At 35.9% G+C, this 144,179-nt stretch overlaps 8 protein-coding genes, 1 long non-coding RNA gene and 1 pseudogene across 13 annotated transcripts; 4 read left to right on the plus strand and 6 right to left on the minus strand.

Moving 5' to 3' along the window:
- Window positions 1–15,222: 15,222 nt before the first annotated feature.
- LOC113355814 lies at window positions 15,223–18,244 on the minus strand. Its single transcript, XR_003362612.1, has 3 exons — window positions 17,846–18,244; window positions 16,664–16,780; window positions 15,223–15,683 (listed from the first exon to the last, which is right to left on the minus strand). It is a non-coding gene; the product is annotated as an uncharacterized LOC113355814 (long non-coding RNA).
- Window positions 18,245–30,320: 12,076 nt separating this feature from the next.
- Window positions 30,321–31,752, plus strand: LOC113355815. The gene is made up of 2 exons (XM_026598764.1): window positions 30,321–31,025; window positions 31,145–31,752. The coding sequence occupies exons 1-2, from the start codon at window positions 30,387–30,389 to the stop codon at window positions 31,502–31,504; spliced, it is 999 nt and encodes a 332-aa protein (XP_026454549.1). The 5' UTR covers window positions 30,321–30,386; the 3' UTR covers window positions 31,505–31,752.
- A 3,733-nt stretch (window positions 31,753–35,485) lies between these two features.
- LOC113359274 lies at window positions 35,486–37,564 on the minus strand (annotated as a pseudogene).
- Window positions 37,565–46,798: 9,234 nt separating this feature from the next.
- On the plus strand, window positions 46,799–47,733 carry LOC113359275. Its single transcript, XM_026602938.1, has 2 exons — window positions 46,799–47,107; window positions 47,215–47,733. The coding sequence occupies exons 1-2, from the start codon at window positions 46,799–46,801 to the stop codon at window positions 47,731–47,733; spliced, it is 828 nt and encodes a 275-aa protein (XP_026458723.1).
- A 395-nt stretch (window positions 47,734–48,128) lies between these two features.
- Window positions 48,129–50,767, plus strand: LOC113359276 (protein ALP1-like). Its single transcript, XM_026602939.1, has 4 exons — window positions 48,129–48,152; window positions 49,079–49,558; window positions 49,637–49,868; window positions 50,523–50,767. The coding sequence occupies exons 1-4, from the start codon at window positions 48,129–48,131 to the stop codon at window positions 50,765–50,767; spliced, it is 981 nt and encodes a 326-aa protein (XP_026458724.1).
- Window positions 50,768–52,763: 1,996 nt separating this feature from the next.
- On the minus strand, window positions 52,764–55,800 carry LOC113355816 (probable LRR receptor-like serine/threonine-protein kinase At1g67720). Its single transcript, XM_026598765.1, has 8 exons — window positions 55,038–55,800; window positions 54,395–54,855; window positions 54,039–54,174; window positions 53,890–53,961; window positions 53,742–53,810; window positions 53,356–53,427; window positions 53,089–53,160; window positions 52,764–52,987 (listed from the first exon to the last, which is right to left on the minus strand). Exons 1-8 carry the CDS (start codon window positions 55,691–55,693, stop codon window positions 52,942–52,944), a joined length of 1,584 nt encoding a protein of 527 aa, XP_026454550.1. The 5' UTR covers window positions 55,694–55,800; the 3' UTR covers window positions 52,764–52,941.
- A 564-nt stretch (window positions 55,801–56,364) lies between these two features.
- On the minus strand, window positions 56,365–59,903 carry LOC113355817 (protein WVD2-like 5). Its single transcript, XM_026598766.1, has 9 exons — window positions 59,602–59,903; window positions 58,698–58,934; window positions 58,340–58,606; window positions 58,171–58,214; window positions 57,860–57,937; window positions 57,661–57,760; window positions 57,368–57,439; window positions 57,160–57,270; window positions 56,365–56,888 (listed from the first exon to the last, which is right to left on the minus strand). Exons 2-9 carry the CDS (start codon window positions 58,926–58,928, stop codon window positions 56,493–56,495), a joined length of 1,299 nt encoding a protein of 432 aa, XP_026454551.1. The 5' UTR covers window positions 58,929–58,934; window positions 59,602–59,903; the 3' UTR covers window positions 56,365–56,492.
- Window positions 59,904–61,358: 1,455 nt separating this feature from the next.
- Window positions 61,359–64,431, minus strand: LOC113361130 (putative L-ascorbate peroxidase 6). 3 transcript variants are annotated; one of them, XM_026604481.1, is made up of 10 exons: window positions 64,198–64,431; window positions 63,974–64,085; window positions 63,744–63,871; window positions 63,035–63,105; window positions 62,814–62,856; window positions 62,610–62,706; window positions 62,314–62,397; window positions 61,982–62,103; window positions 61,750–61,783; window positions 61,359–61,595 (listed from the first exon to the last, which is right to left on the minus strand). In XM_026604481.1, exons 1-10 carry the CDS (start codon window positions 64,388–64,390, stop codon window positions 61,493–61,495), a joined length of 987 nt encoding a protein of 328 aa, XP_026460266.1. In that variant the 5' UTR covers window positions 64,391–64,431; the 3' UTR covers window positions 61,359–61,492. The 3 variants fall into 3 exon arrangements, with proteins under 3 accessions (XP_026460266.1, XP_026460265.1, XP_026460267.1); XM_026604480.1 differs by having other exon boundaries at window positions 61,750–61,807; XM_026604482.1 differs by lacking the exons at window positions 62,814–62,856; window positions 63,035–63,105 and having other exon boundaries at window positions 61,750–61,807.
- Window positions 64,432–112,066: 47,635 nt separating this feature from the next.
- On the plus strand, window positions 112,067–116,400 carry LOC113355819 (nuclear pore complex protein NUP1-like). 3 transcript variants are annotated; one of them, XM_026598767.1, is made up of 7 exons: window positions 112,067–112,502; window positions 112,790–112,851; window positions 113,694–113,854; window positions 114,070–114,247; window positions 114,347–114,655; window positions 114,745–114,828; window positions 115,071–116,400. In XM_026598767.1, exons 1-7 carry the CDS (start codon window positions 112,196–112,198, stop codon window positions 116,175–116,177), a joined length of 2,208 nt encoding a protein of 735 aa, XP_026454552.1. In that variant the 5' UTR covers window positions 112,067–112,195; the 3' UTR covers window positions 116,178–116,400. The 3 variants fall into 3 exon arrangements, with proteins under 3 accessions (XP_026454552.1, XP_026454553.1, XP_026454554.1); XM_026598768.1 differs by having other exon boundaries at window positions 112,799–112,851; XM_026598769.1 differs by having other exon boundaries at window positions 112,805–112,851.
- Window positions 116,401–131,900: 15,500 nt separating this feature from the next.
- LOC113355820 (cucumber peeling cupredoxin-like) lies at window positions 131,901–132,987 on the minus strand. Its single transcript, XM_026598770.1, has 2 exons — window positions 132,708–132,987; window positions 131,901–132,609 (listed from the first exon to the last, which is right to left on the minus strand). Exons 1-2 carry the CDS (start codon window positions 132,877–132,879, stop codon window positions 132,077–132,079), a joined length of 705 nt encoding a protein of 234 aa, XP_026454555.1. The 5' UTR covers window positions 132,880–132,987; the 3' UTR covers window positions 131,901–132,076.
- Window positions 132,988–144,179: the final 11,192 nt, after the last annotated feature.

Below are 144,179 nucleotides of genomic sequence, written 5' to 3' on the forward strand. Positions count from 1 at the left end.
ACTAAAGTCCTCAAATGAGATCCACAGTCCAAGCCATGGCTAATCCTCCTGCTAAACCTATAGGGTATACAATATGATAATTGGGAAAGAAAGAAGATTCTTAACTAGAAGTCGTTGAGACTTAGTTTCAGAGAGAAAAAGAATTTCAGGTTTCTCCTGAAATATAAGATAATGTAAGTGACTTTGTGTTAATGGGTTACTACAACCCTGTACATTCCAAACTAACAGTTTCAAGGTTCTAAGTAGGAAGAGATTGGTTCTAAGATTATAAAAAAGGTGAAATCAGTTCATGGATATCAGAATTATGCACATATAAGCAGCAACATATTAAATAGAAGATAAATTAAAGCGATCTAAAATTAGCAAATGCATAGATTTAGAAATTAGGTCAATCTAGTATTCTAATTAATTACTAAGAAATTAAATGGAAGGGAAGTTAAATGAACGGTATTCAAGCAAGGATGTTGAATTGAAAAGCAGGGAATCAAGATGTAACAGAATTGAAAGTAACGCTAGGTCAACCTGTGTCTCCTCCTGTCGCTTCAAAGGGGTAAGGGATAGGCTTTGTTTCTAACAAGATTCTCGTGCAGATTGGACCCATATTGATCAATACTTAGGATACTACCATCCTCAGCAGGAAAAGAGAAAATAGCTTCTTAAGAAGAAGACGATAAAAAATCAGAAACAATGATTTTAAAGGATGATTTTGGTTGTGAAATTGGAGTGGGGAATGATGATGCAGTGATTTGATAAGTAAGATGCAAAGAATATGATGCATCAAAAATAATGGATGATGCAGAAACAACAGGTGAAGCAGAGCCGAAAAAGTCAACCGCATTTTCATAAGAAGAAAATGAAAGTCTTCTACCAACAGAAGGAACATTAATCTCCAACTCGGGCCGGTCCAAATTTGGGATATCTTGAAGAAGGCCTGAGTCATCGGGACTAGCTGACTCAATAGCTCTATAAGTTTCATAGTTAGCTGAACGAAACGAATCAGAGCTAGAGCTCGCCAAAGGAATGTAGTTCTCATGCAAGTTGAAAGGAAAAGTTCTTTTTCCAAGGACAATAGAAGATGTTAAGGGCATATCCTCATCATAAGTAACCTGACCTAAGACTTCATAGGATTGGTGAACCATAGGAGAAGAAGCTGGAAGAGAAGTATTTTCATCCTCAACATAGGTTCTAAAAATATTATTGAATGTTTCACGGACTCCTGGTTTATTAAGATACGATTCTACCGGTATTGATTTTCCTAAGTAGTGCAAACTTATCCTTAGGGTTCCATATCTGTACTTTCTCGTTGTTGAGACAAAACAGATCATCACTTGGACTTGGAGAAGCAATTGTAATATCGTAAATGTCTTCCAAAGGTATTCCTTTTATGATTGCACAGTTGTTAACCTTATAGCTTTCACTTTGACATTGTGCAATGGAACATTAAAATGATAAACATTATAGTCCAAACAAACTTTAATTCTAGTAAATGGGTCCTTACCTACTTCTATGGAAGTCCTTACCTAATAATAGGAATGAAGCTTGGGACTTCTTAGAAGATATAGGCCACCAAGATAATATTAGGAATATGCCTTGATTAGTAATAGGGGATTACAACATGATCTTTGATCAATCCTAATTTCTTCCATTTAACAAAAGAGATAGGGAATATTATCATAGAATTCTTGAAAGTGAAAAAGCGGGGGTCTAACAAACATACCCAATATTTCGTTTGGCAATCTGAATAGACAAACTCCAATATACTTTCTAGAGAATCAACTAGACAGTCAGACTCAATCTAGATAAAAGTATATCAAAGAGTTTTATATCTCTATCGCTTGATTCAATCCGCAATCATCAAATAGGAATTTACGAGCCTGATTGAATATAAGAGGATTAACTTGAACGGTACCAAAGACCAATGTTCAAGTGTCAATCAATTCACTCAACAACCCAAGGGCCGGATACAAGAACTGATTGATCTTAACGTATAACCTTTGATATTTCTATTATATAAATAAAATATAATGCGGAAAAGAAATAACACTGACACCGTAATTTTGTTAACGAGGAAACCGCAAAGGCAGAAAAACCCCGAGACCTAGTCCAGAATAAAAACACACTGATTAAAAGTTATTACACCAATTTCCTACTACCTACTCGGACTAGATGTAATACCTGCTTCAGCACTTATCGAACTCCTAGCAGAATACCGACTCTCTTTAGGAACTTTTCACACAAATCTTCTAGCAGAACCCAAAGTTTTCTTTAGAAGATACACCAACACGATTGATACGATTTGATATTTTGTTTGCACAAAACACCGGTTTGATTTCCCTTTAGATGTGAATCAAGGTTTTGGAAATCTTATGTTTATTTTGAAAAAAACAATTACTAGGTAAAAGTAATATCAAAACAAACTTGTAGATTAAGGTTTTAACTTACAATCAATATACATACACACAAGGAGTCCGTGAACCTGATTTCCGTAAGTAAACTTGGGTGATTACAAAGATCAATTTCCAAGTTAAGAAAACCCTAATAATTCTACAACAAGAATACCTAGAAAAAATCTAGAGATATCTTGTTTAAAACTTCTTAAGGATTTTTAAGAGATACCTTAATTGAAGTTTTCTTTCTAGCTTCCGATTTCGACTAACAAGTGTTGGTATACGATCGGAAAGTGAAATCTATCAAAACCTAGGGTTTATGATCAACAACTATTGAATGGTTTTATATCAGAAAAGAAAACCTTAGAATAGACAAGAGGTTAAAAACCTAGATTACAAGTTGTATGATCAATCACGAAGATTAAATCCAACTTGGCTTTGTGATCCCCAATACAAAGACTTTTATCTCACTCTTGTTCACGAAGAACAGAAGACATGGAAACAACCTGCAAAGCTTACGCCAATTTTGCAAAAGGGTATGAAAACGTGTAGCATTCACGAACTCTATATTTATAGTGAAACATAACTTGAAAACTAAGCAAAGCTATTTTCCTTTTTCAAGACTCTCCTAATTTTGGGAGTCTTTCCTAAGTTATAACTCTTGCCAAAATAATTAAATAATTAATTAATTTAGCAAATTGTATTTATGTGAATAAATCACAAATTAAATTAGGAAGGAATCACAAACACTTTAATATGGTAATCAAAGATGTTTGGAGTAATAGCTAAGTTGCCTAGATAAGGAAACATCACCAACTTGACCAAAAATGCCTTTTAGTCACGTAATTGGGCCCAAGTCCATGAACTGTTACAAACAGCCCATGAATTGTTTCATACCAACGAATTTTAATAAATCACTCATAACTTCATCGTTATAACTCGGAATTGAGTGATTCTTGGCTCGTTCGATTCATAAGCTCATTCACTATAACATGATATTCTTTATAAGAATAAAGGTTATTGTCTCCAAGGTCATGAATCAAATAACCTCAAGTATATATACATAAATGTACATTTACCGTCATTGGAATTGTTCCATGGAGTGAGCATTTATCTTGATAGATTAGAAAGGTATAATTGCACAAGAATCTAAATGAAATCAATCACATATCTTTGTTGATGAAGTAATTGTTTATGTCTTCTTGTAGTCTTCAATCTTCAATCTTCATCCTTTAAAGATAGCTTCGAGTCAACTTCTTAGACCTAATCTAGTCCGAAACTATCTTTAGTATGCTAAATCAAGAATGAATTTTGACAAATAAAATTGACAACTAACTTGACATACCAACGCTAGTGGGTTCAACCGAGCAGTGCTCTAACAATCTCCCCCTTTGTCAATTTTAGTGACAAAATCATTTTACATATGGCTTGTACTTGTTAAAAGCAAAATCGAAAAGCTTGATTTTCTTTGTTCTTCAACTCTGCGTGTGTTCATCCTGTACTTGTTGAAGATCCATCATAGTATTATTACACAGCATCAAAGTTTCATTGTATCACAACTTTGAAAATAATACTACAGTGATATGTATCACTCCCCCTTAGTCAATACTCCATCTCACATGGAAACCACTCCCCCTTACATAATGATATGAAAACCATATGTATTTGTAGTGTGAACTACATATTAATTCTCCCCATTTTTGTCAATAAAATTGGCAAAGGTATAAGAATGGGATCATAATGAAATTTCCGAAAGAGACATTTCATGACTAAAAGAAAAAAATACATACCAACTAATTTAGATGCAATCATAAAGCCGAAGATAGATGCATTCATCAAGGAGTTTAAAGATACAAGATAACCCCTCTAAAATTCCACAGCCGCACACCCCTCAAGATATGACCATTAAGCACAAGTTCAAAAGAACTCTCCCCCATTTGATGTCATTCCCGAAGGAACAACAAGAGAGACCTTACTCCAAAGGTAAGGATTTATATATTGGATTTTAGAAAACCCACAAGGAGATGCGAACTAAGAACCAATCATTGAAAGTCTTTCATGAGATTAAGTTACTGAACAATAGAACTATCTCATGGTAATAATACACAATATGTAATCATGAAGATCAAATATTGTGATCATCTTTTCTAAGATACAAACTTGTATGAACAAGAATTGATATGCTTAGAAGGAAGAATAATCTTCTCCACAAGGATTTACACCAAGAATGGTTACCATAAGAGTATGAAAAAGATTCTTTGACAATAAAAACCAACATCCATGGCTTTGATAATTGTTTCTAACCTGTTATGTTTAATAATTCCAATCACAAATCAAGTTAGGTAATTAAGACTCATACACGTGGTATCTAACCATATTCATCTTAACCATAAATAGTTCAAATAACTCAAATGAACTAGTTAGAGAGTTGTTCAATTGCAAGGAAATCTTATGTAACTACACAAGACACAATTGAAGCAAAGACTATTTGATTCACTTGAATCGGTTCATGAACTTTATAGCCACGTCTTTCAAAATGCATTCCTTAGTTTATATGAGTATAAGTTCACAAACAATCGTCTTTAGATATAACCTAACTCAAGTTCGCAGACTAGGTTCACGGACTTAAGTTACCGGGAAGAGTTTACAAACTCCAGCAGAAATTCTCGGGTATGAGAACTTCGCCGGTTCGCGGACTGAGTTCGCGGACTTAGCTTCACGCAAGTAGTTTGTCAACTCCATAAGAAATTCTCGGGTTTGAGAACTTCGACAGTTCGCGGACTGAGTTCGCGGACTTGGCTCACGCCATTCTTCTGGTTCTCTTGATCAACAAAGTTCGCAAACTTTGGTTCAAGGAATAGGACTTATACATAAATGTGTTTCCACAACAATGCTTATGTCCACCATTGGTTATATAATCTAAACTCTCATTTCAATCATCGAAACATTCTTAGAGGATGTTAGATAGTTGTTACACCATTTCTCGTCAAAGCAATTTTCAAAGTGATTGAAACATATCATGACTTTCGTCACTAGGTAAAGATAAACTTGGTTGAAGCGAAAAGCTTACCAACACATATTTTGAGAAATATGTAAGCGAGTTAGACCCATCTCGAAACAATAAATTGTTCCACATATCCAGAAATTACCCAACACAATATGTGCGCCCCAATTCTTTTGCAATCCTCACCGCATTTAATAGGGCTTCATGGTGAGGATGCACTTTCAACACAATCAGGTTGTGTTGAGGTGAGCAAAATCTTGCTCACGACAGGTATTCGAAACAAAATCAAACATGGAATCTAGGAATTTAACAACTTCCTTGAAACTTTCAATAATTGTTCCATACCTTTTTAAGATGTTATCCCTTGTCGAACTCTTTTTTGGGAGATCATTCTTAATATTACTCGTTGCTTTATTGGTCTTTTTTGGTACCCATTTCTGAGCAGATTTTGGAGCAACGTATTTCTATTTATCCCCAATATAATTATGGAACTTCTTGGGGGGAATACTGAAAAAACTGATATTATGAGACTCAATTTTTCTCCAGTTTGGAACATCAGATCTTGTCATCTTAACAGAATAAGATCTGGTTTTATCTCGTTTAAGAAATCTGCAATTCCTTTGCAAGTGACATGGTTTTCCACAATAAAAACAATGTTTAGTAGAATGGAAAAAGTTATGTTTACTGTTACCTGAATGTTATGTGCTTGCTTTGGAACTTGACAGGATTTCCTCTTTTCGTTATCAGCAGTTGATAGAGATACTTTATTTTTGTCAACCGTGGACGATTTTGGTTGAGAAGAATCTTTAGCTTTGAAAAAATTTACCTCTTTACAAGTACTAGGAGAGTATATTCCTTCACAACCCAATCCTCGTGTATCACGATGAATTCTACATGCTCCCAATATCGAGGTTAATTTATTTGAGCTGTTATTTCTAGACAAACTCTCTTTTAAGCTCGAGTTTTCTTCTTCCAGACTTTTGACCTTTTCAAGCGCAATAACTAGATCATTTTTGGATGATTCACATTGAACTTTGAGATCTTCTTATTCCGAATCAAATAAAAAGTTCATCTCAATGCTCTCCAAGTTATCTAGCTTTGCTTGAAGAATAATTTCCTGATGACGACATTTGGCAATTTCTTCTTTAAGCTTTCGTATTTCGTTGAGATAATCTCTTGCACCACTAGAATCAAGTTGGTCTTGCAAGTCTTTATTCCGACTACGAATTCTCTCATACTTAACTTTATCACTGGAAATGATGCTTTTAGCTTCCGAGAGTTTCTGATGACATTCTTTAAGAAGATTATTAGCAATTGGATCATCATGGAATACTTCTTCGTCAGAATCAGAATCAGTATCCGAAAGAATTTTTCCAGAAGCTAATGAAACCTCTCCTGCGAGCTCTTGAGGATTATAATATTCAGGTCCATCATCAAGGGTAGGCAAATCTGCTGCATATGTCGATTGTCTACGGCTCCATCTAGGACATACTGAAGAAAAGTGCCCGAAACCACGACCATTTTAGCATTGTACATCATCATTAGAAGATGTTACACTTTTAGAAAAACTTTTTTTCCTGTCTCTCAAGAATTTTCTAAATTGTCGTGGAGTAACATCCTTAGTATCTGGCGAACCATATTTATCCTTAGAGGATTCAGAATTGTTTGTATCTTTAAGAGAAATCACCTCTTTTCTTGCGTGTTCATTATCAAAGATCTTTCACTTTCCAGCAAGAGTATTTCTGGAGAGTGTAGAAAGATCGTTTCCTTCTTCAATGGCATGTTTCGTAGACTCGTATCTTGATGGTAGAGACCTGAGAATTTTGCACACAATATCTTTCTCCGGAATAGTTCTTCCTAGCACAAATGAGGAGTTAACTATTTGAGAAAGTCTTTGGTTAAACTCATCAAAGGTTTCATCATCAGACATGCGAAGGTTTTCCTAGTCAGAAGCTAGACTGAGGGATCGTACCATTCGAGCCTTTTTTTCATGCTTTTCCCGGCATTTTGAAGCCTTGCTTCTTTCTCTGCGGCATTCCCTTATAATACGGTTTCTAAGATATCCCAAGCATCTTTAGACTTATTACACGTAGTAACGTGGTGCTGAAGATCTGGGGTAATGGCGTGGATGATCGCATTTAATCCTTCAGAATTTTTCTTTGCAACAAGAATCTCAACATCATTATAATCACCAATATTCTTTTCAACAGTTACACCGTCTACTATAACTGATGCAGGATCATAGGCATTAATAATGCGAACCCATGATTGAAAATCTCGCGCTTGAATGAAAGAGTGCATAGCAATTTTCCACCATAAATAGTTCGTGCAATCGAAGACTAGCGGTACGTTTATAGACATAGCACCTCGGTCCATAGAATCAGATTGCTACAAATACATACTTATGAGGTCTTAGCATGTTTTCTTGCTCTGATACCAATTGAAAAAGCGGGGGTCTAACAACCACACCCAATATTTCGTTTGGCAATCTGAATAGACAAACTCCAATATACTTTCTAGAGAATCAACTAGACAGTCAGACTCAATCTAGATAAAAGTATATCAAAGAGTTTTATATCTCTATCTCTTGATTCAATCCATAATCAGCAAATAGGAATTTACGAGTCCGGTTGAATATAAGAGGATTAACTTGAACGGTACCAAAGACCAATGTTCAAGTGTCAATCAATTCACTCAACAACCTAAGGGCCGGATACAAGAACGGATTGATCTTAACGTACAACCTGTGATATTTCTATTATATAAATAAAATATAATGCGGAAAAGAAATAACACAGACGCCATAATTTTGTTAACGAGGAAACCGCAAATGCAGAAAAACCCCAGGACCTAGTCCAGAATAAAAACACACTGATTAAAAGTTATTACACCAATTTCCTACTACCTACTCGGACTAGATGTAATACCTGCTTCAGCACTTATCGAACTCCTAGCAGAATACCGACTCTCTTTAAGAACTTTTCACACAAATCTTCTAGCAGAACCCAAAGTTTTCTTTAGAAGATACACCAACACGATTGATACGATTTGATATTTTGTTTGCACAAAACACCGGTTTGATTTCCCTTTAGATGTGAATCAAGGTTTTGGAAATCTTATGTTTATTTTGAAAAAAACAATTACTAGGTAAAAGTAATATCAAAACAAACTTGTAGATTAAGGTTTTAACTTACAATCAATATACATACACACAAGGAGTCCGTGAACCTGATTTCCGTAAGTAAACTTGGGTGATTACAAAGATCAATTTCCAAGTTAAGAAAACCCTAATAATTCTACAACAAGAATACCTAGAAAAAATCTAGAGATATCTTGTTTAAAACTTCTTAAGGATTTTTAAGAGATACCTTAATTGAAGTTTTCTTTCTAGCTTCCGATTTCGACTAACAAGTGTTGGTATACGATCGGAAACTGAAATCTATCAAAACCTAGGGTTTATGATCAACAACTCTTGAATGGTTTTATATCAGAAAAGAAAACCTTAGAATAGACAAGAGGTGAAAAACCTAGATTACAAGTTGTATGATCAATCACGAAGGTTAAATCCAACTTGGCTTTGTGATCCCCAATACAAAGACTTTTATCTCACTCTTGTTCACGAAGAACAGAAGACATGGAAACAACCTGCAAAGCTTAAGCCAATTTTCTAAAAGGGGATGAAAACGTGTAGCATTCACGAACTCTATATTTATAGTGAAACATAGCTTGAAAACTAAGCAAAGCTATTTTCCTTTTTCAAGACTCTCCTAACTTTAGGAGTCTTTCCTAAGTTACAACTCTTGCCAAAATAATTAAATAAATAAATAATTTAGCAAATTGTATTTATGTAAATATAAATCACAAATTAAGTTAGGAAGGAATCAAAAACACTTTAATATGGTAATCAAAGATGTTTGGAGTAATAGATAACTTGCCTAGATAAGGAAATATCACCAACTTGACCAAAAATGCCTTTTAGTCACGTAATTGGGCCCAAGTCCATGAACTGTTACAAACAACCCATGAATTGTTTCCTACTAACGAACTTTAATAAATCACTCATAACTTCATCGTTATAACTCGGAATTGAGTGATTCTTGGCTTGTTGGATTCATAAGCTCATTCATTATAACATGATATTCTTTATAATAAAAAAGGTTATTGTCTCCAAGGTAATGAATCAAATAACCTCAAGTATATATACATAAATGTACATTTACCGTCATTGGAATTGTTCCATAGAGTGAGCATTTATCTTGATATATTAGAAAGGTATAATTGAACAAGAATACAAATGAAATCAATCACATACCTTTGTTGATGAAGTACTTGTTTATGTCTTCTTGTAGTCTTCAATCTTCAATCTTCATCCTTTAAAGATAGCTTCGATTCAACTTCTTAGACCTAATCTAGTTCGAAACTATCTTTAGTATGCTAAATCAAGAATGAATTTTGGCAACTAAAATTGACAACTAACTTGACATACCAACGCTAGTGGGTTCAACCGAGCAGTGCTCTAACAAAAAAATAGTAGGACTTTTTGACTTAGGTTTTTCAGGATATGAGTTTACTTGGGACAATCATAGAAAATAAGATAAAAACATTCAAGAAAGACTAGATAGAGATTCCCAAAATGCTGAATGGAATCTACAATTTCCTAATGCATCTTTAACTCATATAGTAGCTGTAGTATCTGACCATTCACCAATCCTGTTAACTTTAGATAGGATCCAAAAGAAAGGAGAGTGGATTTTTAAATTTTACGATACTTGGAAAAAAGAACAATCTTGTGTCCAACTTATTAATAACTCTTGGTGTAGGAATTCTACTGATGAGCCCTCCCTAGATTTGGTAACAAATTTAAAAATCTTAGGAAAAAATCTTCTAGACTGGAAGAGAAACATTTTTGGTATTCCATCCAAACAAATTAGTAGATTACTGAGAGAAATAGAAAGGCTTAAAGCTAGCAGAATTATTAATCATCAGCAGCAAAAGCTAAGAGGAAAGTTTATAGAACTAGAAAAATTGTATGCTACACAAGAAGCTAGTGCAAAACAACAATCAAGAGACAATATCATAGAACTAAGAGAAAGAAATACTAAGTATTTTCATACAATAACCTTGATAAGGCGTAAATGGAATAACATTGAATGCCTGACAAATAAACAAAACTTAGTCATCCGCAACAGAGAAGAAGTAAGTGAACTTTTAACTGATTATTTTCAAAACCTCTTTACCCAACCTGCTTCGACCTCGACTCCTATAGAGGATATCTTTGTTAACATCTCTCTTGGCATCTGTGACATAGATAATGCCAACATTATTGGTATCCCTACACCTGAGGAGATTCTTCTTGTTCTTAAAAATATGAAACCAAACAAATCGCCAGGACCAGATGGTTTCCCTGCTAGCTTCTTTAAGAATAATCGGGAAACAGTAGGATCTCAAATAATTGCCTCTGTGCAAGATTTCTTTCTAACTAAACTAATGAACCCTGATCTTAATAAAACCCATCTTTTCTTAATTCCCAAGTTAAAACAACCAAAAAACCCTAGTCAATTTCTCCCAATAGGTCTTTGTAACACCATTTATAAATTGATACCAAAATCCTAGCAAATAGAATTAAGCCTATGTTAAATAAAATAATCTCTCCTTTTCAATCTTCCTTCTTCTCTTCTAGGAAAATATCTGATAATATTGTAGTAGCCCATGAAATAATCCACTCTTTTAAAAAGAAAAAAGCCAAAACTGGAGGTTTAGACATTAAGATTGATATGTCTAAAGCATTCGATATAGTAGATTGGAACTTCCTTATAAAAGCTCTTACTTCACTAGGTTTTAGTAAAGAGGTATGTAACATTCTGGAACAATGTTTTTCTACGACTCCAATTGATGTTCTTCTTAATGACTCTCCTGGTAGGTTTTTTTAAACCTTCTAGAGGATTATGTCAAGGGGATCCTCTTTCTCCCTACTTATTCATTATTTGTATGGAGATCTTCTCTAGACATCTTCTCTCTTTAGAACAAAATAAAACTCTTCATGGTGTTAAAATAACACCCAAAAGTGATCGATTTCCCATCTCTTTTTTGTTGACGACTGTCTACTTTTTGTCAAAGCTGACCTAGTGGAATGAAAAAACATTTTAGAAGCTATTGATAAGTTCAGTCAAGCCTCAGGACAACTTATCAACTTTGAGAAATCTGGGGTCTTTTTTAGCAAAAAACTCGAACCAAAACACCAAAGGATGATGACTAAAATCCTAAAAATCAAACACGTAAACCTCAAGGACCCTTATTTAGGCGCACCTATATTCATTGATAAGTCGAAAACTAAAACCTTCGACTTTATTATAGAAAGAATGGAAGTTAAGTTAAAAGGATGGAAAGGAAAAGTCCTGCCTCAATCCAGTAGAATGGTGTTGATCAAAGCTGTCTTAGAAAGTGTCCTCACGTTCCAAATGGGGTGTTTCATAATTCCTACAACTATAACTAAGAAAATAGATGCAATTCAAAGGGACTTCTGATGGGGAAACGATACTAACTTTGGAGGGTTTTATCCAAAAGCCTGGCCAAGTCTATGTAAACCTATAAATAAGGGAGGTTTAGGGTTTAGAGATGCTCACAAATTTAACCTTTCTATGGTGGCCAAATTGGCTTGGATACTTATAAAAGAAAAAGATTCTCTTTGGGCTAAAACAATGAGAAATATGTACTTCAAAAAGAAATCCCCACTAAAAGTAAAACCCTTTATTATGAGCTCTTGGATCTGGAAATGTATTTGCAAGGGATTACATCTTATCCAGAAATATAGTATATGGGAATTAGGTAATGGTTTAATAATCATCTGTCCTTACTAACTGGTCTACTTAACCCTAATACTCTGTCTTGGAACATTTCTCTCATTATAAATTCCTTCCTTAAGGCCATAGCAACAAAAATACAACACCTGAACCTCTTTCTAGATTTAGATGGAAACCCAAAACAAGACCAATTAATATGGATACTTACAAGAACTGGAGGTTACACTGTTAAAACGATGTATGATAAATTGAATGAATCCGGGACAGACATAACTAGTCTTCTTTCACCTGAATCTTTCTGGAAATCTATTTGGAAATTAGAAGTGCCTCAAAGAGTTAAAGTATTTACTTGGAAATGTCTGAAGAACGTCATTGCGACAAATGTGAATCTTTATGGTAAAGTTGATGATATTAACCTTAATTGTACTATGTGTGGTAAGGAACTAGAAACCACGGAACATTTATTTTTCCAATGCCTTTATGCTGGAGAAGTTTGGGAAACATCTCTGAATCCCATTTCTCTTCAACTAGATCCCTCTACCTCTTTGTTAAACCTTTATAAAGATTGGATTCATAACCCAAGGAAGGAAATATCTTTAGAATTAGCTTTAACCAAAATGTGGAGGATATGGAAAGAACGATGTAACAGAGTTTTTGAATCAAAAAATAGATCACCAACACAATTATCTCAAGATATCCAAAGACATCTTCTTTTTTGGACTAAAAAGGCACTAAACAAGCTAAGAACCGTAGGAATACAACACCTAGACTTATTTGGATGGCACCTGAGACCAACATACACAAAATTAACATTGATGCAGCTTGGGATTCAGCTTTAACCCCCTCAATATTTGCTTTAATTTTGCGAAATGATGCAGGAATCTTTGAAGGAGGCAGAGCAGGACCATCAATCTCAACATATCCACAAGAAGGATACTTACAATCTTTGAAGGATTTGATGAAATAATTCCAAATCTCAAAAGAATACTTACAATAAATGAACATATCATTTCCAATTGGTTTTGAGTTGGATGCCGGAAGACTTTAACAACATATGTCGTCCCGAACTTCCCTTCGTACCCGGAATTGCTAACTGGGATCCATGGTTCAAGGAATTGGATTAATGTATCCGAATCTTTACCTACCTTACAAAATTTAAACATGTTTCTTTAACCATAATTGTTCTTTTTTATTTTATCTTTATCGGTCCATATAAAATCTAAACACGATATTTTATGTACAAAAAAAAACTTCTAGATAACTTGTCAACAAATGTTCGACAGTCTCCAAAAAAATCATGAAGGTCTAATCATCGAGGATGTGGAGAAGTACTCTAATTAGTATCGACTGAATTGTTATGGTTTGCAAGTTGCAAGTAAAGCATTGTATTTAGGTATATTAAGTTGCATTTTCTCTTGTTGATCTTGTTGAACCGCACCCTTCTCCCTTTTTGAGTTCTTTGAACGATTTTTCGGGGACCATCGTTTTTTTGGGAACCATGATTTACTTAGCCCATCTATCCCACAACTATAAGGGATGTCATAGAGTTGTAAAATGATTTAGTTACCCTTTAATTAAATAAATAAATATCAACTCTTTTCAACTTTTTTTAAAAAACAATAACCTTTTTTGTTTAATTTTATTTATTTCTTCAACTATTTTTTTTTGTATTTGGTTCGTCTAAGAGAAAAATAAAATCTATTTGAACTTAAGGTTCGGCCAGGAGAAAATAAATAAAAAGTAGTCGAACTACATGAACAGAATAGACTGGTTAGGGGAAAAAATTGCAAGCTAACCAAACTAAATAGAGAATAGTTCGGTTAAGGATTTTTTTTTGCGAACTAACCGAACTAAACATATGGGTTTACAGAAAAGAGCTCAGCACCATTTCTTTTGCGAACTAACTGAACTAAACATATGGGTTTACAAAGAAAATTTCAGTTAAGGATTTTTTTTTTTTTTTTTTTTTGCGAACTAACCGAAATCTGCATTTGGTATTCTATAAAAAAGTTTGGTTACAAAATAAAATAAATCGTATTAGCCGAAGTGTTCTTCATGTTCAGAAAGTTCGGTTACCAAATTAGATTTTTTTTAAACTTCTACTAACAGAACTTGCTACTATAATTTCCATCTTCACCCTATTTTGATGATTACTACTCAATTTTTTCAATCAAAAACGAATCAAGAGTAATGAGTTTGTGGGATATTTCCTACTCAATTTTGATGATTAATACTCAAATCTAATAAAAGAAAAAAAGAATAATTTTTTTAAAATAAATAAATTATAACAATTTAAATATTTGAATATTGAAAAAAAATATATTAAATAAATAAATAAATAAATAAATAAAAGGCACCTAGCTCAGCTGGTCATCCCCGTTTCCCAAAGTTTCATGCGCTATTGCAGGAATTAGTATGAAAGCTAGAGTTAGCTTGCCCTCACGTTGTTGAAGATTTGTTTGTTAGGCTTCCAATTAGTTAGTGTAATACTCTCTTTATCTAATACTACAATATGACCCGGGCTTTCAGCCGTTGGTACTCTTGTAAAGTGCATCCTGATTAACTTGTTTGATGTTTCTTCATTATTATTATTATTTCGTATGGTTGGTTTTTGTGTGACACTGTTTTCAGATATTTACTGCCTATATATTTTTAACATCTTCAGATTCGTGAGCATGTCACCATCAGATGTCTTGTCTCCTTTTTTTTCTTTTTCACCAGAGATATGAGAAACCACATGTGCTGGGAATACACACTGGTCAAACTGTTATTAGAACTTAGAACAACATATATTGAAACATCTGCTATTGTAGCATCCATAGGTTGGTTGAATATTTAACATTGGAACTACAAATATACCAAATATTAAACACACGACGCAACCCTTTAGGAGAAGGGATTTGAGGAAAAACATATTTAACGTTATATAATCTCCATTCTTGCAAGACCTAGATAATTTATTGTGACCTCATGGTTTATAATTATAAATAATCTACCCACCTCAAGAGCTACTTCAAGAGTTCTCAAACAGTTCAAAAAACAAAGAAAATAATTCAACTGATTGGTCTTTGATGTAACTCCATTAAAAGAAAACAACGTGGTTAAGACGAATAGCTCAGCATCCCTCGCTAGACATTTCTTTTCCTTTTATTGATACGTTTTGCACAGGTAGGTAAGCCAGCCCAAAGTAAAAAAAAAAAACAAAATTTTACAGTGCTTTTGAATTTGGTAAAAAACAATCATGCCTAAAATATAGGTTCAAGCCACCCCCACCAATCCAATTAGTTTTCAAGCCACCCCATCCTTATTTTCCAGCTCCGCCACTGGGATCACCAAATCGATAGGGGCTCTTTACCTTCTCGTTCTCGACAGATATCGACAAATTTAGATTCTAATAATAAAGAAAAGCATTTTGATGTAGACCTATTAGGCACGGCCTTGCCCATTTGCATTCAAATGTGCGAGTACAGGTAACAATTGGAGCAAGTAATCCTGTAAGATAAAAATCGAATTTAAAGTAAAAATAAGTTGTGAAACACAACAAATTAGTTATATAAAAGTGAGGCCATTATGGTGAAAAATTAGAGAAGGGATAGATATCTTAGAGTTTTACTTAACAAAACAATACAGAGACACTCAAACATGAATTGAAAAATTCAAGCCTAACTATGTCTACACTGTCAAAATCTCTGGTACTACGGATGAGCAAAACTGCGATACAGGTGAGTCAGTCAGAAAATATTATATATACACGACTGGGAATAGTTTTATTTGTTTGGATTTATAATTGAAGCATATCAATTACCAAACATTAATTAAGGATATGGTGCTGCAAATTACATAAACCCATATTGCTAACACAAATGAGCAATACCAACAATAGATCTAAATAAACACAGAACCCATATTCCCCAGCTTGAGATTTTTGGGTGTGTTTATGTTTTGTTTGTTCACAATGTAAAGGAAATATATACTTCATTTTTTGAACGTACTCTAGAGAAGACACAAAAGCATGTTGCCAGTCAACTTTAGCTCCCACCTTAAGACACATTTGACATTTTTCTTTTGTGACTAATGTATATTTATTTGTGTTTCATGCCTTGTACCGGCAGGTTCCCAAGTTGAGTTTCCTAAATGTTAAAGAATTAGTATTTAACATTAAGGGATTCTAGTAGATATTTGTTCACTTTACTATGTTCACCCAAGAATCCCAATTCATAAAAATAGATCCCATACTCATAACCAAGATAATTACCAACAAAAGTACCACATACCATCCATCCATTCCAAAGTTGGTACCATAACAAAGGAAAAAGCTTTATATTTGTAAAATGATCCAAAACTAAGGCAAAACTGAGATTTAGTCAGACATAAGCAAAATCACTTGTAAAATACAAAACAATGAATTAAAACAAAAACAAAACATATATGCAGTATTCAATTTCCATAATGGTAGTTTCGAGTTTAATTACCTGCGTGCATGCCTCCTCCAAAGGGTTAGTAGCAGTGGTTGGTTAGATAAAGCGACTGATGATTCTAGCTCCAGAAACTCCTCCTCGAAGTATATCATCCAAGAGTTTTGTGTAGTTCTGGACAGACATCAAAAACACAACACTGGAGCTAAGCATATCAAACAAACAGCAGGATACCATCTTCCCTACGCAGGAGCTTCGCCTAGAATTTGTGTATTTGTAAATAGACTTAGCTATTGACAAAAAGTCTCAACTGTTTGGGAGCTAAGGCTTAGAAAAAGAAGAAGATTGACAGAAAGACAGTTGAACCCTATTCTTAAGCGTCTTAATGTAGCGCACTAAGTGACAATGATAGAATTTCAGCCAATGAAGGAAATTTAAGTCTAAGAATACACATTCAAGTTTCAGTAACCAAAACCATCAACAAACATTATACAACTAATTTCTAAAACGGAAAGCTCCACAACAAAAGGGGATAAAATACACTGGCAATTCAGGTTATCCAAATGCAAATCTTTGGATAATGATTAAATCTTTTAATAAGTGAATCTTTGGATAAATGATTAAAGGGGGATAATAACAGATGCAAATCTTTTAATAAACACAAAAAATGATTAATCAGTGAATCTTTTAATCCACAAATTAACACCATCAAATTATTTAATTTAGGCGAATTTTTTACATGAAGATTATAAAGAAGAAGCCGCCCTAAATAATCACTTGCAGAAGAAGCATATTCAAATCCACGACAGTAAAAGATTTACAGTCACGAAACCATCAACTTAGAAGATATAATCCAATTAGCATCAATAATGAGTAGACATATCCGTTGAATGATAAAGATGGGACCAGACTAAACATTCTAAACGTCAGGGTTGCAGCTAGAAATACTTGGAGTTATTCTTATTTCTAGCTCTCTGAACATAACAATCGGAAAGAAAAGCTTTGAATTGAGATAGTTGAACACAAAAAAATTACTCTAAAAAAACAAACAAATTTCGGATACCTACTTCAGTAATACAAATGATCTGAAGCACACAGATACAAAATCTTACATCAACAATTGTTCCATTTTGAGTTGGAATTATAACAAACACTTATATGATGTCAGTGACTGCATATAACAATTGAAGAATGACAACCAATTCAAATCAAGGGGAATGGAATTCCATTGGCAGTTACCTGACATTGAAGCTTTTCTCTGATTGGAAAATCCGTGGTGCACCAACAACAACAAAATCGATCTTAGAAAAGCTTCTGGAAAAGCACCAAATAAAACAACAAAAATATGAATTACAACAATTATCAAAATAATCAGAGAATTTGGGAAGTACCAAAACCACAGAAACTTAAGTGAATCTTGATAAAGAAAAAGGGGACTGTGCAAGATAACTTTTTGGAGGGTTTATGTAGCCGAACATTTCAGGTATTGACAAAGAAATAATGGTGTTGTTGATGGATATTTTTATTTCCGTAACGCAGGGAACAATGATTCTGATAAAAGGACGAAAATTACAGTTCATCTTTGTAAACGCAGCGTTTGAAAAGGGTAATGCACATGCAATAAAAGAGAGTCGAGTCTGAGACATTGGATGCAAGCGTCAGAATAGGATGCACTATAAGCCACGATTTATCCCCTTCATTTTGCTGCACTTTTAAAGCAATATGAGACGTCGATCTCTAAACAGTACCCTTCAGAGCCATCAGATGGGGCAAAACCCATTTGTTTTTGTAAGATAGATAAAGGATAATTAAAAAAAAAAATCAAAGGGTAATTTTGGCATTAACAGAAATGTTAGGATAAGGAGTGGCTTTGCTTCACTTCTAAATGTCTTACCAAACAAAAGACCATCGTCCCAAAAAAAAAAAAAAATCATGGTCCCCAAAAAAATCCATCTTTTCGTTGTTCATTGGGCTTTTATCCACCTAAAGTTGTAACCATAATTGCTCATAAAAATTAAAAATCATAGTTTCACTGGAAACCTGTTTTGAGGCATACTAGATTTTTTTGAGGCATACTAAATAATGTCAAAATAGGGTCACTAAATAAAAAACAACATCACCCCTTATCCATCCTTTTTGATAATGGCATAACTACCCTTACATAATTACTATTAATGATTATGCTTAGATTTGATTAATTAGGAATTTTAAGGATTGATTAAAAATTAAATTATTAGTATTAAATTAGTAAAGAAATCAAATTTATGTGAGAGAGTTGGAATTTTTGAGAGGAAGAAGAAGAAGTGAAAAAAACTTGGGTTTTGAGATTTTAGTGATTGGAAATGACCAAAATGTCTGATTCAAATCAGGGGTAGACTTCTAAACGAGGTTTAATGTCCTTTTTATAAGTTGAATCTATCAAAAACTTAAATTTTTAAAACCCAGATCTACTGACCAGATGAACAGTTCGGCTGATAACTTGTCAGCCGAACTTTATTCTGTAATTCACGAATTTAGGTTCGACTGATTCGAACAAAATCGTTCTTAGCCGAACCTAGGTGTATTTTCAAAAAACTGAGGTTTGGCTCACAAGTTATCAGCCGAACTTCACTCTGTAACTGACGAATTTAGGTTCGGTTGATTCGAACAAAATCTAGGAAAATCGCATTAGCCGAACATATTGCTTCTCTAAATCATATACTAGGTTCGGCCCAAAATTGATATTCCAAGATCAGCCGAACTGATCTTCTGAAAACCCTAATTTAATCTTTGAAATCATATTTTATCGATCGAACAAAATAAAATCAATCAAAAACAAGATGGGTTTATTACAAATGCATTCTAAAATACATCTAGGAGCAATTGAGATTTGGATTTCGCACTCCAATATCGCTCACTTCGATTTGTGTTTCCTTTGATTGATTGATTGCTTGATTGAATTGGAGTCCAAGATGTTTAAGTTTAAAGGTTATTTTGTTTTTTGATTTTAGGTTTTTAAGGATAAGAGAACTCTAGTAATTAGATTTTTAAGGATATATAGGTAATTGCACTACCTTTAGACACCCCTTATAAAACCACCCTAGATGGGATAATAAATAAGTATGCCTCAAAAAAATTCAGTATGCCTCAAAACATGTTTCTTCCATTGAATCAGGCTATTCAGCTGAAGTGCTTTATGCCCATATATATTGATAAACTGCCCCACTCTCAATTTCGGTTTAATAAATTGCCCGTTTTTTCCAACTTTTTAAAACTTCCTCCACTGTTAATTTTTCCATCTAATTTAGTTTTCCATCCAATTTTTTACTTATTTACCCTTTACTTGTCATGTTTATCTTCTACTTCATTTTTTCAGGTTCGCCGAGCTCGATTCATGGATTTAGGGTTTGGGATTCAGGGTTTGAGGTTTAAGGTTCAGGGTTCAGGGTCCAAAGTTCATGGTTCTGGGTTCATGGTTCACGATATAGTTTAGGGTTCATGGTTCACGATATAGTTCAGGGTTAAGGGTTCATGGTTCATGGTTAGGGTTCATAGTTCACGACATAGTTCAGGGGTAAATATGACTTTGTAACAGGTGAGATAAATGTCACCTTGCATTTAACGGGATGAAAAACGTTATTTGAAGAAAAACGGGACAGTTTAGAAAAATATAAAAAAACGGGGGCACTTTTTTTTACCCTAATTCAAAACTGGATCACTTTATCAAAATTCTCTTAAAATATCTAAAATGTATGGTTAAAACATACATTTGGTAATCAACATTGAATTGGGACTCAAGGGCTTTCAGACAAATCAATCACCTTCTTAGTAAACGTAACATCATGCAAGATAGTGACTAGTTCCTTCCGCATAGTGACATCTTGAATGTTAGTACCAAACCACTAAAGTTGTTCAGAGCACGCATCAATATCTCTCACACTGTCAACTTAATGTTGATTTTTTTTGGTAAGTAGGGCTACTGCTGCTAAAGTATGATAAGTTCTTTTTTTCTTGCTTTAATTGTAGTCCATTGGCATATGAGTCGATGCGAACATTTTTAATCTTTCGTCTCTATCTTGATGTTGTTTGATTCAGTATTATTGGGCAAAAGTTGTAGATAAGCCCGGACACATGGGTCTGTAATTGGCATTCAAAATGTGTTTAGCTCTACAACCAGTAACTTAAACTAGAGAAAGAAGGCAGTGTCTATTGTTATATGGGAATTGGGAAGGACAATATCACTGCAATCCAAACATGTAATCTTGTATTTGAGTGAAAGTTATAGTAATAAGATTGAAAACCCATGTTCCTCTCATAATCAACATCTTTGTTTCTAGCAAACCTGGATGATTTTGACATGTTCACAAATCAACTTTGCTTCAAAAAATCAACAATATCTTTTTTACCATCGTGTCCAGTGTCCAATATAAAAAAAAAAATGTGTTACACATAGGGATTTCATCCTGGCCAAATTAGGGTATACCCATTAATAAGGGCATACCAATTTTAAACTCATCCAAAGTAGTGGGTTAAGGGGTGTCTAAAGATGCTAAAAGACCAACTTGTCCTTGCTATTTTCATCCAATTTTAAGCCCTGCCGACTAAAATTAAAACCTATCAAAACAATTTTCAAAGCCTCTTTAAAACTTTACATGATGAGATAAAAAAAAAGATCAAAATGAAAAAAAGAAAAAAGAAAAAAAATGCGGGTTTTGAGATTGGGTACAAAATCATACCCAATCCCAAAACCCGTATTATTCCACTTTTTTATCAAAAACCGGCATGTATTTTTTTTTCGACCTTGCCGACTAGTATTAGTCGGCAGGGTATTTTTTTGTCGACCTTACCGACTTTTCATCTCTGAAATTAGCATTTACAGGATCGTCACGGTATTCATCCTTATAGTCGGCAGGTTATAAAATTAATACCTTGCTAACTAATCATGCATTTGTAACGTCTTTCTCTGTATGTCAAAAATCCTATAGTCGGCAGAGTATTTTTTTGTCGACCTTGCCGACTTTTCATACTTTCAGAACTGAAATTGTTAATTTTTTCTGTAATTTTGAGTATAAAATTACTCGGCAGCTTTGCAATCCCCTTCGTAAAAGTATTTGGCTAGTGTGGTTTCATTTCCATTACAATAAAAAATCTCGAAAAAAAGAAATCGTCAAAAATCATAACACATAATCCGTGAGTTCAATCCAAATAATACCTAATTTGAGAATTTTATAATTCAATAAATTAATTAACCTAAACACATTATTAGTATTAATTAAACAAGGGTAGATTAGGTATTTTGAAAATACATGGTTAAGGGGTGTCCTGTTTTACTTCAAAATTTCCTGGGTTTTGTCTCATTAGGTATATCCCAAATAATTTGGGTATACCCCAGTCTCCCCAGGTATTTCAGAGCTTAAAATTTGATTATTTTTCTTAAATTCTCTTTAAAGTGCTCAGTGTTTTAGTCTCTTGTATGCTCCCATAAATTAGTGTTGTTCTTTCGTTCTTTTGGCCCTTCCTGCATAGAATCCTGGTTCAGCAACTGACCGGTGAGCCGGTGAACTTGCAACTTTGCTAAGCTAATGCATGCTAGGTATTGTCCCAAAATGCCCGTGGTCACCAAAAAAATGCCAATAAACGTTCCCCGTAATAATTGGGCCCTAACCACCAACTTGGGCTTAATTGATTCCATTTCTTATGGTGTCCATATCATCCTTGTTTCTCTTGCCTCTTGCGGTGTAGCCCGTATCGAATGCGGTAATGGTATTTGAGTTGAGACAATGTGCTGTGTGTTCCGACAGCAGTCCATGTTGTACACTGCAGAAGAAGGCTGATAAAAATTTCGGCACAAAAATGTTTTTGGACTTGGAAAGTTATGAGGTTGAAACATGTACACTGCTTTTTCATACGACTCGAAACTTCTCGTGTATATGTCAAGGTTATAGAGGATATGATGTTTATAGAGTCACGACATCATATCCTCTACAAGGCATGCCCATGTCGTGACTTGACACCACAGTGCTCTGATGAATGATTATTCAGACATGGGCATTCGCCAGGATGTTCACCAAACACAAAATTGTTTCTGATAGTATAATGATCACCATGGGCATGCCTTGATGATGCAAAATAAGTTGTTGGCCACTGTTTTTTTTTCTTTTGATCGGAAAGTTGTTGGCCACTGTGGCCCGGCAGTCACCCAAGAATAATATATAACGCTTGCCGAAACATGTAACTAGTGTTATGAGTAGAGCCACAGCGCATGGGGCAACTGAAGTTAGCTGCCCTCCTCATTTACCAACATGCACCAAAATTCTGATTAAAAAAATGCACCAGAATATATGATTTTATATATGCTTAATTAAAATTGCTTTGTTATGAAGGATTTATTTTGTTCCATATAATGGCAGTCATCACGAGTAAATGCCAATAAGAATCCATGCATGGTTCACGTATTTGAAGCTTATTCTTACCCACCTTATAATCGTAACATGTTTCCTTGACCATAATTGATCATAAAAATCATAATTTCATTGAATTGGGAGTTGGGACTCAAGATTTTTCAGACAAATCAATCACTTCTTAGTAGATGTAAACATCATGCCAGACAGTGAAGCATGGTGACATCTTGAATGTTAGTATGAAACCACTAAGTTGTTCATAATTCATGCATCAATATCTCTCTCATTTTCACTCTAGCTAGCTCTAGATTAGCTTAGTTTATAAGCCAAGATCATGAGCGATAGAATATTATTATGGATGAATAAATTAGATCCACTCAATGCGATTTTAGGTTAAAAGTGTATGAGTGTAGTATTTTGATCTTCAAAGATAGATTTTTGTTTGATTCCATTTTAGAGAAAGTTTGAGGCTTAAATTTGATATTGCTATTTCTAAGTTGATTATTTGGTTGATATTCTTTTAAGAAGTTAAAAAAAACTTTGTTTAGGTGTTAAGAAATTTCAATGGTTGGTTATAATTCTTTGCATCACTAGAAACAAGAGACGGAAAGAAAGAAAAACTGTATTTGATCTGAAAGTGGTCCATATAACATGAGAACGTTCTTGTTGTTTGTAAATGCAAATCTCTCAGATCACATGCATGTTCACTAGAATTTAAATGCAAATATGGGTGCAGAATGGACCGTACAAAATGCAAGCCAACTTGTGGCCAAGTACAAAATACGGGTTCTTTTGCGTGTCGTTGCCAGATTCTTGTATTTCCGGTGTGCCTGGACTAGAGTATTTGTTTGCCCTAGTCCTCATACCATATCCATGATCACCCAACATTTTCGGTTCCCTAGGAATTATGGGGCTCTTGGCAACCGCCTAGGTCACCTATGCCGAGAGGCGTCCTGGGTAGCAAAAAATTTCAAAGATGGGAATATTATATAGAACTAGTGCAAAATTTAGTGGTGCATCTTTGCAGGAGGTTGCAATGGGTCTCATCTTCATCCCAACTCTGCTTGCAACTCCATGTAGAATACTGTTCCCTTATCAACTTAACGTTGATGTTGTTGCAAGTAGGGCTACTGCTGCCATAGTAGTAAGATAAGTTTTTTTTGTTGCTTTAATTGTAGTCCATTGGCATATGATCTCTTCTGACTACTAGTTTATTAATAATCCTCACTAAATTAAACGGAAGAAAAGAAAAACTTGGATGTTAGTAGATGTGAACATTTTTAATCTTTGGTCTGTATCTTGATATTGTTCGATTCAGTATTATTGGCGAAAGGTTTAGATAAGGCCGGGCACATGGGTCTGATGATCAGGTAATTGACATCCAAGACGTGTTTAGCTCGACAGCTAGTACTTAAACTAGAGAAAGAAGACGATGTCTATATGGAAATTGGGAAGGACAATATCACTGCAATCCAAACATGTAATCTTGTATTGGGTGAAAGTTATAGTAATAAGATTGAAAACCCTTGTTCCTACGAATCGACAACATAGTTTAACCTGCAATATAGCAAGAGTTGTTTCTACTATTGAGTTGCTCATCTGATACAAAAAAAAAAATTAGTGCTGAAGTCGTATGATCACAGTCAATATACGTATATAACAATATCAACATCTCTCGGACAAGTGTTAAAACAGCAACCACTAGATCATTTCACTCATCAGTTAGATGACTTAACCATTGAAAAACAGCATGAGGAATCTAATGAGCTCTATTTTCTGGTGTCCATATCAAATCCTTGTTTTTACCTCTTGCAGTCTAGCCTCCAGCTAATAAGAAAGCAACGCTGCCTTGCTAATAAGGTGGTGTTCTTATTGGTATGTATTTGAGTTGAGACAACGAGACCATATGTTCCGATAGTACACTGCACAAGAATAAAAGTTTCGGCAATAATGTTTTTGGAATTGGAAAGGAGAAAAAGCCAAACAAGCAACTGTTTGTTTGGAGTCTTTACCTCAGACTACATGCATAGGTTCCAACCGGGCAGCTGATTTCCCACCACTTGCATGGCCATATTCCTTAATGATGCAAATAAGTTGTTAGGTACTGTACCACAAGTCGCCGGGAAATTATATATTCACCTACAAAAAAACATGTAACGCTAGGAGCAGAAGTCTGAAGGGAGCTAGTGGGGTAAGTTGGCCTACTTACCAACCGGTTCTAAAATTATAAAATTCGAAATTTGATTTTATCATTCGAATTCTCGTAAAAGTGCTTAGATATCTCTTGTACGTTCCCATGAATGTATATTTTTTCCTTCTTCTTCTTGCAGAGGATCATAAATCCGCTACTGGCCAGTGAGCAGGTGAATTTACAAGTTGCTAAGCTAATGCATGCTAAGTAGTAGGTATTGTCCTAAAATGGCTGAAAGTGCCAATGAACATTTCCCGTATCTCCAGTAATTGGCCCCTAAAAGTACCAACTTGGGCTTAACTGGTCCACAAAGTGAAGGAGAGCCGTGAATTCTTGATTTCCAGAGATAGAAAGGAAACAGATCTTTCCAAGAAATTTAGAAAGTGACGACATCTAAACCACCATTTACTCATAACTAATGGAGAAGAAAATCATCATAAGGAATCTAATGATCTCTTTTTAATGGTGGTGTCTATATCAATCCTTGGTTTTGTCTTTGGCATTTGCCTCTTGCAGGGTAGCCTAACTCTAATGGAGAGGGGATGGTATGTATTTGAGTCGAGACCATGTGTTCCCACTTCACATGAAGAATAAGATTTCGGCACTAATATTGTCTTTGGAGTTGGAATTTGGAAAGGAGGGGAAGTCAAACAGGCAACTGTATGGAGTCTCTAGACTAGATTCAAAGGTTCTAACATGTACACTGCTTTGTCAAGGTTCTACTACTTTTTACTTGTATTTATTTGCCATGGACTTCACAAGATATCATGTTGACTTGATGCTGCGAAGTGTATAATGGTCATGGCAAGCTCTAATAATAATGCGAATAAGTTATTAGGTACTGTGGCACAACAATCACCCAAAGATAATCTGATATCCGATGCCTACTTCCGATGTGTGAATTAGATCCAGCCAATGGTTTTTTGGTGAAAAGTGTGCGAGTGTAGTATTTGATCTTCATTTTTTGTTTGATTCTATTTTAGAGAAGATTTGAGGCTTAAATTTGATATTGCCATTTCTAGGTTGATTATTTGGTTGATATTCTTTTAAGAAGTTAATAAAAACTTTATTTAGATGTTAAGAAGTTTCAATGGTTGGTTATTATTGATCTTCATTTCTTTGTATCACTAGAAACAAGAGATGGAAAGAAAGAAAAACGGCATTTGATCTGAAAGTGATCCATATAACATGCAAGAACGTTCTTGTTGTTTGTAAATGCAAATCTCTCAGATCCCATGCATGTTCACTAGAATTTAGAAAAAATATGGGTGCAGAATGGACCGTACAAAATGCAAGCAAACTTGCGGACTAGTAGTGTCGTTGCTGAATTCTTGTATTCCGTTGTGCGTGGCCAACAGAATACAAGAATATCAAACATTTTTTGGTCTCTAGGAATTATGAGATCCTGGCAACCGCCTAGATCACCTATGCCGAGAGGCACCCGGGTAGTAGGGTCGATCATGTTTTAATCTCCTTGGAAGAGGTAAATTTTTTAAGGATCGATATATTATAGAACCAGTTCAAACTCTAATGGTGCATCTTTGCAGAAGGTTAGAATGGGTCTCATCTCCATCCCAACTCTGCTTGCAACGCCATAAGCTTCCTTGTAGAATATTGTTCCCTGATTAACTTTAACGTTGGTTTTGTTGCAAGTAGGGTTACTGCTGCCCAATGTAGTCAATTCGGCCATCTCGGCCGGAATTCCGTCGGAAATTCCGTTTCCGGACCAAGGTAACACGAAATGCAATTTTCCGCCGAGACGGAAAATACCCGGGAAGTAACCGAAATTCCAGCCGAGATTGGACAAAATGAACCGGAATTCCGGCCGAGGTCATACACATGGAGAAAGAAAAAAATTTATTAGAGTTAACAGGTAAAAGACGATCTTTCACTCTTAACGCCACCTTTTTATCTCTTCTGGTTCATTTGTTTGCCGTCTTGGACTCAATAGGTAACCCAACCACCGACTAAACCAACAGCAACACCATCTTATCATCATTTTATGGGGACTCTGTCAGTCATTCATCGACACCGTTACCTACATACAAGCAATATCACGTAACTTCTGCGACTAGAGATTCTCTAACTTTTTCTTGTGTACATGTACATGTTCTACTAGTATATCCTTGAACAATCAAAAGGTGTTGATGATGAAAAGCAACCATACTTTTTAATTAGAAGGCCATTACTCAAGTAAATTATATTCCAGTTCATATGCATACAGCAGCAACAGGTATCTGAAAACATTGAAAACTTTTTTGGGATCATGGTTTAATTATATATATAAAAGTTGGAACCGAAATTTGGAAACGGAATCTCCCCGAGACAACGTTGTACCAATGTCTCGCTCGGGACCGAGAGAAACCGGAATCCGAGATCGAATACATTGCTGCTGCCTTAGTAAGATAACGTTTTTTTTCTTTTGTTGCTTTAATTGTAGTCCATTGGCATAAGATCTCTTCTAACTACTTAACTAATAATCCTTACTAAATTGAACCAAAAAAACAGAAACACTTGGATGTTAGTGGATGTGCACATTTTTAATCTTTGGTCTCTATCTTGATGTTGTTTGATTCAGTATTATTGGCCAAGGTGAAGATAAGGGCGTACTGCATACACATGGTCTGATGATCAGGTAAATTGACATTCAAAATGTGTTCAGCTCGACAGCTATATAGTAACTTAAACTAGAGAAAGAAGGCAGTGTTTATGGAAATTTGGAGGGACAATATCACCACAATCCGAACATGTAATCCTCTATGTGGGTGAAGTTTATAGTAATGAAGTTTAGTCAGATGTGATTATCCTGGACGATTTTGACATGTTAGCAAACCACAACACCCCAAGAGTTCTTTTTTTTACTCTGAGTTGCTCACCCAATACAAAAAATTAGTGTCGAAATTGTACGACACTGTGAGTGTGTAACTATGTTTTCCATAGTACTCTGCACAAGAAGCTATAAAAAAAAAATCATAATGGTTTAAAAGACCAAAATCAACAATTCCTGGATAAAAAAACATGTAAAATTTGATATTATTTAAATAAACGAGAATGTAAAAATAACCAGGATGTAAACATTTTCATCCTACCCATTTTCAAATACTTTTTCCAATTTTTAATTTACATCAGAATGCATCCAGTTTCATCCTCGCTCTTTTTTAAGTTTAAGCCAGGATGAATCCAGTTTCATTATTGCTATTTTTTTGGTGTCCATTTCATTTATACTAATTTTTACTCATCCATTAATACCATGTTTTTAAAATATTTGGACAAATGACCCATTTCCCGAAAAAAATTCTTGCGCTGATTCTTCTTTTCGAGTTGGAATCGGAAAGGATGAAAAGTCAAACCAGCAACTGTTTGGAGCAAGTGAAGTTGCATGGGCATATTTCGCTAGTGATGCAAATAAGTTGTTAGGTACTGTAGCACACCAATCACCCAACAACAAAAAAAATCGATATTTACCTGCAATAATATGTAATCGGTGTCGGGTGCAAAGTGGGATGGAGTCAGTGGGATCAGTTGTCCAGGACTCCTATTTGCCCAACAAGTTCAAAAATCTATTAAAGTTTGTTGTTTTTTTATATTTGTTTTTACGTGGCCCGTTTTGATACCATGCGTACTTAAAATTTCAACCAAATGATGAGATTGTAATGTCACGCGACTATGCGTATTTAAAGTTTCAATCAAATGATGAGATTCTAATATCACACGAACATTCATCAGAGAGTGTCTAAACACAAAACCATACTTCCGTTGAGCCGGTGAAGTTCCAAGTTGCCAAGCTAATGCCAGGCACTGTCCTAAAATGGCTGTCGTCACAAGGAAACCTCCAATAATTGGGCCCTAACAATCAACTTGGGCTTATTTGACCCACAAGGTGAAGGAGAGCCGTGAATTCAGAATTCTTGATTTCCAGAGATGGAAAGAAAACAGATGTTTTCAAGAAAGTTAGAAAGTGACGACAACTAAACCGTCAATTTACTTATCACTACTAATGGAAAGCATCATAAGGAATCTAATCATCTCTATTTTTTGGTGGTGTCCATATCAATCCTGGTTTTTCTTCTTTGTTTTTCTTGCCTCTTGCAGTGTAACCTATACGTCCTTTAATATGGTGGCATGTATTTGAGTTGAGACCATGCATGTGACTTTATGTTCGACTAAAAACGGGATAAATTTTTGATGTGGACGTTCTTTGATGGGGGCATGAGAGACAAATCAGGAGTTGACATGTGTTTTTCATATTAATTGATTCCAACAAATTTTGTTTCCAAAAAAACAAGACAAGTTTATTTTTTGAGAAAATATTGGTTATCTTAATTGCTTATATTTTATCTTTGATATTTTTGGAAGCAAAATTAGTTGAATCAATTAATATGAAAAACACATGTCAACTCTTGATTTGTCTCTCATGCCCCCATCAAAGAACGCCCACATCAAAAATTTATCCCTAAAAACGTTAGAAGAGGCTAATAGAGAAGAACAGTGTTGTCACGTACCATTTTTCGGGAAGCTATCCCGCTCAAGCGGCCTCTTTACCGGACTAGATACAGACGTTTTTTTTTCCGGTGAAGAACCCTGGTTTGGCAACCGACCAGTGTGCTCCATTTCATCAAATATGTTGCATGATGAAGTTTCTAGGTTAATGCTAGGTATGGGACGCATGATCCTAGAATGACTGTCGTCACAAGAAAGATGCCCATTAATGTTTCCCTTCCCATATCTCCCATAATTGGACCCTAAAACTATCAACTCGACCCCCACAAAGTGAAGCAGAGCCGTGAATCCCAGATTTCCAGAGATAGAATCCACATATCTTTCCAAGAAAGTTGTAAATCACGACATCTTAACCGTCTATTTACTCATCACTAGCATCCAAAATCGAACGGCAATCAAGGTCCCCACATCACATGCCCAGACGTACTAGACGTGGAAGTACCGTATTGACCACCTTAGACCTAACTTATGTAGTACCGCCACGCTGATATAACGCACGTGCGCAGTATTTCCAATAGTCCATCCCAAGAAAAATCAAAATCAACGGCTCAGAATCCATCTATATTTCTCGTGATTAACGGCTGAGGTTCCATCTTCATCGAATCTCGATTTCTCCTCCTCCCTTATAAAATCTCACTCCATTTCCCATACTCTGTTCAACCAAAACTAGCTCTGTTCTCTGCTCTGCTTTTCGATTAAAACTTTCAAAATGTTGCTAAGAAGTTCATCAACACCGATACTAGAGTCATGGATAACACATGCAAATGAACAATCATCACCAGAACCAGAAAAGATTCCATTACCACCAAAACCAAGAAGAAAATCAGTCACACTAACACGTTCATCACCAAGTATGATAACAGCAGTTTCAGGTGACCATCAAGGTTCTTCATTGACAAGAAATTCATCTGATACTGATTTAAGTGGTGGGTTTTCAGTAAAATCAAGAAGGAGATCATTAGATATACCAAGAAGTATGGGTTGTTTATCTGCACTTGGTGTTGAAGAATGTGCAGATATTAAGTCTACACTTAATAGGTTGTTTACTAGTTCTGGGTTGACTGAAGTGGTTGAAGATGGTTGTGTTACAAGTGTTAAAGATAGAAGCTTGATGGTGCCATTAGTTGGTGGTGGTGCAAATGGAAGTAATGGTGGTAGAAAATGTGGTGGTGGTGGAAGATCTGATGAGGATGAAGATGGTAAATCAGATTTCGGAGATTCAGAGTTAGAAGAAAATGGAGATAGTAACAATAAAAAGGAAAGTGTTGAGACTTATTATCAGACCATGATTGAAGCTAATCCTGGAAATTCTCTGTTATTAGGAAACTATGCAAAATTCTTAAAAGAGGTAAACATTTCAATTCCATTCTCAATCTTCAATTTCTATATTTTAGTTTTAATAGCATGATCAAATCTTTACTCATAATATTCAATTTTACTAATTTTGATTGTTCTGATTTTTAACAGGAAAAGGGTGATTTAGTGAAAGCTGAAGAATACTGTGGAAGAGCAATTTTGGCAAACCCAAGTGATGGGAGTGTGTTATCACTGTATGCAGATCTCATATGGCAAACACATAAAGATGTTACACGTGCAGAGACTTATTTTGATCAAGCTGTTCAAGCTTCACCTGATGATTGTTTCGTCCTAGCTTCATATGCTCGATTCCTTTGGGACACTGAAGAAGATGATGAAGAAGAAGTAGAAGCAGAACCAGAACCAATTAATTTTGGAATGAACAAGAACCAGTATTACAATACAGTTGTTCCTAGTTCCAATAATAATTTCTTCCATGGAGGTTCTCCTCCTGTGGCAGCTGCATCTTAGATACAGAGCTTTCATTTGCTATAATTTTTGTCTATCTATTGTATAAATTAGTAAAAATTAGGTAAAGGGGATGGGGAGTATAATGTTAACATTTCTCTAACAGTTTGTTCTTGAGCAAGTCCAGTTATTGGTGATGGGTACTCTGTTTCTTTCTCTGTTTTTATGTATATGTGCTTAATAATAGAGCAAGTACTACCAGAAGAATGGCACCAAAATTTATCTAAGATATTTATTTTCATTTCCAACAAGAAGTCTGGCTCTGGCATATGCATTCATGGCTGTGGACCACTGTCTGTTTCATTTCAAGTCAATTTCAGGATATTTTTTCTTCTCTAATGGAGGCTCATGAGATTGTTAATGAGTGATGCAGAAGAATTTTGATTAAAAAGTTGATTGACTATGAAGTTTAGTCTAATTGTTCAAAAAAAAAAAAATCTTGATGGTAAACCCGTCTCTTTGGCTTCCACCACAACCACAGGAATAAGTACTTTTTTTTTTTGCTTGAGGGAGAGCAGAGTGAGATTTAAAGAGCATGCAAGTCATAATTGACTCACTGACTAGATATTTTCCAGTTCTGGTTCACCACAGTTTAAAGTTCAAACCCTGAAAAGATTTCCAAGGGTGCTGTCTGAAGTTTTTCAGTCTAATTTCTTTCTTGGAAATCTTGATGGTAAGCCTGTCTATTGGTTTCCAACTTTCCACCACAACTACATGAGATCCAAAGAGCATAGAAGTCATAGTTAACTCACTAATAACGCGTTTGAAGTAATTTTTTGACTTCTAAAAATCAAAAAATCAGTTTGAGCATGGAATTTCAGAACAACTTTTACGAACAGAAAAGTCAACATTTTATGAGACAAAATATCTGGACTTCTAATTTCTGTTTGTGGAAAAGCAAAAGTCATAAATAGAATTGTATCCAAACGCTTTGTTCTCAAACTAATTTTTGACGTAGCTGAATTAAAATATAACTTCGAAATATTTTTCTGTAATTTTAGAATGACTTATAAAAAACAAAATACTATCTATCAAAAAATGGCATCTTATGTCGAACAATTCTACAATCACTGTATCTTACACAGGGGAATGTCTCGTGAAAAAATCCAACAGTCGTCTGCTAATGACTATAGCATTTGGGATGGTAAGAGTTTTTAGTGGGGCTTATTTTTCATCTCACTCCGTGGTTTCTTCGAGATTTCTCCCACGTTATACGAATCATTTTCGTTTTATGTCTTGGATTCAATTGACTATTTGACTTGACCCATCAAGAGGAACTGACATGATAATTTAAACTCAAATGATAAGTAACCTAAATGCATTTTAACCCTTTAGTCACTGTGCGTATTGGTTGCCAGTACCCTCCATCAACAACAAATGGGTTAAGCACTGATAACTTCGTTGTTATACCTAATATCCCACTAAAAATGTAGCCCAATTTGGTTACAATTAGCATCACATGATTGGTGACCTTTACGATCATCTTTTTATCTTTAGAGATTTTAAGTCTTGTCTCTTTTTTATTCTAAACATAGAATACCGAAAATAAAAAATCAAATTAACTCAAGACAGACTTGCAAGAATCTCAGTTTAACGTACGACGGTCTCGAACCTGTAGCTGAATGAGAAAAATCTAACAGAAAACTGCCAACCAGGAATAACAGCTTTTACTCGCTAATGCGGAGATGCTCGAACTTCTCCTCCACCGATGCCTCGCCGGCCTCCTTCTTCTTCTTCTCATCCTCTGCATTCTTCACACATTCTTCGGTGGTGAAGTACCCGATAAATATATGAGTTCTTTCTCTGCTTTTCTTTATAGGCTTTTTCAGCTTCGTCCAAGTTTAATCCATCCATAACATAACCGATCATTCTTTCGCGTTTTTCTTCTTTTTCTCTACGCAGATTAGCCTCTCTCGCATACCTGAACCCTAAATATTTTTTAAGTCTGGCGGAGAGAAAAGGAGGTTCAGCTATATGAACCGAATTTGAGGACTACTTTGGGGCTTACCAAATAATTTAATGAAACACAATGGGGCTAATCTGAAGTAGTTTTAGAAGCCCCATATCCAAGAACACATTCAGCTCTGCGTACTACTAGCTTGAATGCTTTCCATGACTGCACCAAGAACGTCCACACCAGTCCCAACTGTTGGAATGTCCGATAACCGTGTCGGAGTAATTCCGATAATCATATATGAAAGTTGAAATGAGCTCAGTAAATAAAAAGAAAGATGAAAAGACATCATTCAAACTAAATTACATTCCTAGGGGTGAATTTTAATCAAGTGCCACACTTCCAATTTCCAGTTTAAAAAACTGCCATCGTTTTTTTTAGAATTAATAAAGCGCCACAACTGTTATATGTTCCGTTAAGGCCCACATGATTGGTCATTTATAGTTGACCTGGTCAATTTTTCATGATGCAATTACCTAATTATCCTTCCATTTGGTTATTATCTAATTCTCATTGAAGAGAAAATCAATTCTCTTCCTCTCTTGTTATCTTCTTCTTCACCTGCTCTTCATCTCTTTTCTTTTCTGATTTCAATACCAGAGAGTTGAACTTTAATTTGCGCAAGAACTTTATAATTTAGTGAATTCAAGAGAGTGTTTATGAGATTGTAGAGCTGTTCTTTGTCAGAACTTATGTTAATTGAGGAACTGTAAATTAAGGTTAGGGTCTCTCTGAGAATCGAGGATGAAGATGATAATTCTGAGGCTTAGATCGAGAGAAGAGGAAGAAAATCCAGTAATGATTGGTGGGAGTGAAGTTGATTTGAGAAAATAAACAAGTTAACATCAAATTAAAGGTAAATCAAATATTCAATTTAGGGTTTATGTTCTATTTTGGGTTAATATAAAACTGGTACTGTTATTAATCCACAAATGATGAGTTTTCTGATGTGAGAACCATGAAAAGAAAATTAACATATTATAATGAGGATTAGAGAATTAGGGTTCATGAAATTGGAATAGGGAAAGAAGATAAACTACTGTTATAGATGTAATTAGGGGTTTTGAAGAATGGGTATGAATCAGAGATAGAGCTTAAACGTGATTTAGGTTTTTTTTCTTCAATTTTTGCTTTGTAGATTTCCATTCTTATCTCTAACAGACAATTTAATTCTTTTTTTCCATAATTTTTCTCTGCTGATTTTGGAACTAAGGAATTGCTTTTGAAACATTGAGAAGTTTATGTTTGAATTTGCAGAACTTGATGTTGTTGTTGAGATAAGATTCAGTGCGATTTTGGGTCTTAAAAGAAATGATGTTTGCTGAGATAAACAGAGAACTTGATGTTGCTGAGATATGGTGTTGGTTCTGTGGCTAGTGGTTGTTCAATCTCGACACTATATAAGAGATATCATAGGTGTTTTACAAGAGCAGAAGGAATTGATGTTGGTTGAATACCAGGTGGTGGTTTGAGGTGTTATTTTCTCTGGAGAGTACAAATGGTGTCGTCGAGTGGAATACAGGGAAATGAGTTGAAAGATAATGCTGCGTAGGTGCTGGCTGTTATGGAGAATGAATAGATGAATGTTACGATGGAAATGTGCAGGGAAGAATAGCCTGAAACAGGATGTAGAATGACCAGAAAACAGTCTAATCTCTTAAAGATCGTTATGATGACTTGATTTAGCTCTGACTCACAACTTAACCGGCTAATGACTCGCTATGATGACTTGATTTAACTCAGTATAGTGAGACGATTTGTGGGACGTTGATGTCTTTTACTAAGCTGGATAACTGCCACCTATGCACTAACGGATGTTAACTGTTTTTTTGAAAAAAAACGGGATGGAAAAGGTCAAATGTGTGGCACTAAATAAATTCTGAAAAAAACAATGGCACTTTTTTGAACATGAAATTGAAAGTGTGGCACTTTATTAAAATCCACAAATTTCAAAATTCCCATTTACTTTGAATTACGTAAATTCAATTTGATGCAGGGAGATTGACTGGTCTTGCTTTCCCTCTTTAAGCAACTGAACCGTGTTAATGATCTGGGAACCACTCAGAAGGCCACCAATCTGGTCGAATAGCTTCGATCTTTACATCATCTTGCCCTTTAATTCTCAGGGAACCTGATCCTGTGAAAGCTTCTTCTAGCCTCAATAGACCCATACCACGAGACCCAAGTGCAGTTGTGACAGTCCCAACTTTCTTGTCGGATGAGACTCCGACTACTTCTGATCCTGGAGCTACCTTCTGCTCTATTTCTGAACCACATACAAAGAAGAAAAAAAAGCGTGAGAACCTAAAAGCCCAAAATTCTATCCCTATGGGTTTGGCAGTATTTGGTGAAGCATGTAATAGGCTATGTTGTACAATTCCTTTTCAATGTCGATGTGTTATTAAGTTCATGTCCGTTACTAACACTGAATTGTGAGATCGTATAGGATCACAGCATGTGAAAATCACCATCTCTAATGCTACATACTCACTGAAAATTGCCAAAACAAAGCACATGTTCTATGCAAGTTTATCTTTCTCTTGCTAGCAGTGTGAAAAACCAAAAATGGACTCTTCAAAGAAAAGAAGAAAAATTCACCATTTCCCATGAGCAATTTTAAAGGAAGCAGGCGTTTTCGAATGACACCACGGTGGTGAGTTCGAGCAACTGACTCCTGTCTGACATAGCATCCTTTGTTGAAGCTTATAGCATTCAAGCCAGCAAGATTGTACTCAAGCGGAATTGCCTCACCTGAGAAAGGAAGAATCAGAAATCAAAATTAAAATGTTGCACTGAAATGAATAAACTTATATAATTATGACGCGTATAGCAATTCAACGAATGACATGCTTCGTGTTCATGTTAGGTGACATAGAATGGCAACCTAAGTTGCTAAGAGAGCTAAAGAAGTCTGCTTTATTTTCAGATGCAAAAAAATAAATATGGTTCCATATACAAAAAACCATGAGCATTTTATGTAACACAAAATTTAAAGATAGGAATGAAGTCCATAGGCGATAACTGAGATTAAAGGAACTTAAAAGTGTTGCTAAAAAACACTTTGAAGGCAGGGGAATTATCCATGACAAGCACAATTAGCGGTATCAAGTGAAGTCAGGGTCGATAGTTCAGAATCTCAGAGGATTTTATGTTACAAATTGTTGAAGCAGCTGAAAAAATCTTTACAAACCGGTTCTCACAATTTGAGACTCTAACGATGAATGGAAAATCTGTTTAATAGTTCAAACATAATGAAATGAGTAACTAAAGATCTATCGGCACCTTTTACATAATGAAAAATTCCCCTGAAACCAAGACTATCCAGTCTGGGATCTTTGTATCATTGCCACCCAGAACTATTCCCTTTTGTAGATGACTGACCGGCTTTGTCAATACCAGCACCCCAGCCAAGAGGTTCTTGTTTCGAGTCAGACGACGTAGAAAGGTTTTTACCAAAACGTTGCCAGCACGAAAATTCCTCACTCATATTTTCAATATCAACATTTGATCTCAACCGAAATCTGCAACACATCCATACATATAAGACTCACAGATGCATACTAATTAGATAAAACTAACATCCCTGAACTACATACACCCGAATTTCACAACTAAACAAACTGAAATAAGCTTCAACCATTCATTGGTTAATTAAACTAATAATATCCCTTCTACCTGTATATCAAATTATCTTCCTAGTTAGTTAGAACTGCGATAAATACATTCTAGAAGAACAAACAAACCCAATTGAATATAGAGATGGGAAGATGATTGACAATAAATTTGGGTCTCACCGTTCCCAAACAAAAATGAACAAAGAAAGACGCTTACTTGTGGAAGCAATCCATGAGCTCATCCATAACATTGGTTCATCTGTTGGGTTTGAACCAGGCTTCTCATAAGAAGGAGAATGTCTATAGATAAACAAATCATACAAAAACCTCCCTTGAGGTGTAAGCATAAATTGGTGTTTCTGTTACTACTGTACTTAAAGTTGATGTTTTTGCCCCAAACTTTCTTACATGATTTGTTACTAATCCTTGAAGAAATTTAATGGCATCAGGACCTCGAAAACGAATTACAGACCTTGTTTTCAAATGTGATGCCATAGAAGAAGAACCTACATCTTCAAAACGAGAATTCTGTTGCTGTTGATTACTAAAGAATCTTGAATTCGAGTAATGAAAGTTTCTGCTTCTAATTGTATTGTAAATTCGGAATCCTGACTTCTTGAAAAAAATGCATCATCGGCCGACTGAAACAATTCAGTTTTTTATTCTTCTAATTTCTTCCAAAAAAATACAGTGATTATATCTTCAAAAATTCCATTAAACCCATCGAACTGCAACATTTCCCATTGCAATTTCTTTCAAATACGACTCGGTGTATGATCCAGAATTGGTCTTCTTTGAAAGGTGTCTGGGCAGGGCCTCGCACATATCGCCCTGCCGAAGAGCGTCCACAGTGGTACGATCAAAACCAAAGATCAAAGACCAAAACAAACGATCAAATTTGAGTTTAGTCTGTAGTGTCACGTTAAGGCAGTGGAGTATATTCAGTCGGGCGGACGTATAATCCACGCTTGCATGTGGAGCGTTGGTATAATCTTCGTTTGGGCCGGGCGGAGATATAGTTAACGCTGGTTGTGGGGCGTTGGTAAAGAATACGCTTGTTGTGGGGCGTACATATATTTCACGCTCGGAGAAGGGGCGTTTGTATAATCTACGTCTGGTGTGGCGAACGTATAATCAACGCCTGAATGAAGCGTTAGTATAATCAACGCCTGTTTCAGGCGAACGTATAATCAACGCCTGTTTTGAGGCGTACGTATAATCAACGCCTGACGTGGGGCGAACGTATAATCAACGTCTGTTTTGAGGCGTAAGTATAATCAACGCCTGTTTGAGGCGAACGTATAATCAACGCCTGACGTGGGGCGTACGTATAATCAACGCCTCCTCTTCTCTCAGGCGTACGTATAATCAACGCTTGGTTTCATTCAGGCGAATGAAGGAATCAACGCCTCATGGCAGGCGTACGTATAGTGTTGGACTTCTATTAACACACGTATCTAGCACGTGTGGCATTAAAGCCCGGCCAATCTCTAACCACCACGTATAGCCCACGTGTTCACTTTCCCTTTACCCTAATCTTCTCCGTCTTCTTCTTTTCTTTTCTACCTCCTCTTTGTTTCTTTGTTTCTACCGCCCACAAACACAGCTTCTTAACAAAAACATCACAGTGACGAGCAGTAAAAGAAAAGAAAAAACCAAGATACATGATGAACCCGGGTTACAAAAGAGGTATGTTTTTTTTTTCTTAATCTCTTTTGTTTTATCCATATTGTTGTATAATTTATTTAGGGTTTTATTTGTTAAAATTAGTTTATCTAAAATTTGGTTTTAACGAACATATATGAATATGAAATTGGTTAAATTTAATTGGGTATGTGTGTTTTATGTTTTTTTAGAGATTAATATGTATGTGAAAAAAACCATATTTGATGATTATGTAAATTTGGTTAAATTTTTTTTTAAAATAGTTAGATTTATTAGAGCTTCCACAGTGGTTGTAAAAATTTATTTGTGGGTATTGTAATAGTTTGATTTGTGGGTATTGTAAATTTTTATTTGATTTATAATCTATTCACTAAAATTTATTAGAGCTTCCACAGTGTTATTGTAAAAATTTGATGAGATGGGATTTTTGGGTATTGTAAAAATCCGTGGTTATGTAGATTATGTGGGAAATAGTTCTCACCCTTCAACTGTTTCAATCAACCTATTTCAATTGAGAGCTTCCTTTTATTGTTTTTCTTCATGTTGTCTGTTGGTAATTAATTTTAGTGAATATGATTATCAATAATTGTAGTTATGTAAATTATTGGATTAATTTTAAATTATTGTAGTTATGTAAATTATTGGATTAATTATTGGTTTTCTGCATGTTGTATGTGAATATGGTTACCAATAATTGAATTTGTATTGCTTTTTATTGAATTTTGAGGTGATTAATTTTAGTTATGTAAATTGTAGTTATGTAAATTTTGGGAGTTACATATGTAGAAGAGCTAATTGCGTGAGTATGGAATTGATTTTTTAGTGATTTTTATGGAATCTTGAAGTGATTAAATTGGGTTGTGGAATCTTGTAATGATTTTGGAAATGCATCGGTGACGATTTAATTTGTGTTTCTGGAATTATAGAATTTGGAATTGATATGGTTTGTGTTAAGGATTTATAGTATTTGGAATATAAATGGTGATGGACTAATAAAAATATTCGTTAATGAGTGTTGGTCTTTTAATAATGTAACTGCATCTATATTGTGTGTGCACAGATGTTGAACAAATTCACAGCGCGTTTCAATGGTCGCGTGAAGACGAACAAGAAACAAAAATCTGTAGTCGAAGAGGATTATAACTTAATCGCTACTGGTACAATTAAGGAGGTTGATATTCCCCGGTTAGGTAGGTTTCCTATACTGCAAGATGATAAACCGCACGCTACTACGGACATCACATTTACAGGGGAGCACAAATTGAAGTATCAACATCGTGGATCTTTGGCATCGGTAATTCATCACTATCAAACTATTTCACAACACTGTCCTAGAGCTAAATATATTATTGAAAAAGCGGGATGGCAAAATTTACTGGACATACAATGTAGCGAAACCAACCATTCAATGGTTGATTATATTGCTGAGCGGTTTTGGGATACAACAAACACTTTTCACTTCCCATTTGGTGAGATGGGATTCACCCCCCTAGATTGGCTCATGTTGACTGGACTGAGTATCGGTGATGGGCCTGATGTTCCTTATGATTCGGGGAAGTACCAATTTGAACATGTTCGTGAGCATATCTTTCCGGATATCCAAGATGTCACGCTCTGTCCAAAAGCACCGTCGTGGGTTTCAAATTCAATTACAATTAAATATTTAAGGTCATATTTCATCGAAGACAAGTTGGTTGCGGCTGAAAATGATAGCACCCTTGCTCATAGAGTAGCAATTGCCTTTTTCATGTATGTTTTGGGACATTTTTTCTTTTCTAATGCAAAGACTTATATTGATGCTGGATGGTTAGCTGCTTTTGAAAATCTTGATGTAGTATCCACGTATGACTGGGGTGGTGCTGCGTTTTCGAAATTGTATGCGGCACTCCGTTTATCTGGGAGGAGACAGAAGGCACTATGTGGTCCATTCCAAGTATTAGAGGTATTCTTTCAATCTAGTTATTTTTCCTCTCATTGTTTATTTTGTTGCTAAGTTATTAAATTGGCTAATTATTTTGATGGAGTAGTTTTGGGGGTATGAATACCTGGGCATATGTCGACCAGAAATCCCAGAGGCGAGTACAGAACAAAAATGGCCCGTATCTTCTAAATGGAATGTACCGAAGAATACAAATGATATTTTCCGTTGTAGGGATTTACTAAGTAAGCTTACTGCTGAACAAGTGACATGGCGCCCATGGGAATCATACAGAGAAGTTCTTGCATCTGATATGGGATGCACGGCTACGCGGCTATCAGACTCGAGATATATATTTTCTTACATGGGCATTGTGAGTTAATTTGTAAATTTTATTATATAACATACTTTTTTCTATATAACATACTTACTATATAACATACTTTTTTCCTATATAACATACTTACTAAATTCTTATTCCCTTTCTAACTGTACAGCACAATGTATCTTGGTGAAAGGTGTTGGCGGCAAAACCATTGTACTTTCGCTGTTCCTATAAGACTACACACAGTTATAGGGGATATTGGCAATATTCAAGCCGAACGCCTAAAAAAAGAAGGTTTGGTCGATGCAACAGAGATAGTGCAAGTTGTTAAAGATTATGATATATATTTACAATACTGGACAATGGTAACCAACTCCAAAGATTACGTGACTCATCCTATTTGGGAAGCCCAAACATATGGGTATGTCGGTGACTTGTATACGGTCCCAATTGAACAACCTGTTGAACATGTACATATCCCTCCTCCACATCTATTATCCCACGTAAGTGTACTTTCGACTTTTTATTGTACGTTCGATTTTTGTTGGTATATTTGTACTTATATATTTTATTTTTTCTTGACAGCATGAAGCTTACACATTATTTCAAGAAAATGCTGATTTTAATCAACAATTTCGCGAATTTACATTAAAACAAACGAAGGAGAGGATGGACGTTATTATGTCGAAAGAAGCAGAAATACAAAGGCTAAATAATGCGAACGTTGATTTGCAGCAACAACTATCTCTTTTCCGTATGCCGCACACTGTCCAACCTCAGCTTGGATACGGTTCCTTTTCCCAAACCCTGCCATCACAAGTTTGGAGTGGTATGAATCAAGGATCAGCTTCAACAATGTCCTCAGTCAATACCAATCCGAGAACGCACATGCCTTTTGTGGCACCAAGATCGTCCACTTCGGATAATGATAATATGAAGGGTTAATTTGTTATGACTATTTAGATGACTGTCTTTGGAGTTATCTTTTCTTATCTTATATAGTATAGTCATATCATATATAGTATAGTCTAATCATATATAGTATTGTCATATCAGGTCACTGACAAACACTTTATCTTTTTTGGAAAACACATTTGCGTGAACCCAAAAAAATATCTATTTTTGGTTTTTTTAATGCTCTTGAAAATGGGTTATAAATTAAAGACTGGTTTCACTCAATATATGAATAACAATACATCTCTTCTGCTTCATAGTAATGGAACACTATGAGAAAACCGCTCATTATTGCTCTTCTGTTTTTCTTCTTCATCTTCTTCTTCTAATAGTAGTTTTTATTCCTCGGATGATGATGCAATAGCAATTATGCAAAATAACATGGCCGTTAGTTTGGGAGTCCTTGTTACAAATTCAAAATGGCCTCAAACTCGTATCAGAATACCAAGAGATCGTGAGTCAGGGGCTGAACTTCTATGGAACGACTATTTCTCTCCGTACCCAAACCAACCACCCAATGTTTTTCGCAGAAGATTTAGAATGCGTCGACAATTGTTTAACCGGATAGTGGAAGGTGTTACCAATGCAAACAGATATTTTGTTCAAAAGCCCGATGCTTGTGGAGTTTTAGGATTAAACCCTCATCAAAAAGTAACAGCAGCAGTACGAATGTTAGCTTACGGATGTGCGGCAGATGCAATAGACGAGTACTTACGCATAGGAGAAACAACTGTGCTGGAAGCTACTCGTAGGTTCTGTAAGACGATTGTGAATTTGTATGGGAAAGAATATTTGCGTGAACCAACGGCTGGTGATATTGAACTGTTGCTCAAGCAAAACAAAGACCGGGGATTTCCTGGGATGCTGGGTAGTCTAGATTGCATGCATTGGAAATGGGATAAATGTCCGTCGGCAGAATCTGGGGATTACACCGCGTATAAAGGGAGCGAAAGTATCGTGTTGGAGGCAGTGGTGTCGTATGACCTATGGTTTTGGCATGCTTTTTTTGGTATGCCCGGTTCTAACAACGATATTAATGTTATGAACCGTTCATATGTTTTTCGAAGTCTTGTAACAGGAAAAGCACCGCCGGTGAGCTATGAGGTGAACGGACATTCATATGATATGCCGTATTATCTAGGTGATGGAATATACCCAGAGATTCCTACTAATATTACGGCCATTAAACATCCGGTGGGTAGGAAAAAGGAAATATTTTCATCGATGCAAGAGGGTGCAAGAAAAGATGTTGAACGGGGATTTGGTGTACTTCAACAACAATTTGGAATCATCAAACAACCTGCAAGAATGTGGAATCCAGATGTGCTTGCCTATATCATGAAAACTTGTATTATCTTACATAATATGATAGTCGAGGATGAGCGTCTACCCGGTGACTGGCCACATGTTTATGAACAACGTAGCAACGCAACACCGGTTAATATATTAAGAGGCAATAGTGACGAGTTTTCCCAAATTAGAGCTCAGCAACGCCGATGTGTAATGCGTAACAAAGATGCACATATTCGCTTGCGTGATGACTTGATCGAATATATATGGGCAGAATATGGGAATTAAAAATTGTCGTTTGTCATTTCCTTTCTATTATCTCTTTGTATGTAAACATCCTCAAGTTTTAATTAAGGTCGTATGTTTCAAAAAAGTAGAAATTTAATTCAAATCAACGGAAGTAAATTTAAAATCCAAAAATTACATAATAATAATGCTAATTGTTCAGATACTAAGAAATTTAAAACATAATAATACTAATAATACTACTAATCACTAAATAGGAGAAATAATTAAGGTTTGAACTATTCCGCCTTTGTGTTAAGATTGGTTTCTTTTATTCCGAACTATGTCCGCCCTGCGAAGTCGGAAGTACTCTTGTTGTACAGGTTCCATTTTTTCAAGATCCATCATAATGATGCGAAATTCTTCGTCTTCAGCTTGCTTGGCTATTTTTGCAGCATGTTCAGCTTGTTTTGCTGCAAACTCTGCTGCTCTTTGTTCCATCTTGAATCTTGATTGTGCTTGGTAATGAGTATTGAAATTTTGTTTTTCTTTAATAATTATTCCCATCAATTCCTCTTGGTGACTGGATTTCTCTCTCCCTGTTTTCTTCAATCTTTTTGCTGCTTTTTTCCCCATCTTACGAAGATATGTGTTCTCTATGTCTCCCCCATCTGTGTCGTTACCGGTCTCTCCTTGAGTTGTTGTTTGCGGTCCTTCATCATCTTCCTCGTTATTCTCATAAGTGTCCAAATCATGCGTCGTATCGAATACAAAAGTCGATCGTCGATTATATTTTATATTTTCTAACACAACTTGGTAGCACTCTTCGTGCTTAAATTTTTTCCCATCGTTGCATTCCTTGAACCTCTTGTTAACTTCTTCAAGCTGTTAATGTTTTTAAAAACACTTAAGTACATGGGCGCTTATTAAATATTAGAAAACAATGGTTGGAAAAATCAAGAATGCTTACCTTCTTTTCAGGACCCCATCCAGTATGATATTCACCTTCAACTTCTGCCTCTTTTGCCGAAAATAACGCCACATCTTTACTTATTCCATGATATCTTTTTTTCCAAGAACTCCAAGACCGCTCTGGATTATTAGGTAAATGAAGTTCAATATCATCCTTGATACGAGTCCACAATGTCGCCTCTGATTGATCAGCTCCAACACTAGAATCTTGAGATATAGATAAATGAATTTTACACATTGTTACATCTTCGATTGTCGTAAAATTTGGACCTCGTGCTACTCTTGGTGCCATTGTAAGCGAATCCGTGAAAATTTTCCAACTGATTTGAAAGCAGAAACAATATTTCTTCTTATTGGTGTGGATAGTTTGAAGTATTGGTCGTGGGAAAATGTCACAGGATCTCATGTGTATATATAGGTGTTTCTTCCGAAAAAACCGAAATGTCTTCCAAACTTTCCAACGTTCCAAATTATCCAACGTTCCATTTTCTTCAACGTTCCATTTTCTTCAACGGTCGAATTACCAACGGTATAAAAAAATTTCAAAATCAATTTTGTCTAAGTATTTTTTTTTTTTAAACTCAAGCTTGGGGCGTTAACTATATAAACGCCTGGCGTGGGGCGTTAACTATATCAACGCCGGGATGGGGCGTTAATTATATCACCGCCTGGCATGGGGCGTTAATTATATCACCGCCTGTCTGGGGCGTTAACTATATAAATGACTGGCGTGAGGCGTTAACTATATCAACGCCTGAATGGGGCGTACACTTTATCAACGCCTGGCGTGGGGCGTTAAGAATATCAACGCCGGGCTGGGGCGTTTGTATAATCTTCGTCTAAATGGGGCGTTCATTTTATTAACGCCTGACGTGGGGCGTAAACTTTATCAACGTCCCAACAGGCGAACATTTTATCAACGCCTGAACCGGGCGTAACTTATATACACGCCTCTTTATGGGGCGATGACTTTACGTACGTTTCACAACAGGCGTAGATTATATATACGCCCGATGCCAAACGGTGATTATACCTCCGCTCCACTATATATAGTTTTGGTCTTGGTCCCAGACCAAATATGGTCTGGAATTTGGTTTTGGTCCAGATTTTAGTCTTTACTCCGTCCCGTTGCGTTTCGTCCCTGGATCATAATTATAGGTTTACTCGTCCATTGCAGTTGCTCTAAGGATTGCATAAATTACTCCCTCCGTCCCACTATTAAGTGACCTACTTGAAGTTTGCACAAATTTAAGGCAAGCAAGGAAAAAGAGATTTTTAAGCATTTTTTATAATTATATCCTTATGGATAATAATTAATGAAATTTTGAAATGATTTATCTCTCAAACTACACCACGGATGTTCGTAAACTTTATATCATTGAAAAGCATTTTAAAACACCTACGTAAAGAATATAAACATGCCTATCAAATTATGCATATTTTTTATATTTCTTATAATCAATTAAAAGGTAATTTTAGAAATATATCCTTGTTTAGTGATATAGGTCACTTAATGATGGGACAAAATTAAAAACCAAATAGATCACTTAAGGGGCTGTTTGGTAATGATTATAATAAGTGATTATGAGCTCATAATCAATTCTGTGAGCCATAATCCATTCTTAGGATGTTTGGTAATAATTATATTAATCAGTTATTTTCATCATAATTTAAAAAACCAATTATTTTTATAAACAACTAAAACTTGTTTTTAAAAATTAAAATAATTGATTCTCAATTTTATAAAAAAAAACACGGGTTTTCTTTTTCTTTTTTTTCGTTAGAAACTAAGCCGAGAGAGGGGAACGAGAGAAGAAATGGGGGAAGAAAAACCTAGATCTGGTTTGTCTCCTGTTTGATTTCGTCAATCGTTATCTGTTCGTCGAAGTTCACCACCTTCAGCAGTACTCTCCCTGTTATCTGTTCATCTCCCATTTTTTTGATCTGGTTTCTCTCCTGACGATTAATCTCGATCTTCTCTCACAGTTCTGTTGAAACCCAAACTAATGTGGTGAATTCATCTTCCTCAAAATCTGAAGAAATTCTTATCAAAATCAAAATCAGGTAAGTTTTCTTTAGTGGGTTATCAATTTTTTCTTTGTTAATTTCAATTTATCTCCCCTGTTATCTGTTCATCAGCAACTCACGATTAATCTCGATCTTCTCTCACAGTTCTGTTGAAACCCAAACTAAGGTGGTGAATTCATCTTCCTCAAAATCTGAAGAACTTCTTATCAAAATCAAAATCAAAATCAGGTAAGTTTTCTTTAGTGGGTTATCAATTTTTTTCTTTGTTAATTTAGTGTTTTGCTCTGATCTTGTTTGTGAAATTGCCCCACTGGTATTTACTAACATTTTCTTAAAAATTGGGTTCATTAGAATGTCGACTGAGACTGCCAAATGGTGTAATAGTTTGGAAAAAAGCCTATGTGAACTTTTGATAGTTCAAATACTTGGTGGTAAGAAGCCTAAATCATTTGTGAAAGAAGCTTGGATTGAAGTAAAAGATGAATTCAACAAGAAAAATGGACAGAATTTTACTATGGATCAAATTAAGAATAGGTATAATTTGTTCAGGGTTAGACACAATGACATGAAGAAGCTCATGTCCCTTAGTGTCTTTGAATGGGATTCGGAAGATAAAAAGATTATAGTTGACGACGAAGGAGTGTGGGATGCATATCTTGGGGTAAATTTAATTGACATCACCCTTTTTGTTGTTATTGTAGGTTGTATTTTGATTTGTGAATTATTGTGGGTAGTAGTCAGTAGATAATTTGTACTGTTTTGACGTAGAATACCCGGATAAAAAAAAAGTATAAGACAAATGGTTGCCCTATCTATGAAGAGTTGTGTACCATTTTTGGCGGTTCAACTGCAACTGGTTCTAATGCGTATGCTTCGGCTCAGAGCGTAGATGATGATACTCCAGTTAAGTCCTCGAGGCAGGGGTCGTCCGTTGTTGGGGTGGAAGAAGTAAGTGAAAGCTCAACAGAGAAAGCTAATGAAAGAGGAAAGCGAAAAGCTCCAACAACAATTGATTATGGTCAAACTAAGAGAGCTACAAGTACTGCTGGTCTGAGTGAAGCTTTGTTTGCTATTGCTGATGCCACAAAAGCTAAACATGTTATTGATTTGGATAAGGATCCTTTTTCAATTCCAAATTGTACAAAGTATTTGCAATCTCTTGATGGCGTGAGTGTTCGAAGTTTAATGGGGGCGTTAGAGAAGTTTCAAGATGCTGGATGGAGACAAGTTTTTATGTCACTAGATCCTAATAATCAGAAGGAATGGCTGAAGAATCTCGGGTCTTAGAGTTTGTGAGAGGTTTTAGAGTACTAGGCTAATGTTTATGTCATTTGAACCTTTGTTGAAATGGTCGTTTCATTTTATGATTAGAACTGGATGTTTTTGTTTGTTTTGAGAATGTTAAAGACATGAATGATATAAGTAACTAGTAGGTTTAATGATTAATAGTTAATAGATTTGGTTTTGTTAACTTGGCTTTATGAATGTGGTTCTTAATTTGTCTTACTTGTTCTTACTTTACTAATGTAGCATACTTTTTTAATGTAGCATACTTTACTGTGTCTCTCTCTCTTGTTCTTACTTGTTTCATTTGTTTTTCAGGAAATGGCCTACAGATAATAAGCATTTAAACAACATCATTGATTAGAGTTTTTGACGGGTCGTATTCTGAATTCAGTTAAATGGCCAAAGAAGTTACCAGCCAGGTAGCCTTCCTCTATATGAAACTTAAAAAGTTGGTCTGCAATCTTTAAATAATGTTGTTCAATATGCTAGACTAGACTAGATTCTAATAATTTCATACACTGTCTTGACAGCATAATTTCATACACTGTCTGTTACTTTGTTTTGCCTTTTGGAGAACTACTAGTTTCCCATTTTTTAGTATAATTTCATACATTGTCCGTTACTGTTGATAACAACAGCCAATTCAAGTTAAATTGTATACTTTTGAAACTAGATTTCTGAACAGCTCATGTGCTGGATAGGATTGTTTATCTGTGTTTATTAGGTGGTGAACCTGGTGGTTAAGGGGGTTCTGGTTTAATGTGTCTTTAGATGGCTTTTTATCATTGGAATTGAAATGAATTTGATTTGGTTGGTTTTCTTGTGGTTTGATAAGAGTTTGTTGGTTTATTCATGTGTGCGTGTTTAGTTCTTTTTTGATTGCAACCGCCAATCTCTCTGCATAGTTTTTTTTGGATTAGTTTCTCTTTTTTTCATTTGATTTGCTTCTGCCTTAGTTTAATTGTCACTTCTGTTGTTTGTTACCCATTTATCATATATCTTCTTGTAAGTACATGCTTGAGATGAAATGAATCTTATGATCTGCTGGTTTTTTTTTTTTAACTTTTTACTTATTTAGTGTTCAGTGTTTTAAGACATTGCATGTGGTTTTACTTAATTTGGATCTCTCTACTTACAAAGAATTCATTCATGTTTCTACTTTGATCACTTGTGTAGAAAGTTGTCAAGGTTTAGACTGTTAATAGCATGTGGTTTATTGTTTTCAATTTTTCTTACACCCATCATGTATACCTGTTAATGTTTATGGGAGCAGTAGACTGGTAGTGAATCTGAGGCTAAGAAGAATTGAATTTAATTCTTGTTAATAATTGTTTGTATATATTAGGATATGGACTCCGAAGAAGAGCTTGAAGAACGCACCTTATTACTTGTGGTTGCAGCAGTTATAGAAAACGTTAAGGGTCGCATATGTAAGGAACCTTGTAGAACTTCTATACTTACGGGACATCAACACATGCAAGAGATTTTGCACGGACATCCCCGTAGATGTTATGAGCAGTATCGCATGGAGAAGTTTGTTTTCTTAAGGTTGACTCACATTTTAAGAGAAAGAGAACTTTTACGTGACGGTCGATGGGTCACCATAGAAGAGCAGTTGGCGATTTTCCTTCTCACGATTGGACATAATGAAGATAATAGAATGTTACAAGAAAGATTTCAACATTCCGGTGAAACTATAAGTAGATACTTCAATGAAGTATTGAGAGCCATCATGGAACTTTCCAAGGAACTTATAAAACCTCCTTCTTTTTCTGAGACTCCAGCTGAAATACTCAACAACTCTAAATATTTCCCATGGTTCAAGGTACGTCAGATGATATCTCTTATAGCTTTGTCTTTTTTTTCTTCCCATTTTTAACTTATATCCATAAATATTTTATAGGATTGTATTGGCGCTATAGACGGAACACATATTAAAGTGATTGTACCACTAGCCCAACAAACACCATACTTCGATAGGAAAGGAAATATATCACAAAACGTGATGGCAATATGTTCGTTTGATTTGAAATTCACATATATCTACGCTGGATGGGAAGGATCGGCAAATGATTCAAGAATTTTATGGGAAGCTTTGAGTAATAGAAGTTTGATGTTTCCTCATGCCCCTGAAGGTTAGTTAATTTTGCTATACATTTTTCCTGCAATGGTCCCTGGAAATTTTTTTTGTTTACAGTGATTATTCATTAGCATGATAATAAACTATTTCAGTTAGGGTAGTTCAGAATAGTTTATCTTGTTGTTGTGCGTATAAATAGAAAGATCTAATCTATACAAAGACACTCTCCTAATATTGTACATAAATATATTCTAGTCCAATATATTCCTGCAGCAGTTTGAAAATTGGCCAAGCCATAATGATCTAGTATATGCAGTAGTTTCAACCATCTGCAGTCTGAGTATTTAGGTCATATCCTTCATCTAAAAGTATGTCAGTAGATTTACGGTTTCAGTAGCAGAACTTGTAGTTTACAATCATAAAGCAAGCGCTTGTGCAGTCCCAACAGCAACCTGAAATCTTTAAGACTAGTTAAGCTGTCCTCTTCCACTACTAGTGCTGGTATAGACGATGGCTAGTAATAACCTTACAAAATAACCATATTAAGATGAATAAGTGTAACTAGGCTCCCAAACTATACGCTGTCGTTTGTGTACCATGTCTTCTTTCTGACCAGAATGCTTTTCCTTCTTGTGAATTCCCTCTACTTGTATTGTGACTAACGATGTTATTGCTGTTGAATATTCTCCGACATTGTTTACATTTTTAGGAAAGTATTATGTTGTTGATGCTGGATATCCAAACATGCCTGGTTTTCTTGCTCCATATCGGGGAGTTCGTTATCACTTACATGACCGTAGAAGAGGAAGCAATGGAAGGTTCATTGCAAAGGAGTTGTTTAATTTTGGGCATTCTTCATTAAGGAATGCAATCGAGCGAAGCTTTGGAGTTCTTAAATCTCGTTTTCCAATTTTGAGAGATCCTGCCTCATTTCCATACAACACCCAGGTATAAATATTAATAGCAACATGTGCAATTCACAATTTCATTAGGACGGAATCCAAGTCTGACGAACTGTTTGCATATTATGCAAATGAAGAAAATGTCATAGATGTTGATACATCCCCATCTGATGAACCGGCGTTTAGTGGTATGTACGCACATCAACAAAGAAGAAGTGAAATGAATCACGTGAGAGATGAAATTGCCGATGCCATGTATAGGTTTCGATACCGAAACTAGCTAAGATCAAATTGCTAGTGTATTGAAGAACTATGATTAAATTTGTGTGCTGTGGTTTATAAAAAAACACTAAAATCATAATGATAAACATGTGTACCAAACAACTTCTCATTTTAATCATTTTTCATTTTTTGATAATTAATTATTCCAAAAAGTTGTTTGTTAAAATTTATTTCAAAAATAATTATGATATAATCATTTTTCAGTTTATGATTATCTATAATTATAAATAGATAATTATAATGGTTACCAAACAAGGCCTAATGGTGGGACGGAGGGAGTATTAAGTTAAGAAACTAGAAAATATATAATTTTTTTAGGGAAAATTAGTTTCTGTTGATTTTATGTTTGTAAAGGATTCCTATTCCTGCTACGTGTAACTTCAGTTAGCTTTCCTTCTTTCGGATGGTAGTGTTATATAAATAGAGGCCTTGCATCTTCTTATTAGAGAGTATCATCTTAAATAAATCCAACCATAGAAATTTAGACCAAGGTGATTTGTCTTTGTTTAATTATTATTAATCTTCTTTCTTTCGATTAGGGATCTTAAATATTATTTATAAATAGTTGTAAACAAAATTTCAGTCAGTGATACATTGTGTTGCCTTTTTTCTTTTTATTCAGTGACACTTTGATATGGAACATGGTAGTGGTAGTGGTAGCAGGAGGAAGAGTCGTCGTAATCAGAATGTTTCCGATACCTCTCTGCACTCCTCAATTCCCTCTCAGGGTTCATTCACTCCCCTTACTCCCTATCTCAAACAACCCCAATATTATGTAGATGGAGAAGTGTATTATCATGAGGTTGATTGTTATGACAAATATGAGGATTCCGCAGAATCTCAACAATCTGGTGATGATGCTGCATCACCATTTAATCCTGACGAGAATATATATATGCCCATAATTACCTTGCCTCCTTATCAGTATGATCCGGTAGAACGGGAACTTTTGATTGCTAAGTTCCATGCGGACATGAAGGGTATTCCAGAGGATGAAGACACAGAAGGTGTATTTGCCATTACGTTTGATGGGCATTATAGGAAAAAGACGGGGATTGGTGGTTATGGTGCCATGTTGTGGCGTGGCGGAGAGGAGGATGGTGGTCCTCTCTATGCTGTTAGTGGAGGTTCCAAATTGTCGGTTTCAGCATTTTATCATGCTTTGGAGGGGTTCCTGCATGGGCTAGATCTTGCTTACACTTTAGACGTCCAAGCAGTTTTCTTGGCGTGCAACTCTAAAAGAGTGTTGGGGACACCCAGTCGGTGTTTTACCAACTTGGAAAAAGGTAAATGTGACTATCACCCTCAACCTCAAGATGAAAAAAATACATTTTTATTGTGTGCTCCTTGCCTTGAGGACAAGCTAAAGATGCATGAGCGAGCTCCTGTCTTGGACATTATGAGGAGGATACTGGAGAAGGGAAGACGCTATCGTCGTCATGCTCCTTGGATAGCCTCTTACCAAAAAATTTGGAATGAACCTGCGGATTACTTGGCAAAGTATCGACTCATTCCTGGGACGAAAAGGGTATTTGAACCTAAATCCTTCCCTGATAAATTGAAGGCTCTTATTAGTCGGTTCGGAGGCCATACTCCTTTTGTTATCCGTTAGTTTAATTTATTTATTTTTAACTCATTGCTACATTAGATACCATATCTTGCTCGTTGTTGCGTCCAAAGAAAACATTCATTTCAGTGTTTAGAGTACAAAATTATCGTCTCAATGCTAGTGTATGTATGTACAAAATAGTATCAAGGATCAGTGCTCATTCCGAAAGGAAATGGAATATATGGAACGAACAACAAATTTATATGTACAAAATGATTGTTCATACTGACGCCGGTATAGAGGATCAATTCTGGGTGAAGAAACAATGGATGATAAAGTTGAGATTGTTAATTGTGCCAGACTCTGGGTTGTGTTTTACCTTTGACACCAAATATTTATGAAGGCGAAGGAGGCTGCAAAAGTATGTTTCCAGGAGAGGTCCTGACGAGAAACAAATGAAACAGATTAACTACTGGAAGACTCATTGTGCGTCAAATCATGTTAGTATAATATGAAGTGAAGAGTTGAACGATTCGTCGTACTTGAGATTCAAGTCTCTTTTCTCCAAAAGGTTGTTCGGAATCTGACCCCTCAGGTTGTTGTTCTGTAAGAAGCTGAAATGAAAGGAATAGCAGCATTATTTAGTGAAACATGAGTGACTTAAATTATCATATCCCCAAGGAAAAATGAAGTCCATACTGCCTCGACAATATGATTAACTTGTTTATTGTCTAGTCATGTTTATATATGTGACCAACCAGTGTAGTTAAATAGAATAAGCATGAACTGCACAAGGATGGGGAGCTTACAGTTCACCAAGGCTTCCAATTTTCCCCAGCGATGAAGGAATATATCCATCCAGCTGGTTATCCTCCAGATGCCTGTATAAACAAATGAAAACAAGTTAGAAACAACCACTTCTTAAAGGTGATTCAATGCAAAACTACAGAGTTGTCCTGGTGATGTTTCACGGCTCGGACATTGTAGAGGAACTTATGTCTCTTTCTTAGCTTGGACCTTGTGCTATAAAGGTGCACCTGCAAGAGATTTTCTATACATAGTTGGAAGGTGCAATCTCCTCTTTGCATACTTTGTGCTTCTGAACAGGAAACAAGCTCCCATTTATCTCTTCATTGCAGTTTTACTAGTATTTTCTACTTTTTTGATAGCATAGGATTAAAGAGAGTAAACTTACAATGTCTTCAGCAACTGTAGTTTTTCAAGATCAGGAATGGTCCCTGTCAAACTGTTATTCCCCAGCCAGCTGTGTAATTTAAAGTCTCGGATCATTAGCCGTGACATCATTTGCCGCAATATCAGAGAGATGAGTTTGAAAAACTTACATATCCGTTAAAGCAGTCATATTGGAAATATGCCTCGAAATATATCCCGAAAGAGCCATACTTGTCAAGTTTCTGGAGGAAGCATCAAACGGCGTAAGTTTCTGTAGAAAGCGTCAAAACATATGCCAAGTATCATAAGCCAAACTTACAAAGAGACCACTCGAACACGAGGTCCTGTTGAACACGCAACTCCAGTCCATGCATGTTCCGGAGGTATACAAGGATCACCGTTCCAATCAATAGGGGGATTTTCAAAACCATTCTTTAAACTCTCCATAGCCGTTACTGTAATTTAACATCATCCGTTAAGGCATGGGTCACAGAATGAGCAGAAAAAACACTAACCTCAGCCAGCCCTTACTCTTGAAACTCTCACAAACTGAATAAAATCGTGTGCATGGGTCATACAAATGGCTTTAACTTATTCGGAACTTTGTCACCGGTTAGTGATGCTATCAAATTAGAGACTCCGTAGGAAATGAAAAAAGAGTTTAGCAAAACAAACCATCTCGTATTAGAGTCCTTCCTCCAAGGGGTAGTAGGTTGAAAATCTCTCCAGCATTAATAAAAGGGCCAACAACTGATCCTTCAACAGGAATCAGACTTATGGTATTACGACCCGAAAGAGGCCAGCGTGACGCAAAGACAACAGCCCCAGCTGTGGTTGCATTCAGATTTTGATAATATTGTATCCCATTTATGGTAATGTTGAAAACTCTTGACGATGAATTACGCCCATCTGCAAAGTACAGCGCGATATAGTAGGTGGAGTTTGGAAGTGATACCGTAGGCCATTGCAAATCCAAATTCACAGGGCTTTCTTGCTCCGTCGTTAATGCAGTCTCAAATACATTCAAAGGAGGGAGATTCCAAAACCCAGCCACATCAATATCTTTTACACTTTTTGGTGTGGAGTAACTTTCCCCAGATGGCTTCCACATTCTATCAAATGGATCATCCGGATATCTGTACATTATAACAACTCAAACCAAATAATATCAAGATTACTTTCTACAATACACCCTGCCCATAGATACAAAGAACGCATATTATCACGGTACAAAAAAAAACGTCGCCGGAACTAGTCTAGTAAGTAATAATGTTGATTTCTTGATATTCATAAATTTCTAAGAACAAGGAGGACTAACCTGATGAGGGTTTGAGGGTACCCAAAGCTGTTCCTTGCAACCAAATTCAATCCAAAATTTCCGAAATCCGTAGTATTATAAACCGAATCATCCAGCCGAATCAATTCCAAAGCGTTAATAAAAGGATCAGATTCGGTATATGTATTGATCGCAACACAAACACTGATTGCTTTAACTCTAGCAACAAAAACACCTTCATAATAAGATGGAACTCCATTATAAAAATCATCAGTAGTATTTACAATTCCCCAAATTGTCCCATCAATTATCTGATCAAACACAGGTGGAACCGGAAAATCATTTCCATTAACTCCCCCATAGAAATAACTCGTACGGATGAGGTACTTTGCTCGAGGAACAGCAGGAACATCGTAACAGAACTTTTTACGCGAACCGTCGCCTAGCGGAAATGATCGGAGAGTTTGAAGATGTTTAGGAAGAAAATCTGGGATTGGATTTAGTGTTTTGGGAATTCCAGATGAGATGAAACTGAAATCCAGTTCCCATTCTTGAAATCCTGATGTATTAGTATTAGTTGCCCCACAATCAATGAAGGTACCTTGAGGAGGTGGATGTTGACAATTAATAATGGGTATGGTGGTGAAGAATAAACAGAGGAATACAAACAGTAGCAGGGAGACAAACGGAAAAGCCATTATTTGAAACTATTTGGTATAACTGGAATTTGAGGATTTTGATTTTGAAGGTTTAGGAATTGAAAAGGTCTTTAATGGATGAAGTGATGAGGAAGGGATGTGGAAGGGACAAAGTCAATGAAGTGGAGTTTTTAGAGAAAAAGAAAATTTCTTTTTAAGTAAATAAATTTACAGAGTAGGTGGGACTTGGGAGAATTCACGCGGGAACAAGAAAAAAACAGCCATCTTTTCTGGTCTTAGATGCAGTCAACTTTGTAGGCGAAGCTGCTGATGAGGCTAAGTGTAGACACACACTGGTATAGTTGTTGACCGAATAGGTCCTTTTGGGTCTCATCTGGATACCCGTGTATACCTAGCCTACTAATTATACTTGGATACAAATTTGTTTCTTCAGAAACAAAACTATTTTGGAGCACAAAAAGCTGACATTTTTGTTTCTAGAAGTTATTCTGTAAAATTATTGACAAACTGACTTCTAACTTTTCAATTTCCAGAAGTCAAAAAGCAACTTCTGATTGTACATCCAAACTCCCTATAAATGTTTTGTGCAAATTTGTACCCAGTCAGGGTATCAGCATGACTTCTTTTTAACCATGCAAGCAAAAGCTAAACTCCTATAAAAGAATTACTGGAGGAAATAGTAAAGAATTACAGATCATTACTGGAGCAAATAGTAAAGAACCTGTGGAGTGAGAAAAGTTTCATTCAATAATTCAATGTTGCAACATTACATTACATTTGATAATCAACAGACATCTCGACAAAAAAACTGACCTTGGAACGGGAAGGGCTATCCACTTCATTCACATATTTCTTTTTGTGGTTGCTCTTCAGGAAGGGGAGTGGCGTCATGGTTAGATTTGATATGACTTGTCTGGGCAAGGGACGCATAGTCAATGTTTTGATCAGGTTCACCATCATGATTCAATCTGGTTTCACTTGATTGTTGAGTAGATGCAACATCACTCTCTTTTGGCAAAGGGAATTTTTCTGAGGGCAGCTTGGGAAGAGACTTTCTGAGTGACTGCTTAGATTGCTGAGGTTGTGACACTTTGGCAGGGCTGTCTCTTGAAACTCTCTCGTCCAAACTCATCCTGGCAGGCCGACCAATTTGACTTGCATTACCTATGGTGTTAGCCACAGGTGACATTTTCGGGCGGCCAAGTTTAGGAGACTTAGCTCTCGTAGGTGGTATCTGTTCATTACCAGAAAGTACAAACCAAATATCAATCACGATTTCAAAAGCCCGTATCACAGGCAAAAATGACTAACTAATTTGGCTGGGAGAAATTACCCAAGCTTACCGAGGAACAAAACTGAGTTGGAAAATTCAACCATCCGTAAAAATAAAAACAATAAATGTCCCATGTTATTACTTGTGATGTACAGTTAACATGCGAGTCAGTGCATACGAAATGAAAGGCACTGAGCTGGACAACATTCATGAACAGAAAATAGAAACGTACCTTCTTCAGTTCCACCTTAGCAGGAGCTGGTTCCTGATAAAAATTTGGCATTGGTGTAGCTTTAAAGGCTAATTTCTTCCTTAGACGCTTAAGCTCAGCTTCTTGAGTCTCCTATAAAATGGATTGTTCCACAAAAGTTAATCAATAGCTTCTCAGAAATCAAATCAATTAGTAAGCTATCTTTTCCTGCATCAGAAAAATGAGTCACCTTGGATTTTTCTTGTAATGTACTTTCCTCTACTTCCTTTGCGTGAATCTTCTCCTCGAGTTTTGAGTAGAACTGTCCAATCAATTGAAACCACCTTTAGTTGATACAGTGCAGATAGTTCAATGTTCTATATTTGTGAGAGAAGATAAACAAACTGTGTAGTGAAAGTTGTTAGGAGGCCAAGGGCCTAAAAATCTAGCAAGCTTAGGCGGATGTACAATTTAGATAGAAGGATGTCTCATAAACTTTAAATACTTATAACAGACTAATGGAGGCCAGGATTATAGACAGACCTCTTTTCTTTTCTCAGCTCGCTCATCACACTTAAAACTGAAGCCATAGGAAGGCATATTACCCACTCTCTGGGGTTTTGGGTCTCCTGCAGTCGGACTTCTAGAAAGAACTTAAGGATATATCAAAAGCTTAAATGAAACATAGCATAGCATTACGGAACATTGGAAGCTCTGTATCAATTGACATTAAAGAGGATACGAGGAAGCCAAATGAGCATTTTCTTCAGCTTTACCCACAGAAGCTTGATTAAGAGGCTTTAGATTCTTCATTTGCTCCCTACAAAAAATATAAATATCACCAACTGGCAGACATCCAAATGAAAAAGATTTTAATATTGAAATGACATCGAACCGTAATATAAAATATATTAGAATCACTAGACTTTGTAGAGGTATTAAGGCTCCAATGTCCTTTCTCCGTATTTAGGATGGGCATACAGTGTAAACAGTATAATAGCCGGAAGTGGGAAATGGAAAGTAAGGAGAGAAAAAAATGGACTGAGAACTTACTTCAGACCATGACCTTGAGACTGTGAGACCTTCAATCCAGAATCCTGTCAATGCAAATATGGGTGATCCGATCAGTATTACAGAATGCAATGGGTTGCAACCATAATTGTTAAGAAAAAACAATGATTTCATTTACGAAATAGAATGTTTAAGTGGGTAGGACTGTTACTTGCACATGCAAAGCAGCAAGCGGTGTTGATCCTGATTTCTTTGGCTTGATTGGGTCAACAATTTTGTTGCGCTCAGCACTTTTCCCACTACTAGATGAACCATTTGAGACAGCAGTTTCTGCATCCTTATCTTTCCCATCTTTGACCTTTTTAGATAAGGTTGCCGAAAGACGTTTAGGGTTGGAAGGCTTCTCACTCTTGCTCTTACCCTGGCTCTTACACGGTTCAGAATCCTTCATTCGATCCTTAACTTTCTCAACTGATTCCTATAACAGATTGGAACTTTAAGGTAAATTTGAAAAATTAATAAACTAAATAAAGGAGAATAACCACATGAACATATTCAATCAAACATACCTTAGATACAGACAAACCGCTCATTTCCTCGTGAATTTTTGATCCATCTCCAACTCCACCTACCAATGAGTTAACAGTCTCTGTGTCTCCCAGTGACAACACATTTTCTATACTACTATTGGCAATCATGTTTACTTTGTTTAAAGCCAAATTTTCCCCTAACTGCTCATTAACACTATTTCCAAATTCCGTATTGGTTACAGCGTCACTTTCAGGTTTATAAGATTCCATCGCAAACTGAAATATAAAAGTTAAATGAAATTCATAAGTGCCTCATCTCCTGAAATGATAATAAACTGTTCATCTCTATCTTTTACAGCCTATAACCACCAGAGCTACATCATATATCCTATATCCGCTAGGATGACATCGAGTATGACCACATTGTCAAATTCTTGAACGTCAAATACAGATAAACATTTTGGTTTTAGTTTATACGTTGTATTAGTTGGAAAGCAGGAAAATACATGATAACGAAGATACCACATTTAGGCTTCCTAAAGTTCCCATAAAGTAATTCTGAACAGGGACTTCCAAAAATCACTCCAGATTTGAAGTTAAACACCAAACTAGATACAACAAAATGATCTCATATTGACATTAGGTGCTACACATTGCTAATTACTAAAGCCATATCTCCAATCACACTAGGGCAACACATAAAAAAAATGCTCCCTTTTGCACAACATCACAAACTAGGGCAGCATAGAAAGAAACCCTTTTCTTCAAACATCAATTAAAACTGAGTACATTCTACAAAAAATCAATGGCACATCCACAAATCTAATTAACCCCCATTGCTTTACTAGTACTAGTAAAGATCAAAGTAATCACATGATGATTTAGACAAAGAAAGGAAACCTAAACAATATCATATTTAATAATGAGGTTGAATGTATCTTACATTGATATGATTACTTTACTCCTCCAGGATTAAACAACCTCCATTGAAAATTTAAACTTGAGATTCAATAAAAGAAGAAGAAGAAGAAAGAATATTATATTATTCTATTTAAGGTGGAAGTGGAAGTGTTTAGAGTGATTAGCAACAACCATCTGAAATACCATGACTCTTAACCAGCAGAGATCCAAGATAGTGAAAGTGTTGGTGCAACCACATCTGTAGTTGTTGTTCAGAGAGAGAGAGAGAGGAAGGAAGAAGAAGAGAAAATGTTTGGACTTTAGATAGTGAAAATGAAATCACTGGATTTGAGGGGGTAAGATTGGGAATTTAATGTTTTAAGAGTAAAGATGGTATAAAGACACGCGCCATTCACGTGCACTGTGTTTGTGAAATTCTGACAAAATTATAATTTTAGCGCGTGGTTTTCTATGTTTTGATCCAATGGCTGAGAATAAGTTTTTTTTGAAAGGTGAAGAGAAAAAGAAAAAATTAATTTGAAACGTAAAGTAACAATTGAAATGATAAAAAAAATTTACCTTTTTACCTAGTTAACTGTGTATTACAAGATCACCGTAAACGGAAAGTTTGGTTGTCTGGATTTGATTTTGTATCTGATTTAGTTCGAATCAGATGTCAAATCATTTGTTTTGGTTTTCTAACTTCATATTTGACTCGAAAGTGTTTGAATCAGGTACAATTTTATGTTTGTGTTTAATAGTTTTCGAGACGGATATTATAAATCAGATTCAGATTCAATCAAGTTCTTAAATTCCGAATATCATCTAATTTACATCACTACTGTTCTCAATTTTCAAATTGTTCTGGAGAAAAAAAAAATGCAAGTGGCATCTTTGTTAGATGCATGTAATATTGCATCAAAATGGTAAAGACAAATTTTCTACATCGGGTGCACTAGTTTTGCCACCATGGGATTAAACCTAGCTGACACTATGTTTGATCTGCACAAATGATAAATTCATTATTGAGCCTCTTTTATTCAAGACTTCTAGCGTCTTTTACCATCTTAAAAGTTGCAGCGGGCCCGTATATTATCTTGGCTCTCCTGCAACTGGTAAACCATAAAGGCATAAACCCATACCCATCGAAGAAGTGACTTAACATAGCACTGCCTTTCTGTGAATTTGGTGTTATCCTTTTTTACAATCTTATGCTCTATGCATGTCTAATATAGTAGGGCCACTGGCTCAGCCTCAGTGCACAAAAATGTTGGACTCCAACATGTGCAAATACAAATTTGGAGGAGGCATGAGGTCCCAGTTCTTGCTGGGTGGGGACTTTTGCCATACATGTTGCATTATGCAATGAGATCCCCAGCATCACAGCTTTATTCTCTAGTCTGGTGATAAAATCCAATCTTAAGTTTGTGATCTCGCTTTCATTACTTCTTTGAAGGTGTTTCACTAGTCAATGTTATCCTTTCACATATCCTACTGAAGCGACATAACGTTCTTTTCCTTTCCCGATCACTATGACATGACACAACTATTTTAGCATTGAAAGTAAATAATGGTGCGAAATACAGAATTAATAGAATGTGGTTACAGACCTGTGCTCTTTTTCATAGTGGTTGTTAAGCTTGGCAGAAAATCTGAAACACGTTATCTGAGGAGTGAGGACTGCGACTTAACGGTTAAAATATTGGATGCCACTCTGGTGCATGTACAGCTTGAAGCTCCACTTACCTTTCAACTTGATAGCCGATAAAGAAGTGATGGGAACCATCAAAGATGACATTGAAAAGAAGATCATAACATGATTGATTTAGAATATTTTTGAAAATTTTCAAATAAATCGTATACATGAGTTTATTACTTTATGTACTAACAGACAATGATCATAGTTACAATATGAAGGGTGACCAAAATTATTTTCAGGCATCTTTCCACATGGCACCTGAATTCACAAGTTTGATATAAGCATTTTTGAAATCTTCGAAGAATTTTCTCTGGTCATCCGCATATGTATTGATCCACCTGCACATACAAGGGATTCATACCAAGTTAAACATGTTACGCTATATGGACTAATGCTACAAGGACCTTTTGCTTGGACCACAACAGCATATCAAGGGATGTGGCAACTGATGCAGCAAAACTGGAGGTGGATTTTTAAAAAGGACATACAAACCTTAAGCATTCTTCATCCTCGACAAGTACATGATCTGATGGAAGCCCAATCATATTAGCTGAAGGCACAAAATAGATTACCATGATATAAGGGGAAAAAAACGAAACCGAGAGAGAAAATACTGGAGGGAATTCCACAGTTGTGGTCAAATGTTGTTTGTTCGACCAGGGCATTACCCTTTAGAGTAGGTTGTGGAGTAAATTATGTATGAAAATAAGCATAGAGGTATCACCTGAGGACGCCCACGGTTTCTCTAGAAGTATTTTGTAGTAGGAATTGTCAAAAACAGTTGGACTCCCAAAACCTTTACCACCAATAGTATGAGCTCCAGATAATGCTACAAGTTCTTGTGTACTGCCATTCAAGAGTTCATTGACAAACATGTTGGATGAAGAATAGATAGTAGTATGACTGTCGGAAAAAAGTATTGAGAATACGAAACGAACTAAATAGTGACCAGTTGCCGTACTCCACTTTAACCACTTAGCAAATATTATAAAAATCAAAAGTCTATAAATGACTAAATATAAGCAACAATGCTGAAACTGTTAAACATAAACTCACGAGAATCCTTTGCTTAAAAAGGATCGCTTCAAAGCAGAAGCATTCAGAGTTTCTTCAGGAAGCTTCCCTTCCGGATCGGGTACCCTACAAGGAAAACTGACCTTTGTAAATATGGATTCTGGCTACATCAACTGGAAGTTGAATATGCACTACAGAGCTACAATGAGTGAACACTAACTGAGTTCCAACAGTTCATGGATAAATCAATTTCTTAAGATTATCCCAAATAAAACAAAGTTCGGGAATAGTCAACTGAATGTTTAGAATCATAACCAAGCATGTGACATTTTGCTTACGTTAAATCTTTCCTTCCTAACTGAACTGGGATGAGGGGACCTCCGCAAAGGGAAACTGCTTCTGCACCAGCTACAGCGATCAAGTCCGCCCAAGAAACTAAAAAGAAACAAATACGACCAAAAACATAGGACATCTTAAGTTATTCATGACGGGTATAGAGTACTCGTGAATCACACAATGAAATAGTTTATGCTAGTACTAACCTGGTTCTGTTCCATCAAGCTCACTTTTCACTTTCTCTAGAATCTAAACAACAACGCATCTACTGACAAGTTAGCTGGAAAGTTTATAGTTGATCAGACAGTTTTTACTTGCAGCCAGTATGGGATTATTGGAGTATATGTAAATTCGGGATTATTGCAGCCAGTACGACATGGCATTCATATGTACTTTGTTGTGTGTGTTAGAGACTGAGAGACGATACCTTGACAGATTTTTTAAGTCCAGCATTTTCGGGTCTATCAAGTTCATAAACTATGGAACCATTCATACCACCTGCGAGAAAACTTATTTGTGTAGAGCAACCAATTATAAAGGAAACACAGAAACAGTGATATTAAAGTACAATAACAAAAGCTGCTAACTAAATAACGGAAAGTGATCATGAGGATAAAGTTTAATGCATCATGTTATTCTCATACATGAAGAATAACCATATTTTGTCTGCACGATTACTCGATGATAACAAATTACAAGACATTACTGAGTTCATTCAGACCTTAACGCGCTTCTTACAAGTTACGAGTGATCGAGGTTGCTGAGTTTCTAAGGTTAGCCACAATTTACAAGGAACCAATTTTACACTGCTGGGCTGTGTTTGTGCAACAGTAGCTGAGTTTGGTGAGACCAGTAAATAGTATTTGTGTTCTAATATCACTGTTAAACCTACATGTCTAGTCTAGATATGGGTTGATGCATCAAAAACCCATACCATTGCTCAAAATGCTTTTGCACATTGGTTTCACAACTATTTCTATTTTCATCCATGTCTAGTCTTGACAAGACAGTGCTCTGAGCACAACAACGACCAGAATATATCGACAATAGCTACATCAGATTGGAGTCAAACATTCCAGATACAACTAAAATCCAATCGAATTTGAGTCTTCACAAACAAAACGATAATTACTTACCTGATTTTTCATTCATATCAAACGTTCCTGCATCATGAAAAACCAGACGAAGTACACCTGCTGCTTTGCCCTTGGTCAATGCTTTCCTTACTCCTTCTCGTATTACCAATGTTTTGTCTGTCACCAACCTTCAATATGCGGCCAATTTCATGAAAATAGAATATCAGCTCCGAACATCATCCACAGTGGTAAAATGGAAAAATACGAATTGAGCAGTGAATTGAACTTACTCTGCTGCCTGAACACCAAATCCATTGAATCCAATTAAGGGAAGAAGAACAGTAGCTGCAATGATAACTGCTCTCCTTCTATACAACACACTATCGCCAAATCCATTTACACCTGCAAATGTAAAGAGGAATCTGTAAAAATCAATAGCTTTTGGATTGAAACATTTGTAGAATCGTTGAATCTAGATTGAAGATTAAATCAGGGAGATAAAAGTATAGCTTACTAGGAATTTCGTTATTGATGTTTCTGGCGGAAGAAGAAGATGTTGATAAGGATGGAGAGGAGGAGGCTTCGATTACTTTTCCGCCAGATTTGAACTGAATGATCTTTCCTTTAATGGCGGGAGTTTTGAACTGGAGAGAGGAAGAGAGATGATTGATGGAGAAGAGAAACGAAGAATCGAAACGAGTAGTCATCTACAATGAACGGTTCACGCTTCTTCTTCCGGTAACCAAGACCAGCTTTATGGAATGGGGAGTATTAGGCTGGGAGAATCGGAGGCCCGTTAATGAGCAAATATGCCCATTGGCACTCCCACGGTGGACCGGGCATATGGGTAAATAGGATGGGTGAATGGTAAAATTTGTGCCTTTGCCCATCTGGTCTCCCGTTGAAACGATCTGTTCAACTTAGGTTGGTTCCTATCCACCTGGCATTTCTAAGATTTGTCCCTTTTGCATCCATTATGATTATGGCAAAGTGGCGAACATTGTTACAGAATAACAAAAAAGATTTTCGATACGAGTTGTTACAATGTTTTAAAATTATTGCCCAAATATAATGTATTATTGTTAAAAGAAAATTAATTTATTAGGTTATAATTTTTAATTTTCAATTTTTAAAGGCAAGTCTAAGTACCCAAAAATTAAAAACAGAAGTTTAATTATCTACTTTACTTTCTTTAAATAAGGTCTAATTTTCAAACTAATTTTTTACAAGAAATTTTTTAATTAGACGATAAAAACTTAAACAAAGACTTCTATAAAAAAAATCTCGGATGATTTGATCTCATGTTTATCGTTATTTAACGTAACTTCTGATCGATGCGTTTTTGAGATGATCTCCTTTGTTTTTTTGACTTGTACTGAGGTTAACTTTTCCTTGATTTTCCTAGCATTGAACTCTACCTTTTAGACGGTGGTTTGACTTGGTTAATATCAAAAACTTGAATCCACCAAGCTTTGGTATGTCAAGGTTGGTTGTCATATTTTAGTATCAAAACTCAATTAGAGTCGCTTGATTAAATGTACTAGAGTCAACTTCATTTAGGTTAGACTAGAAAGTCTAGGCATATTGAGACATACAAGTATTATTACCTTGGGGATATGAAGATTGTGAAGACGTATCGACTACAATGAAGACATCATCCTTCCACTTGAGGTATTGTGATACCGACTTGACTTGTTTCCATTCATATCGTTACTTTCAAGTCGTTTAAGATTGAAAACATAATACGCGAGGTTATATATAAATCTTTACTATTAGACTTGGTCCTTTTAGTATGATCAAAGTGTCAAGGATGAGTATTTGATACGAAGTATAACATTTATCTTTTGAACTTCGTAGATGTGACATCGGCATAATCTATTGAACTCGTTACTTGATTGTGTATTAGATATAGGTGTGATTTCATCCTAGGAAACTATGTTTGATTACATATGTTTAAAGGAAGTACATGTACGAAACTTATTTCTTAATCGAAAGGAAATCAATAGGCGTTTTGGTATAGTTTTCATTGAAGATCTATTGGATGACCAATTCGAACCCAGGTAATATCTTTGGTAGAACCGATCTTGACTTATGTTGAGAGCTATAGTAGAACCGATCTTTACCTAGTTTGGGATATGCGGTAGAACCGATCTTGACTTATGTTGAGATCCTTGGTAGAACCGATCCTTACCTATTTTTGGATACATGGTAGAATCGATCTTAACCATTACTGAGAGTCTTTGTAGAACTGATCCTTACGTATATTGGGATACTTGGTAGAACCGATCCTAAATATTGTTGGGAGTCATGGTAGAACCGATCTTAACATATGTTAGGAGTCATAGAAGTATCGTTCCCAAGAGAAAAATCGATCCTTCATATTCATATATTACTTTATGGTTTTGTGTGAGTTTGGAATTAGGATTTGCTAAATAGGAAAATTCTGGATGGCGACCTAATTTGGACATTAATACAATTCTTATATTTTATTGTCCAAAGATATTCCTTGATACTCAATGTGATCCCGATCCAAATATTGAGAATCTTTTAATTAAGATTTTTGGTTATATGCATGTTTTTGATTTTCCAGCAAATGAAAACATATCTCTTGGAAAGTTATATTACAGTAGAACCTCTATATATTAATATTCTTGGGCACGCACAAAATTATTAATATATGGAGGTTATTAATATATGGAGGTTGATATATGTAAGATTTTACCAATCGGGACTATGATTTGTATCAATATGTAGAGGTTATTAATATATAGAGTATTAATATATGGAGGTTCTACTGTAGTTAAGTGCTAAACTATAATATTATATATTTTCTAATGAGATATTTTGGAATTACAGGTTGGATATTAGATGGAAATAGGAAAACCGAATTTAGGTACTTATTGCATATCTTGAGAATATTTCCGGTTTTGGAATTTTCTTGTTTTCCAAACAATCTTGGTATATAAATAGTTAAGTTTGCATTTCTTGCAAACTTTCCTAAGATCCAGGATATTGTTGCACTTCATTCGTGTTGTTCTTGGTGGAATCGTCTATCCGGAGAGAAAAGTACCCTAATAAGGAGAAATCTCTTATAACCGCTCGTTTAAAGACTTTTATGGGATCAAGAAGCTCTACGAGTACCATTGGTGAGAAACTAGATGATTGTATTTTTATTTCAGTGTTCGATTATCGATTTTATTGATTAACGGTTGTTGAAAATTTGATTGCGCCTAGTTTGATTATTCTTGAGAACCTTATATTATGATATACTAGGGCTTAACCCGTGCCGTAAAGGCACGGGCATATTTTTTATGTAGTTATGCATTTTACGACATATGAGTATTAAATATAATATTCATTAGTATCAAGTTTACCCTTCTTATCATTACAAAAGTAAATGAAAACCCGATAGATATTTTTATTCTCCACTCCACAAATTTTTTCTAGCATTTTCCGCCTTGACATTCTTCCATACTATCCCTCTCCTTTCTCGAATTGTATCCTCAAGCCAGCCATGAAGGAATTAATTTTTACATATTCCCCCCCCCCCCCCCCACCCCCAGAAAAAACATTATTCGATATTTTTTTTGGTTTACAAAGATATCTTACCGATCCTCTGAAATGGTATCAGCTTTCTGCATTTTCCTTATTTCAGTAAACAATATTAGGATCTTCATGGACCATAGGAACCTACTATGGAACCGACCACATAGCACCAATGTTGTCTCTACTTGACCACCTTGGGATAAGAAGTGTGCAGTTTTAATCTAAAAGGCCTCGGTGCTACGTAAGGAGATTTCCAAGCTTATTAAGCTCCACATGTACTCCTCTTTCCTCCAGGTGGGACTATCCCTAGATATACATATGTGGTTTATCGGGCCACATATGCCAACAATCTCCACTTTGGAGAGATTAAACCACTTCACCAGTACAATCAGACTCCACGATTATTATCTGTATATGCTACCCATCGATCATGATTATTATCACTATGCGCCTTGGAATCCTACTCCCCGTTGAGTTAATGAGAATGTAAGCACTAACTCCACCTTGAGCATTTCCTTGCCCACCTAGAACCCTGATCCACTTTAGAGTTAATGTGTGAGACACTAACTCCACCTTGAGCGCCAATTCAACCTTGAGCATTTCCATGCCAATATAGAACCCTGCTCCACCTGAGTTGATGGGTGAGACACTAACTCCACCTTGAGATCCAGTTCAACTTTGGCCCTTGCCTGCTCCACCATGGGTCTGACTCCACTTTCGCCTTAAATTGGGTGACATCCACAACCACTTCTACGTTCGGACAGTCGCCCCAACCATGAGCTCTGATACCAATTGTTAAGATCTTCAAGGACCATCATACACTACTCAGGGGACAACCATATAACCTCGAACCCCACTTGAACACATTGGAATAAGAGGTGTGGGGTTTTAAACTAAAAGGCATCGGTGCTATGTATGGAGATGCCCAAGCTTATTAACCTCCACATGTATTCCTCTTTATTCCATGAGGGACTATCCCTAACTATACACATTTGGCTTATCATGCCACATACTCCAACAACCGAGCGGAACCAAAAAATTAAACTACGTAAGTTGTAACAAGATTACAACACCTGAACTCATTCGTCTCAAGAATAATTGTATAGATATTAACAGTGTTCGGATCGTTGTTGCCTTTTTTCCCTTTAAGAATAATCTATAAAGAGTAAAACTCATAATTGACTCAACAATACATATCGTAGTGTATGTTCTTACTATTTCAATGACATAATGAAAAGCTAATTATATTTTAAAGTATTAAGTCATTTTCGATGGCAACCATTTACTCACATACGATGTAGGAAGAGTTCACCAAATGGAATATAGGTAATGACTTGTCATTTCGTAACATTGTGGCCTTTTCAACATAGTTGGATCCAGAGTTGGTAAAAAACATTGTATTTATACGTTCTCGAGCCAAAGTAATCTAGGGATGGGATACCTCCCAGAAAACTGTTGATTAATGACCGCATTAGTGTTAGTTGAAAATCCCACACTTCCGTACAACCGCAGTGACTAAGTGGGGACAAGATTGACGGAGGATCAGGTCCTTACAAATGGTATTAGAGTCGACCACGGGTTACCTGTTAAGGGTGAAAGAGTATGCTTGATGGATTTTGTCGGGAAAGGGTCTCATGAGTGAGAAAAAAATGTCAGAGTCTAGGATTGAAGATACTCCGGAGCCGAGGACGGCTCCAAATTAAATTGATGGTATTATAGTACTCCGAATCGGCAGGTAGGATTCGTCAAATGGAATATAGGTAACGGTTTGTTCTTTCCTAACACCGAGACCTTTTCAGCATAATTGGCTTCATAGTTGGCGAAAAATCTCTATAGTTAAGCATGCTTGGTATTGAGGATTATCCTGAGATGGGTGACCTCCTGAGAAGCTGTTGATGGATGACCGCAGCAGTGACCATTGAAAACCCCATACTCTCAGATGACCGCAGTTGCTAAGTGAGGAAATTATCGGTAGAGGGTCAGGCCATTACATTCAACGACATTACACTTCCAAATGTGAGTTTACTCGTTACATAAAAATAATAAAACCATGATTAGTTAGTAAGTCAAATTGTTAAGTACTTAACCTAATAACAATACACACTATTAACAATAAATTTTGTTATTCATCACCATTGAATAAAAATAACGTTAAACCATTTATAAAGAAATACGTGAGACGGTGCGAAATTACTCACTGGGCACCAATACTTGCCACCGTCATTATGGTCCACTTACATAATTGTTAGCCAATCTAACTAAGTTTGGTACTGATTTTTTTTCTTTGAAAAAAAAAGTACTTTGAAAACATATTTAGCAATATTTTTTCATCCTAGTGTTCGGTAAATATTTTACTAAGTGTTTTTTATGCAACGCACTTATAAAATTTATCAATTTAAAAAGTAGGGGAGAGGAGATTTTAAAAGCTTCAAAATCAAATGCCACAGTTCATCCAGATTTCATATTTTATTTTCCAATTATATCCCTTTTTTTTGTAACTGATAAAAATTATCCTTGAATCTATACATCACCAATTTTTATTCGTTAGATTTTATTCATCGAAGATAATTATTTTATATTTTCACAGTTATGCAACCCGATATTTTGATCTTTCGGTCGCATAACTTTCATTTGTCAACAATAAATATTAAGAAAATATTGATTTTTAAAAATTGGTTAATTAAAATATTACTTTTTAGTAATAATACTAATTAGTAAATTTAATATTACATCTATATATGTACTATAATAGGAGAAAAATTAATTTATTTTAAGCACAATAAAATAAAATAAACAATTTTCAGAGATATGTCTTCTTTTGTCATTTTATCACTAACTATAGCTGAACCTGATATTTTCCCATACACAATTTATTCGCTTTTTAAAATAGTTTTAGATTTAGTTTGTAATTTTTACAGAGCTCGACACAGTAATGTACATCGTAAAAGCGCTTTTGTAAAGGTCACAGGAATACCAAACTAATCCTAAGTATTAGCTAATAAAAAATTTACTATTTATTATTATGATTAGTAGAATAATTTATATATTATCATTTTTAATTTGACATTTAATAAAATATTATCATGAAAAATTAATAGAGTATTTATTATGAAGAATTATGGAACCTTAATGATATGATAAATTTTGTCCTTTAGATGCATGTCTAATCTCAATCACAACCATCACTTATACAAACGATTACATCCCTAGATTTATCTCTTGTGAGGACAAATCTGAACCGCCACTTACATAGGCAAAGTTATCTAAACTGTGCTTTATATTCTTGATAAGGGTCACTCAAATTAAATCAAAGTATTGACGGGATCTTTAGAACTTTTTTTAGATCTAAAGACAACTTGTGATCATTTGTTTTTAACAGACTCCGTTATGCGTGTGATCAATCATAAATGGATTAAAGTTTGTGGTGTGCAAGTACATAAGAAGGCAATTGAAGATTTAAAGACAATAAGACTTTTTTTATTGGTTTTTGTATCTTGTGATTTGTGCAGACATTTTGATCGACTGGGATCGACTTAGATCTGGTTTATCTTTTGATATATTTGATCATATAGTCCTTTAGATCGGCAACTATCATTTTCAATATCTGAATCTGATAGTTGTGAATCCGAATCTAAGTTATTGATTTGGATTCATCTTACCTGAAAAAGGAGTTTACTAGTTTAAACGGAAAAGCCTTTGTCAAACTCAACATATGTTTTTCTAAAAGATTATTAGAGTAGTTACCAAACAATTTTGTTCCTTTACTGTTTGGAAGATGATCAAAAGGAGTTGAGTGCTTAAGACTTTACATCGATAAAGCAACTCAAGATGGTGATTTTCTGTCTTGGGATTTACGTGCGCGACTAGTAGGTCGTAGGCGCAGGGATACTAAGAAAACTAAGTAACTAGGGGTAGATTACTTGGTCTCTACTATACGAAGTTCACTTTTTTCTTTGTATAGCGGCTTAATTCTGCATTTGCGGTTTCCTTGTTAACAAAATCTTATTATGTCATTTACTTTACTTGCACATTATAATTATTTAATTATAATAAACTAAATTACACTTATACGTCAAATCCTAATCACTTGACATTGATCTTATAGTCAATCGGTCTTGTACCGTAACTATTGTCAAGTAAATATCAATTTGTTGTATTGTCTCGACTTTGCCATAGACGGTCACACTTGGTATCGGACTTATAGGTTGAAACGAAAAACGTGGTTTATTTGGGTACCCTGGTAATTTCATCTTGGACGATTTCAAAAATTAATATCCAAGACCAATCCAGTTGTATCTGAATTATGAGGATCTGAATTCTAACAAGTAAGAAACTTGCAATTGGTTTGAATTCAACAAGAACAAGTCTTGTTTTTTATCTCAAACAATAAGGACTTAAACTATCTAGATTGATTCATGTACTACTTGTGATATTCCTATTATAAAGATAAATAGCATAATACGGAAAAAAAAAAAAACACAAGACACCGGAAACTTTGTTAACGCGGAAAACTACATTATGGAAAAACCCTAGGACCTCATCCAACTCTGAAAATCATGTTGTATTAAAATGCTATAGAGACTGGTCTACTATCATACTTCATAATGGAATATAGTTGATACGAATTAACCCTCCAAGAAATTCAGTTGCAGTTGTATTCTTTACGTCTCTTGAACCTCGCAAGATTATACGCACTTGATTCCCTTAGCTAACGTCCTTTACAGCCTAATAGTTGCTTCAACCTCAATGAATATTTTTCATACATATTTGCCTCTAACAGACAATCTTATTTGATTTTTCTTTAGATATTTTTCAATCTAGATTTGGAAATGTTAGAGCATAGCTCGGTTGAACCCACCAAGCGTTGGTATGTCATGTTTGGTTGTCATATTTTAGTAATCAAAACTCATTTTAAGAGTCTTTTGGTTATGTACTAGAGTCAACTTCGTATAGGTTAGCTTGAAAGTATTAGGATATGAGACATTACAAGTATTGCGAAGACTTGAAGAAGTGAAGAAGTAAGAAGCTACAACGACAACATCATCCTTCCACTTGAGGTTAGTGATATTTGACTTGAATTGTTTCATTTCCTAACGTATCTTTCAAGTCGTGCATATTGAAAACGAAACCGCGAATCATGAACACTCTAGATAGACATAGTATTAAGGAATACAATATGAAGTTTATTGCTTAACCATTAAACTTTGTAGATAAGACATCGCCATAATCTTTTAAATGCTATTGTGATATGTATGGGTATGAGGTGAGGATTTCATCCTAGGAAACAATGTTTTTACATGTGTTTTAAGGAAGTGAGTTCATAAACTTGTTTATGAATCGAAAAGGAAATCGCCAGGCGTTATTGGGATTGTTATCTATTGCATATCTTGTGAACATCCAACATGTGTGATTTAGTATAACCGCTCACGACTTGTTTGTGTTCTTGGTAAAACTATTCACAAAGGCATGTCTTATGTATTGGTATGACTTTTATTAGTGAAACCGATATTAAGTAATCACCTGAGATGGTATGATCGAGTTTGTGATTTGTTGAACCAAATCTGGGTAGAGGGGAACCGATCCTATGAAGAGGTGCAACACATCACAAAGGGGAATCGATCCTTGTATGAGGTGCAGCAAGTTTGTAGCAGAAAGGGGAACCAATCCTATGGACATGTGCAACACGTTTTTAGGCAAAGGGGAACTGATCCTATGGACATGTGCAACACATATAAGTTAGATATATATGGGGAACCGATCCTAGTACCTAGTCAACCAAATTTTGGAAAGCTAGTGTGACTATGCACAGTACTCACATGGAGGTAGAACCGAAACTTATTTTGATAGAACTGTTAAACCCATGATTTGTGATTGAGTGTTCTTGATCTATCACATAGTTCTTGAAAGTCAGATGAACCAATTCTAAACTTGTTTGGAAGTGTGTAAAATCGGTTTCAAGGTTGTAAGTATGAAAGAGGACTTACAAAATAAGGATGTCGGCATACTTTGAACACGTACAATAATGTTTATCTTTTATTGTTCAAAGTTATTCCTTAATAGCTACAGGAAGAAAATCCCGGGATCGAAATATAAATAAGTTAAAAATATTTTAATTAAGTTTTTTAATTTTATTTTAGGAAAATGACAATTAGTAATGTGCATTTACTAGTTGAGATTTTCCAAAGAGACTCTCGGTCATTATTTTGGACAGAGCATTTCCAGGAATTATGGAAATGGAATTTGGAATATATTGAATATCTTTGAGAATATCTTTGGTTTTGGAAATTCCTTGGTGTCCAAACTTCCTTGTTTATAAATACTTGAAGTTTTCATTTCTAGCAAACTAATCCTTCGTGACAACAAACTTCCTCGGTAGTGTTGTTACTGGTGTAGGCGCCTGTTGGAAGACAAGAGTAACCTAATTAAGCGAAATCTCTTACGACCGCTCAGTTTAAAGTCTTATTTGGGATTGAGAAGCTCTACGAGTACCGTTGGTGGGAAACTAGATAATTGCGGTTTATCTTTTTTTTTTCGATTGATTTGATTGACATGGTTGAACTTTGATTGCACCTAGTTTGTTTATGCTTGAGAATCTTCTCTTCTAATATAAGATTCACTCTGTTAGAGCATTGCTCTGTCGAACTCGCATGCATTGCTATCTCAAGAATGTTTGTCAATGTTAGTGATCAAAACTATAAGTCTTGATTTCTAGTCTACTATAGCTAATTCTCGGACTAGGATAGAAAGTGTAGTTGAGCTCAAGAACTCCATGGCGATCATCATACAAAACGAAAAACTACTCAGGGAACTGGTGGAACTTCATCGACTAAAAGTTATGTGGAGACTTGAACTTATCTATCACTCAAAAGTCTATCTACTCTATCTCGTATCTTGAGACAAAAGTCGTTTTGCTATATAGACTTTGATTATACACATTTGCTATTTCGAGCCGAGTTTATCTCGCTTATCTATTTCTCGAAATATGTTTTGGTAAGCTTTCGCTTTAGCCAAGTTCATCTTTACCTAGTGACGAAATTCATGTTATGTTTCAATCACTTTGAAAAATGGCTTTGACGAAAAATGGTTTATGAATAACAACTATATAACGTCCTCTAAGAATGTTTCAATGATTGAAACGAGGGTTTAGAATATATAACCAATGTTGGATATAAGCATTGTGTGGTAAGACATATATGTATAAGTCCTTATTCCTTGAACCAAAGTATGCATACTTTCTTGATCAGGAATACCGGAACAAGAGCCGTGAACTCAGTCCGCGAACTGGCGGAGGTTGTCATCCCGAGAAAATCTGGTGGAGTTTGTGAACTCCTTCCGGGAACTTAAGTCCGCGAACTTAGTCCGCGTACTTGATTTGGTTATTTCTAAAGACGATTATTTGTGAACTTATATTTATATAAACTAAGGAATGCAAGTTTGCAAACCGTGGCTGTAAAGTTCATGAATCGATTCGAGTGAATCAAATCGTTTTTGCTTCGATTGTGTATTGTATACTTCTATAAGATCTAAACAATTGAACAACTCTTTAACTAGTTCATTTTAGTCATTTGAACTATTTATGATGAAAAAGAATATGGTTGATATGAAAGTTCTCATATGGCTAACCATTTGTTTAACTATTGTTGAACCAACAAATGTACATGTTTGGGTACGGTTACACAAACCTAAAATCGTTCATTTCATTTGTGTGTAACAAGATAAGTTTTCGATCCAACGGTTGAAAGATATTAGCTTGAATCTAATCAGGTTTTTATCTAACGGTGAATATTGAATGCTTTGTTACCAAGCTTACATTGATTGCAAACCTTGATTTGAAAGACTATATAAGGGAGAACTCTAGCAACTGGGAAACCTAATCCCCACACCTCTTGTGTGATACTAGTTGTATAATCTAGAGGCGATTCTCCTTTAACCTTAGGTTTCTTCTTGAAAACCAGGTTAATGACTTAAAGACTTCATTGGGATTGTGAAGCCAGACCGATACTACTTTATCGTAGTTGTGTGATCTGATCTTGCATATTCTATCGTACGAGTACAATCGCAAAGATTGACTTGAGATTGATATCTCCGATAGGAAAGATATAAAAGTAATCACAAACATCTTCGTCTTATCGTTTGTGATTCCACAATATATTCTTTCACCGCGTCGATTAAGATTATTGTGAGGTGATTGATAATACTGAGTTGTTCTTCGGGAATATAAGTCTGGTTTATCAATTGGTTCCTGTTCACCTTAATGTATCAAAAAGACGGAACAAAACTCGTAGGTATTTCTGTGGGAGACAGATTTATCTATTACTGTATAATTTTCTGTATGATACAAATTTGTTTATTAAAGTCTCCGACTTTGGGTTGTAACAACTCTTAGTTTGGGTGAGATCAGTTGAGGGAATCAAGTGTGTAGTATCCTGGTGGGATCAGACACGTAAGGGGCATAACTGTACCTTGGATCAGTGTGAGATTGATTGGGGGTTCAACCACAGTCCATACTAAAGTTAGTTTGTAGTAGGATAGTGTCTGTAGCGGCTTAATACAGTGTATGTTCAATCTGGACTATGTCTCGGGGTTTTTCTGCATTTGCGATTTCCTCGTTAACAAAATTCTGGTGTCTATGTTATTTATTTTCCGCATTATATTTTGTTATATAATTGAAATATCACAGGTTGTGCGTTAGTTCAATCAATTAGAATATCCGACCTCTGGTTGTTGATTTACATTGATTGACACTTGGATATTGGTCTTTGGTACCATCCAAGTTATCTCTCTTATATTTAATCTGACTCGCAGATTTCTATTTTCTTGAGTAAGGATTAAATCGAGAGATCGAGATAATATAACTCTTTGATATACTTTATTAAGATTGAGTCTAGTTGATTCTCTTGAAAGTATATTGGAGTTAGTCCATACAGATTGCTAAGCGAAATGTTGGGTGTGGTTGTTGTACCCCCGCTTTTTCACACTCAAACTAGATCGAAGTTTTGACAAGGATCTTTAGACTGTTGTTAGTGCTAAAGACTATCTTGTGATAATCCATTGTTAACAAACTCCGTTCTGTGCGTGATTGATCACAAGAGATTCAAGTTGTTGTGTGCAGGTGTTTATTGTAGATCTAAGAAGATTTGAAGACAAAGAAGATATTGAAGATTTCTGATTTGGGTTTCATAATCTTTGGTGCGCACAATACTTGTTTCGGTATAAGAGGATCCAACTATAATCGGTTTATCCTTGTGGTAGATTGGATTGATTAGTTGTGTAGATCGGCATCAATACAATTCTTTGTGATTAAAAGTATTGATTGCAAAATATTAACAATTACTTCGGTGATTGAACATAAGATAGATCTAAGAATCTGACGAAGGAGTTTATGTTCAGATAAACAGAACAGCCTTTGTCCGACTTATATCACTTGTTTGAAGAGAGTTGATACCAAACAGATTTGTTGTTCCTTTACTGTTTGGAATACGAACCAAAGGAATTGTTCCGAGTACGTGACTTATTCATAAGTTGAAGGCGTGGGAATACAGACGGAACTAGGTGAACTATAGGTTTAGTTGCTTGGTCTCAACTATACGAAGTTGGTTTAATTTTGTGTAGCGGCTTAATCCTGAGAGTATTCAATTATGGACAAGGTCCGGGGTTTTTCTGCATTTACGGTTTCCTCTTTAACAAAATCTTTTTGTGTCATTTACTTTATATTTACGCATTATAATTGTTTTATTATAATTAAAGTAAATTACACAAATGTTAATTCTTATTTACTTGATAAGCAATCCTATTTTGTTTGGTTAAGTCCGAACCTTTGTATCAAGTAAACATACTTCGTTGTTGTATTGTCTCGATCTCGTATCCATAGACGATCACACGAAGTGTGAACCGATTAGTTGCATTGTCTCAACTCAGTCCATAAACAATCACTTTCGGAGAAAGGACTTATAGGTAGGAAAAGTTTTAGCTTGAGGTATATTTGGGTACCCTCGCCTTTTCAATTAGTATCAGAGCAGGAAAACACGAAAATATATAATAATCTTTTTTTGGTGCGATCCAACCTATAAGAATGAACTCGAGTTCTCATGAATCGACTTCAATTAACGTACCTCCAAAATTTGATGGAACAAACTATCTGTGGTGGAAATATGATATGTGATCTTTTCTTCAATCACGAGACTTTAATACTTGGCTATTAGTCGTCGATGGTTATATTCGTCCAAAGATAGAAAATTCAGAAAATGAGTTTAAACGCTTAGTAGATTTTTCAAACGAAGAAAAGGCGTTTTCAAAACAGAATTCAAATGGTTTGAATGCTATAATGCATGTTGTAAGCCGTGATCTACAACATCGTGTATCAACATGTCAAACTTCGAAAGAAGCTTGGGATAACCTTCAGATCGTATTCGAAGGAAACACTTCAGAGAAAGAAGCTATACTTCAAACTCTTGCGTCCGATTGGGAAAACCTTCAAATGGATGACAACGACACTTTTAAAGAGTTTCATCTTAAACTCTCTGAGATAATCAATGCCTCTTTCTCTCTTGGAAAGACTACCTCTGAAAAAGATTTAGTGTGCAAAATTCTCAGATCCTTGCCACCAAGATACAATTCTAAGAAGCATGCAATCATATAAGCAAATGATTGGTAGGTTTCTAAAAGACCTACAAACTAATACCGCAAGTGCACGGCGTCGATGTAGCTAATGTGCAAGTGCGGGTCGATCCACAGGGACAAGGTGTGTGTAGTTGAAGCTTAAGATTTCACTAAAACTAAGTTGTAACAAAGAGTCTTGGTTGTGTTAAAACACACTTGAGATGATGGCAGTGACTGAACTGAAAAACAGTAGAATGTAAAGCAAGTAAACAGGAACATGCTAGGGCTTTTGAATCCACCTCTAACTCACACTGATTATTCATCACTGACAGTAACATTGTTTTTCTATAACCACCAGCAAGAGGGATGTCAATCCTCTATATAGCAAGGGTCATTTTGATATGAAACCTCCTATCACAACTAAGGTATCTTCCCTAAGTATTAACTGTCTGTTTAAAGCACAATTAATCAAAAGAACAATATATAAAATTAAGCATGAGTTGCAGTTCAGCAACACTAGATGATTCTAACTACAATGGATGCCTGACATCCAATGTGAAAGACTAGTGTTGAAGCCCTAAGATGGAGTTTCACTATGAGCATTTACACACATCATGGCTACTGACAAGAGCATGAATAACAAGCAATAAGCTAGGGCTTCATCTCAACCATAGCAGAACACGTTAGAACATAATTGACAGTGCAAAACAATTGAAAATAACACAAAACAGTTGAACTAAAAACAGGACATGAACAATTGAGGAACTGGCTAGTCCAGTCCTCTTGGTGGTGCACTGGCTAACCCAGGCATGCCCCATTACAACACCCAGAGACCCCTATTTATACATACAAGCTATAATCAAAGAATCCCCAAATCAGTACCACATCAGCAAAATTAGGGTTTGCTGAAAAATACAATTAAAATCAAAATTGGCTAACCTAATCTACTGATAACAACCCTACTACGTGACCCATACTTCAATTTAGACATACAATCGATTTCCCCAAAAAATCCCCAATGTCAGAAAAATTAGGGTTTGATAAAAAATCTTACCTAATCTCTGAAAATGATTATGACTCTTCACCCATGCCTCTATTCCTCTTCCTGCGTCTTCTCTTGTTCTTCCCATGCCCTAATTGCTTTTCTAGCTCATCTATTTCATCAACCCCTAACCTAGGGTTCCTGTGAGAGGAAAAGATCGAGGAATTGATGTTATATAAAGCTAGAGGAGTAGGGGAAGAGTGGGTTTCAGTTGGTTGGAGCCATGATGTCTTTGGTGGAATTTGGTGGCTGGCAGAGACGAGGGTGTGGTGGCGATGGAGTTGGTGGATCTGTTGCAGAGGGATGGGGGAGAAGATGGAGAAGAAGGTGGTCGATGGAAAATTGGGTAAGGTCTGTTTGGCTGACGGGTATAGGTGTTAGGTGCTCGGGTGTTGAGCGGGGACAGCAAGTTGGATGTACAGCGAGGATGAGACGTTGGATGTGGAGGTGATGGATCGATCTAACGGCGATATGGAAGTAAGCTTAAAGCGACCGTTGGATGCGGAAGTACAACGAAACTGACGGCTCAAGATGGAGTTAGGTGTTATAGTGTTTGACAGGAGCTTCAAATTTAGATGCACGAAGATGATGCGACCGTTGGATGCTGAGATGATCCAATCTGACGTCTAAAAAGGGAAACGGGTATGGATATTGGAAATGGGTTTGGGTGAGGGTTTTGGGCCTTGGGTATGCCAAGCCCATATCTTCTTTAAGAACAATTCTTCCTCTTCAAGCCCAGTTCTAGCCTTCTGGTCTTGCGCACAACATTCTTCGCGGCTTCCTTGTGTAATTCCTCCCGGCTTTTCACCACTTTTCTGCTCTTTTCCGCTCCGCTATTCATCCAAACTTTATTTATTACCTAAAAATGCAAAATTAGTTAATAAAAATATTTATTCTTGAAAACAAAGAAAATACAGAATATGGGATAAAATGTAGAATTAATGCACAAAAGATGAGTTAAATGCCAAGAAAAATATATAGAAATATGCACTTTTTAGGACTCATCAAATACCCCCAAACCTGAATTTTACTTGTCCTCAAGTAAAACAAAACTAAGGAAATCCTACCTATACCACTGTCGCTGGTCTCTCGATTGCATTTAGCGAATGCAATAAGCCTTTTAAACCACTAAGTGTCCCTAGTGGACGAGTGAAGTCTCGTGAAGGTTTGCTTAGAACGTACCTACAAAGTTCTAGCTATCAAAGGCACAATCCTAGCACTGATAACAAATAAAGACATGTGATAAGAGTGTAAAGTGTATCTACACATGTGTAAAGAAAGATCGGATGTTATGACTACTAATCACCAAGAGATAGTTTCTCAGGCTAAGAACCAAGGTCGAAATCTAGCTAGATGTCCGGACTTTACGAGAATTGTGAATGAGTTGGAGGTGTTTCACAATTACTCGCGTTGTACATCAATGGCATACACCCTCCTTGCTTATTACAATGAAACAACAAAAGATGACTCTTTACATGACTCTTATTTACATTGACTACTCTCTTTTATTTTTGGAACAAGAGAGGATGGAATTGATAAATACTTGATTGATTTTTTCATTTTTTTCATTCTTTTTTTTCATTCTTTTCTTTTCTTTTTTTTTTCTTTTTTTTTTTTAACAAGCAAAACTTTTGATACATAACAAAAAGAAACAAAAAATTACATGACACTTTGCAAGAGGTAGCCCTTTTTGATGCACCCAGTTAAATTCGATGGTTGTTTTTCTTAATGTAACCTCCACCTTCTATCCCAACCAACCAAAGAACAAGGTAGTCAAGTTTCGTTCAGTATTCTAAAGTGATTGGAAACTAAAACTTCCGATAGAACACCTCAAGGATGAGGCTATACATGTATTGGTAGATCGTGCGCGTGCAAGTTTCTTATCACTATGTGAATTGTGCTAGAATCAGGGTGCCTAAATATCTAGACTAAGACTCCTAAAAATTACATATTTGCACAAGAGTCAACATTTCAAGGTAAATGAGCTCCATTTTTGTGATTTTTTAATTTTTTTAATTTTTTTTAATTTTTTTTTTATTTTTTTTTCATTTTTTTCAAAAAGAAGGAGTTCTTGTTTTCAATTATGGCATATTATCAAAGTATCTACTTTTCACCCCCAAACCTAAACTAAACATTGTCCTCAATGTTTCAAAATATGAACAAAATTATAATACAACATATGAAGAGGATCATGTTGAGTAGAGAAAAAGGAAAGAGAATACCCGATTTCGGCGAAAGCAATATTAGAACTCTGTTATTCAAGGCAAGAATCCAACATATGTCAGCCGAGATCATATTGGATTAGCAAAATATATACAAAAGGAACAAAAGGGTTTTAAGAAATTTTATCTACTGGATTATATACAAAAAATTCACCATACACTAACAATCTAAAGAGTTGAGGATCAACCCAAAAGACAAAGTGTAGAGGTTTCAACAGCTTCACACAAAGATAACAGGAAATAAACGCAAGTGAAACTGTGAAACAAAATGAGCTACCCCAAACCTGGATTTTTCAACGGATAAAATTTTGGAAACAAAATCTCGCAGTTTTGGGGGTTCATCATGTACAAGGTCTAACTCAAAGTGAACTTTGCTAGGGACGGGCAAACATGCATATCCTAACTGTGGCTCCTCGAAAGTATTGTATTTAGATGCAAAATAGTCCAAGAGGACTTGAGAGGCACACAGTTCCAGGCCTAGATTAGGTATTCTCATGAAAATTGGTTTGACAATATTGTTACAAACCAAATCTAGGTAGGATGCAAGGCTATCATATTGTGACTTAGGCAAGAAAGTGACATCTAAGTGTCTCACATGCATGAGATCAACATTATCAATATTATCAGTCACATCAGCATTATCTAAGTCACACTCAAGATGTGTAGCATGCTCATCATCACAAAAAATTTGCACAAGTCCTAATTCAGAATCATGGTTATCCGATATATTCAAATTATCATCAACAGAAGCAATATATTGTGGCTTAAGTATGGAATCAGACACATCAACTATGTTTTCATGCATAGGATCATTAGTGTCAACAGAAGATTTACCTAAGTCATGCTCTTCACAGGATAATTGCACAATATCTAAATCAGTATCAACATCACATGCATATGAAATACTAGAAGAAATATCATTCATGAAGGTCGGGGCAGAAAAGCCTAATGTATTTGAAACCAAAGGTTCCACAACATTTTCAGCATAGACATGTTCTTCTAACATAACATTATCATCATCATCATCATCATAGTAATATGCATACTTGTCCCTATTAGCAGTTGTGGTGTCATTAGTCAACTCATGTTCCTCTAGATTAGGTTCATATTCAATATCATACACATGGGAAGGACTAAACATGCTATTTTCAAAGTTCAATTCATTATCACCTATATCATGTGACAGTGTCTCAGTTTCCCTAATGGATTCCCATTGACGGGTTTTCTCTGCAATCTCAGCTAAAAATTTCCATGCATCATCCACAGTTTTATCAAGAAATTCACCATTACACATACACTCAACCATGGCTCGAGATTTAAAGTCTAGTCCCTCATAGAGGATAGCTACAAGTCTCCACTTCTCAAATCCATGGTGTGGACATTCGCTCAACAAATCATTAAAACGTTCAAAATAGTCAAAAACAGTTTCCTCATCCAATTGGACAAAACAATTGATACTTTGACGAATAACGATGGTCCTATGATGTGGAAAGAATTTTTTGAAAAATAGATCTGTGAGTTGGTCCCAAGTGTTGATTGATTGTGGTCTCAAACCGTAAAACCATGTTTTGGCCTTTTCCTTTAAATAAAAAGTAAACAAACGCAATTTCAGAGAGTCTTCGGACATATGATCAGGTTGCATAGTCTGACAAATTTGTTCAAACTCTCTTACATGAGTATAGGGGTTCTCAGAATCGAACCCTCGAAAAATAGGAAGTATTTGTATCATGCTTGCATTTATTTTAAAAGGGTTATTGGTTTGAGGTAATACAATACATGATAATGGAATTTATATTGTCGGATACATGTATTCATGGAGAGCACGAGGTTGGCCCATATTGAAAAGACACAAAGCCCACTATTTGGTTTTAATGGGTTTGGATTTTTGGGAAAAATTTGGTTTTGATGGGAATGAAAAACATTTGGTTTTTGATGGGAAACATTTGGTTTTTATGGGTTTTGAAAACTTTGGTTTTTATGGGATTAAAAATTTGGTTCTTATTGGGATAAGCCCACTGTTTTGGTTGTGCTTTGGTGAGGCAATGGGTTTTGGGAACTGTTGTGAAACAGAGCCCAACTTTCGGCCTAGAGTTTGGTTACACGGCCCACTAACGACTTCAGCAAGCCCAGAAACTAACGAAGCCCAGCTAAGTTGGTAGGTTCAGTTAAACTTGTTTAGGTTGTTTGTTGGGTTTTTTTTTTTTTTTTTTTGAAACCCAAAATTTTGATAGGGACAATCCCACAGTTAAGCTCAAATACAAACCCAAAAGTTAACTTAAATTACAAGCCCAACAAAAAAATGGAAAAAATTATTACAAGCCCACAAATTAAAAATGGAAGCCCACAGGTTGGGTTCTCTTAATGGGTTTAGGCTTACCTTTGAAGCACAGCCCAGCTGTTCAGTTTGGTTGCAAAAGCCCAGTTGGGCTTTGGATCATCCTTCTTCAACTCCTTAACAGAGGCCCAGTTGGGTCACAACTTCTACTCCAACAACACCAGCACCAGCCCAGCCCAGCCCAGCTCAACAGATCAGCAGCTCAGCAAGGCAGGTTCAGGCTTCAGCAACAGGCCCAGCAGGCTTCAGGCAACAGTTCTGGCACCAGCAGTGTTTTGTTTAACTCAAGCCCACAGAACTGACTGTGTAGCAACTTCAACAGCTGCAGTCTTTGGTTCTCAGTGCTGCTAGCAACAGCTTCTCAAGTCCATTAACAGCTCCTCAGGTACCTGCAACAGATAGAGTTAATTAGTTCTTGCAACAACTCAAAATTGGCTCAACAGAGATAGCCAACATAGCACAGAAACAATGGTTCAGTGCACAACAATGGGAATGAACATAGAAATTGCAGAGATTGCAGTTCTTAGGAACCAATTTGAACTGGTGCAAAGTGACTATTGCATAGCCATGAAGAACAAGATTCAGGTGCAGTGCATCTACGTTACACTATGATACAATCTGAGTTGTAACTGAGATGCTGCTGTAAGCAAGAAAAGAAATGGAGAACAGGACAAGATGCAGTGATGCAGTGATGAAAAGTATGCAAGTTATGCAGTGAGAGCAATGAACAAGAGGATGACAATAATGCTTATGACAGTTAGGTAACAGTAATGCAAACTAAGCTAAGATGAAGTACAATAAACTAGCAAACTAACAACAATTAATGATAATGCAGTTAAAGCTACAGGCTTACACTAAGTTACACCAAGAATGCAAGATGCAATGATGCTATGAATATGCAGTATATGCAAGAAGATGCACTAGCTAACAATGCAATATATGCAAGATGACAGTGCAAGAAGGGAATGATGGTTATGGACAGCAAGCAAGAATGCAAGAAAAACAAAGAGACAACACAGCGCCGTTACCGAGTCCCCGGCAGCGGCGTCAAAAACTTGGTAGGTTTCTAAAAGACCTACAAACTAATACCGCAAGTGCACGACGTCGATGTAGCTAATGTGCAAGTGCGGGTCGATCCACAAGGACAAGGTGTGTGTAGTTGAAGCTTAAGATTTCACTAAAACTAAGTTGTAACAAAGAGTCTTGGTTGTGTTAAAACACACTTGAGATGATGGCAGTGACTGAACTGAAAAACAGTAGAATGTAAAGCAAGTAAACAGGAACATGCTAGGGCTTTTGAATCCACCTCTAACTCACACTGATTATTCATCACTGACAGTAACATTGTTTTTCTATAACCACCATCAAGAGGGATGTCAATCCTCTATATAGCAAGGGTCATTTTGATATGAAATCTCCTATCACAACTAAGGTATCTTCCCTAAGTATTAACTGTCTGTTTAAAGCACAATTAATCAAAAGAACAATATATAAAATTAAGCATGAGTTGCAGTTCAGCAACACTAGATGATTCTAACTACAATGGATGCCTGACATCCAATGTGAAAGACTAGTGTTGAAGCCCTAAGATGGAGTTTCACTATGAGCATTTACACACATCATGGCTACTGACAAGAACATGAATAACAAGCAATAAGCTAGGGCTTCATCTCAACCATAGCAGAACAGGTTAGAACATAATTGACAGTGCAAAACAATTGAAAATAACACAAAACAGTTGAACTAAAACACAGGACATGAAAAATTGAGGAACTGGCTAGTCCAGTCCTCTTGGTGGTGCACTGGCTTACCCAGGCATGCCCCATTACAACACCCAGAGACCCCTATTTATACATACAAGCTATAATCAAAGAATCCCCAAATCAGTACCACATCAGCAAAATTAGGGTTTGCTGAAAAATACAATTAAAATCAAAATTGGCCAACCTAATCTACTGATAACAACCCTACTACGTGACCCATACTTCAATTTAGACATACAATCGATTTCCCCAAAAAATCCCCAATGTCAGAAAAATTAGGGTTTGATAAAAAATCTTACCTAATCTCTGAAAATGATTATGACTCTTCACCCATGCCTCTATTCCTCTTCCTGCGTCTTCTCTTGTTCTTCCCATGCCCTAATTGCTTTTCTAGCTCATCTATTTCATCAACCCCTAACCTAGGGTTCCTGTGAGAGGAAAAGATCGAGGAATTGATGTTATAGAAAGCTAGAGGAGTAGGGGAAGAGTGGTTTTCAGTTGGTAGGAGCCATGATGTCTTTGGTGGAATTTGGTGGTTGGCAGAGACGAGGGTGTGGTGGCGATGGAGTTGGTGGATCTGTTGCAGAGGGATGGGGGAGAAGATGGAGAAGAAGGTGGTCGATGGAAAATTGGGTAAGGTCTGTTTGGCTGACGGGTATAGGTGTTAGGTGCTCGGGTGTTGATCGGGGACAGCAAGTTGGATGTACAGCGAGGATGAGACGTTGGATGTGGAGGTGATGGATCGATCTAACGGCGAGATGGAAGGAAGCTTAAAGCGACCGTTGGATGCGGAAGTACAACGAAACTGACGGCTCAAGATGGAGTTAGGTGCTATAGTGTTTGACAGGAGCTTCAAATTTAGATGCACGAAGATGATGCGACCGTTGGATGCTGAGATGATCCAATCTGACGTCTAAAAAAGGAAACGGGTATGGATATTGGAAATGGGTTTGGGTGAGGGTTTTGGGCCTTGGGTATGCCAAGCCCATATCTTCTTTAAGAACAATTCTTCCTCTTCAAGCCCAGTTCTAGCCTTCTGGTCTTGCGCACAACATTCTTCGCGGCTTCCTTGTGTAATTCCTCCCGGCTTTTCACCACTTTTCTGATCTTTTCCGCTCCGCTATTCATCCAAACTTTATTTATTACCTAAAAATGCAAAATTAGTTAATAAAAATATTTATTCTTGAAAACAAAGAAAATACAAAATATGGGATAAAATGTAGAATTAATGCACAAAAGATGAGTTAAATGCCAAGAAAAATATATAGAAATATGCACTTTTTAGGACTCATCAATGATCTCTCAACTCTCTCATGAAGCACACTCGTTGGAAAGTTAAAGATCTTTGATCATGAATCACAGTCTATTCAAAATAAAGGAATTTCTTTTAAAGCTGCAAAAATTCCGAAAGCTCCAATGGAGAGGAATAGACAGATGGATGATTCAGATGAAAATATTGCAGAAAATTATGATAATGAAATTGAACAGTCATTATCATTGATTACTAGACAGTTTCGAGATCTCTTAAAAAGGCGTAATAAGAGATTCATTAAGGATACTCATCGACCTTTTCGTCCACATGATCGAGTTCCTGTCAAAAAGGATCATGAAGAAGATGATGAATATCAGCCGCAATGTTTTATGTGTAAAGGGTTTGGTCACATTGCTAAAGACTATCCCAATCTTAAGAAATACACTGGAAGCAAGGCGTTGGTTGTAACTCTAGATGAGACCTCTGATTCATATGATTATGACGAAGAGGAAACAACTAATATTGCATTCGTTGTTAATCTTATTTCTTCCTCCTCCATTAGTGATTTACCCATTTTAAAAAGGGACATGTCTTCCGATGTTATTAAATCATCTAATGGTAAAGGGAAAAATAAGACAAGATGCAAAAACTGCCTCAAAAACAGAATTGCTAAAAGTTGCATAGGCAACCCAAGTCAATCTCAAGATACTTCGTTAGTTCGAGGTAACAAGAAGAGAATCACGATACTAGATCAAGGATAATCTTTTTGTTCTAATTTCCAGAATGAGAGAAAATCTCATACTAATACCACTTGATCAGTATTAGAATTCTTTCCTCACCATGTGTGCCGAAATTTGAGTGAGGAAAAAGAAAAATCAAGGCACTTATGTGTAGATTATGGAAATAAAATCTAGTATTTGAAAATATTTGATATATTCGTATTTTTAGGAATATTATATTTTCGGAAGCAATATTATATTTTCGGAAGTATGAAAATTATATAAAGATCCTTCTCCTTCTTTGGTCATTCCTTGTCTGAACCATGAGTCTGGATCCAACATCTTATTTTGACAAGATGTTATATCAGAAAGATCAACTTAAGATTAAGTCTGGATCTTCTCTTGATATTAAGAGTAAAATTAGAAAAGGAGATTGGCTTAGAAAGAAGGAAAGAGAGAATACTTTGAAGAAATATCATTGTATTGAAGCATTGACACACTTTTGTGTTTAATCAAAGACAGAACACATGCTCTTGCAGAATCCTTCACGAAAATTTCTCACCTGCAAGAGATTCTGGTCAAGCAACAAGGTTTTCTACTTGAAGAAATTCATAAGATGAAGTCTGAAAGTAATAACCCACCTTCATTTAGCACTGATATGAAGGACTGATTTGCAAGGGAATGATAGACAATAATTTTTGATTTCCTTCAAATGATTGTATTAGGTCTATTATGAATAAAACTATTATGGATAAAATTATTTGATTTATAATTTTTCTTATGATGGTTTTTGATTTACATAGCATGTGCTTGAATGCTTTATTTTTGTTATGGATGTTTATGGGATGTTTGATTTCGGTTTTATTACCTTGATATTCGATCTCATAATGTTGTGAACCCTTATGGTTTGGGTGACTTTTTGATTTAGCAGGATTAAGTTCTACCCCATGTTGGTAGGCTTTATCAAAGGATCATGAGGGATTCTGGTAGAAACAATATGTGAAAAAGTCACAATATGTTGAATGGGTTTTGGTTTAGCATAAAATCATATGTCTTTCGACGGTTTTCAACTTTTGCTTGCAACTGTTAAAACCGGTTTCCAACCTTTCTCTAGTAAAGGTTGGTTGTTGTTATTCTTTTGTTTTGCATAAGGATGACAACATAATGATATTTCGATATCAATTCTCCCTGAAGAAGATGCAAACATATTGGAGAAGTGGATGCGAAATTTGAGGTAAAAATGTTGTTAGTTAATTGTTTTCCTGTTTAAGAAAAGCCTGATTTTTATTTCATATATATTTTTCTTTTTCTTAACAAAATTTCGGTACAATTGATGTTTTATTCCATGATGTGTGTATGGATGTGTGTGCGATTCAATTGGTTCCGGTTAAGAAAATTTATTGTTATCTTGCTTTATTGTGTGGTATCAATTGTTTAGGCTTACAAAATTTCAGTGCAATTGCGGTGTTTTAATGCTTATGTTGATTCAATTGCTTCCGGTTGAGGTGAATAATTTTGCAAGTTGATTTATTTGGTCTGTATGAATTATTTATGGCTTAACGAAAGAAAAAGTTTACGGGATGGACTGTTTAGTCCAATTCGATTCCGGATAAGAGGAGCTAAGTTTATCTTTGTTAAACTTATCAAAGTGGAGGTTTCCGTTATTCAAGTCTAATCGAATTCCTTAACAAGAAATGCTATTTAACTAACCTAGTACTTGGCTTCTTTAAAAGTTAAAGGTTTAAGTTATATGGATAATTAAAACCTAATGAGAAAAATAGAGTTATCTTTATTTTGTTCTTATCGAATGAAGCGATTGTATTTGCACAATCGGTTTAGCAAAGGGACTAAGTTGCTTAGTTGATTTTTGGTTTGCTAAAATAAATTGGGAAAATTGCTTCGGGAAATTGTTTCCTTGATAACATATCAAAACAAATTACTTTGTAGTTTCGGTTTTGATATTGGTTATCAAAAATGGTGTGTGGAACCCTCGTGCTTAACTCTATAGGTTTGCAAGTCTATTTTGAGATTTGTAAGATTCTTTTCGTGTTGTCCTTTATTTTTTCGTTTCTTTGTCATTTTGTGACAAAAAGGCGGAGAAATATATGGAGTAAACAAGTGATAATGGTATTGATTTTATAATGATTGGTATCACTAAGGAAAAGAACAATTGTGCTTAAATGTTTATCTAACGAAAGAGTGAAAGCATAGACTAAGGGGGAATAGCATATCATATTAATTGGTATAACAAAGACGTGACGATTGATGAAATCTACATATCTCACCTTTAGGGGGAGTATTAGCTTTGTTATTATAATGTCAACAGCGGCATTTAAGGATTGGATGAATGCAGGTTAACGTGATGTTGAATTCAATAATCAAGCGTATGTGTAATGAATTCTTGTAATTTGTTTATCCATATGATTGTAAGAGTTTTGTCACTAAAATTGACAAAGGGGGAGATTGTTAGAGCGTAGCTCGGTTGAACCCACCAAGCGTTAGTATGTCAAGTTTGGTTGTCATATTTTAGTGAATCAAAACTCATTTTAAGAGTCGTTTGATTATGTACTAGAGTCAACTTCGTATAGGTTAGCTTGAAAGTATTAGAATATGAGACATTACAAGTATTGCGAAGACTTGAAGAAGTTAAGAAGTAAGAAGCTACAACGACAACATCATCATTCCGCTTGAGGTTAGTGATATTTGACTTGAACTGTTTCATTCCCTAACGTATCTTTCAAGTCGTGCATATCGAAAACGAAACTGCGAAGCATGAACACTCTAGATAGACATAGTATTAAGGAATACAATATGAAGTTTATTGTTTAACCGTTAAACTTTGTAGATAAGACATCGACATAATCGTTTAAATGCTATTATGATTATGTATGGGTTTGAGGTGAGGATTTCATCCTCGGAAACATTGTTTTTACATGTGTTATAAGGAAGTAAGTTCATAAACTTGTTTATGAATCGAAAAGGAAATCGGCAGGCGTTATTGGGATTGTTATTCATTGCATATCTTGTGAACATCAAATATGTGTGATTTAGTATAACCGCTTACGATTTGTTTGTCTTCTTGGTAAAACTATTCACAAAGGCCTGACTTATGTATTGGTATGACTTTTATTAGTGATATCGATCTTAAGTAATCACCTGAGATGGTATGATCGAGTTTGTGATTTGTTGAACCGAATCTGGGTAAAGGGGAACCGAACATATGAAGAGGTGCAACACATCACAAAGGGGAATCGATCCTTGTATGAGGTGCAGCAAGTTTGTAGCAGAAAGGGGAACCGATCCTATGGACATGTGCAACACATATAAGTTAGATACCATATATATGTGCGGAACCGATCCTAGTACCTAGTCAACCGAATTTTGGAAAGCTAATGTGACTATGTACAATACTCACTTGGAGGTAGAACCAAAACTTGTTTTGGTAGAACCGTTAAACCCATGATTTGTGATTGAGTGTTCTTGATCAATCACATAGTTCTTGAAAGTAAGATGATCCAATTATAAACTTGTTGGAATTGTGGCAAATCGGTTTCAAGGGTGTAAGTATGAAAGAGGACTTGCAAAGTAAGGATGTCGGCGTACTTTGAACACATACAATAATGTTTATCTTTTATTGTATTCCTTAATAACTACAGGAAGAAAATCCCAGGATCAAAATATAAATAAGTTAAGAATCTTTTAATTAAGGTTGTTAATTTTTATTTTAGGAAATTGAGAATTAGTAATGTGCATTTACTAGTTGAGATTTTCCAAAAAGATTTTCGGTCATTATTTTGGACAGAGCATTTCCAGGAATTATGGAAACCGAATTTGGAACATATTGAATATCTTTGAGAACATTTTCGGTTTTGGAAATTCCTTGGTGTCCAAAATTCCTTGTCTATTCGGAGAGGAGAGTAACCTAATTGGGAGAAATCTCTTACGACCGCTAAGTTTAACGTCTTCTTTGGGATTGAGAAGCTCTACGAGTACTGTTGGTGGGAAACTAGATAATTGCGGTTTATCTTTTGTTTTTGATTAATTCGATTGACTAACGGTGGTTGAAATTTGATTGCACCTTGTTTGTTTATGCTTGAGAATCTTCTCTTCTGATATAAGATTTATTCAAACTAGATCGAAGTTTCGACGGGGATCTTTAGACTGTTGTTAGTGCTAAAGAAGATCTTGTGATAATCCATTGTTAACATACTCCGTTCTGCGCATGATTGATCACAAGAGATTCAAGTTGTTGTGTGCAGGTGTTTATTGAATATCTAAGAAGATTTGAAGACAAAGAAGATATTGAAGATTTCTGATTTGAGGTTCATAATCTTTGGTGTGCACAATACTTGTTTCGGTATAAGAGGATCCAACTATAATCGGTTTATCTTTGTGGTAGATTGGATTGATTAGTTGTGTAGATCGGTATCAATACAATTCTTTGTGAATAAAAGTATTGATTGCAAAATATTAACAATTACTTAGTTGACTGAACATAAGATAGATCTAAGAACCTGACGAAGGAGTTTATTTTAAGATAAACAGAAGAGCCTTTGTCCGACTCATATCACTTGGTTGAATAGATTTGGTACCAAACATATTTGTTGTTCCTTTACTATTTGGAATACGAACCAAAGGCATTGTTCCAAGTACGTGACTTATTCATAAGTTGGAGGCGTGGGAATACATAGGAAACTAGGTGAACTATAGGTTTAGTTGCTTGGTTTCAACTATACGAAGTTGGTTTAATTTTGTGTAGCGGATTAATCCTGAGAGTATTCAATTCTGGACAAGGTCCCGGGGTTTTTATGCATTTGCGGTTTCCTCGTTAACAAAATCTTGCTGTGTCATTTACTTTATATTTCCGTATTATAATTGTTTTATTATAATTAAAGTAAATTACACAAACGTTAATTCCTATTTACTTTATAATCAATCCTATTTTGTTTGGTTAAGTACGGACCTTTATATCAAGTAAACATACTTCGTTGTTGTATTGTCTCGATCTCGTATCCATAGACGATCACATGAAGTGTGAACCGATTAGTTGCATTGTCTCGACTCAGTCCATAGACAATCACTTTCGGATAAAGGACTTATAGATAGGAAAAGTTTTAGCTTGAGGTATATTTGGGTACCCTCGCCTTTTCAGGAAATCTATTTGCAGTAGACAAATTTCAGCAAACATCATGAATCTGAAACACTTACATTATGTTAGCAAAGAAGCCTGGATTACTAACCACCTCTCAAAAACAATCCACACAAATAAAAAAAAGAGTTTAAATATTTATCTTGAGGAATCACAAAAGCCTGAGACGAATTTAATTTTGTGATTTCTAACTATTTGTTTCCTAATCTAAAGTTCGTAAACTACAATAACTAGTAAAACAAGATCCGGATACAAGAACTATCATGTAAAAATATAACATGTCCAGGATTCACAGATCCCTAAGTGAATTCTTCAAAGTCGTAACCTGGAATACAATTTTGTAAATAAATCTAAGTTACAAAAGGACGACTCTAGCTTTGCAACTAGGACAAGTGAGTGTCAGGAATTGAATCATGTTGCAAGAGTCTTTTTATTTATACATTTTCAATGATACATATAACTTTGAAATCAAGCTAAGTTTATCCTGAAATCTAAGCAAACACTTTCTCATTTTAGATGAAATTCTTATTAGGAATTTATGTAAGCATGTAAAAAGTCCGCCTTAGAGTTACACATAAGAATATGCATTGTCCAGGGGTTTGATACCGTGAACAATGAGAGCCCATAGAGAAAAGTATGCCTTTTAACTTACAATAACTTATAAGTGTGCAATAACACTCAAGACTAAACAATAGTCCACAATACCAAAGTGATTTTGTGAATAAAGTTGTCTTAGAAGTGTCTATGATAGTTGTAACAAAAGCGAACATAGTCATATAAAATAGTATGTGACATTCCGCTAAACTGGAACGGTAAAGGTTTGCAAACCTTGGCACTTTCCGAAGTCAGATTCAAGGGGTTTGCAAACCTAGTTACCTCTCATTCTTATACTCCGATGTAAAGAGTTCGCAAATTGCGCTTGCAAACCTCTACAGTCTGCGGAATTCAGACCGACTTAATAATACATAAAAGTATGCATACCTTGCACCAATCATTTCTACATCTCTCATAGTTAAATTTGTAACATTTTCACTAATCATAAAACAGTAAGCACTGTTACTTGGGAAATTTCCAAATTATCAACTTGAAGCAACTATATAGTTTGTGAACGATAAATTGTTCCAACTAAGATTGCTATGGATATATGAATATTAGTATCCATTGCTTGAATCATATTTCGAGAGTTTAACCAATACAAGCTAAATATTAGATATAATATAATAAAATGACATAGTCTCATAAGATAAAATGGTGTATGCTATGATAGGTCAGTTTTCACGTGCCTCTTTGTTGATGAAGTTCTCGCAAACGTTTTTGTTTGTTCTCCAGTCTTCAATTTTCGAGGGTTATTAAATAATGTTCGATACTCAACTGCCATACTTTAGAAATCAAGATATGTATGTTTTGTATATGTAACATTGACAAGAGATGACAAAACTTGCGAGTTCGACCGAGCGATGCTCAAACATTAAGAACTGCATATGTGATTTGTCATAAGACTCAAGTTTATTTTATGTTTAAAATCATACAAACAATCTATAAAATTTATACTAGTTCAATTTATCAAAGGTTATTATTCAGACTAACAAATAGTTCTCTATTACTTACTCATTGAACTAACTTATTCAAACAAAAAATTAAGAGTAGTAACTTCCTTTTTTTGATATCATCAAGGCTACGGATGGGAAAAATCATCTCTCTATTTGTTCTTTAATATGTGACTGTGTGTGTGTTGGTACTAACTTTATGAAAATATGTCTCATGTATTAAAAATAGTTAAATTAAAAATGTGTTAGTTCTTTGAATAATGCAAAAGAGTGAGAAAATAATAGATGTTACTGGTGCCAATCCACATTAATGTCGTTACTACATTTATTTAAAAAATCGATTTCTTAGATGTTACAATATTGCCTATTTGCTAAACATAATCGCACGAGATGCGTTTGTGATATATCAAAACAGTATAGTTTAATAATGCAAATTATTTTTAACAAGTCGAGTCAATTGTTCGCATTTATATGTAGTAATTCCTGAAGTTCCTAATACACATTTATCGTTGTTTGCATTAAAGAGAGAAATTAAGGCATGTTTGGTTTAAATTAAAAATTCATAATGTTCATGGTCACCTCGACTACATAAGTGCATTCTACTATGATGCATATAAACAATGTCAAAATGACTAGTAAATAATATGTTCACTAGCTTTGAGAAATACCAAAATCGAAAACGTAAGGTATCTGCCACACATTCCGAGGGTGTATTCGCAACATAGACGATAAATGACTTTTGATACATGAATTTAAAATGGGTTTAACATGTTATTTGTATGCCTAGAGGGATCCCATGGTATGAGGCCACAACAATAAAAGTTTTCCACCAAATAATTTAAGCCACGAAAGTTATATTTTTCCTCGTACATTTGTATCTCGGCAACTGCGTGATGGGAAAAGAGAGGTTTCCATTAAAGCCAACCCATTTAAAGACCACCGAAAGGTAGAAATGAATGGCCCAGTTGGCTGGTTTAACATGCGGTATCTTCCACCATCGTCATGTGTATTCAAGAAGGATGTTATGAAGTTCATGAAACCACTCCTTCAGTTCTTTTCACATATTGATTCTAATTTTTACATCAATGCCTACCCATTTTTGGCTTATATTAGTGATCCTCAACATATTGATCTTATTACGCTTTCTTTGAGAAGAATCCGGGGATTATGGATCCAAAGAATAATCTCCTTTACGATAACATGTTTGAAGCATATGTTGATGCAATTTTTCTAAGAACAAGGAGGATCCATGAAAGCTATGACTTGATGAGAGTTTGAGGATATCCAAAGCGGTTCCTTGTAACCAAATTCAAACTAAGCTTTCCAAAATTGGTACTATTATAAACCAAAGCATCCAGCTGAATCAATTCCAAAACAATAATAAAAGGATCCGATTCGAAATAAGTATTAAACGCAACACAAACACCGAGCGTTCTATCTTTGTCAACAAAAACACCTTCATAATAAAATGAAACTCCACTTTCATAATCATCAATAATATTTACAATTCCCCAAACTGACCCATCAATTACAACATTAGCAGAAAGACTAGTTATTTTAAAAGTTACATTTTGACAAAAATATACCACACAAAATGTGTTATTTATCTCTGCGTTTGAATTGAAGCTTGCGTTAAGAATTGGATAGGTAATTTTCGTACTAACCAAATACAATTCATTTAGTATTTGTTTGTTTAGGTTAGGTAACCTCTATCGTGTGCGTTTGATATTCTATCTAACAACCAATAACCAATGTGTTTTAGCATTTGATATTCTATCTAACAATCAATAATCAATGTGTTTTTTTTGAAACGTTAAGAATAACTCTTTAAATTCGAGAGAAATGTAAGCAAAATATGAATACATCGTTGTCACCGTTTATTTGATTGTTTTTTTTATTATTATTCTCATATTATTTTATTAGTTTGTAATTTGTCATAAAACTTACAAGTTTATTCTCTTCTTGAAATTTTAGAAACAATTTATATTATTTCAAACTTCTTAGACATTATTCTTCATACTAACAAATACTTCTCTATCACTTGCAACAGTGTACTAATATATTCAAACAAAAAACTATCAGTAGTGACTATTTTATTTTTGAAAATATCATCCAGGCTCCTTATGTAATGTACATAGAGTGGATCTGACTCTGTAATTCTTGTAACTCAGGCATTTGGCCTCTCTCTTTATTATAACATTTTTCTTTCGAAAAAAAAAATCTACATATTGGAAAAATCATCTCTCTGATCTCTCGGTTCTATAATATGTGAGCATGATACCAATTTTTATGAACACGTGTCTCATATATTGAAAATAATTAAATTAAAAGTGTGTTAGTTCTTTGAATAATAGGAAAGAGTGATAAAATAATACTAGATATTATTGGTGCCAACCCACAAGAATGTTGTTACTACATTTATTAAAGAAATTGATTGTTTAGATGTCACCATGACCATATTATTTGTATAACAAAATCGCATAATATGTATAATTAACCCTTGTGACATAGTAAATCAATATAATTTAATGATGAACATTAACTTTTAGCAAGTCGAGTTAATTGTTTGCATTCACATGTCGTAAATCCTGAAATCCGTAATTCATATTTACTAGTATTATTTACATTAAAGATGGAACTTTAGGCATGTTTGGGTTGAATATAAAAATATTTTTCGTTTTTTTTAATCAAAAAGTTAAAATATATTAACTAGCAAATGTAGTACAAAAGATTTACAATATCCTTTTTATCAGAAATAGAAGAAACACTAGTTTTTTGCACTTTTTGTTGCAATTGATTGGACATATGTTGCAACCTTTTAATTCTTGCTTCCTTGACAATGAGCTCCGCCGTCGACTTATGCTTTCTTTTTATAAATTTAACTCGAGCTTGAGGAAGATCTCTCAGAATATTTTTTGTTTCCAACAAAGTGTTTTCAGCTATCTAAGCAAATTTTGTACTTACCTGGTTTACGTTGTCTGCTAGCTCTTTCCAATTAGTGGCTATTGAAACGCTAGACATAATGTTTTCTTTTAACCAAGTAACCTAAGGATGGCTTTTATTTCCGCATAAAAAGTTGAGGATGTCCACTCTGAGCGTGTTGAACATGCATCAATGTCTCATTATCCACTGAATAAAGAATAAAGGCATAACCCATCGATAAATCTTCGTTTTTATATGAGGCTTCGATAATAATTATCCAGTCTGAGTTTAATATAGACCATGGTGGACTTTCTGAGTGCCTTTCTTGGTTTTAGCTCCTTTTGAATGGTAATAGTAGGAGTTGATTGCAAATATCTATTTATTTGATCATTTAGATTTATTGGGTTTGGAATAATTTTCTCGAAGACTACAACACATTTGTATTTCCAAATAAACCAAAGTATGGTAGATATTTTTCTGACTATTTGAATTAGATCTGGTTCTGATAACCAGTCTTTAACCCAAGAGGTTATCAAGTATGTGTTGCTTATCGTATTTATATTATCTAAAAATAGACCGAACCAAATCGCTTTTGCAAAGGGGCAAGATCGAAAAATATGATGTTTCGTTTCTTGTATCTGCGCATTATACATCTGACAGTGAGGGTCGATGCTTGGATTATGTGCCCAAAATATGGAAGAAGTAGGAAGAGCTTTTTGTATTAATTTTTCCATATAAATTAAAAGTCTAATTCTTGGGATTGCCTGAATCTTCCAAATTTTGTTCCATGGAAAGTCCAATGGGTTTTCATTATCTTGGTCATGTTTAACTAGATAATTGTATATATTCTTCGCTGAGTTTTTTTGTGAATGATGATGCGTCCATCTGATTATGTCTTGTTCTTGTCTCCTTGAATTTATTGCTTGAATTTTTTTCTATATCCTTTGGTTGAAAAAATTATTTTCTTCAGTTATGAGTTCTTGAACCATCATAGCGGTCGAATCTTGAACGTGAGGAAGAATTTTCATTGTACCTCCGTTAGGGAGCCACCGGTCCTCCCAGATTTTTATGGATGTTCCATTTTTGATTTGCCAAATGAAATTACCTTTGATAATTTTTAATCCTCTTTTGAATGCTCCTCCAGATCCAAGATATATTAGAGGTTCTGGAGGCTTCTAAAGGATGAGAGTTTGGAAAATATTTGACTTTAAAGAGTTGAGTGTATAATTGATATTTTTCAGTATGAGTCAATTGGAAAGCTTTGTAAGTAGGGCTAGGTTGAAGTGGTAGGGATTTTTTATTCCCAGACCTCGTTGGGATGTAGGCTTGCAAAAGCCTTTCCAAGCTTTTATAAACCCCCCTGTCTTTTTTGCATGTCTTTTTTCCACCAAAAGTTTCTTTGAATTAGGTCTAGTTGATTTGGAGTTTTTTTGGGGAGAGACAGGACTTGCCTTTGGTAAGTTGGGTAAGCTTGAAGAATGGACTTTATCAGAGATGTCCTACCTGCTTGGGATAAGAGTTTACATTTCCAGCCTTGTAGTGGGCAATAATATTTTTAAAGGACGGGTTCAAAGTTTGCTTTTCTATTCTTGTAAAAAAGGGGGGGGGGTACCTATCCTTTTTAGTCATCAGCGGGATTTTAAGGATTTTTGGTATTCTTTTTTCGTGTTTGGGGTGTATGCGAGGGTTAAAATATACACTGGATTTTTTACATTGACCATTGACCTGTGATATTTCCAAAAGGAAGAAGGTTGTCTAACATATTTTTAGCGTCCCCCAGACCCGCTCTGGTGAATAAGAAGCAATCATCTGCAAATAAGGGGTGTAAAATGTTCGGAGCATTTTTGTTGATTTGTAGACATAATTTTTTTTCTTCTTTCACTGCTTTATCTAGAAGCTTAGAGAGTATTTCCATGCATATAGGAAAAAGGTACTGATGTGATTTGTAGATAGTGGTAAAAGTGGTTCGATTCTCAGACTTGTGAAGGATATTAATTAGACTTAAATTCTAATATTAAAATAAAAAAAAACTCACTAAAATTTTTAGCATACTCAATTAAAGATGATATCAATATTAAAAGAAACACTGAGGCTAAGATTCCACTATTTTCCAAGTTCAAAGTGGCTAAACCAATACTTATATTTATGCAATTTTCTCGTTTAATTTGATTCTAAAATATTGCAACAAGTAGATTTTCAAAAGTAATAATTGTAAATACCATGTATGAAGCATCAAAGTCTTAAAACTAAGCATACTCCATCAAAATAGATCACAACCACTCAAATAAAAATCATATTCAATTATAGTTCAAGGCAAATAATCATATAATTATTGCAAATAAAAAGATAAAATAGAATATACCACTTTTTGTTGGAAAAATAGCTTCCTCTATCGCCTCAGCAATGGGGTTTAGCTCCTCATATTAATCATGATCTCAAAATAGGTGTTTGTTGCTCAAAAGATGATTAAAAGAGTGAAAAGTAATAACACAGACTGTTTGCAACAGTGTATTGGTGTTGCAAAACAGCTGTTACAATGGAACTGTTGCTTTGTCGCTGATTTTAAGACCCTAGAATACGACTGCCCTGCACAGCTTAATGTTCTTCAGCTGTCAAACAAAGACACTGTTCTGCGACTGTTTCCTGTGCGTCAATGTTCTTCGCGTTCTTCCTCTTCAGCAGCAACAGCAGCAGAAACAGAGTTTGGTAAAGCTCTGATTTCTTCTTCTCTGGCTCTCCTTAGGTTCCCAAACTCTCGACACCTCTTCTATATGACCCAAGACATCTATTTATTTCAAAAATACCGATTAAATCTCTCCCAAATCTTCCAAAATATGTTTCCTTCTCTTCACAGCCAAGTTGCGGCAATTTCTTGTTTTAGAATTTCTACGCGTTTCTGAGCTTTCCGTTTTATTCTAAACTCTTCCTTAGATAGATACAAATCTTTAGGAAGGTTTACATTACTTTAATCTCTCTAAAATTCCCTAAAACAGGTCACACACGTGACTTTCCATATTTTCTGTTGTGAGAAAAATCCGTCGACTGAGCCCAGTCTAATCGATTTAAACACCCATATCAGATTCCTAGACCCATAAGGAGTCTATCCTATGAAAATCAGAGGTTTAATCGACCTCAAACTCCTCCAAATCACGATTGCCAAAACTGTTCTTCACTGCACCTATTTTCCCGCCAAAACCTGGTTTTTGAAATGTTGAAGATGGTTGCCCCTTATCCAGAGTAGGGGTGCGATTAGCAACTGCTTGGAAATGAGATACCCCTTAGTAATTAGGTTACCCCTTATCCAAAGTGAGAGTCCGAATAGCAAATGTCCTCCGGGTGCTTTCCGACAACTTTTCGAGCCAATTTTTTCCAAAAATGTTTATTGGCCAAAAATACCTACAAATAAATAAAACACCATAATAAGTACAAAAATGAGCCTTAACAATATATAGAATCGAGACAAATCGGACACAAAAATGTGTCTATCAAATACCCCCAAACCTATTATTTGCTAGTCCTCGAGCAAAAATAAAATCCTAACTCACTGTTGCATGCATCGTCGATTGCATTTAGCGTATGCAATAAGCCTTTAAACCCCTAGGTCTCCCTAGTGGCGGACTGTTGTCTCCGGAGGGCTTACCAGAGGTATACCCACAAAAACTTTATACTCCAGACCCTAGATATCTACACAGAACCTTGGAAGGCACTAAAGAATCTCCTTGGTTGGCATACTTATTGACTACAAGAGGAAGTACCCTGATGCGAAATTCCAATTGTTGTACACGATTTTGCACTCAAGCATACTAAAATTCATATATAAGTGACAGAGCTCTACTCAGATAGTTGCACTATGGACATCAATATCCGGAGTCAAAACTAATCACATGGATAGATCAAGAAGATGGATATAAAAAAACATAGATGGTTTTGATGTTTACTAGGTGAACGGTGTTTCTCATATCTGTCTGAAGGCCTCCGCCAAAATGAACCTATCCTAATGGACTGAGATACCGGTCTGAAAATATCAACACACTGGCATATACAAGGGCACCAATGGTCGATAATCCTAACTCTAGGTCAACACAACTGGCAAATACAAGGGTTCCAGTGGTCGACTTTATTGAATTTATTCCAGTTGGTCTGATGGTCTGGTCTTTTTTTTTTATGTATCTCAATCACTCTAATTCACCCTAGCATTGGTAACAACTTGAATCGTGAGCCCCACCTAATCACTTAGAGAAACATAGTTTAAAAACAAAACAAAATAAAAACAAAAGTGAAAAGGACTCAACGAGATATGGTGAAACTATCATGTTATTTCTAACACCTGAGATTTGTGCTTTTATGAATAGACTCTTTAGATGTTGCCATCTAGTCAGATTGTTTCCTCAACTCCTACAACAAAAATGCTTCCATCCACTTAGATTGGTTAGTGCCATCCTTAATAGGGATAAATTTCTAGGCTCTGGAGTTTATTAATTGCAACGAAAGGTAACAAAAAGTTCTACCCCACCCCCAAACTTAAATCTAACATTGTCCTCAATGTTTCTAATCAAAGAAAAGTACCAAAAATATAAGTAACATGAGGAAATAGTAAAGAGAGAAGTCGGAAAGATAGTACCTGGGTGAAGTGTAACCAAAAACCTACAAAAATATTATACAACATACAAAATCGCCTCGATGGTCAATCAAGGTAAACAGGGTCCTCCATAGGGACCTCCTCAACATCACCTGTAGGAAAAGGCTCTAAAAAGGGATTCAATCGCTGACCGTTAACCTTCAAAGAACTACTACAATCTGGTGTCTCAATCTCAACAGCGCCATGAGGAAAAACAGTACGGACCACAAAAGGACCGGTCCACCGAGAGCGCAACTTCCTGGGGAATAGATGCAAACGAGTGTCATACACAAGAACTTTTTGACCTGGAGAAATGACTTTCGTAAAATATTCCTATCATGCACAAGTTTCATTTTGTTCTTATACTCCTTAGCACTATCGTATGCATCTCTACGAATCTCGTCCAACTCATTGTGCTGGAGATTTCTTTGAGCTCCTGCCTTCAAGTGAAAAATTGAAGTTCTTAATAGCCCAATAGGCTCGATGCTCTAACTCAACAGGCAGGTGACATGCCTTTCCCAATAGGCTCGACGACCAGTCTTTCCTATTTGGATTAACTGTTTTATCTAGAATACGTTTAATTTCCCTATTGGAAACCTCTACCTGACCACTGGTCCGAGGGTGATATGGGGTTGTTACTTTATGGGTAATACCGTATTGTTTCATTAAAAGAGCAAACGTTCTATTACAAAAGTGTGAACCTCCATCACTAATTATAGCTCGCGGAGTACCAAAACGTGTAAGTATATTCTCTTTCAAAAACTGGACTACGACCATGTGGTCATTCGTTTTACACGGAACCGCCTCAACCCACTTAGACACATAGTCTACAACGACAAGTATGTAAAGATAACCAAACGAAATAGGAAATGGACCCATAAAATCAATGCCCCAAACATCAAAGACCTCAATCACTAAAATAGGGTTCAAAGGCATCATATTTATACGGGAAATGGTTCCTAACTTCTGGCAACGCTCACAAGAAACACAATGACTATGGGAATCTTTAAACAACGAAGGCCAGTAAAATCCACACTGCAAAATCTTAGCAGCAGTCTTCTTAGCACTAAAATGACCCCCACATGCATGTTCATGACAAAAGGAGATAATACTAGACTGGTCACTCTCAGATACACATCTCCTAATAATCTGGTCCGGACAATACTTAAACAGATAAGGATCATCCCAAAAGAAATGCTTAACCTCGGCTAAAAACTTAGAACGATCTTGCTTACCCCAATATTGAGGGGTTCGACCAGTAATAAGATAATTCTTTATATCGGCATACCAAGGTGATTGGGAAACAGAGAACAATTGTTCATCAGGAAAGCTATCCCTTATAGGAAGGGAATCACTAGGGGAACTAACAACTAGCCTAGACAAGTGGTCTGTTGCTACATTTTCTGCACCCTTTTTGTCTCTAATGTCTGGGGAAAATTCCTGTAACAATAGGATCCATCTAATCAATCTAGGTTTGGTATCCTTCTTAGATAAAAGGTATTTCAAAGCAGCATGATCTGTATAGATTATGATCTTAGAACCTAATAGGTAGGACCTAAATTTATCCAAGGCAAACACGATGGCTAAAAGTTCCTTCTCGATAGTTGTGTAGTTCATTTGGGCATCATTCAGAGTTTTGCTAGCATAATAAATCACATGAAGTAATTTGTTTTCTCGTTGTCCTAAAACGACGCCTATAGCATAATCTGAAAAATCACACATAATCTCAAAGGGTAGGTTCCAGTTAGGTTCCTGGACTATCGGGGCAGTAGTGAGTAAAGTTTTAAGCTTCTCAAAAGCCTCTAAACAAGCATCATCAAAGACAAACTTAACATCTTTTGCAAGAAAATTGCAAAGAGGTCTAGAAATCAAGCTAAAATCCTTACGAATCGACGGTAAAAACCTGCATGCCCTAGGAATGACCTAATATCTTTTACGGTTTTTGGGACCTGTAAAGTCTTAATAAGGTCAACTTTGGCTTTGTCTACCTCTATGCCCTTTGAAGAGACGATGTGCCCTAACACAATTCCTGATTTAACCATGAAATGACATTTTTCCCAATTAAGCAATAAATTTTTTTCCTTACACCTAGTCAACACTAATGTCAAATGATGCAAGCACTCATCGAAAGATGAACCAAACACTGAAAAATCATCCATAAAGACCTCTAAGAACCGTTCTACCATATCAGAAAATATGCTCATCATACAACGCTGAAAAGTTGCAGGGGCATTACATAGCCCGAAAGGCATGTTTCTATATGCAAAGGTACCAAAGGGACAGGTAAAAGTGGTTTTCTCTTGGTCTTCTGGGGAAATAACGATCTGATTATAACCGGAGTAGCAATCTAAAAAGCAATAGTGACTATGTCCAGCTAATCGCTCTAGCATTTGGTCGATAAAAGGAAGGGGAAAGTGATCCTTCCTTGTGACCTTGTTCAATTTCCTATAGTCAATACACACACGCCATCCCGTGGTCACTCGAGTTGGGATTAATTCATTATTATCATTCTGGACTACAGTGATACCTGATTTCTTGGGACAACCCGAACAGGGCTGACCCACTTACTGAATGAAATTGGGTAAATAATACCCGCATCTAACAACTTAAGCACCTCTTTTCGAACTACCTCTTTCATGTTAGGGTTCAGTCGACGTTGCATCTCCCTAGAAGGTTTGGAGTCTTCCTCTAAATGAATTTGATGCATACACACAGTAGGACTTATACCCTTAATGTCTGCTATAGTCCACCCTAAAGCTTTCTTATTGTCTTGAAGTACATTTACTAGCCTACTTTCCTGATCAATATCCAAATTGGAAGCTACAATCACAGGTAAAGTCTCAGATGGGCCTAAAAACACATACTTTAGAGTATCGAGTAGTGGTTTAAGGTCCATTTTTGGGGGCTCTTCTAAAGAAGGAATTAGGGTAGCCTCAGAAACTGGTAACGGTTCGAACCTAGCTTTCCATCTATCAGTGTCTAACACAGTGGTAGAAACTAATAGAGCATTCACCTGTTCAATAGTGCTATCATCGTCAAAATCTAAACCAAAATGGGATAGACAACTTTCTAATGGGTCTTCAGACAAGATGTTTGGTAATGACTCCTGAACTAAGGCTTCTATCATGTTCACCTCCTCATCACATGTGTCATCTAGCTCATGAGGTTGCTTACTGAAATTAAAAATGTTCATCTCCATAGTCATATTACCAAAAGATAAACTCATCACACTATTTCGACAGTTAATGATCGCATTAGACGTAGCTAAAAATGGGCGACCTAAAATCACAGGTATCTGGTTCTCTGGGTCAGGGACATGTTGGGTATCTAGGACCCGAAATCCACTGGATAAATAAACTTGTCGACCTCAATAAGAACATCCTCAATAACACCTCGAGGGATTTTAACAGACCTATCAGCTAACTGCAGTGTCATCTGAGTAGGTTTCATTTCACCAAGTCCTAGATGTAAGTATACATGGAATGACAGTAAGTTCACACTGGCTCCTAAGTCAAGTAAAGCTTTTTCTACCCAGAAGTTACCTATTGTGCAAGCAATGGTAGGAGAACCTGGGTCTTTGTACTTTAGAGTTGTGGTATTCTGAATGATTGAACTTACGTGACTAGCTAAAAAGGCTTTCTTATGGACACTAAATTTTCGCTTTCGCGTACACATATCCTTAAGGAACTTGGCATAAGCAGTAATTTGCCTAATTGCATCTAATAAGGGAAGGTTTATGGTAACTTGCTTAAAAACCTCCACTATGTCATTAAAGTTCGATTCCTTCTTTGAGGAAATGGGGCTCTAGGCCTAAAATCAGACCTTTCAGGAACCGAATTCACATCATCAGAAACTTTATCAGTCTCTTCAGCTACTGGTTCTGAGAGGTGAGATCCTGAGGGGTGAACTACAGTATGTTCACTGTCGGGCATGGTTACCTTATTGTCTACAACTCTACCACTTCTAAGGGTTCTAACAATATTCAATTGATTCGATGGTTTTGCACCTAATTCATGAACTACTCTAGGGTTGGGTTGTGTTTGACTAGGAAACTTACCTTTTTCTCTCAAAGAATCACTTATCAGACCAACCTAGGTTTTTAACTCGGAAATAGCCTGACTATTTTCTTGTCCTATCCTGTTACTAGATTGTAGACTCTGTTATACGGATAACTGAAAATTTGTATTTTACTGAGTTAACAAGGCGAGAGATTCCTCTAAACTTAGGATTTTCTTATCTGACTGATTCTGAAACTGAGCTAGTCCTGAAGGATTCTTAGTATAGCCAAAACCTGGGGGAACATTAGAATTACTAAACTGACCTTGACTTTGGCCCTTAGACCACGAAAGGTTCGGATGGTTTCTCCAACAAGGATTATAGGTTTCTGAATATGGGTCAATCTTTTGACGGTTATCAAATCTAGTGTTATTATAAAGAGCATTGGCCTGCTCTTCAATATTCTGGCCTTCCCAAAAAGGCTCCACTCTACCACTAGTCTGGCCCACCTCTAAGGCTTCTAACCTTTTTGCTATAGCAGAAATTTTGGCATCTGATTAATAGCCTCCTTCTACCCTATTAACGTTTCCTCTACTTAAAAGAATTGTTTTCTGGGGTGCCCTACTATTTTCCCATTGCTGGGTTTTTCGGCGATTTCATTAAAAAATTCCATCACCGCATCAACAGTTTGGTTTTCAAATCCACCATTGCATAGAGACTCAACCATGGTCGTTGTGGAATAATCTAAACCCTCATAAAGGATTTGAACTAGCCTAACCTTTTCTAAACCATGATCAAGACACTGGGCTAATAAATCATTGAACCTTTCCAAATACCTATATAAAGATTCTCCCTCTTGTTGTGAAAATGTGCATATTTGCGTCCTAATAGACGATGTTTTGTGCCTAGGGAAAAACTTATTGAAAAAGGCAGATGTAAGTTGTTCATATGTCTCAATTGACTCGGAGTCCAAACTATACAACCACGACTTGGCCTTATCTTTCAGGGAAAATGGGAATAACCTAAGTTTCAAAGCATCATTATCTAAGCCTCTAATTCTTAGAGTACTACAAATTTCCTCAAAATCCCTAACATGGTAATAAGGGTTTTCATTTTCTTTCCCTAAAAAGATTGGGAGCATCTGTAAGGTCCCAGGTTTCAGTTCATAGGGTGCCTCCGTTTCAGCTAACTTAATACATGAAGGACGAGTAGTCCTAGTTGGATTCAACAAAGCTTTCAAAGTTTCCATTCCTGGCGCTATCGGAGCAACATGGATTCTCTCCTCAGCCAAAGGACGTTCAAAAACAGACTCTTCAAAAGTCGGACTTTCTAGATTAAGGTAATCGAGACGCTTCGAACTACTAGGTTTCTCTTTAACAAATCTACCTAGTGCGTCTCTTTTACGTTCATGCATACAATAGAATTTTCTAAATTAGAAGGGTAAGCAAACATAGATCAAGGCCGACTCAACCAAATCAAACCTATTGATTTCTAGCAAACAAAAAGCATGATGGCTCCACTTAGATTGTTTCTAGACCAGCTTCTAATCCTTCGAACGGGAATTCGTTACAATTTAAGTAAACCCCTCTGGAATCAATCCGAGTTAACGTAAGTTGAATAGAGGCGAGGGAAGCTCGGTGGATCTTTGATACCCAAGGCCTCACCGGTATTACAAGGCGGCGCAGTCACGCAATCAACTTATAGAAACCGTCAAGAACTTCGAAGTATGCTTAAAAGAGTAACCAATATTTTTCGAATGACTTTCCTGTTAAGCTCGTTACCCTATCGGTCTCGTTCTAGTCAAAATTTTAGGCTTAGGTTCGCGTAGGTTACGTGTTCCTAAAGCGGGCAAGAAGCGAACGGCGATGAAATCCGAATCCTTATCTTGTATGGCCAGGCCTTGCCCTTTACTAGAAAAATAAATGTTTGTATTCAGTCCTCAACATATATGCATACGAAGGAGTCCAGTAACTCGCTGACAGGGGATTCGCGAGTGTTTAGAATCTTACCTCCCGTTCCAGACGGGGGATGAATCGGTTGTAGTCGACTCGGGCCACTGACTCCGATGTCTAGTGTACGAACCCAAGGTGCAGAGACAATATCGTAATTGTCCTCCTTCTCTGCAAACAGTTTATATTTAAAGTACCCTTCCGTAGGGTAATAAAAAAAATAATGTCCCAAAGTCCAAAAGTCCAAAAAAATAAAGAAAAATTACAAAAATAATAAACCCTAATACAGTTTTTTTTTTAAATAAAATAAACAAACCCTAAACTAAAATTGTCTAAAATAAAATTGTCTTCTTTTCTGTTCTTTTTGCTTTAATCTTTAGCTCCAAGTCTTTATGAAATCACCAAACTCCTTGGCTCAATTTTCTTTATGATCCAGAACCTGTAGACACAAGATAAATACCCAAAAACATAAAAAAGGACAAAAATAATAATAAATAAAAATAAATAAATCTAAAACCCTAAAAACAAGTCCGCGTCGGCGGCGCCAAAAATTGATGTGATTTGTAGATAGTGGTAAAAGTGGTTCGATTCTCAGACTTGTGAAGGATATTAATTAGACTTAAATTCTAATATTAAAATAAAAAAAACTCACTAAAAATTATAGCAAACTCAATCAAAGATGATATCAATATTAAAAGAAACACTGAGGCTAAGATTCCACTATTTTCCAAGTTCAAAGTGATTAAACCAATACTTATATTTATGCAATTTTCTGTTTAATTTGATTCTAAAATATTGCAACAAGTAGATTTTCAAAAGTAATAATTGTAAATACCAAGTATGAAGCATCAAAAGTCTTAAAACTAAGCATACTCCATCAAAATAGATCACAATCACTCAAATAAAAATCATATTCAATAATAGTTCAAGGCAAATAATCATATAATTATTGCAAATAAAAAGATAAAATAGAATATACCACTTTTTGTTCGAAAAATAGCTTCCTCTATCGCCTCAGCAATGGGGTTTAGCTCCTCATATTAATTATAATCTCAAAATATGTGTTTGTTGCTCAAAAGATGATTAAAAGAGTGAAAAGTAATAACACAGACTGTTTGCAACAGTGTATTGGTGTTGCAAAACAACTGCTACAATGGAACTGTTGCTTTGTCGCTGATTTTAAGACCCTAGAATACGACTGCCCTGCACAGCTTAATGTTCTTCTGCTTTCAAACAACGACACTGTTCTGCGACTGTTTCCCGTGCGCCAATGTTCTTCGCGTTCTTCCTCTTCAGCAGCAACAACAGCAGAAACAGAGTTTGGTAAAGCTATGATTTCTTCTTCTCTGGCTCTCCTTAGGTTCCCAAACTCCCGACACTTCTTCTATATGACCCAAGACATCTATTTATATCAAAAATACCGATTAAATCTCTCCCAAATCTTCCAAAATCTGTTTCCTTCTCTTCACGGCCAAGTTGCGGCAATTTCTTGTTTTAGAATTTCTACGCGTTTATGAGCTTTCCTTTTTATTCTAAACTCCTCCTTAGATAGATACAAATCTTTGGGAAGGTTTACATTACTTTAATCTCTCTAAAATTCCCTAAAACAGGTCACACACTTGACTTTCCAATATTTTCTGTTGTGAGAAAAATCCGTCGACTGAGCTCAGTCTAATCTATTTAAACACCCATATGAGATTCCTAGACCCATAAGGAGTCTATCCTATGAAAATCAGAGGTTTCATCGACCTCAAACTCCTCCAAATCACGATTGCCAAAATTGTTCTTCACTGCACCTATTTTCCCGCCAAAACCTGGTTTTTGAAATGGTTGAAGATGGTTGCCCCTTATCCAGAGTAGGGGTGCGATTAGCAACTGCTTGGAAATGGGATGCCCCTTAGTAATTAGGTTACCCCTTATCCAAAGTGAGAGTCCGAATAGCAAAATTTCCTCCGGGTGCTTTCCGACAACTTTTCGAGCCAATTTTTTCCAAAAATGTTTATTGGCCAAAAATACCTACAAATAAATAAAACACCATAATAAGTACAAAAATGAGCCCTAACAATATACAGAACCGAGACAAATCGGACACAAAAATGTGTCTATCTGGTACGAGCAAAGAGGATCACCCTGTCTTAGGCCTCTAGAGGTATTGAATTTGGGTTCATAAGCTCCATTGAGAAGAATAGAAAATGATGTTGTTGATATACATTACAAAATAACATTTATCCATTTTTTTTTATCAAATCCAAAAGCATATAGGACTTTTTTGATGAAATTCCACTCAACTCTATCAAGGGATTTTGATAAATCTAGCTTTAAAGCTAAATAACCTTTTTTTTTGGCTTTTGAAGTTTTCACCGAATGGACAAGCTCATGAGCGACGATTATGTTATCAGTGATTTGCCTCCCAGGGAGAAAGGTCGGTTGGTTGGGAGAGATTAATTTATTGAGAATGGGTTTTAACCTATTCGGTAGGATTTTTGAAATTAATTTATAAATGATATTTCTTAAGCTTATAAGTCTAAAATCACCTGGAGTTTGAGGATTGGAAATTTTCGGAATTAATGTAATAAAAGAATAGTTTAAATCCTTGTTGAGGATACCATTTTTAAAGAAATTCCGGACTTTAATAAAATGTGCGACTCAAGAGTTTCCCAGTTCGCTTTGGGAAAATCTGGTTGAAACCCATCTGGACCCGGAGCTCCCCATTGATTCATATTAGATAGAGTGAGCCAAATTCCTCTTTTGAGGGAACTCCTAGGAGAGATAAGGTTTCCTCATCCGAAATGCAAGGTTTTATTAATCCGGATAGATCGACATCACCGTTGCTGCCTTGAGATGTTCATATTTGTGTGAAATAATTTATTAGAAGAGCGTTGATTTGGCCCCTATCAGATATCCAAAGCCCAGATAGTTCTCTAAGGGCTGAAATGGAGTTGTTTCTTTTTCTAGTGGTGGCTGCAGTGTGGAAATACTCGGTATTTTGATCATATTATTTGAAAAATTTGTCTTTAGAAAGTTGATGGTAGTAATCATTTTTGATTTTGTACCATTTTCCTAATTCATGTTGAAGATTTTTTAGCGTTGCTATGTTGTTAGCAAAATCTCCCGACCTACGGATACTTTCCTATTTTGTTGTTTAAGTTCTTGATGTTTTTATGAATGTTTTCAAAGACATCATAATTCCACTGGGCTAAGTCCGAGGATAAAAGCCGAAGGTTCGCCGAGAGATTTTTTTATGAGGAATTGCTGGCATGTAATTTCCAAGAAGCTTCGACAACTGAAGGTAAGGTTGGGTGAGATAGCCAAGATCTAATACATCTAAAAAGTTTTTGGATTCTTTGAATTTTGGGGTTGGAATCGAATAAAATAGGAGTATGATCCGAGCCAACTCTGGGAAGATGGGTTACCTTAGTGTCTGGGAAGCTCTGAGCCCATAGGGCTCTGTCGATTCTTTCTCATATGTTCGCATCTCCTCCTATGTTGTTTGACCATATGAACGGAGCTCCATCATATCCCGCATCTTGTAATCCCAGTGAGTCGATTGTTTGAACAACGAAGGATTTAATGTCAGAGATCGTCTGATTACCTTCTTGTTTTTCCGCTGGATCCAATACTACATTTAAATCACCAATTATAATCCATGGTTTGTTTATTAGTTTAACTAGCTCTGATATATAAGTCCATTGTTCTATTTTATTGTTAGCATCAACAACTCCATAAACACAAGTGATCAACAACTCCATAAACACAAGTGATCAGAATTTCTATGTCTCATAATTTTAATTCGAAATGACACACATTATATGTCGAAGAGATTAATCTCAAATCTATGTTATTGTGCCAAGCTATTGCTTGCCAATTCTCTATTTCCACGGAAGGCACAATAAACCAATCATGGAATTGAGAATTTTTGAAAAACAAGTCCATCCAAGACATGGGAGCTTTTGTCTCGCTAAAAAAATGATATATATGTTTTTTTAAAGTTTTTTAAAGTTTTAAAAAACCGAAAACATAAAAAAACATGTTTGGTATACATGTTTCCTAACAACATTTTTGCTATGTTTTCAGTTTCCGAAAGTAAAAAAAATGAAAAAGATATTTTCGGTGTTTTTAACTAAGAATGATCCGAGGAACAAGCTTCACTGCTTTTATGCCGCAAGCTACATTTAACCCATCTCTCCCTTGTGTTTTAACGAAAAGCAAGACACAAATATTATTCATGGGATGTCTGGATACACATTGAAATGTTACTTTAAGTTGAACGGTCATAAGTTAGTTTGGCGACATAATTCGAAATGACTTCAAAATATAAAGAAGCCAACTTTTTATGAAACAATTTTGTTTTTGTTTCTAACTTTTCGGATTAGCTTTTGTTTTTGACATCCAAACATGCAAACATATTTATAGGCAGTTTGGATAGTATTTGGAAAGTTAATTTTAAATTTCTAAAAATCAAAAAGCCAGAAATCAAATTGGCGATAAAACTTCAAATTGACCAAAAAGTCATCTCTCTGTGAAGCAAAATATTTTTTTTTACGACTTTTAGAAGTGATTTCTGCTTCTGGTATTTTTGGAGAAGCAAAAGCAGTTCCGCTCCTGTTATTTTGATTCTTTTTTTTCGGCAGCGATTCCCTGGATTGTCAAATGCTCTGAACTGACTCGTGCTGGGGCATATTGTGGGGTATATAAGTTGGTACTCAAGTGGACTCCATCTAGAACCAGATGAAACCCCTCGAGTTCGACAGTTAAAACTCAAAAACACATTCAATTCAAAATTAGTTAGGGTTTCATCAGTAAAACCCCTGATTCCAACTTCGAAATCACTGAAAATTCTCCGCAAAATCAATATGCGAGAAGAAGAAGAAGAGAGACTGAGTGTGATTTCAATGGAGAAAGAAGAAGCAACAACATCAAAAGGGTTTTACGGTGGAGGAGGAGTTGGAGGCAAATTAAGAAAACCACCATTACGAAAACCTCAATCAACACCATATGCTCGTCCTCCTCAACAAGCCCTAGCAAGGAAAAATGGTGGTGGATGGTTATCAAAAATTGTTGATCCAGCTACTCGTATTATTACTGGAGGCGTTACTAGAATCTTACCTTCTGCTGTCTCAAATGTTCTATTTGGTTCTTCTGAATATGATTATCACTCTGGTTCGTCTCCATCTCAATTTTTTTCGAGTATTAGGGTTTTGTTTTGATTTCAATTTCTTTCTCGTTTGCTTATCATTGTCTTATCAATGTTTAGTTAGGGTTTCAGAAAGATGCTTATTCTGAAATTAGACGGATTTTAGTTTAATTCCTAATCTTCAAGTTAGGATCTTATTAACCACTAGAAGTATGGTGTAATTGATACTTCTCTTCAGTTTGTGAGAATGTTATTTTGAAATTCTGCTGTCTATTTTCGCTTATATATCATTTGTAATGAGAATGTCACATAGTTTTTGTAGGTACAGAGGTGAATCAAGATGCTAGTGATGAAATTCCAGAAGACATATCCAATGTAAGTTAATTCTTTTTCGCCTTGTAGTAATTTTTGTTTGGTTTTATCTCGATAGACTTAGAGTTTCTGCGAGTAATCTTCCAATCTATTGTTGGTGATACGACATTAACTTGATTGTGGACTCATTTGTTATATCTTTAGCAAGCAGAAACAAGTAGCCTTTCAGTAATTTCAATTTGACACAAAATAACAATATTGAATTTGAAATAAGAATGCATACACTTCCTTCTTATAGATCTCAGAGTATATGTGTTTAAGTTCCGGACTATTTGCATACATGATAGCCTTTCATATTGGATGTCATTTGGCTCATCTTTTGTGGAAGAGTTAATTTTCATGGTTACCCTTATAGTGGACCATGTTAGGATTTTGATTTGTTTGGACCCTTAGGTGGGATATGCTCCTGTTTGGGCACAAATCTGGTCATTCCTGTACAGTTAGATCTCCGTTTTTATCGCAGCGAATACTTCAGAGTTCTGTTGTTAGTTTTAAACTTGTTTGTGACATTTGAGTGTCATTTTATCTTTTGATGATTGATTGATTTTCTTATGAATGTGACGTCCATTACTGCTCGTCTGCACTTAATTTGGTGTTGACTAACATTCAATATGATAATTAGCTGTTGAGATTCCTGGAGTTGTAGTTGATATTGTTGATGCATTTGCATCAAAGTAGATTTTTCACATCTAAATTACATGCTATTGGGGCATCTGGTTTTATTTTTTCGCTTTCTTAATTGACATAGCAAAAGTTGATGTGATCCCTGTAGTCAATTGGTCGTTATGCATATATCACATCCTTTTTGTGTTTATAATCTTGGTCAAAATTGTCATGCAATTCAGATATCTGGATCTCTGGAAGGAGAGGGAAGTCCTAGAGAAGCTGACAGACCGAAATCTGTCTCTGATGATGATCCAAGTGCTGGAAACAAATTAGGTAGCTCATCTGACGGCAGTAGCTTTTCTGACATTGAGAAGAAGCTAAAAGAAGCAACTTTTTCCAGGCAAGTTTGGGGTTGTGAATTCTGTTATCCCAATTTCTATCTTATGGTGCAAGTACCTTTCATCATCGTCTGAGTGGTATGGTGTTTTTATGGATTATTCTTTTGTCACTTTGAAATTTGAAAGTGCATTGGAAATCTCTTCAACAGGATAATTTTCTGCGTAGTTAATACATAATTATCTTTTACTATCTAACAAGAAGATTACATAAATGCAGACATGAATATGATCGCTTGACAAAGTTATTGCATTCAAGATCTTCTCATGTCGATGAACGGTCAATGGAAACTTCAAATACTGCTATCAAGAAAGAGGCTACTGATGGGGTGCTGTCCCAGGAAAATCTGCATGAAGAAAAAAGAGCAGCTAGCCCAGCCCCTCGTCCTCAATTATCTGTAAGTAAATTGGTCTTCAGAATGATTAGATTCCATGGGCAATATTTTGCGTTTCATTGAATGCCAAACACAATATTTAATCCGCAATCCAATTTCTAGATACGAGATCAGGTTGGTGCGTCACCAATAGATATTGCAAAAGCTTACATGGGGGGCCACACATCAGAATCAGGGCTTGATTCTCAAAGTGTACTTCTAAGAGATGAAAGAACCCCTATAACTGATAGGTTTTCGTCAAGATTATCCATACCATTACCGCTACCCAAGCCGTCAGTGTGCTGGCCTGGAGCCATGGTGCAGGATCAATGGGCTTATCAAACCCCACAAACACAAAATCGCAGAATTGGTCTCCATAATTTGGCGCGAACCCCTTATTCCAGGCCTACTCATTCAAGATCAACTTCTAAGGTACTTATTGGTTTAGTTTTTATTCCTACAAGGTGTACTTTTGGTATCCTGGATGACAATTTTCTTTGAATTCTGTGTTTGATACTCAGTTGCTAAGCGGTGGAGACAGAGGGATTAACACTATGCCGAATCAGTGGAAGCAGTCTCATACTCCAAATTTTGGTTTTAGTCAGGTGAATCTCATACTAACAATACATAAACACGAATGTTTATATTTTAGTTTATAAAATTGTTCACATGCGGTAAAATATGCTCGAACCTTTAGTTTATTTTTCTGAATCATGACATAATTCACTGGGTTTTTGCTAGTTTATTGACCTCAAGCTCCAATAATCACATTCATCTATAAAAGAGTTAATTTCTCATGGCTTAACTCTGATTTCATCTGATAGTTTTGTTTTGGTACCGTTGATAGGTGGCCAGGAAAACGAGTTCTCCGGATAAAGGCTTTGGATCACTAGGACCCATTCGTAGGACACGTCGTAATTCTGTTGAAACGACTCCTTATCGAGGAACTAGTCTTAATAGGTTTGAAAGTTCAGATGCTTCCATGGATATCTTGCGCATCAATAATCAGAATCATGAAATAGGACCATCAACAAATGCTGATATAGATTTCCAGATGGCGAATAATATACCACCAAGCAGTGTTGGCATTTCACCTGTTCATCCTCAGTCTTCAGATGTGGCTAGAAGAATATTGGAGCACCTTGATAGAGCTATCCCAACTCCCCAAAAGAAAGTTAACGAGTTAAAGATGGCCAGTTCTTGGAGGAAACCCCAGTCTTCTTCTGACACTGGCGTTCTGAATGGGCTGACATACGAACAGCCACATGTTGTTGAAGGCTCTGATGCACAGAAAAGTCCCGTCACGTTGCAACACTCTTCTAAAGGCAAAGAGGTGGCAAATAGCTCTCCGTTTGAAGCTCAGCTTGTGCAGAAAAAAGTTGTTGTAGCTACTACCAATGAAGCAAAGGCAAACACGTCAGCTACTAACTCAAGTTCTAGCACAAACGGTTTTGGTTTTGGTGGTACTATTGGTGTTAAAGCAGCAACACCATCAGTGGGTCTGTTTAAACCGGATGCTCATAGGAAACCTCCGACGCCACACACTTCTGGAAGAGACAAGCCTGCATTAAGCTCCATTTCAATTACCAAGCGTGATCCTAAATGTTTCGATAATGGTTCTGGGTTTACTTTTCTTGTGTCTGCTTCATCATCTGGTAATATCTCTGAACCTCCTACTCCTTCGATCCTGCCATTTCCGTCAGCCAGTGGTCTGCCTCGGCCACAAGAAAAGACAAGCGTTCCATCGGACAAATCAACAGTAAATGCAGTAGGTGCGCCTTCATACAGTTTTCGTTCTCAAAAGACTGAAGACCCACTTGTTTTCTCATTTCCGTCCACAAGCTCTGCTAGTCCTAGTGGTGACAGTACGACAACTCCAACTTTTAAATTTGGATCAGATAAGAAGGATAGAATATCTTTTAGGTCATTTGGTGAAAACACCAAATGCCATTAGTTTAGCAACCGGTAAAGGTGTTAATCTGTAATTTCTTGGATCCTTGAGAAATTTATTTTTTTAGGCACTACCAAGAGAAGCTAGAAAAGCTAGATTTGGTACTACTTTTAAACTTTGTTTGGCTCGATCATATATTTCATAAGTTGCCGAACTTGTAGATCTTTTTGTTTTTAGGGGATTATATAGTTCTTTATCAACAATATTATTCTTTTTTGAACTGTTATTTTCCTTCCAATAATTCACACAGTCTTAGTCCCTCATTATTGCAGTTGCAGTTCCAGTAAAGCTTTTGTTCTTTATCAACAAATATTATTCTTTTATTGGCTTGAGAGGTAGAATGCAAACTCCCATTATTCTTTAAACGCCATTCTATCACCTGAAAAGTGAAAAGCTTAATGTGGCTTTTCCTGATTTTGCCTAGCTTTTTTTACTCGGTCAAAAATGGATTGATTAAAAAAGCGAAAACACAAAGGGGAAGGTCTCTGAAGCCTTAGCCATAAAAGCAAAAGCCAAAGAGCCTATTTGAAACGATAATACAATTTGCCAGGCCATTCTACAGAGGGAATGAAGGTCGGCCTACCCTCATAAAATTCAAAGATGTCTTCGGCTAGCAAACAGGCCCTCTTGGCCAAGGCGTCTGCAGAAAAATTGACTTCCCTATAGCTGTGAACATAGCGAATGTTGAAGAAGAATTGCTTCGCTAAAAGCCATTTCTGTCTTAGCTGCCAAGGAAGTTCATTTTTCTGAAAGGCCTGGATACAACTCATCGAATCAGAATGTATGCAGAGATTTTTAATGTCCCACTTATGAGCCACAACCTCTCCATAGATAACAGCTGCTATTTCCGCATAGAAATTGGTCTGCCAGCCCAGACCAACAGAAAGAGATCCAAGGACCGCTGAGCTTGGATCGCGAAAATTTACTCCTGAGCCTGCTTGGCCTGGGTTACCCATCGAGGCACCATCGCAGCAAATCAAGATTTCGTCAGGATTAGGAGGAGTCCAGCTTATCTCCACCGGGATGTTGACCTTGCAAGATCTGTGATGAACTCTGAGTAATTTAGAATCCTCAAGTCATCTTGAGTGTTGTGCATATGCCCTTTCATTCGGCTAGAATTGTCTCGTATTGTTTGATAGACCCTTCCTTTGAAGCCAAGCCAATTCACCGGAGCATCATCAAAGTAATTTCTGTTCCGAGTCTTCCATAACTCCATTGTGATAGCAAGATTTTCCACAAGCCACAGCTCTTTTATCATCGTGCTACGGCCCTTTGCGGCCTTGTAAGAGATCACAAGGTCTTCGCTAGGCTTGATATTGAAGAGACCAGCTAACCAAACCCAACTCCTTTTAGCAAATCTACAATGCCAAGTGATATGGATGAGAGACTCGCAATCTCTTCGGCATAGCCGGCACATCGTTGGCATGCTTCTACCAGTGATTTTGATCATTTTATCCTCAGTTGCACAACACTGGCCCATCCATATCTTCCAATACTGCACGCCCAAAGTTGGATGGACCATCTTTCTGTTAAACAGGACCGATGCTGGCTGGATCTCCCCTGACGCTTTGATTGCAACCTTGGCAGATTTCACCGAGAAAACCCCTTTCTTGTCCAAGTCCCAGATTCTGTAATCTTCCCCTCCAGGGATAATTGGAAGCTTCCCCACATCTATGCCACAATGAGCCATTAGACTACTCGTTGAGGGTGGAATAACCCAAGACCCATCCTCAATAATGTCACTAACCATTGCCTGGAAATCATTAGGGCCTTTGGAGGAGAGGCTCAGCTTCCCAGCAATCGAGAAGTCCCCACACCAGTTGTCAAAAAATAAAGAAGTATTCTCACCAGATCCTATGATCGATCTTGTGTGCTTTTGCACAAATGTGTAAACTAGTTTGATGCCCGGAAAAACAGAAGAGCCCAGCTTGTAGTCGATCAGATTGCCATTGTTTTTGAAGTACTTGGCTCTCAGGAAGCGAGCCCAAATCTTGTTCAAATCTCTGATGGAGACCCAAAGCTTCATCAACATAGCCTTTTTAACGTCTAAAAGCTTCTTGAGGCCTAGGCCACCTTCCTTTTTGGAACAACAAAGGCTTCCAAAGAGAACAGTGAAGTACTTACGCTTATCCGCATCTCCTGACCAAAGGAAATTTCTGATGGCTCTCTCAACTTGTTTGATGGCGGTGCAAGGCCACTTATAAACAGCCATGGAATGGGTAACATAACTCGAGATCACTGACTTGATTAACACCAGCCTAGCCTGAAAAGATAAGAGCTTACCCTTCCACCCTGCTAACTTGTCCATAATCTTCTCCACCACCTGACGGATGTGGATGTGCCGAACTATGTCTGGCTTCAAGTTTATGCCCAGGTATCTATCAGGAAAGTGAGCTCTTTCCATGCCCAGAAAATTGGAGATTGCTATAGCTCTTGAGACCGAACCTACTCCATAATATAATTTGCTCTTGGCAAAATTCACACATTGGCCTGAAGCCATCTTGTAAGTGGTCAAAATATCAACCAGACTTCGAAGGCTTTTCCAATTACCCCTGCAGAAGACAAGGATATCATCTGCAAAGAGAAGATGGGTAGGATCTACTCCCTTCTTACTGACCATCCAATGCATACTACGACGAGCAAAGAGTTTGGACAAGTTACAGCTTAGGACATCCTCAATGAGAACAAAGATCAAGGGGGAGATAGGATCCCCTTGACGGAGACCCCTCGAGATGCTGAAAAAACCTTCAGGGCTGCCATTAATCATGATGGAGATACGAGCCGAATCAAGAATGATACGAATCCAAGTGCACCAAGTTTCAGAGAATCCATACTGGCGAAAGACCTCAATAATGAACTCTCATCTCACTGTGTCAAAAGCTTGGGCGATATCAAGCTTGATACCAACATTGCCATACTTCCTGTCTGTATTGAGCTCATTGATTAGCTCTGACGCCAAGGCTATGTTTTCGTGTATGTTCCTCCCTTTCATAAAGGCTACCTGCTCTTCTGAAACCAAACCGTCTAGAACAGAGCCAAGCCTTGTAGCCATTATCTTTGTGATGATTTTGAAGAAGAAATTACTCAGGCCAATAGGGCGGTAATCCTTGATTGCATCAGACATCTTGTTCTTTGGGATGAGCACCAGAAAACTCGAGTTGATGCCTTTTGGAATCTTCCTCATTTCCCAGCAATTTACTATGGCTTTGTAAAGGTCTTCCGAGATAATGTTCCAGAAATGTCTATAGAACGAACCTGGGAAACCATCAGGCCCCGGAGCTGAGTCTGCTCCCAAATCGAAGACCGCTTCCTTGATGTCATCCAAGGATGGCACAACATCCATAGAGGCACTCTCCGTGGTAGAAAGACTGGTATGCAGATAATCAAACAGCGTAGGATCTATGTTGACGTTACCACCATTAAATTTCTTCTTGTAGTGATCGATGATGAAGTCTCTAATGTCCTCCTGCACAATCAAAGTAGAGTTGGTAGAGGTCTTGAGCTCTGAGATGGTGTTTTGGCCCCTTCTCAATCTGATGGAATTGTGGAAGAAACGAGTATTTTGATCCCCTTCTTCCAGCCAAGAGATTCTTGACTTCATTCTCAGCATACTGGCTAGCTCCAATCTCACATCATCTGCGACCTTCCTAGCATCTGCCACTCTAGTGAATTGGACTTCATCTGCTGGGTCGAAATCAAGAAGATCAGCTTCAGAATCCAGCTTGAGCTCAGCTTGCTTCAGTCTGTAGTGAACATCTCCAAAGACAATTCCGTTCCAGGATTTTAGAGCTTCTTTAAGTCTTTTTTAACTTGCTGTTGAAAACAAATGGGGGAGCACCAGCCATATTTTGATTCCAATTATTCTCCACCATGTTTAAGAAGCTCGGATGCGATTGCCACATCTTTTGGAATCGAAGGGGAGCTCTAACCGGTCTCGTATTGTGGAAGTCAAACCCAATGAGAGGGGAGTGGTCAGAACAAATCCTTGGGAGAGCTTTACATCTCCAGTTTGCATATTTGTAAAGCCAAGCATTATTCACAATTACTCTATCATGCTTAGAGACAATGCAACGTCTTCCTTTCTGACAATTGGACCAGGTGTACTTCTTGACGATTGCATCAGCCTCAACCAAACCATTGTCAGAAATCCAGCTCCTGAAATCGATCATGTAAGCTTCCTTGTTCAGAATACCGCCTTTTTTTTCCTCAAGGCGCAGAACACAGTTGAAGTCTCCCACCACCAGCCAAGGGATAAATATGGAGCCTAAACCTAGCTGACTCCAAAGAAATTTCCTTGAAACAACATTGTAGGAAGCATGCACAGCCGTGATAAAATTTCCATCCACATCGATAGTTATGGCTTGTTTGGAAGAAGAGATCACCTTCGGTCTAGGGAAAGTGTTTCTCCACATGATCCAGATATTACCTTTGGTACCAGAAACCTCATTTGTAATGACGTCTTCACAGAAGCCAACCAACCTTAGAGAATTGACATAACGAACTGTGCAAAAGACGTGAGTTTCAGCGAGACAAATGATGTCAGGGGAGTGCAAATTTTGAAGCTCTTTTAGCTTGGCCTTTGCACAATCTTTGGCCAAGCCTTGAGCATTCCAGAAGAAAACACGCATTAGATAACCAAGTTAGCAGAAGGGCTTGCTGAACCCTTGTCATCCTCCTTGTCGGCCTTTGGTTGTTGTTTCTTTTTCTTTGTTGTAGTCTTCGTAGCCTTCTTGCTTGCCAGAATGTCCGCCTTCTTTTCAGCTTGTTCGCGTTTCAGGCGATCCTCTTCGTCTTTGGCGCCCCCCACTCCAGTTTATTTGTCTCTTCCACTACTATGTTAGACCTACTGTGACAGAGTAATATTAGCTTCCTCCGTATTAGCTTCTTCAGCAGCACCTAGTAAGAACATGTTGGATGTCTCCAAAGCTCCGTAGCTTTGAGTGGGGAAGGTCTTCTTGTTGTTTTAGTTGGGGGACTAAAACCCTCGCCATCAGTGAGAACCTGGATGATAGAGTGACCTCATTGTTGGTACAGTAGCCCCATCGGTTTGTCCAAGGCCTTCAGCTTGTTTGTTCTTCTTTGATTGATTTGCATAGTTTGAATCTTAGCCAGGGCCATCTCATGTTTGGTGGTAACTTAGCCACTGTGGCAAGTCTCAGCTAACCTTATCGTTTTTGTATGATGTCAGGGATCCTGATTCTCCTTATCCAAGTTCTGATTCTCCTCATCCTCGTCAGCTGACATTGTCCCCTTGGAAAGAGACTCATCAGGCTTGTCCCCTTGGAAAGGGAGTTGTCAGGCATAGAGCCGTTGGAGGTAGTACCTTTGAAAGTGACTGAACAATTTTAGAGCCGTTGGAGGTAGTACTTCCTGAAAGTGACTGAACAATAGAGCCGTTGGTAGTTGTTCCTGCAGAGAGAGACAACATTGGGGCTTGAATACCAACAGCAGGCTCCGTCAGATTGATAGGGACTTCTCCTGCAGGTCTATCAGTGTCAGCCTTGTCTGGTAACATGATAGCAACATCTAGCGCCTGTTTCATTGATGGTAACCTTTCAGCTGAATTTCTCCCTGATCTTGGAAATATTCATGATCTTCGTGGTCCATCTGCACATCTGCTTGGTTTACACGTTCATCTTCACTGCCAGAAGAGCTGGGAATGATAGTATGAACTCCCTGGAAAGTAACACCTCCAACAGGTTTAGCTGGTGGATCGTTGGACTTGCCATTTCTGATAACAGTCCCCGTGAACTCCCTCTTCTTCCAGATATTTCTGAGCTCATCCAGCTCCATTTTCAGGGTTGTTTCTCGTGATCAGTTTCAGAGTCGTGCTGCCTTTTCAGATCATTATATCTCTTGTTCCTACAGTTTTCCTCAATGTGACCAATCGTTTTACAATGATCACAGAATTCAGGCTTGTTGAAAACCTCGTAATCAACATAAAAACCTGTTGAAGTTCGTCATCAATGATAATGCTTTCAAGAGGCTTAAGAAGTCAATATCGATAAGAACAGCAGCAAAGTATCCGTATTTGTGCTTGAGAGTTCTAGGATCTACTGCTACTGGCCTGCCAAGACCCCTAGCTATGCGAAACAAAGTCTCTTCTTCCCAATATTCCAGGTGGAGATGAGGGAAACGAACCCATACAACAGCTCGTGTGACCTTCTCAGATTCTGGGTTGAACATTGGAGTCCATTGGAGGACTTTCAGCTGTTGAGACTTCACTTTACATGGACCTTCGTAGCTTACAATCTTTCTATCAATTTCATTGAACAACTTGATGATAAAGTAGCCTTTCACCCATGGGATGAACTAAACCTGACCAGTGAGCTTCCATTGTTCACTTAATACTTTTTTAACTTCCTCAAACTTCATGCCAAGCGTTTTGAAATCAAATCTACCTACTAGACTGAACTTCCAGTTCTCTTTTGACTTGGAAATCACTTCTTTTGGAATTCTAATGGCCATCTCACCCGTAGAGGATCGAATCGGAGGGTGGGATAGTGAGTCTGCATCGATTACTGAAAGTTCCATCGATCTTCTTTTCACTATGTTGGCGTAGGAGCGTGTTCCATTTTCAGATGAAACACCATTGTTGTTTGCAAGACCTCCATTGTTGTACGGAACATCAGCAGCAGGTCTGTGGCTTGGGTTATTTGATGAGGTACTAGCCAGTTTGGATCTTGATTTCGAACGGGATCTGTTTCTGTTTTGGTTGAATCGATAGTTCCTACGAGATCTTTCATTAATATCAGGAGGTTTGGGTTGATATTGTGTTGCCATGGACACAAAAAAAGTTTGAGAGAAAAGGGAAGAAAGGATAGGAGAGAAGCTCTGGTTTGGAGAGAGAAACCCTTGAAATTTTTGCTTTTTCCCGTCACGTTGGAAACCTCCGACACCACACACTTCTGGAAGAGACGAACCTGCATTTAACCCCATTTCAATTACCAAGCGTGATCCTAAACATTTTGATAATGGTTCTGGTTTTACTTTTTCCTGTGTCTGCTCCATCATCTGGTAATATCTCTGAACATCCTACTCCTTCGATCCTGCCATTTCCATCAGCTAGTGGTCTGCCCTAGCCACAAGAAAAACCAAGCACTCCTTCAGATAATGCAACAGTAGGTGACAGTTTTGGTTGTCAAAAGACTGAAGATACACTTGTTTTCTCATTTCCGTCCTAGTGGTGATAGTACCACAACTCCAGATTATCTTTTTGGCCAGTTACTGAAAACACCAAATGTGTTATTAGTGTAGCAACTGGCAAAGGTGCATTGGACTGAATCATGAACCCAAGCAGATAGAGATAGTGTAACACATTGTTGCATGAGTAGAAGATAAAAGATATAATCTATTACATTTTCTTTTCTGCATTGTTGCATGAGATACGATGTTGCATGAGTAGAAGATAAAAAATAAAATCTATCACATTTCTTTTCTGCATTGTTGCATGAGATACGAAAATACATGAAATTGCTACATGAAATACTGAAATACATTGAGAGTATTGAGCAGAAGTGGGAAATAATCACGGGCAATTGAAAACAAACTTAGGATATGTTAATGCCCTAACTGATACTCCGAACATAAAACATGCACAAAAAACAGTAAAAACGTACAACGCCAATAGTAAAGCTTTCGAGGATTCTGGAGATCTAGTTGATGCATTATTCGAAGGGACGAACTGGAAATCTTTCAACTCAAACTCCCATGTTCTGTCTTCAGGCTCCAACTCATTGTACTTTGCTGCAATAGTATAGAATGTCAATTTTCTAACGTACTGACTATTAGAATGATTTTTTAGGGACGATGGTTTTTTGAGGGGACCATAGTTTTATTAGGCCACCTTACCTATAGTTATATGGGGTGTCCTAAAGTGTTGAAATGACTAACCTACTCTTAACCTAATTTAATTTAGAACCAACCTAATAACCGCCTACATATATATAACCACCACCTCTTCCCACCACCGCCGCCCACCACCACCGATTACCACCACCACCACCCCGATTATCACCACCACCAACCACCGGTTACCACCACCACCTCCTCCCACCACCACCGCCCACCACCGCCGATTACCACCACCACCACCACCACCAACCACCGATTACCACCACCACCAACAACAACCACCGATTACCACCACCACCTCCGATTATCGCCACCACCAACCACCATCACCTCTATATATATAGCTTAATTTAAAACATTAACAAAGATATTCTCACAAACCCACTACTTGTCATTCGTTTTTGGTTGAATAAATGAGAAGTAATCATCAAAATGAGTTGAAAATGGAAGTTGCAGAGAGGCTTAATGGAGGTTTTTTTCAGAGAAAAGTTCGGTTACGTCGCAAAAAACAAGTCTCGGCCGAATTTTTAGTTCGGTTACGACCCAAAAAGTTCGATTTCGTCGCAAAAAGTTTGGTTATCACGAATTAATTTTTTCTTAACCGAACTCAGAGTTCGGTTGATTCGCAAAAATACTTTTAACCGAACTTCTTGTATTAGAACAACACAAGTCCATAAGTTCGGTTCCTTCGCAAAATAAGAATATCACTGAGCTTTAAGTTCGGTTGGTAGAGCAATTTGATATGTAACCGAACACACAAGATGTACCCAAATAAATTGTTAAGTTCAAAGTTCGGTTACCTACCATTTTATACTAGGTAACCGAATATAGCACTGTAACTTTGGTTTTTTTTTTATTGGTGAGTTCGGTTAGATACGCTTTTGGATAAAAGTTTGCGAACCAACCGAACTATGTACAGTTGGTAAATTTTTATTTTCACGTAAAGTTCGGTTAGTTATTGTTTGCAAAGCAACCGAACTTCTAGACCCTAAAGTTCGGTTACATTGCGGGCAAACCGAACATTACTCTATACGACCAAAACCTCCATTAACGAGCGAGTTCGGTAACCTGCGTGTTTGGAAAACGTAACTGAACTACACTTTCAGGTGTGTTCGGTTACATGTTCTTGACATATCGTAACCGAACTGGCCCAAATCTACATAAAAAATTTCATATTTTTGAAAGTTTGGAGCAATTAAACCAACATTATCTAAGTTTGAAGCATACCTGATAACCCAAATGCTCTTCCTCCGGTTGTGGTCGGTAAATTTTTTTCATGTTTTTCTTCTTCATCTTCTCTAACTTTACTCTCTCAATAATTCTACTTCTTTAGCTTAACCATTTCACTAATCATTACCCAAAATTAATCAGGAGGGTAGTTTAGGTATTAATATAGATATCTAGATAAAGGGTGACCTAGATTTACTTCTAAATATCTTACTAAAAATAGAACCATGGTCCCAAAAAAAAATCATGATCCCAAAAAAACGTTCGACTATTATGTGTTGACTGATTATCTTTAAGCCTTTTCATCTCAGCCTCTCTATCAATTGGATTCATGGACAAGCCCAAAAATGTTGTCTGCAGTTGCCAAAACTTCTCATCCAAAGCCTTGATGTCTAACCCAATTGTTTTTATCTTATTCTCAGTAATGTTTAAATATAGCCAAATGCAGGCAGTAAATATAGAAGTCAACCTAACTATGAATTCAAGGGCAGACATCTTAGTCCCAGGCAAATGAGCATAAAACAAAGCGCTAAATGCGACTAAACACACTAAAGCACTAAGTGATTCAGAATTAATGGTGCCTAGCCTTTCATAAGTCTTTGTTTGTGCTGCCATTGTTTCAGTTCTACCATCTGTGAGTCTTTTCCTTTCTTTATTATATTTGCTGGTCAAAGTTTGTGTGCTTAACTGTTCATTCAGATCTCCTACCTGAAGCTCTAATGCTTCGATTCTTTGAAATGCCTGCACAATATCAGCCCTGCAAGTGATAAAAAATAAAGGAAAAATTAGATAATAGCCGAATTTCTTTGTGTTGCCATACAGGAAAAAACTAGATATATCTGTTATCAACTGTTAGGCGTATATAATACAATCAGACATGTCAATGTCAAAATTGAAAAGCTACATATAGTTATTTGGATAATTGCTAGGTACTGTGGTCTTGGTACTCCTCCCTATGTTACATAATCCTAGCTCTAAACTTATGTATGTTTACCTTTAAAAAAAAATGTAGGTTTAGTTCAATTTTCACTGTCTCAGTTCCTGAAGTAAAAATGGTGATGTTTTGCCTCAAAACATAGTTGTTGACTAGAAATCAAGATGTTTTAACCACATTTACACATTTTTCATAAAACAATTGATCGCAACCAGTCCAGGTAAAGTAATTTTTGACAGCAAAAAACATCATTATAATCAAAACCGTATATCTAACTCTACCAAATTAACCCTAAAATTAACTTACAAGAAAAAGTTTAGAGACAAAGAGAGAGAAAAGACTTGGTCTTTTTTTGACTTAAATTGTTTTACCAGTAAGAGAGAGTCTTCACCGGGAGGAGGGAGGGAGAATTGAGAGAGATTCGATAAGATAACCTAGAAAATAATAAGTCGACTGGAATTCACGGAGTTGGAGACCGTGTTTTTATCAGGAGGTGGGCAGCGTGATATTGGGCCGAGGCTTTAGGCCTCCATAATTTTTATCAGGAGCTGGAATTCACTTTTTCTTTCTTTTTCTTTTTTAACAGAGCTTTTTAATTGTGATTATAATGATAAAGCTTTTTAATTTTTCATTTTTAATAAAACTATTGTAACTGAATTTATGGTCGATTAGTTTGTTTTCAGATTTTTGTATGATCGAAAATGGAAAATTATGCGTAGCTCATGGAAAGGTACGATAACTAGTTTTTTTTTTCTCCTAACTTGCGCATGAGTTTTTTGATGGAGTACTTACATGATATTATGTGATTAAGAATACAAAAAATACAAATATGTTTCATATCGTATACATAAAGCATATGATTAAACACTAAAATTGAAAATTAAATATTATGACAAACTTAACAAAATATCTTTAAGATATTTTGTTAAGTTTATTATGTATGCCTTTGATACAAACTTAATAATACAATTATGTGTCATATTTTAAGAACACAAAAAATGAAAAAATATTTCTTTGAAAACTACGAAAGAGTGATAAAAACAGTACACACATGCCAATTTATAATGGGTGAAATCTATTATACCTATATATTTATGCATATACTATTAGCAAATATTGATATGCAAGGAAATAAACTTTATATGTTAAAAGAAATTTATCTATGTTTCCCCCATAGTTGCTCTCTAAGGCAAAGGCCATATCCACATCGCCTTATAGACACTGATAGCATGAAAGCGACAACTAATATCGTAAAACCATATATCATGTTCAAGTAAGTCTTGGACGAATTTTCTGTTACGTTCTTCAAAAGAATGCTTTGAAACAATTTCAATTCAATTGTCGAAATTCTATCTTCAGATCTCAAACCGTCATATTTTTCTGCAAAAGCATAGAAAGATTTTATTATTTCAACCTTGGATTGCGGTACTCTTCCGAGAAGCCTACGATCATCATCTTTTCTCCCCTCTTCAGTGAAGGATAAACCTCGAAATATGTCTTGCACTTCTAATAACTTTTCATTTATACTTCTTCCTAGTTCCCTAGTAGTTTTTATTTTATCACCCGTATGACTCCAAGAAGACCAACTAAAACATGTCAAGAGTAGAATTTACATCAATCTAATGGAGAATTGGAATAGCATCATCTTTGGTTGTAATCAATTCATTTCTAGCATCATTTAAGTATTTCTTATATATGTCGTATTGGGTTAGAAGATCTGCTTTTTTTTATTGCTTCTACATGCACCAAACCATTTTCCAAAGCTATTATTCTTTGAACAATTCCATCCCTACAAGCAGTGAAAACATTATATAGATCAGACATGAAACAGAAACAAGGACTAGAAATAATAAGCACAATCTCTTTATGGGACAAGAAGACGAGTTAATATGGAAACAAAGTTGATATTTCCCAATCTTTAATATGTCGATAAATAAATAAATTGCGCTCTATATATAAATCATTCTTTTTTTAACCCTTGAATTGTAAAAATCACTAATAACAAATATTCAGATAAAACTTAATAAACATAAAACTAAATATTGAAGGAAACATTTTTGTTGATTCACCTGTAGAGAGAGACATAGCGGGACAAAAGAATTCCATTAAACATACATCTTGTCTTCTTTTATTACCCAATTACGTTTTCTTCAATCAATCACCAAGATACAGAAAGGAAAATAGGGAAGGATTTGTCAATGTGAATCTGAGAAGATTCACACTCTATCAAGTAAATCCAATTCCTTTAAAATAAAAAACAAGCTAAAAAAAGAATCATCCTTTCTTGATCTAATAATCACTATTAACAAACATGAAATTCATTATATAAGAAGCCCATATTCTTGATTAACTCATATATATTTCCTAATAATCTTTGATATGGCATAAAACAAAAACAAAAGACTGCGTCCAATTCTATATAAATCATGCTTTTTTTTTAACCTTAGAATTGTAAAAAACACTAACAACAAATATTCAGATAAAACCTAATAAACATGAAACTAAATATTGAAGAAAACTTTTTTACTGATTCAGAGGTAGAGAGAGACAGAGAAAGAAGAGAATTCCATTAAACTTACATCTTGTTTCTTTTTTATCACCCAATTATGTTTTCTTCAGTTAATCGCAAAGATACAGAAAGGATGAGAGAGAAGGAATTTTCACTGTGAATAAGAGAAGATTCACACTCTATCAAGTAAAACAAATTCCTTTAAAAAATAAAAAACAAAGTTTAATAAAACGATTCATCATTTCTTGATCTAATAATCACTATTAACAAACATGAAGTTCATTAATTTTGGGGTACTACAAGCATCATCCACCTATGATTCCAGTATCTGAAAACTTTGAGTCTGTTATAGTGGTATTTTCACATTGCGTATGGCTCGACCACATTTTCTTTATGACAATTGAGTGTTTTGTTTTTTTAGGATAAGACAAGAGATGACATTACATCAGAATGGAACCAACTAAAAGCGTTTTATCAGAGACAAAAAAATTCAAGGTATTTTTGTATTGTGTATTGATTGGGCTTCTTACTTCCGAGTGTGTAACGTATTTGAATCCTTGTTGCTGCTTGTTGTGGAGATGGGTGAATCAACCACATAAATACTTCAGCGTTTCTATAGGCATTATCCTTTCTTATCATGCACTCGTCTAGCTTCAGTTTACTAAGCTAATCATATAATTTCAGCTTACTGCATCCGCTAGCTAGATTAGTTTTTATGCACAAGTTCAGAGATTTAATAAGAGCTAGAGGTAGAGAAGTTCAACCTTGTGTGCTTGGGGGTTAATTATAATTTAATTCAAGGTTTAGAGAGTGTTTTAATCTTTTAGTAGGTGAGACAAAGTAACATGTGTCATTTAACCATTGTTAACTTTAAAGTTAACGGAAGTAGTCAAAGTAATGATATTTTAGAAAATTTAAAAAGGTGATGGTATTTTATGAAACCAATTTTAGGAGTGAAGGTATTTTAGAAAAATCCTCAATTAAAATACAAGTAACACTTAGGATAAGTTTTATGGCCAGATTTGGCTTCTAGATTAGACAAAACGCGTTGTAGATTACACAAAAAGCGGTGCCTATTCTTTAACACTACTTCTCTTTCCATATATATATATATATCTCGCATTCAAACTAGTAGAGAGATAGTTTCGTTGAATGGTTCAACGCAGAGAAAATCAACTTTTCGTTGTTTGGTTCAATGCATATTGATTTATTTTGTGATCCGACGGCTGGGATGGTTGCGCTTTTCCATTCAGCGCATTCACGGGTAATGGTTCAATGCATCTAGATGCTAGATTAGAATTGTCATAAGACTTAGGAAGTAATTCTAACTGACGTGGCCTTCCAATCTAGATGCTAGATTGGAAGACCATAAACTTAGACTTAGTTGATTATATATACTCAACAACAACTACAATTGTCTGTAATATAGATGTTAACTTTTTGAAACACTTACAACCTTTACAATCTAACTATCAACCGGGAAAAAGAAAACAAAAAAAAGAAAGAGGTATCTCTTTGGAGCCCCAACAATTTGGGGCCCTAAACAACGACCATTAATGTGCGCTTTTATTTATTTTGCTCCCATCTTCAATCCGTATTCGCCACACTTACAGAAGTTCTAGACCCTACATTAATAACTGATAAAACATGGTATCAGAGGGACGGTTTCTCTCAACCGTTGTATCATTCCATTAGGCAAAAGTCATATTTATACAGTAGTAAATACAATGAAGAGAAAATAACTAGGAAAAGGAAACTAACTAAAAACTAATAAATGAGGATAATAATCCTTGATAACTAAACAACACTAATACGGTAACAATATATATTTGCCATACTAATACAAAATAATATCTTATTAATAAGAAATAATATCTTTAACACCCCTTCTCAAACTCAAGATGACTTGAGTTTGCATATGGAATTTCTGAACTCGAAAACTCTGATCTCTGAACATGGCACGCGGATTGCGGCACGCCAACTGCTGCACGCGGAATGTGGCCTACAGATTGCGGCGCATACACACTGACCTGAACTATGAAAACGGATCTCTGAAAACTAAACTCCCTGTAAACGGATATCTGAACACTGGGACTCTGAATCACTGATCTTTAAACACTAAACTCGTAACGATGGTATCTAAACAACAGAACAACATTGATGTCCGACAATGAAAACTGAAATCTATATCGTCAAATTTTGCATCTTTTATGTCGGAACAATTTCTTATCACTAATAGCATATTTCTTGACGAAGAAACTAAATTTGCAGCGGAGCTGATTGAATCTAACCCGGCTCTAATACCATGATAAAACATGGTATTAGAGGGACAGTTTTTCTCAATCGTTGTATCATTCCATTAGGAAAAAACCATATTTATATAGTAGTAAATACAATAAAGAGAAAATAACTAGGAAAAAGAAACTAACTAAAAAAACTAATAAATGATGATAATAATCCTTAATAACTAAACAACACTAATACGGTAACAATATCTTTGTCATACTAATACGAAATAGTATCTTATTGATACGAAATAATATCTTTAACAATAACAAGTTTCGAATCATTTGATCCCTTTGTCTTGGTTGGTGACAAGGGCATTAAGCCAAAAAGTCCTAACTTGCCCCCACAGAACAGGCCCCTCACTAGAGGACTATTATACATACATATAGTAATGCCTACTATTATTACCTGCTTCTCCAATACAACCGAGAATTGCAGAAGAAAAGAAAAAAAAAAAAAAAAAGCAAAGGGAAGGGAAGGGAAGAAGAAAAAGGAAAGAAAACAAAAAAAGCTTGTTGTTTTGAAGTCGAGGAGAAATGGAAAAGTGTTCAAAAGATTCCGGAAAGTCTACCTTCAATCTAGCACTATTGACAAGAAATAGCCGTTGTGTGCCCCATTACTAGTAACATTCTATAATTTTTGTTTGTTAATCTCTTTTTTAAGACTATGTTTGGAATCTGGATGCCACTGACATTGTTTAATCATAAACTTTGTGATTAATTAATGAATGCAAAGTCTTAATCACATGTGCAGGCAAACGCTGTAAAATTTTATTAAGTCATGCAACAATTGGCCGCATAAGGGTCTTTGTCAACTTATATGATTAGTTTAACAGCATGAATTGCCTCGCAATCGAGAAACCGGAGAATCCGGAGACTGCCTGATGTTTCATTATGCTTAATTCCTGTAACTGATAGAGAACCCAATATCTATTTCAAATGAATCACATTAATTTAACAATAATGACATTCATAATACATGTGCTCGTAATTAATATCTCTCAAGTCTGATGAAAATCAGCACTTCAACCACCAACAATATGTAATTACGCATAAACAAAACCCACCAGTAGTAATTGAAAAATGTCCGTCTCTACATGAAAAAAGCAGACAACAAAGCAACTAATGAGAAACCACTAACAGCAACGGAGATTGCAGAGTTAGAAGGAGGAGCAGCTGCTGGGGCAGAGCCTGCTGGTGAATCAGCAAGGACACCGGGACCGCCGGTACTGGTTGATGCTGGGGCTGGGCTGGTTGTTGGTGTCACGGCAATTGAGAGTGATGGTGACATGTCAGGACTCATTGCAGGAGCAGAAACAGGACTAGTTGATGGTGAAGGGACAGGAGAGGCAACTGGAGTAGGAGATGCTGCAGGAGTATCTCCGGCAACTGGAGTTGGAGCGGCGGCGGCGCTACCGGAGGCAACAGTGATAGACAATTTCTGACCAGCTGAACAGTGACCACCAAGTGTGCAAAGGTAGTAATGGTTTCCGGCTGTTGCAAGACGGATTGTTGCTGGACTGGAGGCTAATAGTGAACCAATTGGGGCAGCAGCCGCGTTACAACTATCGTAATCTGCTTTGGATACTTCATAAGCGGTGTGCAATCCGACGGCGAAATTGAACACTGCAAATGTAAACAATAACATAAAAAATTAACAATCAAACTAAATTTTGAAAAATTAAAATCTTTCTCGTTGATCTGAGAATCATATTATGACGTACCAAGGGAATCGCCAACTTTGAATGTTTGTTTAGAAGCCCAATCGGAGTAAACAGATGGAGATGCAGGGATGATCCATCCTAGACTATCTCCGACTACATGTGAGGTTTGTGCAGTTGCACATTGGAAAACAGTTGCTGCAACAACAATCAACAATACCATACGACTCGCCATTGCTGATAAATTTATGTTTTTCTTCTACTGTGTTCACAGATCGTCCCTGATTGTTGTCAAGTTTTTTTGCAGGTGAAATTGAGATGCTTAGTTTGATTTAGAGTTATGTGGCTATGGATGCTATTTATAACTTAATAATGCCGATCTTTTTGTTGAATGTGAACCGTTGGATGATGAACATCCGTGGCTGTGGATGTGAGTGGGAACATTACCTATACCAACTTTAACTCTCTTTCCTTTTCTTCCTTTTCTCGACTTTAACTCGGTACTAACGTGTGGGACCATTAACATGATATTGACTAGTCAACTTTTGATTTTGTCAATGGAAACTTCCTTCTACTTCTAATGTCACCTCAATTTGCTTGGGGATAATAGACCGTCGGGCCCCGTACTTCTGATGTCTCATTTCTTTGTTCGCAAATGGGGCACGCATCATTCTGCCCAGATGAAAAATCGGCTAGTTAAATTTTGTTCCTTCGGTTTGAAAGAGATTCTCTAGATAGCATTCCTTTCTAAAAACGGAGATAGTAGTTATCTGAGGTCAAATTGCATAATTGTTATATGGTAGGAAAGGCAAAATAAATTCTAAAAAATCCAATTTCAATGGCATATCATATAACAAAGATATCTTGTCACTGTAAAATTTTAATCTAACCATGATGAGACCAACTTACTTTTACACCTTCACAATTATTCACAGTGGCGAAACTGGAGATGTATAACACTCCTGGCTTGATTAGCTTAGTAGTAATTTTACTATATCCCTGTACGTAAGAAATATTTTTTCCTAGGCTTTGGGATGGCTTCAGCCAGGGAACCAACTATAGCTCCGCCCCTGATTATTTGTATGCTCTTTAAACATGAAATGAGCATAAAAACAAAATAAAAAATAATTATCGAAGAGTTGCCTTCTTTTCATTTACTCAGCTCATCTGTGGCAGTCGCTCAGCTTATCTGAGTCTGTCTAAGTTTTTAACTGTAAATGTAACCGATAGAGTACACATGTGTATCTTTGAGTGATCTCATGTCGTATGAGTGTATGACCGCTGTTAACGGTGTCTTTAGTTATTGTTATTTTTATCTTCAATATGAAAACAGTGTAACCTCTTTCTTTCCCTAACGAAGTAATCTGATCTTTTACCACAATTATAGTATCAGACTGAAAAACCAAAATCTTCAATTGATTCCCAGGGTTCGATCTTTTAGCAGAATGAAATAATTATGGAGCAAACCGATCAAAGAATTTGGAAGGAAAAAAAACGGCCCAAATATCAATTCCAATTTTGTTTTTCACACGACTTTGATATAAATTTTAAAACTGTGGCTTTTGTATTAAAAAGTGCAACAAATTTGTCAGTTTTCTTTTTTATAATAGATTCACTATCCAAAATAATTGGAAGGTGAAAATACTTTAGTCATTATGAACTATCTAGATATCCAAAATTGGAATGTTCAAGCTACGAATACTATTGACTTTATTTCAAGAGACTTGTTATCTGCGTAAGTTTAAGGGTTTACCTTTTGAGGGAGAAAAAATAAATCAAAGGGTGTATTATATTAGGAGTATTGTATTGTAACTGGAAAAGGGAATTGATATTTGGTGGGATTGGAAAAGGGGGAGAAAGAATATTGGGTTGTATTATTATTGGCGTGTGCTTTGTATTCCTAACCCAAGAGATTGAGGTGGAATGATTCATTGTACTAGTGCAGTTAGTAGTTGAAGTTAGTACTCATACAGGTGTTATTATTGGGTTTAGCATTATAGGATGGATGAGATGAATAATGATGATTGCGAGCAGTAGTGGCCAACGTAAACAACCTGGCTGGACATAATCTTTTTCTGTTTGGCTTTTGCCTCCTAATCCCTTGCCTGAAATCTCAATTCCAATCTTAATACTCCATCTTACTATGACATTTGTATAGAAGTTTCCAGATGGAATGTACCTCTAAAATAACAATTGTGGGATGAATAGTGTGTATTTGTAAGGTTATTATCCCCGTCCTAAGCACGGCATATACCTCTAGCATGAGTCCATCGATACAAACCAAGAACTTGTTTGTTTGTAGCTGACTCGGCATCTGAATCTGAGTCAACCCCTGACTCGGACCGAGTCAGCAGTCAGACCGTTTGTTTTCCATTTTGAGTCAGATCTGACTCGACCTCTGACTCAGACATAACCCCTGACTCGGACTCATTTGAGAAAATACCCCTGACTCATGGGACCAAACCACTGACTCACTTATTTTCGAGTCAGATGAGTCAGATCTGACTCAAAACAAACATATCGACTCAGATCCAGATGAGTCAGGTGATTTCACTCAGATCCAGATGATTCAGATCCAGACGACTCGGATGAGTCAGGAGTAAACAAACATGGTGCAAGTGAGAGGTCCATTTATCAGATCAAAAGCAGGCTACTTACTCCTCAACGAACATAAATATCTGTCGCTTGGCTAGGTGACCTACTCTTCAAACTCATTTAGTTAGCTTGCTCCTTGCGTCGTGTCCGTTTCAAAGCTACTTTAGACTTTAGTTTATGGCCACTGAATATGACACTACTAGCTGCATGCTTGGTTTAGATAGTCTAGTTCTTTTGTTGTTTACAAGTTACAACAACCATCGGGGTTCCTGACTTTAGCACTTTCTAGTAGCCGATTCGTTTCAATTCGAATGTCCAAAAATTTAACGAACCCGTGAAAGTGAACTCCGAATAAATTTTTCATTGTGTTTCAAGGCCACCAAACTCAACAATGTAATGTTGTAATACAGCATTTTAAAGACCATAGAAAAGTGACTACTTCTGTTCTGCATCCTCTAGAATGTCAATCATTTTCTGTTTGTCATTTTCAGTGTGGGAACAAACCGTACGTTATCAATCAAAAACGCAAGAAGAAAAAAGCAGTCAAGAAAACCCGAATTCAAAAATAAAGAGATATCTAAATCAGTTAGTTGATATTATTATGTACAAGGATTTCAAACTTAATAATAACTCCGGCGTTGCCGAGAAAGGCTAATTAATGCATTTCCATTTGGAAGTGCCTAATTCTCTTCTTTACTCAATAAGCTACTACTCATGAGATTTGATTGTGCCCTTGGAAACAGTTCTAATTTGCCGAAATACGTTTGGATCACGGCATGACGCATACACATGAGATATGGTATAATCAATTAGCTAGATACACATGCATCTTCTTGTGTTTTCAAGGTCATGAGCACAGCCTAGGCCTAGCTTCCTGGCGTCCATCTTTACGACTCTTTTTTTTTTTTTTTTTACACCACCGTGGGTGACCAATTAACACGACCGTCATATATCAGATGTCGTTGGCCAAATCACCAACTTACCTGTGATTCATGTTAAAGAATAGTGCATGTACGCTTTCAAGTCTCATCCTATGTAGTCGATTTCGGTCATTTCGGCCGAAATTTCGGCGAAATTCCGGGTTTCGGTCCAAGAAGACACGATTTTGTTAATTTCGGTCGGACGAAATCTTTGCGAAAATTTCGACCGGAAACGCGTTTTTCGGTCGGAATTGATTTGTCTTGGCCGGATTTTTTTTTCTTTTTAAATTGAGTGGACTAATCTCAAGTACAAAAATTAAAAAGATTAATTCACTCACTAGTATTATTGCTTGTTGTTGTGTTTGAATTTCTTGAGCTAAAATTATTATTTGGTGTTGATGATGAGGAAGGTGAACAACCAGATTTACTAATACTATGTTTCTTTTAAGTGATTATCGATACGAGGATATAAAATATGAAACCGAGATTTTACCGAGATTTTAAAACGGAATTTCCCCGAAACAAAGTTGTACCAGTATTTCGGTGTCGACCGGGACAATCTAAAATCTGAAATTGACTACCTTGGTCTCATCATCATCTTCTTCTATGATCTTTCATTCATTCTATTTACGTCAACTTTGGCTGCTCCGTGTGTGGAATTTTTATACCAACACCACATTCATTTCTTAATTATACTAATAATTTTTTAGACTTAATCGAGAGAGAAAAAAGTTACGTGATTATGGGAGAAAGTATTTTTAGTAGGCTGTGGTCGACCCATTTTTAGGAGGTCAACCGTCTCATTTAAGCTACAACTTCAACTTTACAACGGATTATCTTTGTCTTTTTATTTCTTGAAGCAGTTTTCTTTGTCTTTTGTTTTTGTTTGCTGAGTTTATTTTTGTTTATTGTATTTTTGGAGACAAAGTTGATACAAGAAGTGGTTGTGGGTTGGCAGTGGGACTGTGGGGACTAAGTCGACAAAATAAATGGTGTTAGGAATCACCTAATTCTATTCACGTGTAAACATACCAAATACTATTGGCTTGGCCTGCTCATTCTAAACTGCTATAGCCGGACGGCCGACTAAAAGTTCAAATTTTTTAAGTTTAGAGTCTAAAGACAGAGCAGAATGCAGTGATTATAAAGCAGTCTAGGATAAGGAAGTGTGCAGCGCAGGATAAGTACTATTTCACACAGGTATTTCTGTAAGTCACACATGTTTCATGTACGTGTGACAGACTGTTGATAGGTTGTTTAAGTATAAAGCTGACCATAAAACTTTACTCTTTGTAATCAAATGTTATGAGTTTAGTAGTTTTTGATTGATCATCATATGTACCAATGTTATCATGGTATCAGACATGTTAGGTTTCGGTTTTTTGTTCTTCATCTCTACCTTTCGATCTCTGTTGATTTTCATATTCATATTATCAAATCTGCTTCTTCTTATTTGGATCTTTGATCATTATTCAACATAGGTGTTCTTGGTGATCTTGTTATTGAAGAATTTTTCATCATCTCTTCTCTTTTGAAATCTCAGGTCTATTTCGTTCTCAACTTTTAGATTGTTTTCTGACCTATTCACGATAAAATATATATTGTGAACATTTCTTTCTCAAATTTCTGAGTTTCTATCTTGTTCTTGATTTGTTTTATGATTTAAGATTTTCCATCTCAGATGTCGATGGAAAATCCAACAGCTTCTTCTTTCTCCCGAGTTTCCTTGAATCACATCAATAACTTTGTCAGCCTCAAACTCAAAGAAGACAATTATTTTACCTGGCGAAATCTCATGAATCCAGTGATCCAATGATACAAATTGATGAAATTCTTGGATGTATCTTATCCATGTCCTTCTCACTTTACCTCCCAAAGGAATGAAAATAATGGAATTGAGAATCCAAATTACACTGATTGGATTGAAGAAGATTCTACTATCAGAATATGAATAAACTCTACTATATCTGACTCAGTCATTGTTTATTTTTCAAGATCTACTTCCTCACATCAGTTATGGAAAATCATTGAAGATATGTTTTCCAAAGCTTCATCTGCTCACTCTATTCAATTACACACAAAACCGCTTAACATAACTCAAGGTGATAACACTATCCCTTCTCTCATTAATGAAATCAAGCATTTTTCAGATCAATTAGCTTCAGCAGGTGAAGTTGTGTCAGATAGGGAATAGTAGTCATTACTCTTAAGGTATTAAACTCATATTACATACCATTTGTCGGTATTCTTTAACGGAATTTATTTTTTATTCTTTGACGGAATTTGTTTTACTTGACAGAGTGTGAATCTTCTCTGACTCACGATTACAACTCCTTCCCTCTCTCCCTTTCTATATTTTGGCGATTGATTGAAGAAAACGTAACTGGGTGCTTAAAGAATACAAGATGTCAGTTTAGTGGAACTCTCTTCTCTCTATATCAGTGAATCAACAAAAGGGTTTTCTTCAATATTTAGTTTCATGTTTATAAAGTTTTTGTTATTACTGATTTTTAAAGTTTTAGGGTTAAAAAGAGAGTGATTTGTATAGTGTTGGACACAAATTTTTCTTCTTTTGTACCATATTAAGGATTGGGAAATATCAATTCCTAAACAAGTTGAGTTTCAACTTAGACACTGATTTACATATCCATTATGAAGATGTTTATCACGAAATTTTTATGGATTGCGCAGTATAGTCCTAGGCTTTGGTTTTTTTCCTTTCAACGACCTGAATTCCTTACTTGAAAAATACCTGGCATTCCTTATGTAAGAGAATTCTAAGTTGTTTTCTTGTCTCTATTGGGGTTTAGTTCTCTTTCTAGCCTTCTGTTTCTTTATTTTGGTATTAGAGTTCTCTATTTCTCTGTCTATTTTTTGTATCGGTTCTTAGTTTTTGAAAGTAACAAACAAGCAAAACAAAAATGATTCCTTTCTAATCTATGATATGTTTTCTATATTTGTAGGTAAAATAAATGATAGAAAAGAGAGACCTTTTGACAAAGTTTAAAAATGATAAGAAAATATTAACTGCGGTTAGAATTGAAGTTATTACAACTCAAGTAAATATGCATGACAGATTAGACACCATACACTTCGGTTCTGTTACCGTGTTGGATTTTCTAGTTACATTTCTACGCTACGCTCAGTTGCCAACACCTAAGAAAAAAAGATGATGTCTATTGAGTTTATTGTCAGATTCGTATCAACTGGACTATGCACATGTTTACTTTGGTGTTTGTGGAAGCTTGTTGAGGAGAAAATAAACACAATCGTAAAAGAGGGAAAATCTAAATCATATTGGTATCAATTGGATTTCTTCACACGAATTTTCATGCGCATTAGATATATATTCATCCCATCGTAATGTTAGAGTGTTTTGTAAATGTGATTCAACATGGTCTACTTGAAGTCTTGTCGATAATTTTTTTTGAGCATGCATCTACCCATGTGATAAAGTTTAAATCCCTGACACTATTATTTTTTTTTAAATAAAGTTAGTCACATTTCAAAAATCTGAATCATTTTCAATTTAATTGGAAAAACCCAAATTTAATTACAGATTTGTGGATTTTTTTTCACTTTATATCTTACAGCTCCTCCCCGACCACCTCTTCCCTCCTGACCACCAATTTTGTTTTTTTGACTAGAAGAACCATCGTACACGGCATGGTAATGACCTTGAGGTATAAATATTTACTAATATTATATGAATTAATATATAAGTATTATGAATTTCACCAATTATAAATTAGTATGTGTGCGCTGTTAATATCACTCTTTCGTAGTTTTCAAAAAAATTATTCTTACATTTTTTGTGTTTTTAATATATGAAACATATTTTCATTATTAAGTTTGTATCAAGGCGTACATGATAAACGCATCAAGATAATAAAGATACTTTGTTAAGCTTGTCATAATATTTTAAATTTAATTTTAGTGTTTAAATAAGTTTATGTTTACTACTAATCACATAGTATCATGTCAATAATTCATGAAAAAAGTCATGCGCAAGTCAAAAAAAAAAAAAAACAATTAGCATACCTTTCCATGAACTACGCACAATTTCCTATTTTCGACCATGTATGGTGTGCTTGGGATTTTGATGGTGTGAACCTAATGGGATCTGTATTAGCTCACTGTAAGGAGTGAGGAAAAGCTCTTGATAATCTAGGAGTGCTGGTGATCTCAGTTTAGGGTATGTATTTCCTCCCAGAATTGAAACACCATGATCCGGTGGATCTTGTTGAGTTTTGTTACCACGGCGAGACATTGCTGAGAGAGTTTGAGTGTGTTTTCTTTTGTTGAGTTTTTTGTAAATGGAAATTGGATCTGATAAAAAAGAGAAATTCAAAAAAAAGTGAGGGAGAAGAAAGTAGATAGTGGGTGGTCCAAGTATTGGTCAAATCTCTTTCCTAAGGTATTAAAATAATGGTTATACTAGTTCGTGGTATTTTTATTTCATTATAAAGTTTCTTTTAACATATCAAGTTTCCTTTCTTGCATACAAATATTTACTAATATTCTATGAATTAATATATAGGTATTATGGATTTCACCAAGTATGTATACTGTTAATACCACTCTTTCCTAGTTTTCAAAAACAATATTTTTACATTTTTTGTTGTGTTCTTAATATATGAAACATACTTTCATTATTAAGTTTGTATCAAGGCGTGCACGATAAACGCATCAAGATAATAAAGATACTTTGTTAAGCTTGTCATAATATTTTAAATTTTAATTTTAGCGTTTGATTATAGAGTTTATGTTTTACTTCTAATCACATAGTATCATGTCAATAATCCCTGAAAAAGTCATGTGCAATTCTGAAAAACAAACAAGAAAAACCAGTTAGGGTACCTTTTCCAACTACACACAATTTTCCATTTTCGATCATAAAAAAATCCTAAAAACAAAGTAGCGAGCATTATCTAAGTCCGTTAAGATTTGTTTTTCTATGTTTCCTTATTATCACTCTTGGTATGTATATAATTATTCGATCACTATTCAGTTGAATACACAAAGCGTTTTTGGGTTTCTAGTCGCTTTTAATGTATTCATTTATGCACACTTTCCACTACCTGGGAATACGATGAAGCCATTCGAGTTCATCGTAAGATTGATAGCAATTATATTACGTATATGTATGAGTTAGTCATTTTGGAGGCTTACGGAGGACAAAATAAACACTATCGAGTCTTTAGCTTAAAAGTTATTATTATTGAAATATATATTTCTTGGATTGTCCCTAACTAGTGAACAGAGAGATGATGAACACCGTACGCTTATGAAATAATCGACAGTGCAACAAAAGAAAAATCGTCTTTGTTATTGCAACATAGTACGACGAGTTGAGACGTGAAGAGAAGATCCCAGCAATTGAATTGAGAGAGTTTCAAAGCATATTCCTTGAAGAACATTGTCTCAGCGAAATCATCCAATACTTACTTTAACACCATGTTTCTTTTTACTATCTTGAGTGATATTTTTATGTTAGGAGTGTCGGTATGGGCTTTAAACAGCGTCGTTACTAAGTGATAAAACCTTACTAAATGCATTTGGTTAAAGCATAATGCTCTTGTCCTATAACTATTATAAAAAAAGGATTTGTTTTGTCTCTTATACCTACATTTACATTATATTTCTCTTGCATTTGCAAGTAGATGTATCTGTTGTAATAAACAAGGTTTTTGTTTTGTCTCTTCTAATTACATTAACATATATTTCTCTTGCATTTGCAAGTAGATGTATCTGCTGTAATAATTTGTTTCTCTTGCATTTGCTAGTATATGTATCTATTTTTTTCAATATTAGTTGTGTTGTTTTTTATTCAGAAATTTCCTTTCAATCATTTAGTCACTACAATAAAAACAGATATCAACAGTGATAAATTACAAAGAAAATCTAGTCATTAAGTTTTACACAAGCATTTAGCAAGTTAACATTGCACATGAACCTTATGGACGTTTCAGAAATGGCCACTCAAATAAGCAAGAGGTTTATCTGAAGCCGCACCAATTTGACACTTTCAGTTTTTTAACCAGGGGGCTTCATCCTATATAAAAGCATGAATTTTTTGTCCTTGTTGATCTTCTTACAAGGCTATGTTGCTGGATAAGAATTATTTCAAGTCATACATGTTTCATGTACGTGTGACAGACTGTTGACATGTCGTCTATGTCTGTTGTACAGATATATAAAGCTGACCATAACAACTTTACTCTTTGTAATGAAATGAAACGTTCTGAGTTTAGTTGTTTTTTATTGATCATCATCTGTACCAATGTTACTATGGTATCTGACATGTTAGGTTAGGTTTTTTTGTTCTCCATCTCTACTTTTCGATCTCTGTTGATTTTCATATTCAGATTGTCAAATGTGCTTCTTCTTCTTCTTCTTTGGATCTTTGATCGTTATTCAACATTGGTGTCCTTGGTGATCTTGTTTTTCAAGAATTTTCCATCATCTTTTCTCTTTCGAAATCTCAGATCTATTTTGTTCTCAACTTTTAAATTGTTTTATGATCTGTTTGATTCAAATAAAACATATATTGTGTATATTTCTTTCTCAAATTTCTGAGTTTCTATCTTGTTCTTGATTTTTTTTATGAATCAAAACTTTCCATCTCAGATGTCGATAGAAAATACAATAGCTTATTCTTTCTCTCGAGTTTCCTTGAATCACATCAACAATTTTCTCACCCTCAAACTCAAAGAAGACAATTATTTCACCTGGAGAGATCTCATGAATCCAGTGATCTAACGATATAAACTGATGAATTTTTTGGATGAATCTTATTCATGTCCTTCTCAAGTCACCTCACAAAGGAATGAAACTAATGGAATTGAGAACTCAAATTACAGTGATTGGATTGAAGAATAATGTGGATGAACTCTACTATATCTGACTCAGTCATTGTTTAGTTTTCAAGATCTACTTCCTCACATCAGTTATGAAAAAGCATTGAAGACAGGTTTTCCAAAGCTTCATCTACTCACTCTATTCAATTACGCACAAAATTGCTTAACATAACTCAAGGTGATAAAGCTATCCCTTCTCTCATTAATGAAATCAAGCATTTGTCAGATCAATTAGCTTCAACGGGTGAAATTGTGTCAGATAGGGAATTAGTGGTCATTACTCTTAAGGCATTAAACTCATATTACATACCATTTGCCACTTCTATGACGCACAGAAATCCACCAATCTCAAGTACTGAACTTCATAACAATTTACTGAGTGAAGAGGTCGTGGTCAGTGACATGCGTAAAATGCAAAAACATGATATAGATGCAAAAGCTTTTGTTGCAAACAGTCATAGAGGTTCATATAAAGGTTCTTCTACTAGAGGATATTACAGAGGTGGATTTTTTAACAGTGGAATATTTTCAAATCCCAATATATTTCAAAGAAATTCTTATGGTAGAGGATGTCCACCAGCTGAGAAAGTACCTTGTCAGATTTGTCATTCTGATACTCATCTTGCTCCAAATTGCACTCGTAGGCTTAATTTCTCATACAAAGGAAGAACTCCACCAACAAACCTCAGTGTTATGCTTGCAGCTGCTGATATTTTTGATTCAAAGGAATGGATTATTGATAGTGGTGCCAATAATCATGTTACTTCAAATTCTTCTACTTTACAAGAGTCACTTCCTTATGATGGTACTAAAATCATAAATACATCAAATGGAGAAGGTATGTCCATTACTCATACTAGTAATTCTAGTAAGAATGTCCATGATCATTCTTTTCATCAAAATGATATTCTTCTTGTTCCACAAGCCTCTCATAATTTGCTATCTTTTCATAAATTCAAATCTGATAACAATTGCTCGTTAACTGTTGATTCCAATGGCTTTTCTGTGAAGGATCATAACTTTGAGAAGATTCTCTTCCAAGGTCCACTAGATGGTCTATATCTTATTACATTCAAATCCTCATCACCACATGCTCTTTCATCAATAACTGACAAATCTCTACTGCATTGGACATTTGGTCATCCTTAATTTCAAACTCT

The sequence above is a fragment of the Papaver somniferum genome, chromosome 3 (assembly GCF_003573695.1).
Source record: "Papaver somniferum cultivar HN1 chromosome 3, ASM357369v1, whole genome shotgun sequence".
NCBI classification, from domain to species: domain Eukaryota; kingdom Viridiplantae; phylum Streptophyta; class Magnoliopsida; order Ranunculales; family Papaveraceae; genus Papaver; species Papaver somniferum.

Bases quoted from the DNA above. Each gene is read 5' to 3' on its own strand.
- LOC113355815 (XM_026598764.1), top strand. From the start codon at position 30,387: ATGTTGCTAAGAAGTTCATCAACACCGATACTAGAGTCATGGATAACA. The intron at 31,026-31,144 runs GTAAACATTTCA...GATTTTTAACAG, and splicing joins ATGCAAAATTCTTAAAAGAG to GAAAAGGGTGATTTAGTGAA.
- LOC113359275 (XM_026602938.1), top strand. From the start codon at position 46,799: ATGTCGACTGAGACTGCCAAATGGTGTAATAGTTTGGAAAAAAGCCTA. The intron at 47,108-47,214 runs GTAAATTTAATT...GTTTTGACGTAG, and splicing joins TGTGGGATGCATATCTTGGG to AATACCCGGATAAAAAAAAA.
- LOC113359276 (XM_026602939.1), top strand. From the start codon at position 48,129: ATGGCCAAAGAAGTTACCAGCCAG. The intron at 48,153-49,078 runs GTAGCCTTCCTC...TGTATATATTAG, and splicing joins CCAAAGAAGTTACCAGCCAG to GATATGGACTCCGAAGAAGA. The intron at 49,559-49,636 runs GTACGTCAGATG...AATATTTTATAG, and splicing joins AATATTTCCCATGGTTCAAG to GATTGTATTGGCGCTATAGA.
- LOC113355816 (XM_026598765.1), bottom strand. From the start codon at position 55,693: ATGGCTTTTCCGTTTGTCTCCCTGCTACTGTTTGTATTCCTCTGTTTA. The intron at 54,175-54,394 runs GTTTGTTTTGCT...GTTAAATTACAG, and splicing joins AAGGACTCTAATACGAGATG to TAACGGCTATGGAGAGTTTA. The intron at 53,811-53,889 runs GTAAGTTTTTCA...TAAATTACACAG, and splicing joins ATGACTGCTTTAACGGATAT to CTGGCTGGGGAATAACAGTT.
- LOC113355817 (XM_026598766.1), bottom strand. From the start codon at position 58,928: ATGGAATCTTATAAACCTGAAAGTGACGCTGTAACCAATACGGAATTT. The intron at 58,215-58,339 runs GTAACAGTCCTA...TTGCATTGACAG, and splicing joins TTGCTGCTTTGCATGTGCAA to GATTCTGGATTGAAGGTCTC. The intron at 56,889-57,159 runs GTACGTTTCTAT...GGTAATGAACAG, and splicing joins CTAAGGTGGAACTGAAGAAG to ATACCACCTACGAGAGCTAA.
- LOC113361130 (XM_026604480.1), bottom strand. From the start codon at position 64,390: ATGACTACTCGTTTCGATTCTTCGTTTCTCTTCTCCATCAATCATCTC. The intron at 63,872-63,973 runs GTAAGTTCAATT...CGCATATTGAAG, and splicing joins TTTGGTGTTCAGGCAGCAGA to GTTGGTGACAGACAAAACAT. The intron at 61,808-61,981 runs GTGATACCTCTA...TTGTGCCTTCAG, and splicing joins GAAACCGTGGGCGTCCTCAG to CTAATATGATTGGGCTTCCA.
- LOC113355819 (XM_026598767.1), top strand. From the start codon at position 112,196: ATGCGAGAAGAAGAAGAAGAGAGACTGAGTGTGATTTCAATGGAGAAA. The intron at 114,248-114,346 runs GTAAGTAAATTG...TCCAATTTCTAG, and splicing joins CCCCTCGTCCTCAATTATCT to ATACGAGATCAGGTTGGTGC. The intron at 114,656-114,744 runs GTACTTATTGGT...TTTGATACTCAG, and splicing joins ATTCAAGATCAACTTCTAAG to TTGCTAAGCGGTGGAGACAG.
- LOC113355820 (XM_026598770.1), bottom strand. From the start codon at position 132,879: ATGGCGAGTCGTATGGTATTGTTGATTGTTGTTGCAGCAACTGTTTTC. The intron at 132,610-132,707 runs GTACGTCATAAT...TTACATTTGCAG, and splicing joins CAAAGTTGGCGATTCCCTTG to TGTTCAATTTCGCCGTCGGA.